General features: G+C 46.2%; 14 protein-coding genes and 1 long non-coding RNA gene across 20 annotated transcripts; 7 read left to right on the forward strand and 8 right to left on the reverse strand.

The window, feature by feature from the left end:
- Window positions 1-780: 780 nt before the first annotated feature.
- LOC124485121 (NLR family CARD domain-containing protein 3-like) lies at window positions 781-8074 on the reverse strand. Of its 4 annotated transcripts, XM_047046472.1 has the most exons (13): window positions 8025-8074; window positions 7883-7934; window positions 7371-7496; window positions 6765-6872; window positions 6429-6536; window positions 6132-6239; window positions 5682-5754; window positions 5325-5538; window positions 3378-5187; window positions 2998-3171; window positions 2721-2894; window positions 2423-2469; window positions 781-1889 (listed from the first exon to the last, which is right to left on the reverse strand). In XM_047046472.1, the coding sequence occupies exons 3-13, from the start codon at window positions 7448-7450 to the stop codon at window positions 1351-1353; spliced, it is 3435 nt and encodes a 1144-aa protein (XP_046902428.1). In that variant the 5' UTR covers window positions 7451-7496; window positions 7883-7934; window positions 8025-8074; the 3' UTR covers window positions 781-1350. The 4 variants fall into 4 exon arrangements, with proteins under 4 accessions (XP_046902428.1, XP_046902427.1, XP_046902429.1 ...); XM_047046471.1 differs by having other exon boundaries at window positions 7883-8055; XM_047046473.1 differs by lacking the exons at window positions 7883-7934; window positions 8025-8074 and adding an exon at window positions 7213-7267 and having other exon boundaries at window positions 7371-7450.
- Window positions 8075-19044: 10970 nt separating this feature from the next.
- LOC124485126 (myosin tail region-interacting protein MTI1-like) lies at window positions 19045-23218 on the forward strand. The gene is made up of 2 exons (XM_047046483.1): window positions 19045-19123; window positions 19713-23218. The coding sequence occupies exon 2, from the start codon at window positions 20341-20343 to the stop codon at window positions 22756-22758; it is 2418 nt and encodes an 805-aa protein (XP_046902439.1). The 5' UTR covers window positions 19045-19123; window positions 19713-20340; the 3' UTR covers window positions 22759-23218.
- Window positions 23219-33505: 10287 nt separating this feature from the next.
- Window positions 33506-45842, reverse strand: sucla2 (succinate-CoA ligase ADP-forming subunit beta). The gene is made up of 11 exons (XM_047046506.1): window positions 45727-45842; window positions 44742-44937; window positions 42791-42890; window positions 42216-42378; window positions 41824-41952; window positions 41170-41308; window positions 40111-40272; window positions 39575-39717; window positions 38302-38422; window positions 36971-37059; window positions 33506-35924 (listed from the first exon to the last, which is right to left on the reverse strand). The coding sequence occupies exons 1-11, from the start codon at window positions 45808-45810 to the stop codon at window positions 35850-35852; spliced, it is 1401 nt and encodes a 466-aa protein (XP_046902462.1). The 5' UTR covers window positions 45811-45842; the 3' UTR covers window positions 33506-35849.
- A 160-nt stretch (window positions 45843-46002) lies between these two features.
- Window positions 46003-49177, reverse strand: med4 (mediator complex subunit 4). The gene is made up of 7 exons (XM_047046532.1): window positions 49093-49177; window positions 48742-48808; window positions 48324-48494; window positions 47979-48036; window positions 47760-47846; window positions 47369-47500; window positions 46003-47064 (listed from the first exon to the last, which is right to left on the reverse strand). Exons 1-7 carry the CDS (start codon window positions 49161-49163, stop codon window positions 46892-46894), a joined length of 759 nt encoding a protein of 252 aa, XP_046902488.1. The 5' UTR covers window positions 49164-49177; the 3' UTR covers window positions 46003-46891.
- Window positions 49178-49555: 378 nt separating this feature from the next.
- itm2bb (integral membrane protein 2Bb) lies at window positions 49556-58424 on the forward strand. Its single transcript, XM_047046531.1, has 6 exons — window positions 49556-49793; window positions 55290-55421; window positions 55953-56153; window positions 56493-56603; window positions 56990-57140; window positions 57631-58424. Exons 1-6 carry the CDS (start codon window positions 49710-49712, stop codon window positions 57717-57719), a joined length of 768 nt encoding a protein of 255 aa, XP_046902487.1. The 5' UTR covers window positions 49556-49709; the 3' UTR covers window positions 57720-58424.
- A 2891-nt stretch (window positions 58425-61315) lies between these two features.
- On the forward strand, window positions 61316-71866 carry LOC124485662 (serine/threonine-protein kinase Nek5). Its single transcript, XM_047047392.1, has 21 exons — window positions 61316-61405; window positions 61775-61910; window positions 61985-62081; window positions 62173-62270; window positions 62602-62685; window positions 63240-63310; window positions 63852-63938; window positions 64678-64732; window positions 64869-65069; window positions 65405-65504; window positions 66044-66171; window positions 66394-66675; window positions 66788-66934; window positions 67448-67552; window positions 67737-67817; window positions 67995-68105; window positions 68624-68704; window positions 68977-69253; window positions 69483-69722; window positions 69826-69952; window positions 70270-71866. The coding sequence occupies exons 2-21, from the start codon at window positions 61788-61790 to the stop codon at window positions 70595-70597; spliced, it is 2823 nt and encodes a 940-aa protein (XP_046903348.1). The 5' UTR covers window positions 61316-61405; window positions 61775-61787; the 3' UTR covers window positions 70598-71866.
- A 121-nt stretch (window positions 71867-71987) lies between these two features.
- LOC124485138 (GDP-Man:Man(3)GlcNAc(2)-PP-Dol alpha-1,2-mannosyltransferase-like) lies at window positions 71988-74689 on the reverse strand. The gene is made up of 5 exons (XM_047046503.1): window positions 74619-74689; window positions 74038-74262; window positions 73585-73956; window positions 72661-73274; window positions 71988-72347 (listed from the first exon to the last, which is right to left on the reverse strand). The coding sequence occupies exons 1-5, from the start codon at window positions 74663-74665 to the stop codon at window positions 72064-72066; spliced, it is 1542 nt and encodes a 513-aa protein (XP_046902459.1). The 5' UTR covers window positions 74666-74689; the 3' UTR covers window positions 71988-72063.
- Window positions 74690-74899: 210 nt separating this feature from the next.
- On the reverse strand, window positions 74900-79016 carry LOC124485137. The gene is made up of 10 exons (XM_047046502.1): window positions 78932-79016; window positions 78241-78379; window positions 77605-78099; window positions 77329-77457; window positions 76996-77156; window positions 76691-76789; window positions 76328-76464; window positions 75999-76082; window positions 75405-75644; window positions 74900-75148 (listed from the first exon to the last, which is right to left on the reverse strand). Exons 2-10 carry the CDS (start codon window positions 78332-78334, stop codon window positions 74959-74961), a joined length of 1629 nt encoding a protein of 542 aa, XP_046902458.1. The 5' UTR covers window positions 78335-78379; window positions 78932-79016; the 3' UTR covers window positions 74900-74958.
- Window positions 79017-80042: 1026 nt separating this feature from the next.
- On the forward strand, window positions 80043-88465 carry lcp1 (lymphocyte cytosolic protein 1 (L-plastin)). Of its 2 annotated transcripts, XM_047046489.1 has the most exons (17): window positions 80049-80166; window positions 82038-82062; window positions 82166-82257; window positions 82534-82694; window positions 82813-82936; window positions 83308-83440; window positions 83635-83716; window positions 83900-84065; window positions 84169-84311; window positions 84476-84571; window positions 84842-85037; window positions 85696-85774; window positions 85901-86015; window positions 86966-87099; window positions 87368-87488; window positions 87656-87780; window positions 88119-88465. In XM_047046489.1, exons 2-17 carry the CDS (start codon window positions 82058-82060, stop codon window positions 88249-88251), a joined length of 1905 nt encoding a protein of 634 aa, XP_046902445.1. In that variant the 5' UTR covers window positions 80049-80166; window positions 82038-82057; the 3' UTR covers window positions 88252-88465. The 2 variants fall into 2 exon arrangements, with proteins under 2 accessions (XP_046902446.1, XP_046902445.1); XM_047046490.1 differs by lacking the exon at window positions 82038-82062 and having other exon boundaries at window positions 80043-80166.
- Window positions 88466-88686: 221 nt separating this feature from the next.
- On the reverse strand, window positions 88687-93106 carry cnot11 (CCR4-NOT transcription complex, subunit 11). Its single transcript, XM_047046507.1, has 7 exons — window positions 92486-93106; window positions 92147-92311; window positions 91896-92048; window positions 91452-91654; window positions 90612-90814; window positions 90208-90304; window positions 88687-89225 (listed from the first exon to the last, which is right to left on the reverse strand). The coding sequence occupies exons 1-7, from the start codon at window positions 92802-92804 to the stop codon at window positions 89028-89030; spliced, it is 1338 nt and encodes a 445-aa protein (XP_046902463.1). The 5' UTR covers window positions 92805-93106; the 3' UTR covers window positions 88687-89027.
- Window positions 93107-93338: 232 nt separating this feature from the next.
- rpl31 (ribosomal protein L31) lies at window positions 93339-96559 on the forward strand. The gene is made up of 5 exons (XM_047046539.1): window positions 93339-93394; window positions 94071-94177; window positions 95899-96024; window positions 96142-96254; window positions 96489-96559. The coding sequence occupies exons 2-5, from the start codon at window positions 94071-94073 to the stop codon at window positions 96518-96520; spliced, it is 378 nt and encodes a 125-aa protein (XP_046902495.1). The 5' UTR covers window positions 93339-93394; the 3' UTR covers window positions 96521-96559.
- Window positions 94187-95867, forward strand: LOC124485162. Its single transcript, XR_006958039.1, has 3 exons — window positions 94187-95150; window positions 95198-95374; window positions 95458-95867. It is a non-coding gene; the product is annotated as an uncharacterized LOC124485162 (long non-coding RNA).
- Window positions 96560-96648: 89 nt separating the features above from the next.
- LOC124485122 (TBC1 domain family member 8) lies at window positions 96649-113688 on the reverse strand. Its single transcript, XM_047046475.1, has 20 exons — window positions 113320-113688; window positions 110143-110253; window positions 109854-109972; window positions 109488-109716; window positions 109122-109362; window positions 108103-108310; window positions 106647-106844; window positions 106054-106209; window positions 104739-104889; window positions 103563-103777; window positions 103188-103305; window positions 101956-102241; window positions 101626-101755; window positions 101179-101277; window positions 100991-101059; window positions 100376-100622; window positions 99746-99811; window positions 99556-99642; window positions 98411-98511; window positions 96649-98246 (listed from the first exon to the last, which is right to left on the reverse strand). The coding sequence occupies exons 1-20, from the start codon at window positions 113444-113446 to the stop codon at window positions 97788-97790; spliced, it is 3417 nt and encodes a 1138-aa protein (XP_046902431.1). The 5' UTR covers window positions 113447-113688; the 3' UTR covers window positions 96649-97787.
- Window positions 113689-115003: 1315 nt separating this feature from the next.
- pdcl3 (phosducin-like 3) lies at window positions 115004-117572 on the forward strand. Its single transcript, XM_047046533.1, has 6 exons — window positions 115004-115089; window positions 115514-115631; window positions 115814-115904; window positions 116099-116242; window positions 116481-116689; window positions 117004-117572. The coding sequence occupies exons 1-6, from the start codon at window positions 115084-115086 to the stop codon at window positions 117144-117146; spliced, it is 711 nt and encodes a 236-aa protein (XP_046902489.1). The 5' UTR covers window positions 115004-115083; the 3' UTR covers window positions 117147-117572.
- Window positions 117508-119937, reverse strand: nms (neuromedin S). Of its 2 annotated transcripts, none has more exons than XM_047046536.1 (7): window positions 119748-119937; window positions 119552-119598; window positions 118555-118608; window positions 118445-118471; window positions 118306-118359; window positions 118105-118179; window positions 117508-117988 (listed from the first exon to the last, which is right to left on the reverse strand). In XM_047046536.1, exons 1-7 carry the CDS (start codon window positions 119815-119817, stop codon window positions 117905-117907), a joined length of 411 nt encoding a protein of 136 aa, XP_046902492.1. In that variant the 5' UTR covers window positions 119818-119937; the 3' UTR covers window positions 117508-117904. The 2 variants fall into 2 exon arrangements, with proteins under 2 accessions (XP_046902492.1, XP_046902494.1); XM_047046538.1 differs by having other exon boundaries at window positions 117508-117985; window positions 119748-119928.
- Window positions 119938-128331: the final 8394 nt, after the last annotated feature.

Below are 128331 nucleotides of genomic sequence, written 5' to 3' on the forward strand. Positions count from 1 at the left end.
ACAGTGTGGCACTGATGACAATGACTCTTTGGCCCACAGTATACCGTGTACACTCGACACGCTGTGACAAAGGGACTTGACGATTTCTTTGAAATAAAATGCTTCTCTCTGACGGATGTCCTTCTGTGTAGTCACAGAGAAAGGCTGTGCTTTCATGTATCACATCCAGACCTTTGCTAGGTGGAGATCTGCTGTGGCGTACTTATCAACAGGCCAGGTCATGGTGACTGTTTGATTGATGTGTTTACTGCCCCCTAATGGGCACAAGGAGCATGTCCCTGGGAACTGTCTGCTCGTTCACAAGGGTCAATCTCATTTGCTGAGATAGAAAATGAATATCCCTGCATGTTCAGGAAAGAACAACAGTAAAAAGATGGGCGGGGGTGAGAGTGGAACATTTCAATGACACAAATGTCAATTTTCGTACCGAAGCCGGTGAATGATTGATGGCATCAAGAGGTGTACAGTATAAAGCCATGACTGACGGTTGAATTTACATGTGAATGAACCCATGAAGATCTTGAGTTATGCAATAAAGTCATTTCATCCAGTGTTTTCATCAAGATGTACAGTTTCAGTGCAGCTCGACAGACAACATCAGCAGATCTGTATTTAACAGATAGGTCATGTAAATAAGAAGCAAAAGCAACTCACTGAGCTCTTGGTACATGGACTTAATGAGTAAGTCAGGGAAATGTGTTGAACTGTTCTCAGGGAAAACACATGGAACTCAAACCAAGTTCTGTCACAAAAAATGACTCTCCATTAATGTCAAAAGTGTCACAGCAGAATAATGGCAACAGAGCGACCACATTTTATTTCATTAATCACAATAACATAGCTTTGATACATACCGATAAAGATGCATAGTCTCTTAGATACACTGTATTAAACTTGTAAAAAATAACTGAAAACTTTAAATAATTAAGTAATGCTAAAGAGTATAATTTTTTATTACAGTTGAAATACACAAGGTCATTTGTTTTCCATGTCACTAATTTAATTTTAGAGCATTAGACTATCAACCAGAAGTAAAAAACGGACAGTAGTATAATAGTAATTATAAGAACGCATGACCCTGTTTACACCTATACATTGTTTACTGATACTGCTGTAGCGCCTTAGACGGAATATGCTCAGGTAATATTAGGAAGCCAAGGTACGCTTAAACTCAAAAACAACAATTTTAATGGAAAATAGTACACTTATATCATTATTGTTATTATACTATAAAATTCAAACGGATGTTACCACCTTGATATTCAACATACTGACATTTATCCCTCTCCTACAGAGCAACAGCTAGCTACTACGGGCTACACTGCTACTGACAGATTTAGACATGTTAGACTATTTTTCCACCTTACACAAAGACACCGAAGCATAATCATGCCAAACCCTAAAGCCTGGATAGAGAGGCTCAGTGAATGTGGTGTGGAATGTGTGCAGGTGGGTCAGTGTGTCAGAGACACTGTAGAAGGATAGTGTACCGGCTGGCCAGTCCAGATAGACTCCCACTCTTTGGGACGTTTTGGAGGGTGGAACTATGGGCTCCCCCTTCCTATTGTGCCAGGCATTGTAACTGTTGTCATAGACACGTAAACTCCATGATTGGTCGTTGTATCCAAGAGCACAGTCATTCCCCTCTCCTTTTCTCTGGGTTCCTTTGTAGGCCACTCCCAACCCAGCAGATGTCCCAGTCCACTCCACCTCCCAGTAGCACTGGCCAGTCAAACCCTCTTTACACAGGACCTGGCCCCAGTTCCTGAACCTCTCAGGGTGATCTGGATAAGGGTGGACTTCTTTTCCACGTGTCATTTTTGTGTTGTTCTCAGTTAAAGAGATGTGTCTGCATGTTGTGTTTGGATCCAATGTGAGCTCACAGGCATCTGTTGGGAGAGGAAAAAAAAGAAATACTACACAAATGGGCCACAGGCTGCAGTAGATGTATACAACATGTGTGTGGCGTTCTGCGGAAACCCGTCTTTTATAAGCCATAAAAGATCGAAAATCATTTTCTGTCAAAATTTAGATTTTAGATGTTCTGTATAGTTAACACCCTAAATGTCATTGTTATGTACAACAATTATATGATAACTTATGGAAAACCGTTAATTTAAACGGTGATTGGACATGTTAGCTAGCAAGATTTTTAAGCCATGTCAAATCGAATTATGAAATGTATTAGAATCTTTGAATGCAGATTTCTCCCTTATCACTTTTTGACTCAGGTCAACTTTAAAAGATGCAACTTCAGTTGTGATAAAGATATCTGAGTGATTTAAACAGATTTGTATTCAGGAGAGTTTGTAGTTCCAAATATGTATAATACCCAGAAACTCAAATTTTCACCATATTCCGCAGGCCACCATACATATGCTGTACATTGTTATCATTTGTATGTATGTTTCTTATGACTTACATTTCTTCAAGCCAGATTTTAACCAGCACTCCTCACCATTTTCCACACTGTAAGGAAATCACATTACCACAGTGAGTTTTGAATGAGGACTAATGACACATAATATATGGCTTGGCTAACTATGTTTAATCCACTCCTCTCTCGTTGTGTTCAGAACATTCTGTTTCCTGGTGTGATAAACAGATGGTGTGATGGTGGTTCCAGAGCTTGGGGCATTAAACTTGGCTTAATAGAAGAAACAACAGACAAAGGAATTGTGTCAAGCAGAATTATAGAGAGAAACGCTGTATGTTCCTACCTTAGCTTCCGCAGTTGAAAGAGTGGGTCCTCTAACCCAGCAGAGAGCAACCTTTCTCCAAATTCTCCCAGGTGGTTGTAAGACAGGTCCAGTTCACTGAGATGTGAGGGGTTTGACTTCAGAGCCAACGCCAGAGATGCACAGCCTTTCTGTGTCACTCCACAAAAGGACAACCTGAGTTAAAACAGTCAGTTTAATTCACAAATGTAACAGTTGTCTCATGGTAACACATTAGACTTACTGAATATCAAGGTCATCAAGTTCTGAAAGGACCTACTTGAGTGTCTCCAGTTTGCACTGTGGACTTCCAAGTCCAGTAGCGAGCAGATGCACCCCTTCGTCCTGTAGGTCATTGTCACTCAAGTCCAGCATTCTCAACAGTGAGGACTTTGAGCTAAGAACTGAGGCCAACACGTCACAGCATTTCATTGTGAGATTACATCCGTTAAGCCTAAATGGTAAACCAATAGAATACAAAGTATTACTCTGTAGGTTAAATACATACATACATACATACATACATACATACATACATACATACATACATACATACATACATACATACATACATACATACATACATACATGCATGCATGCATACATGCGGCTGTGATTTCTCAATTTTGACAAATTAATTTGAAATTACCAGGTACTTACAGAGCTGTTCTGGAAGATTTGACCACTGGCATAAGCCTTAGAAAACCTTCATCACATCTGGAGTACTTCTTCAGGTCGAACACATCTAGCTTCTCTTCTGATGTCAGCAACACAAAGACTAGAGCTGACCACTGCGCTGGAGACAGTTTAGCCTCCGAGAGACTCCCTGAACTCAGGTAGCTTTGGATCTCCTCCACTAGAGAATGGTCATTCAGCTCATTCAGGCAATGGAAAAGATTGATGCATCTTTCTGGTGAAGGAGTCTTCCGGATCTTCTCTTTAATGTAGTAGATTGTGTCTTCATTGGAATGAGGGCAACTTCCTGTCTGTGGTAGTAAATTGCTGATGAGAGTGTGATTGGACTGCATGGAGAGGCCAAGCAGGAAGCGGAGAACCAGATCCAGGTGCCCATTCTCACTATCTAATGCCTTGTCAATAGCACTACTGTGTAAGACAGTTATCGGGGCATCTTTAGGTTCTTCAAGTTGTCTGTGGTTGTCTTGTGCAGCCATCAGATTGATGTTCCTGTTGTTGAATGTGTAAAACACATAGAGGGCTGCCAGAAATTCCTGGATGGTCAGATGCACAAAGCAGAAGACCTTTTCCTGATACAGCCCGTATTCCTTCCGGAAGATCTCTGTGCACATACCTGAGAATACTGAAGCTTCTCTGACGTCAATTCCACACTCTCTCAGGTCCTCCTCATAAAATATCAAGTTGCCTTTCTGCAGCTGTTCGAAAGCCAGCTTCCCAAGTTTTATAATCATCTGTTCGTCCATTTTGTTCTGGGGATCTGCTGCAACTTTCTCTGTCAAACTGGAATACTTCCGTTGTTTGATCAGAATGTTAGAGATCAAGAAATGTGAGTACATCTGGGTCAGGGTCTTGGGCATTTCTTCACTTTTTGATTCACTCAACATTTTTTGGAGAACTTTGGCAGAAATCCAGGTGAAGATGGGGATGTGGCACATAATGTAGAGGCTCCGTGAGGACTTCACGTGTGTGATTATTCTACAAGCCAGAGACTGATCGCTAACCGTCTTCCTGATGTACTCTTCCTTCTGTGGGTCGTTAAACCCTTGTATCTCTGTCACTGGATCAACGCACTCAGGAGGGACGCGACATGTAGCAGCAGGGCGTGATGTTATCCAGATGTGAGCAGATGGAACAAGATTCCCCTTGATGAGGTTTGTCAGCAACATATCTACAGAGGCAGACTCTGTGATGTCACAACAGCTCGTGTTGTTCTGGAAGTCCAATGGGAGACGACACTCATCCAGACCATCAAAGACAAACAAAATGTTGTGCTTTCCAAAGTCTGAGATCCCACATTCTTTAGTCTCAATGAAAAAGTGATCAAGGAATTCCCTCAAACTTTGCTTTTTACTGCACATCATGTTCAAGTCCCGGAAAGGGAGCGCAAAGATCAGCTGGATGTCATGATTTGCCCTTCCTTCAGCCCAGTCCAGCATGAATTTCTGTGATGAGACAGTTTTGCCAATGCCAGCAACTCCCATTGTAAGGACAGTTCTGATACTGGTGTCTTGATCAAGTGAAGGTTGGAAGATGTCATTGCATTTGATGGCCCTTTCGTGTTTCCCTGGACTGCTAAATGCTGCCTCTATCTGTCTCACTTCATGCTCGTTATTGACCTCCCCACTTTTACCCTCTGTAATGTAGAGTTCAGTGTAGATCTTGTTGAGATAAGTTGGGTTTCCTTGGTTGGCAATGCCCTCAAACACATGCTCAAATCTCTTTTTCATATTCAATTTGAGCTTCTGTTGGCACACAGCAAGCTCACCCAAAATACCTTATAATGAAGCAAGCAGTCATCAGTGTGATTAGTTTCAAACCACTCGTAATTCTTAAGATCTACAGTGACAGTTTAACTACTGGGATTTAACACTAGAACTTTTCCACAGGAGGAGGCAACAAAAGAACACTTACTTTTTTCGAGCACGTCAGCGAGATGTTTCTGGTTCATGTTCTTCAAGAAGGTCAGTGTGATCTTCAAAGCCCCTTCTCGGGCACTGCTCTCCAGCTTTATGTCATCACTGTTCACTAATTCATCATCCTTCAGACTCTCAAAACCTGGACTGAGAATATTCTTAAAAGCCTTCAACTCGCTCCTCACAAAAGTGATGATATTATCTTCAAGTACCTGTGACAAAATAGAGACACAGTTGATTGACAAGGGGGCGATATACAATACAGATAACTTTTCCCTGTGCAAAGCTTTACCGGGCTTGGGTAATTTAATTATGCTAACTTACCCTTCCGACTATTATATTCAATGATTCTTACCCTAAATACTGAAGACAGGTCCATATTCTGACACTGGGCGTTCATCTCTAAGTCTAAACTCCCCTGCATGTCACTGGGGACAAAAAAAAGAAATTGCATAACAGTACTTAACCCTACAATTCATACTACCCATATTATTCACACAAGCTCACATTCACACTCACACGTTAGTTACAATTTTCATTTGATTAATTCAGCAGACATCCTAAATAGAACACAAATAGAGCGTACAGACAATCAGTTAAAAGAAATCCACTGCAGTCCAACTTATTTTACTTACAGATGTTCGATCAAAATTATAATTTGAGTGAGTGCATGGTGACGGTCTCCCTTTACGATACAGAAAAGTCTAAACAATAGTATTATAAATTGAGCCAAATTATTATTAGATAAGACATGAGAGTTCAAATAAATACATAAATAATTCAGAAGAGACTGCATTTGTCTTACTTGTCAGTGGAAACATCTTTATTGAAGTGGTAAGGCCGGTCCATTGACTTGTCACTCTTGATGGATACACAACTTGGTGCAGGGCTGCTGGGTGTTGCTGGCTGAATCCTGTCAGGAGAGAAAATAAGATGGGAGTATAGAACAAGCTCTCCAAATGAGGCAAGATCAATTGTAAACCACATTCAAGCTTTGTGTAAACAAGATACACAATAGTTATATGATGTGAGGCAAATTATTATCAGATGTGACATGACAGTCTAAATACATAAATAATTCAGGAGAGAGAATTTGTCTTACTTGTCAGTGGAAACATCTTTATTAAAGTGGTAAGGCCGGTCCATTGACTTGTCACTCTTGATGGATACACAACTTGGTGCAGGGGTGCTGGGTGTTGCTGGCTGAATCCTGTCAGGAGCATAGAGAAAATATGGTAGGCGTGTAGGACAATGAGAATAGCACTCTCCAAATGAGGCCAGACCAAACCTAGACCACATTTATTCTTGTGTAAAGAGGATATACAATAGTAGGCCTAATACGTGAGACAAATGATTATCAGATGTGACATGATGGTCTAAATAAGTAAAAATGAGTCTAAATGAATACATAATTCAGAAGAGACTAAATTTGTCTTACTTGTCAGTGGAAACATCTTTATTGAAGTGGTAAGGCCGGTCCATTGACTTGTCACTCTTGATGGATACACAACTTGGTGCAGGGCTGCTGGGTGTTGCTGGCTGAATCCTGTCAGGAGAGAAAATAAGATGGGAGTATAGAACAAGCTCTCCAAATGAGGCAAGACCAATTGTAAACTACATACAAACTTTGTGTAAACTTGGGTTGTGTATATTAAAGAAGTACTTTTAAGAATCCTCTAAACTCACTAATATAAAAGGGATTTTTACATCTATATCATAATAAAGTTATGGCATGATAACAATGTGTTCATTTATGATCAACAGTGTGTATAATAAACAGAAATGGTGCTAATGGTACGGTATTTGCTATTTTGAAAGCTGCATGCATGCCTGTCTTAGATGTAATATTGTGGTTTATATCACAGAGAGATAGCATATACACTTACATGTGATGTGAAATACTTTCCTCTTTGCAGAGCAGAAATCTGGGTGAAAGTGCACCTTCATGGATGATTATGTGGTGAGAGGACAACTAACATATTGCCTTATTGTTGCCTAAAAAGGTTTATTCAAAGTATACAAACCGTTTCTATTCTTTACTTACCCCTGTGCTGCATTGTCATGTTCAGGTCTCTCTGTTAGTTTAGATTTTCTCCCTTCATCTCCCTCCCCAGGGAAACTCATTGTGGAGTCAATCAACAATTTTTCTTTTTAGAGTTTATGCACAAATCTGCACAAAATATGTAAACATTAACAGAACAGATAAGTTGATAGTGAACCCAAACTTGTGTGTTCAATCAAAGTATAGGAAGGCCTATTGCTTTGTCATAACATTCATATTGTTAAAGCAGTTTCAATGGTGCAGGTCATGTGCCGTAGAAGGAAAGGCTCTCGCTCTGGTGCAGACGATTCTGCCTTGGCACGTCTGACGTAGACATGATGTGACATTGCTTGAAAGGGATCGTCCCCTTAGATATGATCATAGCTAGGAAACGTGACAAGACACACTGCACCACATTCATAACACAACAACAGTTAAATTGGACACTCAAAACAAATACCCAGTAAGTACCGTATAGGCTACCACTAAATAAAGGAAACATTTAATATATATACCTTTATACCAGTCCACGCTCCACCCATTCCACTTCTCCTTCCGTATTTTAGCCTTAAAACAAACGTTTATCTTAGAATTAGAGTAACATATCATATGTATTGTTTGGCAAACAGATTGTCAGTGTCTTCCTCAGTGGCGTACTTGTTAAACTGGCCTGTTTCCTCTCCAGTCTACACAGGAAATAGGAGCTTGATTTACTTTCCCTTTCGCTGTTCACAATCTGTCTTTAAAGTGACAGATCAAAAACAACAAAAAAGTTGTACAATTACAGTGTTGTTCAACACACTGACTTATACAGCTGTACATATCAGCATGCCAAGATCAAAAGTATTTTCCTTGTGTATTTGGTGGAGGCTGAGGACATTTCTTGCCAGCCTGTATTTTACCTCAATGATGCATCTAATGAATTCCTGGCTACATCAAAGCCCTCATTCGCCCTGCGCTGTGTGTTCTTTCTAAAACAAACTTCCTTATTCCTCATTTACATCCCCGTGCTCCTCATCCATTATTTACTCTGGGACTCCCAGATGAACCAGTCTTTCATATTCATAAACAAGTTTTTTCCTAACAGAGAAAGCTGATATGATGATGAACTGGCCAGTGTTTACATTCATATGAAATATGAACATGTTGGTATAAGCTGTTGGCAAAGTATGTTTATTATGTGAAAGTTTTTATTTTTGTTGCAAAGTGTCCTTTTTAATTCAGGCAAAGAGAAAATTGGACTATTAGTCTTGATTAGGTGTCTGAGTTTAGTTTCAGAACTGATAGTTCCTACCTCCCCTGGTCACAAAAAACACAGGAAACCTCCATCTAAAACCAACTGAAACAACAACTCAAGGCAAGATGGAATGCCACAGAAAATACATTCAGTCATTTAGCAGACGCTCTGGATAAGCGACTTACAGTAAGTACAGGAATGTTCCCCCCGAAGCAAGTAGGGTAAAGTGCCTTGCCCAGGGACACAACGTAATTTGGCGCGGGCGGGAATCATCCCTAACCGCTCAGCTATCTGACCCCCAGAAAATACATTCCATTGCCCTTTACTTAAAACCGTACAGTTGTCCCAAAAAATATTTTAGAGTTCATGAGAGTTCATCAACGTTGGAGTGTGAAAGGAGTTGGATAATATACATTTGCATGAAATAGCCCAAATGGCCCCTCTGTGTCTCTGATGTACGGCTCTGCAGAGCAGGGCGGCACTGTACAGAGGAGCAGCTGCTCTAGGGAGTCATGGAGAAAGGTCAGTGTAGAAGGGGTGATCTGAAAACTCATCTTAACATCATTTAACAAGAACTCTGGGGGTTTAGAATGTGGAAGAGCTTTGGTCTGAAGACTCTAATCCTGCTCTAGAGAGGAAGGAGCGCATTAGAGGTAATGTAGGAAATATGAGGTATTATGTTTCTTATTAATCCCTCTATAAAATCTGATGTGGAGAGAGAGAGGGACCTGAATTGGAATGACCAATTTTAGTGGATGAGGTGAATGTGTATTTTTCATTTGGTGCATATCAAGGTTGTAGCCATGGAGTCAACATTGGGGGGGACGAAATCTGCTGGGGAGTCTGAGGGTCTGAAAACTGTTTACATTTATTTATGAATATGATTGCATTTGTTTATGATAATTTTGGACAGTGTATGTGGTTGCCTGTCGTAGCGTAGCACATTTATATTTAATTTATATTATTTTTATATAAATATATTGGGGGGACATTTTAACGAGATTTGAATATTTGGGGGGGGGGCATATTTGGGGGGGGGGGTTGTGTCTTGTTTGGGCGTGGGGGGGGGGGGTCTTATTTGGGGGGGGGTGTAAATGTGTGTCCCCCTAATATATATATTGTGTTTACGGCCCTGGTGAAGATGAACCAAATGGTATTCATGAGATTATAAATGCCGGTGTTCAGAAAGTGATCTGGTAAACACGGAACATCCGTAGCCACATTAGTCAGTAAATAATATACTGTAACTTTGTACGCATATCTTTTTTGGGTGTGATGTTATTATCATAAATAATGTATCTGTGACATTGTGAATGTTGTAATTGGCATAATTTATCAAATTGCTATAATTGCATGGGTTATTTCATGGTTGCAGGACAGTCATGCACCTTAATGCCAGTTGCCCAGATCCATTAACAAAACTGTTGGTATATAATATTTAAAAAAAAAAAGAATCTGTCAAAACCAAATACAGACGCAGGGCATTGTTGTTATGAACATTTAAATAACACTGATCATAAATATAACACTTAAATAACACTGGTCATAAACATAACATTTAAATAACACTGTTCATAAATAAACCATGGTGCAAATCTGTCAGTGTGAGTATGGCAGGGTTTTTTCATTGTAAGGTATCTCTTAGGTTGAACTGAAAAGAACCTCAAAAATGATAATTGTCGTAGAATGACTCTAGATTTTTTTAACAAACTGCTGTTGATTAGATGGAACACACAAACGGGTGAACAATGACCCCAAGACCACACGGTCATCTAAACATCCATTGCCATTCTTGGCAATATGATTCTCTCTTCTTCCACCAAGAGCATGAATAACACAAATGCATAGACATGGACTAATGTTTGCTCTTTCTTTCATATCTCACGTCTAAGAGGCTGACACAGAGAGGAAGTACATCAGCATTATAGCGGTGATCTCACTCCCATTCAGTGTGCAGACAGCAGGAGAGGCTGCAGATAAGGGAGGAACACAGAGAAACATAAATAGCCAAGGGAATGGAGTGTCAAAATTAGGTTCTGCCTCGTTGTTATCGACTACACATTTTCATCTTTGGCTGAACAATGTTTCTGTTATAATGAAATTCTGTTCCAGAACATAAATAGACGAGGATGTACGGCGATAATGTTTGGTTTGCAGAGAGGCGGCAATGAGAGGAAATGACATAAAAAGGGAATATAATAGCATACGATAAGAGCGTTAAGGATGTTTTGAGCTATTCAGTAATCATGGAGTTTGATTAGAGGCCTTTTAGACAGACTGTACAGCCAAATCAGCCGTTGTCAGATTGGGTTCCCATGAGCCTGTGTCCTTCCCTGAAAGAGCAGCTCCGGTTTGTGTTGGTATCAGATAACGACCCACGGATCCCCCAGTCAGGAAAGACCCAGCAGCCTTCAAACGGTCCGTCACATCACAAATCATCCCAGCATGTATTATTCCTTCCCGCAGGGTAAATGTCAGTTAAATATCCCCGTGGTAACTGACAATGTTACAAAGACTTCACAGTGACTCGTGTGTGAATCGATGTGTATTTGATTAGCCTACGTGATTCATTGGCACATTTTGTTTACATGTAGGCGTAATCAAACAAGCCCTGAGCTCAGCACTGCGTCTTGTGTGTGTGTGTGTGTGTGTGAACATCCACGATGGGGTTTGTACATGCAAAGGTATTTAAATCTAAATGCTGAAGTGTGTAAGTGCAGGAGTGTTAGTAACAGTAAGTTCCGGGGTCTTTAGAGATAATGAGGTCAGACGCTTTTTTGTAGTAACCCCCAGGTCAGGTGTCTGTGCATCATAACAGCAGTCACACACATAACACACACCTTTAGCAGTCCTGTTTGATTCTGTTGACACAGGTAACACAGTAAAACACATCGCCAACACTAAAGATGCTGAGAGACAATACAACCCTAACATACAATGTTCCCCCCCAAAAAAATGTGACTAGAAAATGTCTTGAACATCAAGGCATCATGCTGCAGTGCATGTTCTTTGGGATTGTTCTATTTCACATCATATCTACAGGGACGTCTCACTCCCAGAACCCCACTGGCAGCCTCTGTGCTGCCCAGACCGTCTCCAGGCTACGATAGGTACTGAAGTCTGATGCGTGATATAATTGATGTCGACTGAAGAGCTGCAGGTCACTGCCTAAATTTAGAGTTCCTGAAATGGACAATTTTAAAGCCCAAAATCTATCTCGTTTACCTGCGGCATGGTTTGGTCTGATATATGAGTCCATCGAGAGTTGTGTTGGAGATATATGAGTAAAAGAAAGAAAGAAGTTGAATTTCGCAGGGGCAAGTCTTCTTCTGTATCAGATGAAACTGTGTTAATAGGATCTGTGCATGAGCTGTATAATAGAGATGAAGACCAACAACTTCGTTAAAACGTCTACTCAATAAAAACATGAAAGTACTGTCGCCCCTTGTTCTTTTCCAACATCCATAAATGACAAATCAAGTCTGAGGTGGGCTGCGATTCTTTTGTAAGCACATCATTCTACACCAAATTCCTGACCCAATTTCCTTCACTCAATCCTGTTTCTGCTGTCAAAGCTTCAGCAACCCCAAGAAATGATCAGTCAGCTCCGCCAACTTCCAGTCTCGAACCAGATGGCAGAGTAACTTTTCAAGAGCCACATTCTCACACATAACGACAGGCTTTTGACCTTTAATCAAGCGGTTGTCTGTGTGGATACTTGTGAATGTGAGTTTGTTTTTGTGTGGTTCTAGCTGTCATTTATATGAGATAATTACAGTGGCTCTGGTGCTGAAGCAGAAATGGTCAGGTCCACACATATCACCAGAGGTTATTTATGCATTTGTGTAGATTGGAACACTAATGCTGTAATGAAATTAAGTGGTGGTATTTCCAGTGTAGCAGTGCTTGATATGTGTGGAATGATCCAGACCCCTGGGGCAGGCTTAATGGAGACCACACTACGAGAAAAGCAACTGGCACACACGTAGCGTAGCGTACATAATGACGGATCGGTGATCAGTTCAGCTCAGTTGTTTTTATGTGTGAAATGTGAGGCCTTCGCAGTGCCTGTTTGCTCTCAGCGTGTTTCATGAGCACACCCACATCGGTGTGGGAGGGAGGGTAGTGTGTGTGGATGTGTGATGGTCCCAGGATCCCTGTGGAAGGGAGGGCGGTGTGTGTGGATGTGTGATGGTCCCAGGATCCCTGTGGGAGGGAGGGCGGTGTGTGTGGATGTGTGATGGTCCCAGGATCCCTGTGGAAGGGAGGGCGGTGTGTGTGGATGTGTGATGGTCCCAGGATCCCTGTGGGAGGGAGGGCGGTGTGTGTGGATGTGTGCAGGATCCCGCCCACCTGCCTGACGACTGTCTATCCATCTGTGTCCAGGTGAGCCCGGCTGCTGTTAGACTACAGCGTCCAGATACCTGTGGATGTTCCTCTGAACTCGTCAGGTCTGTGGATGTTCCTGTGAACTCGTCAGGTCTGTGGATGTTCCTGTGAACTCGTCAGGTCTGTGGATGTTCCAGTGAACTCGTCAGGTCTGTGGATGTTCCTGTGAACTCGTCAGGTCTGTGGATGTTCCTCTGAACTCGTCCGGTTTGTGGATGTTCCTCTGAACTCGTCAGGTCTGTGGATGGTCCTGTGAACTCGTCAGGTCTGTGAATGTTCCTGTGAACTCGTCAGGTCTGTGAATGTTCCTCTGAACTCATCAGGTCTGTGGATGTTCCTCTGAACTCGTCAGGTCTGTGGATGTTCCTCTGAACTCGTCAGGTCTGTGGATGTTCCTCTGAACTCGTCAGCTCTGTGGATGTTCCTCTGAACTCGTCAGGTCTGTGGATGTTCCTGTGAACTCGTCAGGTCTGTTGATGTTCCTCTGAACTCGTCAGGTCTGTGGATGTTCCTCTGAACTCGTCAGGTCTGTGGATGTTCCTGTGAACTCGTCAGGTCTGTGGATGTTCCTCTGAACTCGTCAGGTCTGTGGATGTTCCTCTGAACTCGTCAGGTCTGTGGATGTTCCTCTGAACTCGTCAGGTCTGTGGATGTTCCTCTGAACTCGTCAGGTCTGTGGATGTTCCTCTGAACTCGTCAGGTCTGTGGATGTTCCTCTGAACTCGTCAGGTCTGTGGATGTTCCTGTGAACTCGTCAGGTCTGTTGATGTTCCTCTGAACTCGTCAGGTCTGTGGATGTTCCTCTGAACTCGTCAGGTCTGTGGATGTTCCTGTGAACTCGTCAGGTCTGTGGATGTTCCTCTGAACTCGTCAGGTCTGTGGATGTTCCTCTGAACTCGTCAGGTCTGTGGATGTTCCTGTGAACTCGTCAGGTCTGTGGATGTTCCTCTGAACTCGTCAGGTCTGTGGATGTTCCTCTGAACTCGTCAGGTCTGTGGATGTTCCAGTGAACTCGTCAGGTCTGTGGATGTTCCTGTGAACTCGTCAGGTCCAGTTGGGATCACAGCTGTCGGAGTCCCAGCCCATGTTTCTTCTTGTGCAAGCCCGGCAAATGTGTTTAATGTGAGCATGCTAAAACTGATTTTAGCACTTCCTAATATTCTGCCCTGTGTGCTCATGCACAAGATTGATATTTAGCCCCACACAGAGACAATAACTGCCCAGCCCTCATCACAGTCAGGAGCTAAATAAGTGGGATGAATGTCTGTGACCCAAATCTCTTTGTGTGTGTGTGTGTTTGTGTTTGTGTGTGTGTGTGTGCAAGCACAAGGTAGAACAGGGGAGAGACAGCAACACACATGTCCCGCTGTGTACATATCAAGTCTATACTTGACACGTAAGTTCATGCAATACTGAGGAACAAAGGCCAATCTTCGATCTTGGTTTGGAATCACTGATGTCCTACATTTACGAGTGGGATGATGTCCTGAAGCTTGAAGAAGAAAAAACTTAATAACATGAATTACATCAGTGCCAACAATTGCATAATTGTGTGTGGGATCATCTTTAATCAAAGCAAAAGCTAAAACCACCTGTGGAGTACAATACTTATACAATACTTATTACAGACACAAATCAGCCCATGGTGACCCCTCTCCTCAGATGTTAAACTGGAACTGGCCTCGGGAGGCTAACAGAGACGGTAGATGTGTGTGTGTGTGTGTGTGTGTGTGTGTGTGTGTGTGTGTGTGTGTGTGTGTGTGTGGGAGCCATTCAGGTGGGTGACTACTTGTGTATTGTGTGTCTATACAACTGTGTATGAGAATATCTGTATGCAGGTGTATGAACGTCAGTTCAGGGGCGTGTGCGTGCGCGCGTGTTTGTGTGTGCATGTGAGCATTGGACCACTCAGCTAGCAATCTCATTTATCTCTATTAATAAACCCCATTCAGAGAGGTTCTAGTTTCTTGTTTCATTGTTGCCCTGAATGATCCTTCTGGAGAGGTGAGTCATCTCTCTCCACTCTCTCAGAGAGCTGCTCCCAGCCAAACACAAGGAGACAATCAAAACACAACAGATGGAGACACAGGAGACAGGTATTGTTTTAGCTCCAAAATACACTGAAGAGCAGAATCCCCCACTTGGTTTAATTACGTTAAGAGGCTTGTTTGGGAAGCGGTTTTGACACAGAGTTTTGATGCTCATTACAAGGAGAGAAAACATTTGTTTAAAGGCACCCAAAAGAAAACGCCTTGGTAGGGATTCCGCTCTGCAGGGACGAAGATTCCACTCTCCAGGGACGAAGATTCCGCTATCCAGAGACGAAGATTCCGCTATCCAGGGACGAAATCTTGTCGGCTGTCGTATTTGGCAGAAGAGGTGAATAGTACTAGGGGGTCAACAGATGACTAAGCTTGTTATTCTAACAGCCATAATTCACTTCAGTGGTCCTGAACCTGGTTGAGGCTCTTGTTCTTGTTGTGTCCTCCAGGACGGAACACTCCAGGACGGAACACTCCTCCAGGAAGCATTTTCCGGCACACAGAAATTCCAAGGGCTAATTAGCAACACTGATGTGACGTGTCATGCTAGCTAGCGCTAACACATTAGGCTAACGGGAATGCTCCAGCTAGGACAGTTGAGGTCAAGCGCTGCGGCTGATGTCTGTTTTTCCTCATAGGATACAGGTAGAGAAATACATCTAAACATTAAGTAGTGTGAGGAAATGATAGCATTATACTGCTGATCAATGCTGCTATACCAATCAATATCTAATATGAATATGTAAACACACATGTTTTGTAATGCTAATAACTAAGATACAAATATTGAATGTGATCAATTGATTTAATAAAGTAACAGATAAGAAACATTGAAATGTAACTTTGGTGTGTGGACAAGAATGCAGATGTCAGGCAAACTGACTTGGGAGGCGAGTTTGTGACGCTCAGGGACTGGTGTGAGCACAATGAGCTAGTCAGCTCATGGGAGTAAAAGTGTCAACTTGGGAGATAAGGTGATGCTGGGAACATAACTCTTCTCTGCTTCAGGACGAGTCAGACCGGACAGTTCTTACTATGGATAATATGCCCCCTTCCCCTGGAGACCCTGCCCCCCCCCCCCCCCTTCTCACTGGATGCCCCCTTCCCCTGGAGACTCTGCCCCCCCCCCCCCCCCTTCTCACTGGATGCCCCCTTCTCCTTGGAGCCCATCTGCCCCTTTACATCATCTGACCTAGGAGTGGTCTTACCCTCTCCCCTTCCCCTTGAAGACCCCACCCCGTATATCATCAGGACCTCGAGATGACCTGCTCTCAACTCTGGAGAACTCAAACCCCCCCCCCCCCCTTGGATTGCATCAGACCTGTGGGTCTCGTCCACCCCCCTCCCTGAACAACACCAGACCTGTGGGTCTTCTCTGCCCCCTCCCTCTCCTAACATCACCAGGTCCGTGGACTGCCCACCTTGCGCCAGCATGAACGCCCTGGACATTTAATTGGTTAACAATAGCCACCCCAAGGTCTCCTGACCAATGGCCACTCACCAGACCTCCCTCTCTGGGGAGTACAAGATCTGTCTCCCAAGGGCGGGGAGACAGAACTTGGGAGGGGCAGAACTTTCTCGGATATTCTGTCACGACCACTTTCTCAACGAAGGCCTTCGTTCGTTCTAATCTTATACTCTGTTTTGGTGGGATGACTGCTGTTGCATCATCGACTGATTCATTGTACTAGACTACGGACATCTTGGTGTATTGTTTTCATTGTGTATCTTGTGATTGCATCATTACTAATTAAACTACAAATAACTTGGTCCGATGCTTAACCGTGTATCATTCTTCCTCTCAACACCCAGTTTACACTATCCTTAACAATTGGTGACCTTCCGACGTGCCTGGGTGAGAGATCTGGACGAGAGGTCCCTGAGAAGGGGACCCCAGCCGGCAGGAGCGGGACAGCTGTGGTTCACTGACACTCACTTGGATATCCACAAAAATAGGGTAAGCAGAGCCTGTTTAAACGAAATCTGCATAGCTTAGGACTTTAGCTTTTAGGAGTGAGTGTCTTTAAACTGCACTGTACTGTGACTCTGGGCTGCACACTTTGAATCAAATTGTCCATAGAGAGATTAACGTTGATGCAAACTCAATGATACATTTGTAATTGTGAAACGAGGTGGGGTCTGGCAGATGTGGCACTGTGACAGGAGCGCTCGGCAGTTTCTACGTGGTACGGGGCGTTGCCTGGCAGTGGTCACACTGTGACGGGAGCACCTGGCTGTTTCTGATTGTGTCTATTGTGAAACGAGGTGGGGTCTGGCAGATGTGGCACTGTGACAGGAGCGCTCGGCAGTTTCTACGTGGTACGGGGCGTTGCCTGGCAGTGGTCACACTGTGACGGGAGCACCTGGCTGTTTCTGATTGTGTCTATTGTGAAACGAGGTGGGGTCTGGCAGATGTGGCACTGTGACAGGAGCGCTCGGCAGTTTCTACGTGGTACGGGGCGTTGCCTGGCAGTGGTCACACTGTGACGGGAGCACCTGGCTGTTTCTGATTGTGTCTATTGTGAAACGAGGTGGGGTCTGGCAGATGTGGCACTGTGACAGGAGCGCTCGGCAGTTTCTACGTGGTACGGGGCGTTGCCTGGCAGTGGTCACACTGTGACGGGAGCACCTGGCTGTTTCTGATTGTGTCTATTGTGAAACGAGGTGGGGTCTGGCAGAATGTGGCACTGTGACAGGAGCGCTCGGCAGTTTCTACGTGGTACGGGGCGTTGCCTGGCAGTGGTCACACTGTGACGGGAACACCTGGCTGTTTCTAAGTGTGTCTATTGGAAAACGAGGTGGGGTCCGGCAGAATGCGGCACTGTGACGGGAGCACCTGGCTGTTTGAGATAGACGTAAATAATATGTTTGTGGAGATTTAAGGAGTAGCAAACCTCTTTTTCTTGCTTTCTCTCTCTTTCTCCCTATCTACTGCATTGCTGGAATGGGCTATGCCGAGGTTCGAGCAGGGCACATTTCACAAGCAGACTCTCTCTCTTTCTTGCTCTCTCTCCCTTTCTCTATTGCATTGTCGGGATGGGGCCATGCCGAGGTTCGAGCATGGCGCATTTTAGACAAGCTCTCTCTCTCTCCCTTTCTCTCGCTCTCTCTCTCTCTCTCTCTCGCTATCTCTTAGCATTGTTGGGTTAATAATGTGTATCTCTCCCTTTCTTGCTCTCTCTCCCTTTCTCTCTATTGCATTGCCGGGATGGGGCCATGCCGAGGTTCGAGCATGGCGCATTTTAGACAAGCTCTCTCTCTCTCCCTTTCTCTCGCTCTCTCTCTCTCTCTCTCTCGCTATCTCTTAGCATTGTTGGGTTAATAATGTGTATCTCTCCCTTTCTTGCTCTCTCTCCCTTTCTCTCTATTGCATTGTCGGGATGGGGCCATGCCGAGGTTCGAGCATGGCGCATTTTAGACAAGCTCTCTCTCTCTCCCTTTCTCTCGCTCTCTCTCTCTCTCTCTCTCGCTATCTCTTAGCATTGTTGGGTTAATAATGTGTATCTCTCCCCTCGCACCTTTCCCCTCCCCTCTCCTCTCCTCTCACCCCTCCCCTCTCACACACTCTCCCTTCACACACCTCCCCTCCCTTCCCTTCCCCTCTCCTCTCCTCTCCTCCCCTCTCCTCTCCTCCCCTCTCCACTCCTCTCCTCTCCTTTCTCCTCTCCTCTCCCTTCACACATCTCCCCTCAACTCCCTACCCCTCCAACCCCTACCCTCTCACACACTCTCTCACTCTCGCCCTCTCTCTCTCGCTCTCCCCACCTCCCCTCTCCTCTCCTCCCCCCTCCTCTCCTCTCTCCCCTCCCCTCCCCCCCTCACACACTCTCTCCCTTCACACACCTCCCCTCAACTCCCAACCCCTCCCCTCCAACCCCTCCCCTCTCACACACCCTCTCGTCTCTCCCTTCACACACCTCACCTCCCCACCACTCCCCTCTCACACACTCTCTCCCTTCACACACCTCCCCACCCCTCTCCTCCCCTCCCCTCTCTTGCACTACACACACTCTCTCTCTCTCTCTCTCTAATACTGATGTGTATGTGTGGATCTTTGAGACTCTACCCACAGCTACGACCAGCAACAGGTAAGCGCTATTACAATTATTTTGGTGGTTGGCATTGACTGGTGACAGTGGGTTGCAGCTGTTACTAGCCTGGATCCGGCTGGTGGCAGTTGGGGGGTTGGTGAGCTCCGACTGGTGGTGGATTATATTATTGCAGTTGTGTTTTGTCTGTGGCTCCGACTGGTGGTGGATTATATTATTGCAGTTCTATTTTGTCTGGCTCCGACTAGTGGTACATGGCATTACTACAGCTGTTATTGTTTGATTCCAACCAGTGGTGGAACAACAAGTATTTATGGTCAGACGTGACCTTGCTATCTGTGTGTGTCTGTTATGTTTGCCTTATGTTGCCTATATGTATCTGTCATGTTTGTTTTATGTCTGTTTCAAACAAGAAAAAGTTATGTTTATGTGTCTTTAAGGAGAGGACAAATGAAGTGGCGTCCATCGCACGTTGAATTAAGGCCAGGTTATAAAATATTAGACTGGTGGCAGACCAAATACACGGTCAACCCAGATACTGGGTTTAAAGAAGGCAGCGGTAAAAAAGACCCCACAACCAACAGAAGAGTGGCATTAACTGAGGAAGAATACAAACTTGTGTTTGCAGGATCGCTGCAGTGCATAAACAAGGAGGAAATAAAAGAACAGTATCCAACACAAGCAGAATATTTCGAGAAGCTGGCATCACAAATTATAGTCAAACCTTCACACTTGCAGCCAATCGTGGAGAAGCTCCACAAGAGCGCACACTCGAAAACTTTTGACGCCTTCTTTGAACCACCAACGTTGGAAGAATATCTGCGAGGGACAACAACGAGTGAAGTCGAGGCTCGCCCGGATAAGTGGATAACCAGAATCTGTGTGACATACAAGGCCGTCTGGCATATGAAGCACTGGCCAGGCAGAAAAGAATCACCTGAAGACAAGTCACGTCCACGGAAACGTGCAAAGCACGAGGAGATAAAGGAAGCTTGGGAGGAACTACCAGGGAGGCGGACTGACGATCAGACAGCATTGCTGGAGAGGCTGAGGCCAATTGAAGGCAACAGGAAGACAATCAATTGGGTCAGAGCTGAGTTCATCATTGAACCAGAGGACATAATTGACTTGACTGTATCCAACTAGACCGACTCGACTATCCAGCAACATCACTGACTTGACTGTATCCAGAATTTACCCTGACACAAGCCTGATCTGACTGACACCAGACTTAGAAACACCAGGAGAAGAGAAGGATGGCGTCCAGACCAACCACCTTGAAGGCAGTAAAGGATGTGATGTGGAGAAGGCTGGAAGCCACCAATTCCAAGAAAGAGATAGAGGAGAAACGCAAGACATTTGAGCATCTATACCTGGATTGGGGAAGGAGGGGACTGATTCTGGGAAATGTAATGGAAGTAACATTGGATGACAGGAAGAAAATAACCGAATTTGAGAGACAAGAGATGATTTCCAAGAAAAATGAATGGGAAAAGGCAGGCAGCCACAAGATAGGAGGAAGCAAGCGAGCCTATGAACAAGCTAAGCTGAAACATGCAAGGGCAACAGAATTAATAATGATGTTGACCATCCCAGAAAATCAACCAATAACAACCCACCTGCCGCCAAAAATAAGTGAAAAAAGATTGTACCCAGACATCACAGAGGCAATAACTCCAACAGCTCCAGACGCCAAGGAGACCCCAAAAGCCCCTACAGCTCCCCCACCTTATTCATCCAACAATCCATTTACCCAAGCCCCAGTGTTCGAGGTCAAGTCGGGAAAACTTGAATTAGAAGTCAACGGGAGACGCACGGACATCCCAGATGATCTTACAGTGGAAGAACTGACAGAAATGGCATCAATACTGGGAGAAAGGATCATCAAAACACAGGCAACGATGATGGAGCAAGAAAGGAGGGAAGAAAACGAATCAAGAGAACGTCCAGCCCCAGCCTCTTTAAACAGCCAAACGAGACCTCGCAACTACAGCCAGCCCGACATTCCCCAAAGAACGGGGTATGAACCTGACCTAAACAGTAGCCTGTGCCAGTCCAGCATTCCCAGAAGAACTGGCTACGCAAGCCATGAACTTGACCAGGACAGCCTGATTGAAGGGGAGCGTGAAGAAATCCCAGACGAACAACGAAGGGTGCTGGAAGAAAAACTGGAAAGAATTGAAGAAGAGGAGAGATACAAGCGGAACCAGAGGAAAAGCCGCCACGAAAAGACAGATTCTGTAATAATAACAGGAAAAGAAATGGAAGTAGATCAAAGAGGAATGTCCGCCAGAACCAGGTCACACCAGGCCCACAAAGGAGGGTGGAGCGACAACAGCCAGTTCCAATGCCCACTGCTGTTGGATGCAGGCGGGGCAGCCCGGTACGAACCATGGAGCCATAGAGACATGAACGAGTTAGTCACTGTACTTCCTCCACTGTCGGCCGGAGGAGCCCAATGGATAAGGGCTTTCGAGAAGCTGACGGCACAAGACCGCCTGGCAATGGGAGACATCCGAGCCATCATCTTACGACTGGATGGGAAAGTGAAGGTTCGAACTATCGACCAGAAGGCTAAATGCGAGGGGGATGACGACAGAGAACCGTTCAACAATGCCAGAGGAAGATATTGGGATGCCATAAGAGACATCTACCCACAAGAGCAGAGCTTGGCAGCCCTGGAAAGCTTGGAAATGGAGCCTGGAGAGAAGATGCACGCATTTCTCAGAAGAGCTGAGGATGTGTGGTTGGAAGGAACTGGAGAACGCCACGATGTCACTAAAGGCCAATTATTGTTTTGGAAGTCTGCAGTAGTAAGAGCACTCCCGAAAGCCGTCCGAGACGAACTCGAGGACGTGGTGGGTCTGACCTACAAACCTGTGGCTGAATGGACAAACTACCTTATACATTACCAAAAGAAGCATGATAAAGCTGAAAAAGAACTATGTCTGAAAGACAGTGACATGAACAGACAGCTCCTGAGGGGTCGGGTCGCAGATAGACACGACATGGCCAATGAGAAGAAGAAAGCTACCAAGACACAAATGATAGTGGAAGAACCTCTGTTTGAGCAAATGGCAGTGGAAGTGCGACCAAAACCCCCACAACCTCAATACCCTCTTCCCCAACCACAACACCCTCCCCCACAACCTCAATACCCTCTTCCCCAACCACAACACCCTCTTCCACAACCTCAATACCCTCTTCCTCAACCACAATACCCCCTTCCCCAAATACCCCCACAACCTCAATACCCTCTTCCTCAACCACAATACCCCCTTCCCCAAATACCCCCTCAACCACAATACCCTCGTCCCCAACAACCCCAACCCCAATACCCCCAACCCCAATATCAGTATCCATCGGCGTTTCCACAAAATGCCCCTCAATATGCCTACCCTACAGGCGGCGGACGAGGAGGCCAGCGAGGAGCGTGCTACACATGTGGAGAGACGACACACTTCGCCAGGGAATGCCCTCAAGGCCAGAACAAACGAGGAAGAGGTGGCTACAACAAGAGAGGAGGAGGTAGAGGCCAAATAACTCTGAACCTACAGGTACCACAGCCGCAACAAACTCAGCAACCAGCGGGTCTGCCTCTGCTTCAGCCACCGAATGCGACACAGATGCCGGTCGCGACATGGACCCTGGACCAGTGGGATGGCGACCAATGAGGAGGCCCAGAGGATCCGACTGCAGGTGACATCCAAGCCAGTAAAGTACCAATGGTCACCTGCATGATTGATGGAGAAAAAGTGGAGTTGATGGTGGACACAGGTGCGGCAGTGTCATGCCTGAACAATCTAAAAGGGACAACCCCACTCTCTTCTAAAACCATCAGAACAGTTGGATACTCGGGACAAAGCGAAGAACAGCGGTACACCCAGCCACTAATCACCACAGTCGGCTCACAAACACTGACACATTCATTTCTGCATGCCCCCAAATGCCCCATGAACCTGATGGGGAGAGACCTGCTGCTGAAAATAGGAGTTACCATCACCTGCTCCACAAAAGGATTGGCGTTGTATATGCCAGGAGTAGAAACATCAAAAACAATCAGTGATGGCCAGAGGATACTGTTCATGGGCACTAACACAAAGACACCAGTAGGAATGACAGAAATGACGCAAATATACTGGACAAGACTGTCTCCGCCAGGAGAAACGAAAGGAGCGCTCAAAACCTATATGGACTGGAAGGCATGGATCAATGAACTACATCCATACGGACCGCCCCCGGACCCCCCACATTGCACATACAACTATCTACGGGCACCAGACGAAGTATATCAGGAGGCGTGGCAGACACACAAAGAGGGAAAAACAGAGACAATCAGATCAAGAGACATATATGTGGGAAAAGAAGGAGTCGCAGCATATTGTGAACTAACACCTGACCAGATGGCATGGTACACACTGACCACTGAATCTGTGCCCCACATCACCCTATCAGTTGCAGCAGGAGGAGAAGCAAGGTGTCTCGGTCCAATGGTGAAAAAAGCACTGACGATGACATGGCTGCCCACAACAGCACCAAAATTGCATGTGAACGCCGCAGGAGACATGTGGAGAATTTCTGACACACAAGACAACGAAGGAGATATGGAAGAAGTGGAGCTGGAAAGGGACCATGGACGGGAACACACAAATCACCCAAACACGGACCACTATCTAAAAGATGTCCCAGACAAGTTGTGGACAACAGGACCATATGATGTAGGGAGGGTGACCAGCGAGATTGGGATGACACTGAAGAATCCATCTGACACACCAATCTGGCGTCCCCAATATAAACTCAAAGAAGAACAGATAGAAGGGATTGGCGAGACCATTGCCGGGTTGCTAGCAGCTGGAGTGATACGGCCGTCAAACTCTCAATGGAACACACCAATACTGCCAGTACCAAAAGCAGGAGGAAAAGGATGGAGAATGGTGCATGATCTCCGCCCAATCAACGATGTAACAAACACGCGACTGTTGGTCGTACCAGATCCCTATGTCTCGCTCATGAATTTGTCGCCAGAACAAACCCACTTCTCAGTCATAGATCTGGCGAACGCTTTCTTCTGCATCCCGCTGCGTCAAGAAGTACAGGACTGGTTTGCATTCACATACAATGGACGGCGATACACCTACAACCGCATGCCACAAGGATACAAGGACTCCCCGGGAATCTTTAACTTAGTGCTGCGCGATGACCTGTCAGACATTACCCTGCCACAAGGGACAGTAATTATCCAATATGTGGATGATTTATTACTAGCAGCGACCTCGGCTGAGCAGTGCCTCGAAGCAACCCGAACATTGCTGACAGTGCTGGCGGAAAAAGGATATAAGGTGAAGAAAGAAAAAACTCAGATTGCCAGACGAACAGTCACGTATTTGGGCAGATTGATCTCAGCCAACAGCATGACACTAACAGGCTCACAAAAGGAGTCCATTTTGAACCATGGGAAACCAACAATTGTCAAACACATGCTGGCATTTCTGGGATTGACCGGATACAGCCGAAACCACATCCCTGACTACGTGTCGCTAACCCAACCACTAAGGGACATACTCAACACCGCCGGAATCAGGGAACACCAACAAGTACTCGTCTGGACACCAGAGGCCGAGCAAGCATTTATCCGCACCAAACAAGCACTGGGACAGGCCGAACACCTCTGTCCCCCGGACTACACAAAACCATTTCATCTGGATGTCTCTGAAACAGGTGGTACTGTTACGGCAGTTCTGTTTCAGAGAAAGGAGGGAGAAAGAAGAGTACTTATGTATCACAGTTCAAAACTTAGTAATGTAGAAATGGGACAAACAGGGTGCGGCAGACACCTGACGGCTTTAGCCAAGGCCATCGAAAAGACAGCACACATTGTCATGTGCCACCCGCTAAAAGTCAACACAACACATGGGGTGGTGTCATTTCTTACCTCAAGGGCTTTCACCATCTCTGCAGTACGAAAAGCAAAAATATGTGGGACATTGACAAAACCACACATTTTCTATGAGACTGGAAACATCAACATGGCCCCTGAGTTGGATCCTGCTGAACTCATACCACACAACTGTGAATATGTATCTCAGAAGGATCTGAAGATAAGACCCGATCTTACCACCACACCACTAAAAGACCCGGACAGCACACTGTTTAGCGACGGATGTTGCTACAAGGGAAACACTGGAAATGTGGCCTCCTATGCAGTTGTTCAGCAGGAAGGAACTGGCAAATGGAACAATCACACTACCTGGGAAGCAGAAATCATTCCACAACCAGCATCGGCACAGTTAGCAGAAATCCACGGGCTCACAAGGGCTTTGGAATTAAGCCAAGGGAAAGCCGTAAACATCTACACCGACTCAGCCTATGCACATGGAGCAGTGCATGTAGACGGGCCACAGTGGAAAAGGAGAGGATTTCTTACGACCAATGGAACCGCCGTCAGACACTCCACGACTCTTAAGAGACTGCTCGAGGCAGTACTGCTGCCCACTAGGGTAGCCATAATGAAATGTCCAGGACACCAAAAAAGCAATAATCATGTTGCCCAAGGAAATGATGCGGCCGACAGAGCAGCCAAAATGGCAGGAGGATACACCAAGCAATTGATGTGTCTGGCCGAGCCAATCAGACCAGCCCTGACCACACAAGACCTAGTGGAGATACAAAAGGAAGCAGGAGTGTACGAACAGAGCCAGTGGATACACAAAGGAGCTACAGAAAAAGATGGACTGTGGAGAGCACACGACGGACGATTAGTAGCACCGGCAAAATTAGTGACAATACTGACAGCGCAAGCGCATGGACCAGCCCATGAAAGCAGAAGACGAACCACAAAAACCATAGAGACAGACTGGTGGCATCCGTACATGAAGGAGTTGGTCGAGAACTATGTACGCGAATGCGACACATGCCTGGCATTTAATGACAAGAAAACCTTCACCTGCCCAATGGGGAGATTCCCGGTTCCGGAGGCCCCGTTTAAAGAAATATGCATAGACTACACGGACATGGGGGCAGAAAACATAGTACGAGGTTTCAGATACATGCTGGTGATGGTGGACAGATTCACAAAGTGGGTGGAGGCAATACCCACAAGACGAGAAGACGCGAATTCCGTGATCAAATGGTTAAAAAACGAACTCATACCCAGATATGGGGTCCCAGCAAGAATCCGATCAGACAACGGCAGCCATTTCACAAGCCAACACCTGGCAAAAGTGGAGCAACAGTTGGGAATAACACACAGCTTTGGGGCAGTATACCATCCGGCATCACAAGGAATAGTAGAAAGGGTGAACGGAACATTGAAACGGAAGACTGCTAAGATCTGCTATGGCACCAAGATGTCATGGGTGGATGCCCTACCACTAGCCCTAATGTCAATGAGAAGTTCCCAATCCGAAAAGACACACTTGTCCCCACATGAATTGCTGACTGGGAGACCCATGCCAGGACCGCCTAGGGATGGGGGCAGGGGCCCAATTCTAGACTTAGGAAGATAGAGGCTTCTGAGTATATGAAAGCACTGACGGACCTCACCAACGTTTTGTCCACACAGGTGCGGCAGGCCGAGCAGGAAGCAGACGAGCATCAGGACACAGCAGTAGGGCCTGGAGACTGGGTGAGAGTTAAAGTACACAAACGAAAGTGGACTGAACCTCGGTGGACAGGTCCGTGGCAGGTAACAGAACGTGCCTCCCACGCTTTGAAAGTCAGAGGAAAAAACGGAGATCATTGGCATCACCTCACACACTGTGCATCGGCGGAGGCCCCCTCCCGCACTCTGGGGGAAGTTAGAAAGGATCTGTGTTGCCTTGAAGACAAACCCACCGACAAACCTGAAGTTTAAGGAAGAGGACAGAACGAGACAGAGCTGCAGTCCAGATCGAAAAAGTGGACGTACTCATCATATGCTTAATAATCATACGACACTTCTTCTAGCCCAACCGGTTTCCTCACTTCACACATTCCGCGGCAACACATCAATATGTCTAGATTGTGCTTTTGGGGACTGCTCGTCTGCACCATGGGTTGTCTCAAAACAACCACTGAGTGCCTAAGCAGCCTGAAATACACCCTGGGCCAAACAGCGACACTGAAGGTAGACCTCTGCGAAATGTTACCATGCAATTGGGGCAGTCAAGAGTACTACAGTTCAGTAAACATCTACATGGGAATAACCACACACTGTAGCTCATGGGGAGATATCGGATGGAACACTGGACCACATGACTGGGGATACAAGCCTGCCACTGCGCTAAAAAGGGTCAGTAATGGAAACATAAACCAACTGGAGAGACTGTCTATAAGCAGAGGGAAGGCTCCCAAGGACTGCAAACCTAAATCATCATGCAACCCACTGCTTGTCACCCTAAAAGATCCCTACGAAGGAGATAGGGGAAGCTACTGTCTAGGAATGGAGGAAAAGGGAAAAGACACAATCAGAACTTTTGAGATCATAATATCAAAGAACACATTTCCAGACAGCACCAAAGCCCAGAACTCAGGACAGACCACACTCAAGGACACCATTGTAGCTGAAACAGGATACGCCGACAGAAATGAGTGGGTAGACTGGATGATGTACACTGCGGAACAGCATAGAGTTAAAAACTGTGTGGCTTGCGGGACCGCAAGGCCACTACTAGGAACGGTACCTTTTCCTATCACCCCGAGGGATGATGAAAAAACGTTCAAATGCCTGTTGAAACTTTTCAGCCAGCTACACCCAGAAGGTTGCACCACTATCAAACTGCTGTTTCCCTCAGTACCCATGGCAAGGCCGCCCCATTTCACCCCATATGATGGAAGATACACCTGCATTCGAAAATTGTCAGGGCACGTTGATGTCGGCCGCCTAACACAGTGCAACCAAACTTACGCACCAAGTGGACACACACTCGACGTTCTGAATGAAATGCATTATCCTAGAGCGGATGTGTGGTGGCTCTGTGGGACGACATTGTATCCAATATTGCCTCATGACTGGACAGGAGTGTGTGCGCCAATTCAGCTTGTAATGCCATTCTATGCCATTCCACGGACGGCCGATGAGATCGAGAGGCTGGCAGACAGAGGTATTGGCCACATCAAGAGACAGACAAGGGCAGTTAAAGGATCATTTGACTCTGGTATCTGGATGGATGCTATAGGCGTACCAAGAGGAGTTCCAGACGAATACAAGGCAAGAAATCCGATTCTGGCAGGTTTTGAGTCACTGTTCATCTTCCCATCGATAAACAAAAACATGGAGTGGATAAATTACATATACTACAATCAGCAACGATTTGTGAACTTTACTAGAGTCGCTATAGGGGGACTAGCCGAGCAGCTAGACCGAACCAGCACCATGACACTGCAGAATCGTATGGCATTGGATATGTTGTTGGCCGAGAAGGGCGGAGTGTGCAGGATTTTTGGAACCCTGTGCTGCACATTTGTCCCTAACAACACTGCACCAGATGGCTCCGTATCCAGGGCATTGAAGGGACTGACGTCTCTGAGTAAGGAACTGGCCGAGAACAGTGGAGTGGACAACTACTTCACATCAATGTTGCAGTCCTGGTTCGGTAAATGGACATCTACTATTGTCTCAGTGGTGGGGGCAGTGACAGCGACGGTAGTCATTCTGATCATGTGCAGCTGCTGTTTCATACCCTGCGCTAAGAACCTGATTGGAAGACTGACAAATACTTTAACAGGGCAGCAGGCACAGTGTTATCTGGAGGAAATGGTGGAATTTGAAGTTCACTCAGAGATCGAGCGTTTCTGTGAGGCTACAAGTGGACAGGACTGGAGCGACGGCTGTCGCTAGGGCCATGTTCTCTTTCCTCACGGCATTATCTTTTGAACCCCTTTACTTTCACTAATCACGTCCTTATTTACACTGGGACATATCTTAATCAGTAATGTCCAGTTTGATTGTTATTCAATGTTCTCAAATTTATTTTATTACAATTCTAAAAGCTTGGCTAAAGTTGTATGTATGTGGTGAAGGGGACCTGTGAGTATGTTCAGGTCTGCCGTGGGTACATGGATGTCGAATGTCCACTCTGCGGAGTGACGGTGGGTTTTCCCCTATAACATCATTAGGGTTTTCCCACTGTGTCCAGTGTGTCCACACCACTTGGCCATAACGCTGCATAGTCTCATTATTATCGTTCTAAGCATTGTGTTCCTTAACGGGATATTTTAAATTTTGTGTTAGTTGTCACACCCTTTAAAGGGTGTGAAAGGAGGGATTCCATGAAAACTTTAAAATATCCTGTCCGAATTAACAGTTTCTTTCTACATGTATTGACTCTTTTAATGTTCTGTTTAACAGATTGACTGATCGTAAGGCGTCACACCCTTTAGAGGGTGTGAAAGGAGGGTGAGTTCTAGAAAAAAAAAAAAAAAGTCATATATATCTTCCTGTAATCTGACTGACTGTTTCTTATTGCTCATCTGAACTAACCTCCATTGTTTGCTCACACAGGTTCATAATATTTTAAATTTGTGTAGTCACACCCTTTAAAGGGTGTGAAAGGAGGGATCCATGAAAACTTTAAAAATATTAAATTTTGACTGTTTTGATGACCATATGCGCATGTTTAACCTAGTTATCGACTGATTTTGCATTTTAACATCTAGTTTGACTGTATTTTGGTTCATTGCTTAAGTGTTTTACGCATGTTTAACCTAGTTAACAACTGATTTGCCTTTACTGCCAGACTGGTATATTTTGAATTTGTGTTGTCACACCCTTTAGAGGGTGTGAAAGGAGGGATCCATGAAACTTTAAAATATCCAGTTTTAATGTTGACACCACATAGTGGTGTCAAAGGAGGGATTGTGAGGAAATGATAGCATTATACTGCTGATCAATGCTGCTATACCAATCAATATCTAATATGAATATGTAAACACACATGTTTTGTAATGCTAATAACTAAGATACAAATATTGAATGTGATCAATTGATTTAATAAAGTAACAGATAAGAAACATTGAAATGTAACTTTGGTGTGTGGACAAGAATGCAGATGTCAGGCAAACTGACTTGGGAGGCGAGTTTGTGACGCTCAGGGACTGGTGTGAGCACAATGAGCTAGTCAGCTCATGGGAGTAAAAGTGTCAACTTGGGAGATAAGGTGATGCTGGGAACATAACTCTTCTCTGCTTCAGGACGAGTCAGACCGGACAGTTCTTACTATGGATAATATGCCCCCTTCCCCTGGAGACCCTGCCCCCCCCCCCCCCCCTTCTCACTGGATGCCCCCTTCCCCTGGAGACTCTGCCCCCCCCCCCCCCCCCTTCTCACTGGATGCCCCCTTCTCCTTGGAGCCCATCTGCCCCTTTACATCATCTGACCTAGGAGTGGTCTTACCCTCTCCCCTTCCCCTTGAAGACCCCACCCCGTATATCATCAGGACCTCGAGATGACCTGCTCTCAACTCTGGAGAACTCAAACCCCCCCCCCCCCCCTTGGATTGCATCAGACCTGTGGGTCTCGTCCACCCCCCTCCCTGAACAACACCAGACCTGTGGGTCTTCTCTGCCCCCTCCCTCTCCTAACATCACCAGGTCCGTGGACTGCCCACCTTGCGCCAGCATGAACGCCCTGGACATTTAATTGGTTAACAATAGCCACCCCAAGGTCTCCTGACCAATGGCCACTCACCAGACCTCCCTCTCTGGGGAGTACAAGATCTGTCTCCCAAGGGCGGGGAGACAGAACTTGGGAGGGGCAGAACTTTCTCGGATATTCTGTCACGACCACTTTCTCAACGAAGGCCTTCGTTCGTTCTAATCTTATACTCTGTTTTGGTGGGATGACTGCTGTTGCATCATCGACTGATTCATTGTACTAGACTACGGACATCTTGGTGTATTGTTTTCATTGTGTATCTTGTGATTGCATCATTACTAATTAAACTACAAATAACTTGGTCCGATGCTTAACCGTGTATCATTCTTCCTCTCAACACCCAGTTTACACTATCCTTAACAGTAGCGTCTCAAAATAAACGTGCGCCATTTTGACACTTTGCTGGGCCTGTTTTGGCCCCCCTCTACCCGGTGTCTGCAGGCTAACCCAGGGCTAGATTGATGCCTGTTCTCATCCATGAATAAATGAGCAGGTGGAGATAGCAAGAGAGAGATAGCGAGAGAGAGAGAGCGAGAGAGAGGGCGAGAGAGAGAGTGAAAGAGAGAGAAATGTAAAGAGAAAAAGGGGGAGATGTAGAGAGAAAGAGAGACAGGGATGGAGAAAACAACACAGAGAGAGAGAGTGGGGAAATAGAGCTAACGAGAAAGAGACTAAGAGAAAGAGTGAGACAGAGAGAGGAGAAAGGGAGAGGAGAAAGAGTCCAGTAGAGTGGAGGAAGGAGACAAAAAGAGAGATGAAAGCTAAAACAAAAGAGCTTCCCAGCCCTGCCCTGCACTGGCCTGTCTTCACAGAAGCAGCAGAACACACGTCAAATCGTCCGCTAACGTAGCCGACTCTGACCGACTGGTACGAGTCTCCCTCACGACACCCATCGCCAATGCCTTGAGGTGGCCTGGCACACAACCACTCCTTCTGAATGCTGCTCTAAATGCCATCTCTCAAAGGGTCTGATCCTCTCACACACACACACACACACACACACACACACACACACACACTCTCATAGCAGGGGAGTAGTCAAGGAAGCAGAGGAAGGATTAGCCTTTCATGCTGGCATGCCTTTCATGCTGGCAGCTGTCCTGTCTTGGCTCTGAAACCAGCAGGGGAGGGGACACGGGAGTTACCCTTAACAGGATGTGTCACTTCAAAAGACAGCGGTGACATCAGGTCATTCACGCCCACCAGAAACACAATTACAGTTTGGACCCAGTGTTCTGGCGTGTCTGGCTGTGTTTGATCAAAGTTCAGCGCACTTGTCAAAATGTAACCCCAAAAGACAGATTCTGTTACCTTTGATTCATTTAAAGTCGTAAAACCCTCAAGTCTCAAGAACTGGTTGAAACAACTGCCCTTAAGTTGGACACTTATTTGTAACAGGAGACTGGAATAGTTCAAGTATTTGTTTGTGGACATTTCAAATGGTGGCTTGTGGTTTGTGTAGGACAAGGTGTATCTAACTCAAAACCACAAAATATTTATGGACCAAACCTGTACGCCATAACATTTACTCAACGTCCAAACACGAATCTGCCAAGCCATAACTGCATGATCCATGTGCAGTTTCAGCACTTGAGAAAATACACTATTCCATTCAGGATACTGCTGGGAGTTTTCCTGCTAAGTTTAGTTTCCAGCTTTACCACAGCCTGTTCCATGTGTGGCTGCAACGACTGTACGTGTGCGAAGTCCCTCTTGTAAATTAATGATACTCTTAAGAGGATCAAAGACTAGTAGCATGGATGTGCCCAGCATGAAGTAGCATAAAACTCAAATTCTGTATATGAAGACTTCAAAGCCACCGTCAGATAACAAATGTGAGGCCTTTGAGTCAATGTGACGTTCTGTACAAGATTCCCACAGCAGGGGTCTGGATATGGCTTGAGTCAGGGTTTGATCTTTACAACACCAGCATGGTGAAACTACGATCAAGGCTTTTATAAAGATGTTGAGAGAAGAAAGGAAGATGACTTCTTCGCTTTTTTCTGTTCCGTTTCCTCTCCGGGCGGGAATCCGTCCACAGCAGGTAGGCTACGTATGGACACAGCAGGCTACCTGCAAGGTTCAAATTACGGGGGGCTTGGGGGGGTTTGACCCCCCCTAATAAAGACTTGGACCCCCCCAAAAGAGGTCAAAACAACATATATCGTTCTTACCTGTAATCATAAATATTACTTTATGCTCTGGAGAAGTTGACCCCCCCGAATCATTATAATTGTATAATTCACACTCGGGCTACCTAAGACAAAAACCTTCATCCATGACATGTCTGTGCCAAGGCAGGAACATGTATGATGGTTCATGCTGAAGCCGTCAGAAAATGACTTCATTGACGCATCACAAACCACACAGAGTATACCGTCTATTTCAAACTATTAAGTCAAATGATCTCTTTTCTTAAGGGATTAACACTCCATGTTTGACATCAGTTTGTTCTGAATCTTTCCCAGACGTGATGAGTTGAGTCTGACAGCGTGCTTCTTGCCCCAACGACCAATACACGGGTAAAAATAAGTTAAATAGTGTGTCGTTCCATGTGTTTATTAGCTTGAGTTGGTGTAAGGGTGAGAGATAAGGGTATGAAATAGTGTGTTAATGTTCATGTAAACACTCACTGAACCATCATAGACGGAGGCTTGAAGGACTATCCTCCTCCATCACTGAATCGAAGCCAATCGACCCTCCAACCAACAAGATCTTTAGATTAGATTAGATTCAACTTTATTGTCATTACACAAGTACAGGTACAAGGCAACGAAATGCAGTTTAGGTCTAACCAGAAGTGCAATAGCAGCAAGTGCAAGATTTACACTTCGCTCGAGTCAGCCTACACAGTAAATAACCCCCTTGGTGCACGAGCAAAGACACGAATCACGCGAAGCTTCCAGACTCAATACTGCTATAGACCAAGAGATGATTTAGGGATAATTGGAGTTTAAAGATACCAAAACGCCCAGAGCATGTTTAGTTTTAGGCAAAATGAAGATTAATTAGTAACAGTTGATAAACATTTTTTTTTTATGGATGGATTAACCGCTGCTGGTTATCAGGAGTTTACTTTCAATACATTTTATTTTTTTTAACTCGAGGTAATGCCGTCATAGTACCGTCATAAACATATCATGCCCTTTTCAGATGTGTTCAAGGCAAGCCTCTGTCAGACTTCGTATGACATTTGTTGACATAATCCTTTAATGTGAGTGTAGAAGACACGTCGCTTGTGATTTACGACACAAGCTTGACGCAAATCACGCATTCTTCTCATACTTAGGTGATGGATTTCTTTGAAAATATCTCTGGCCTTGGAATAAAATGACCGAGCAGAATTCTAAGTATATCAGACAAAACATTCATAACGTAAGAAGGACAAGCAGAGCAGAAATAAACACAAGCAAGACTTCTCTGTTCTCTGGATTTATTCTAAGTTTCGTGTCCCCCCCGAGAGGACCATAAATATTTTACAGAAAGAGAACAGCATTCTCGTTATTTACAAGATATTATAAATGTCTTACAACTCACATTAAGTGTATTTTTTTGGATTCTGAGTGCAGGGGGAGTAACAGGGAGAGAGAGAGATGTAGGAAGCGAGAACAGACATGACTACAATCGTTTACAGTAGAGGACAGTCCTCTCCCAGAGGAAGGAGAGTGGTTTGACTGACCAGGTGTGAAGTCCTGTTTTTGCTGTTGTGATCTGGTGGCAGACCACAGAATATCAGGTAGCTATGGAGGAGAGAGGGGCTAAGAGGAGGGCGTGCTGAAAGCTGGCAGCAGTGGGGAAAGTTGACATGATCTGAGATAGACAGCTCAGTGGGAACACACACACACAAAACCGTCAACATCAGGTCAGTGATGCAACAAAAGCTCTCAACACACGTTTAGACCAAGAGGCCTGCAGACGGCCCCTCTGACCCCGGCTAGGGGCTGGGGAGATGAAGACCCAGACGGAGGTGGAAGAGCCCTCCACAAAATCATCACACATTCAACCGGCTCTAAAAGCTCCAGCACTTGTCCCTTTCAGATCCCAGAAGAGATCAGAAACTCAAAACGCTGCCCGTATCCAAGCACTATAAACAACCAGCCAATGAATCACCAGCATCAGTCACTCATGGACAAGAGCTAGCTCGCTAGCGTTGATCTCCGCAGAGCCGAGCCGGCTCTTCTGAGCCCCTTCGGTCCCGGAGAAACAATTGGCGAGGGGATCAACACTACCGAGCCAGCGTGGCTTGTCGTTCTGCAGAAAGAACTCCTCCTCTGCATCCCCCTCTCTCATCCCTCATTCTCCCACCCCGCTCCTCAGCAGCCTGCAGGGGCGAGAGGAGGAGGAAGAGGAGAAGGGGGAGAAGAGGAGGATGGAGAAGGAGCTCTGTGACAGACCTAGCCTCGGCCTTCGGACCACCATCTTCCTACAGAGTCAGCAGAGGGCTCTGAGAGAGAGTTCTGGGGAAGACTGAGTCAGTCTAAAGCCAAGAAGACATTCCCAAAAATGTAACCAGGCAGAAAGAGCTTCTATCTCCCTCTTCCAGAGAAGAGCGTCTATCTCCCTCTTCCAGAGAAGAGCCAGGAGCTGGAGCTGGGGCTGGGGGGGGGGATTGTGCGTTTAGACATGGTGCTATGCAATGTGGGGGTGGGTGGAGAGACAGACGTGCCTGGGAGAAAGATAGGTAATTTAGTCTTCCAGCTGAGACCCAGAACCCATTTAGAGACTACGACTACTTAAGGTCTGAGTTCCTGCGCGCCTCTCATTTCCCTGGAAGCAACACGACAGGGTGAGTAATACTTCGAGGAGTAACGCAGTCACACAACCATGAGAACCCTCACACAAGGGTGTACCAGAGCAGGGGGAGAAGAAAAGGTAAGGATTAGGATAGGACAACTACATACACACACACTTACTGTGTGTGTGTGTGCGCATGTGTGTCATAACACACACAGGAGGAACACATGTAAATGAGCCTGAGACATGCCACCAGACCAGAGAGAGAGAGGGAGAGAGGGAGTGGAGTTTGGAGTGGCGTGGGAGGGTCCAGGGCGAGTGGCGCTCCTTGCCGATGAGGGGCGGGGCATGTCTGGGGTGGCGCTGGGGCCGTCAGGGGGCGGGGTCAGGGGGCGGGACTTAGATGGGCAGCTGGAAGGTGATGTCCACTTGAGCCTCCTTAGCCAGCGAGACGATTTCAGAAAGCTTCACAACCTGCAGGACACAAGAGAGCGCAAGAGAGATGACACACAGAGAGAGACACACAGAGAGAGACACAGAGAAGAGTGACAGGAAGAAAACCAGAAGAAAACATGTCAGAAAAACCTGACACGGTCCTGTCACGTCAGCGAGCAGACAAATCCAGTCAGTAGAGCTTGCATGGTGGGGTGCTGTAAACTGCAAACGGGCCTCTAATGGGGAACCTGATGTTTTTGAAGCATAGAGCAATAACAGCGGATGAGAGGGGAGATGAAGGGGGAAGACTAGACGCTTCTGTCCTGCTGGATGCTGGGAGATTGGACAGGCCTGCCAGATCATCAGAGCTAGTCAGCCAGTCACTGGTGGTGGGTGGGTGACTGCAGTCATTAAGCTGTCATAAGGCCCTGCTGTCACCAATTGCCTGACACTCAAACCAACCCTTTCACACTCACACACACACACACATTCCCACCAATGGCATAAAGAGTTTGACACACAAAGCTTTGCTGCTGGTGCCTGTTGTCTCAGATGTTGACACGCTGTTAACCCTGCGAGCCTGAGAGGCCGTACAGAGGGGTTTCTGAACGTTCCAACTGTTCTGTGCTCTAGTTGAAAAACGAGTTGAAAGAAAGGCGCTGGTGTTGTCATTCACTTCTTCTCAGCTAGACAGCCACTCAACAGTCAGAGAGCCATACACAAATATTGTTCAAGGTACTAGCTAGCCAGCTAGTCTAGCTAGGGGTCAAGACTTGATGATGAAAAGCTGGGATGAGGTGATCGTCAGCGCCCCACACGCACGTTTCTAACAGAAACAACACATGGACACATGCTCTGACCCCTACACAAACCTCGCCTGATATTCTCTCTCACCTTCAAACACATGCAGACAACATACCCTCTTGTACCACACACACACACACACTCATCATCCAACACAGACTAGACAGGCCTGGAGGGCCAGCTTGCATGTCTGAGTGTGTGCTTGTCTGTGTGTGTGTGCGTCTGTGTGTGTCTGTGTGCATGTGTGTGTGTGTGTGTGTGTTCTCTGCGAGGCCTCGTACCATCTTGGCAGCCTCGTCCAGATCATCGCAGGCGAGGATCTTGAGCGGGCTGGCAGCGATCAGGGCTTTGGCATCGTCCACTCTGGTCCCTGGAAACACACACACACAGCTGACGTCATTCACATGCATTTCAGTCAAGGTTGATTTTGCTATGATAGCATTACTATGTCAGGACATGGATGTCAACATGGTTGATTGTGCAAACTTAGAATGGGGCTGAATGGAGGGGAAATAGCTTAATACGGTCAGGTTTTGCCGTAGTTTGGGTCCAATGTTTGGGACTACTACCATGTCATTAGGCAGAGTCACCCGGCCGATCACACTGACAGTGTTTCCAGAAACACGGCGCTAGCAAGCCCACTACGACGCGCCTAACACGCGCTCCTATCTTGAGCCTCTCTTTTGTATTTTTTCTAAAGCTTTTTACACGCGCATTAAATGTTCAAATATTCTCCACTTTTCAGTGCAAGGCACGGAGTCTCACAGCTCGTCCATGACACAGGCTGCGCTGCCTGTGTCTGGGGACCACCGCAGGGAACTGGGAAACGGTAAGTGGGAAGGAAAGCTGGAACGTGATTCTGACGGACAGTGTGCTCTCTGGCCTTTAAACCCTCTGCCTTCTCTCTCTTCTCTCTCCCACCTCTCTACTCCTGACTCTTTTCCCTCCAAAAAAGGGCTTTGATGTTTTCATGGTGTATAATCTTGTCGTCTCCAGCTAGTGGCTGTCACACAGCGCTTCAATTAAACTCAGTTAAACTCAATCTGTGTTTGACGGTTGAAACCGCAGGCTCAGAATGACTGCTGGTCGGACAGTAGGACAAGAAGACAGGGGGACAGGAGGACAGGGGGACAGGGGGACAGGAGGACAGGGGGACAGGAGGACAGGAGGACAGGAGGACAGGGGGACAGGAGGACAGGAGGACAGGGGGACAGGAGGACAGGAGGACAGGGGGACAGGGGGACAGGAGGACAGGGGGACAGGAGGACAGGGGGACAGGGGGACAAGAGGACAGGAGGACAGGGGGACAGGAGGACAGGGGGACAGGAGGACAGGAGGACAGGGGGACAAGAGGACAGGGGGACAGGAGGACAGGAGGACAGGAGGACAGGGGGACAGGAGGACAGGGGGACAGGGGGACAGGAGGACAGGGGGACAGGAGGACAGGGGGACAGGGGGACAGGGGGACAAGAGGACAGGGGGACAAGAAGACAGGGGGACAGGAGGACAGGGGGACAGTGTTGGTTCATCTGCCTCCCCTGCCATTACTGCAAAAGTGTGTGTATTCATCGCCTGTGTGTGTGTGTATGTGCGTGCGTGTGTGTGTGCTCACCTTGTAACCGCACCACGATGGGGATCTTCAGTTCCAGGTCTGTGACAGCCATGATGATGCCCTGGGCTATGACATCACACCTCATGATGCCTCCAAAGATGTTTACCATGATGGCCATCACCTGTAACCACATCATGACCATGAACCATCACCTAAACAACTCAAAGACAGCAACTTTTGTCCGTTATCAAATCCCCAAATGGCCTCCAAAAACCCGGGCAGCCTACAGATGACAACAACCCCTCTAATACAGAGGACGTAACGTGTGAACTGGACCAGAGTCCCACTCCCTGTGGTGAACTGGACCAGAGTCCCACTCCCTGGGGTGAACCGGACCAGAGTCCCACTCCCTGGGGTGAACTGGACCAGAGTCCCACTCCCTGGGGTGAACTGGACCAGAGTTCCACTCCCTGGGGTGATGCCGGACAGCAGCCGTCTTCATTAGCACCGCCCTGCTCTCCTGCTGAGAGGCCATCCTGTCTGGCCAGGTCCCTCTACACTCCCTCTCTAGACCAGCTCACTGCCTGGACTGCCGTCACAGGGTCACATGTCATTAGGAGAGACCATCTGTGTCAGTCCCACTGTGGGACAGATGCCTTTGTTGAGCTCTCCCTTTGGGTGTTGTGTTGTCATTTGTTTCTCATTACTGATCGCTTCCGAAAATGTCATGGAGAACAAGTGTTTTTGACATCAGACTGTATTGTGCTGGATCAACACAATAGGACCTCACCACCCTGATCAACACAACAGATTCCTAAGTCCTACTGATCCAGGCAGTCACGTCATTTTACTGGCCGTATCACACAGAACAGAATAACAGCACTGTGGAGGGCGATGGCATCTGAACAAACTGAACATTCCCCTCTGCACGGCTCCAGTAGCCCCCTTAAGAATAGACATGTTATTTGACTGCATTGTGTCTAAAGTGTTTATCAGTGAATGTAGAAGTGGGAAGGCTCATTTAGTCTGAAGCAGGTATCCCACAAAGCCTGTGTATTCATGTAATGAGAAAAATACTGTGAGTTGTCGCTAGATTAGTTTGTTGGTCACTAGGGAAGGTGAAAGTTGCTAAGTCTAATCCCTAAATTGGCAACACTGGTTGTGTTGGTTTGGTGTGATATTGCTGTTGGCGTTTCCTGGAGCGGCGTGAAAACCGGCGTATGATTCCAAACATTCTAGCCCCAACTGCCAACAGCACAATGTTTGGTGTTTGCTGGTCGTTGTCAGGGTAGTTGTCAGGGTCGTTGTCAGGGTCGTTGTCGGGGGCACTCACCTTCCTGTCCGAGGTGATGAGCTTGAAGGCCTCGGTCACCTGGTGGGCCGTGGCTCCGCCCCCCACGTCCAGGAAGTTGGCGGGCGTGCCGCCATGTAGCTTGATGATGTCCATGGTGGCCATGGCCAGACCTGCCCCGTTCACTACACACACACAGGCACACACACACAGGGACAGGGACACACACACAGGGACACACACACAGGCACACACAGGGACACACAGGCACACACACACAGGGACAGGGACACACACACAGGGACACACACACAGGGACACACACACACAGGCACACACACACACAGGCACACACACACAGGGACAGGGACACACACACAGGGACACACACACAGGCACACACACACAGGGACAGGGACACACACAGGGACACACACAGGCCAAAACATTATTGTGAATAGGGCAAAACTTTCCAAATATATATGTAAAACAGTATGTACATACATAGATCTGTGTGTGTGTGCACACGTGTGTAAGATGGTCCGTACATGGCAGGTGTGTGTGTGTGTGCTCCTCACCCAGACAGCCGATGGTTCCGTCCAGACCAATGTAGTTGAGGTCAGCCTTGGCTGCCTGCTGGTCACGGGGGTCCTCCTGGGACCAGTCCCGCATGTCGAACACCTTCTTCTGCCGGTACGCTGCGTTCGAGTCAAAGTTGATCTTGGCATCCATGCACATCACTGTGGAAAAAAACAAGTTGCCATGGGGATGACGGAAACAACGAGCCACAGATCACAGCGATAGGTTGAATGAGGTGGTCATGTGATGAATGACTCAAGTTCTCTTCTGACGACACACAGCATGTCTGCCAGCGGTTTATGAAGCAGTGTTCTTCAACCCTGTGGTGTTCTGTTCTGTGGTGTTGTTCTGTGGTGTTCTGTGGTCCATACAGAAGGTTGACGTGGAGATCAAACAGACCACAGATACCTTCAGCTGTGTGTGATCAGCATTGGCCAGAAATACTCAACACTCCATTCAGTCACAGGATTGGACCGTTGTGCTAAAACAACAAAACATTTAATAGCCACTTACTGTACAAGCACGTCTATATCAGGGCCTCTTGTGACCCATTTGAACCACTTTAACCGGCCATATATAACAAAGAAGATGTATGCACAAGACCACTACGAGTGTCGCACTAATGATCAACTAGAACAATTCTGAGATTTGCTCTGTGGGGGAGTGGAGGGGGGGACTAGGTGTGTATTAGTAAGGGGGCGGGGGGGACGGCGAGGGTGAGTCATCGATGGCTAGGACCACAGGCTGGGACGCTGCACAGAAGCAGATAATGGACAGAAAGGATAATGACTGAGTCATGGCCTCCAACGTCACTCTGCACACTGGGCCAGAAGCTCTGGCAGAGGTTGACTACCTCCTAGGAGTGTGTGTGTGCGTGTGTGTGTGTGTGTGTGAGGGAGAGTGTGTGTGTGAGTGTATCCAGGTAACAGGGGGTGGAGGCAGGGGAGAAAGGAGAGACTGACAGCAGACTGACCTGGACATGGCCTATCCACATTACTTTATGTGAAAGTGACAACGGTCACCGTTCTAGATGTGTGTGTGTGTGACTGTGTGTGTACCAATGCCAGAGGAGTCCTCCACCATAGGGTTGATCTCCAGCATGGAAGCGTCGTACTTCATGAAGACGTTGTACAGCTTGATCATGTTTTCAGCAGCCTCGTTGATCAGGGCTGGGGGGAAACCCATCTTGGTCGCAACCTGGACACACACACACACACAAGTAATTTAAGAATTTGGTCATCAGACAAAACATTTATTGAAGTCTTAATTAAAAGGCTATTGAGTGCTTTTGTGCAGAGCTTTTCCAGACGCCTGCTGAGCAGGAACACACTGGTAGAGAGATGGAGACAGATGACTTTCATCCCTTCACTACGGTGCTTCTTTTATCTACAATCACTCAAACGTTTCTCCCAACACTGGCAACACTGTGTTTGAAAAGCAGTTTAAAGCGTATCCTTAGTTTGTGTTGCTGTTCATGTATTTACTGAAGGCAATAGAGAAGCTAAGGCAAGGAGACAGACAGGCTGACAGGGTGTCTTTGAGACCGAAGGACACTCCGTGCATGCCACCGCATGTCGAGTGAGAAGTACTGAAACACACATTGCAAAACAGGAGAGTGTGTGTGGTGTGTGTGTGTGTATATTTGGTGAGGGGGAGATATATAAAGAGCAGGATGTGATGTGATGGGAGGATGTGTATTTGGGTGTGGTTACCGTGACAGCCTGCTCCATCTTGATGCCCTCCACGATGTCGATGGGCTCCTTGACGATGGCATCAGGGTTCTCTGCTGCCACATCCTCAATGTTCACGCCCCCCTGAGAGCTGCCAATCAGCACTGGGCCCTGCGGGGGAGGGGAGGGGCTAAACATGAGCACACCTTAAAAAGATACGCACTTATACGCTTTGAGGGAGAACACTGATTCCAAGAGGAATCCCTTTGAACATAAGAAATCAATACTCTGTACCACTACGCCATCTAGTGGCCAAAGCCACCTTTGTCAAAATAGGTGCAAGACTGACCGATGTCATTGGTCAAGGACTTCCTGGTTATGACTGGAGGACAGTGACTGGTGGGCTGTGGTCACCTGACCAGTGAGAGGCTCACCTGGAAGGACCTCTCCATGGTGATGGCAAAGTAGTACTCCCTGCGTGGGTAGCGACGCTCGCAGATGAACACCTGGTTACAGATACGACCCTGCTCTCCCGTCTGCTTGGTGTACAGCTTACGACCAATCATCTGAGAGGAGATGTCCCTCGCCTCCTCTGGCCTGGAGGAGGAGGAGGGAGGAGGAATGGGGAGAAAGAGTGAGAGGGGGAGGGAGGAGGGAGGAGGAGGAATGGGGAGAAAGAGTGAGAGGGGGAGGGAGGAAGAGGAGGGAGGAGGAGGAATGGGGAGAAAGAGTGAGAGGGGGAGGGAGGAGGGAGGAGGAGGAATGGGGAGAAAGAGTGAGAGGGGGAGGGAGGAGAAATGGGGAGAAAGAGTGAGAGGGGGAGGGAGGAGGAGGAGGGATACAGGATGGGTAGAGTGAGAGGGAAGAGAGAAAAGAAGGGAGAGGGATAGTGAAATGAGCCCAAAAGAAATGAGCAGTGTTAAGAATTCATGTCTAAACTATTACGTATTTTTTATTATAATACTCCAAAAGTGGAGGAAGTTTAGAGAGAAGATGGTGGAACACGTACGAGTAGACAATCTTCACTCCTCCCTTGAGCCCGCCCTCGAACGTGCCTTTCCCTCGCCCGCCCGCCAGCACCTGAGCCTTCACCACCAGGTCCTTGGAGGCTACAGCACAAACACAGGGCATGTCATCACTCGCACAGCAGGGAGGAAGAACAGAACAAGGCTGGATCCTGGTGTACCGTACTGCCACATCCACACCCAGACACACAGGGCGTGTTACAGAGCACTGGAACCACTCCGTACCCCCTCTTAAATGAGTGACACATTGAACGTTATCAAGTTAATATGGATCCACGTTACTACCAAGAAAGGCTGAACACTCTGTAGACAGTGATGGCATGGAGAACTGAGAGCTTCTTCAACATCATGTCCAAGCATGTGTTTGGATAGAGAGGAACTTCCATGGGCTCACAGGAGGAGCGCCTGTTTCAATAAGCTCAGATGTGTTTGGATAGAGGAAAACCCCACAGACAGATTCAGGAAGTGGTCCAAACTGAACTTAATAATGGCAGAAAGAATAAGCAAAAGCATTTACATTGAGATACAATATGTGACAAATAATAGAGGAGTCAACATTTCAAATTAAGTAACAGTTCATATGAGGTAAGAATAATAAATGTTGTTTCTAAAGAGAGTTCTCTCCTTCAAAAAGCTGATTGTGCTTGCTAACTATCCCTCAGGCTGTCATCTCCACCATGACAGGTCTGTGTGACCTGATCTCACTGAAGCCCCGAGGCTATGTTTAGAATGCAGTGTGTGTGTCTGTGTGTGTGTCTGTGTGTGTGTCTGTGTGTCTGTGTCTGTGTCTGTGTGTGTGTGTGTGTGTGTGTGTCTGTGTGTGTGTGTGTGTCTGTGTGTGTGTGTCTGTGTGTGTGTGTGTCTGTGTGTGTGTGTGTCTGTGTGTGTGTGTGTCTGTGTGTGTGTGTGTGTGTGTGTTCAGCATCGGTGCCAGCAAGCTATTTAAAAACTCTAGACAAGGGTCATTCTAAATTAGAAGTTTTGCACTTCTCAGATTTCCCCAAAAAATGAGTCTTGCAAAGAGTGGAACAAAAGCTGTGATAATGGATGACAGAGGCCTTCAAAGAGGCCTTAAAGCTGAATAGACCGTTTCTCACTCCTAAAATCAACCTGGTCTTAGGAGCAAAGAAAGAATATTTGGCAGCTTTATCAAAAACAGAAGAAGCAGGTTACTTTCCCTGGGAGGGAATTGAGGAATTTTAAGAAAAGCATTAAGGAAGTTCATCTGTTACTCTAAATGTTAAACAGACCTGCCAGAGAGACTGAACAGCCCCTAAACCAACACTCATGTAGAGACCCGTTACAGACCCGTTAGAAACCTGTTTCCAACCATATTCAGTCCGAACGTGTGCTACAAGACTTGGAACTGAAGCAAGACTTGGAACTGCAGCAGGGCAGATTACATTTAGTCATTTAGCAGACACTCTTATCCAGAGCGACTTGCAGTAGGTATGGGGACAATCCCCCCCAAGGCAAGTAGGGTGAAGTGCCTTGCCCAAGGACACAACGTCACTTTGGCACAGCCGGGAATTGAACTGGCAACCTTCAGATTACTAGCCCGATTCCCTAACCACTCAGCCACCTGACCAGGACAAGCTGCTGCAGTGCTACCAGACTGCAGCAGGGCAGTTCTGAGCAGGAATCCTGAAACCCTCTTCAGACCAACCCCACTCCAGCACATCCACCTTCCGATCACAGGTCCTCTCAGACACATCCTCACAGCACCCCTGCACTACCGAATGTCCTGTGGCACTTGTCTAGTCACACCCATTTTTGTACAGTCATATGTTATTGTTTAGCTCCACGTAGTGGTCGTAGTTGTCTAGGTGATTTTCAGTAGCGTTGTGGTCCTGGGTGTAAGCTCTTTCGTGTCACTGCGTGCTGCTAGCATGTGATCGAAACCACAATAAACGCTCACTGGAACTTATTTCTTACCGATCTGCTTAGCCGCAGAGTAGGCTTCGTCAGACGAGCTGGCCACCAGGCCGGCTGGCACAGCGATGCCCGCCTCCTTCAGCAGGCCGATGCTCATGTACTCGTGCAGGGAGAGGTTCCTGTGCTGCTGCTGCAGGTAGGGGGGCTGGGCTTGGGCTCCATGGGACCCAAACACACCAGAGGACCCCCCCAGCACCTGGAGAGAAGGGGGAGAGGGGGGGAGGGGACACAATAGGAGTCGTTCAATGCAAAAAAACAAAGGCACATTAATGCAGCCTGGCTGTTAAAGAGAGCATGGACACATACGTGTGCGTACAAGTGAAGGCGCGAGGGCCTCCACGCTCGCACACAGACATGGGTTAGCGCCAAAATGAGAATGTCTAGCTAAAAACACTGAATATACTGAGAAATGTGACTGGGTGTTTGATGATACCTGACTGGTACAATTTTAAGTGGCATCCGCTCTGTTTTCAGCACGAGTCGTAAGGGGCACCTAAACCGATTTGGGAAGTTCTATTCGAGTGCAAGTGTGACAGATGCGATGGTGAATTTAGGCTGTTTCCTCCTATGCCCCTGGCCTGTGACGTTGCTAATGGCAGCTGTTGGAGGTCAATCTGTAGACGGCTGGCTATTTCACTAAGCACTCTTGATCTACCTTACAAACACGTAATACAAACAAACGGCACATCTGTATTTAATTTAGGTTTAGAGTGAATATATTCCCTTCATTTTTCAATAATCAAGCGAGTGAGGGGGATCATACACGCCAATGTTAGCGAGATAGCTTGTGTTAGCTTGCAAACTAATGCATTAGCCGCAGTCAGGCCATTTCAATACAAACACTGCGAGAGTGCGAGGATGGGCTAATGTCAAATATGACCCTGTCGCTGTCCGGGGATTTCTTGGTTACTGTGTTACTATACTGGCATAATAATTGCATACATCGGTAGCTGAAGTCTTTTTCTAGAGCTCGTCAAACACCTACCTTGGATGCGGAGTTTAGGGTTGTCCTGGTCCCACAATTTCTCAGTCTAGCCGACAATCGGCCGCAAATCAGGGACGTCGCCATGTTTCCCCTCACAAGCTTCAAGGTACTTTAACGCATGCGTAGTAACCTACAAAGCCTGGTGCCCCTTGCACAGCCATTCAGCGCATTCTCCGTTCCTTACAGTTTGAAAACAGGGGTAGCTAGCTATTAATACTTCCAACTTTACAAGCAAGACGTTGTCCTTCAATGTCACTGAACCAACACACACAAATATACTTTCAAAACTGATTTTTATTTACATCGAGGGTGGGAAACCTTCCTTATGTACATATCTATTTACATTCCAAAAAACCTGACAGGTACTCATGTAGTCTAAGTAACCTGATGAATCAAAGTACGGGAGTCATACATAATGAGAAAAATACAAAACATGGAAAATGAATCCTAAACAATGGAGATGCTTTAACAAATAACAAAAGATTTACAGCACAGGTTTAAATCTGCAATTAACCCTTGCTAAATCAAAACACTGTGTGAAATCTCTGTTAGGGAACAGTTCAATTGGAGGTTGAAAAGTGGTAATACTTGTGTGCTTGTATTACAAACATTCCCTTGACTGGTCCAGCCTTTACGATGGTTTGAGGTCAGCCCTGAACAATAAGAGTGAGATATTTGACGATTACAGACATTCCAAGAACTAGTCAAGTCTTAACCAAAGACCTAGACATGGATTAAACCTAGTCATTGACTAAACTTATCAATCAATAGTTTTTTTTTTTTTTTTCTTATAGTTTGGGACTGGGTCTTAATCCATGTCTAAGGAAAATGGCTGAATATGTCAAGTGAAGGACAGAAGCTGGGTAGGATTGAAACACAGGGAAGAGCAGTACCAACACACAGCAAGCCACCAGAGGATGCATGCTACTGAGGGCCAGCTCATCAGTGTGGCTTTTATAAAAGGTCTGTTGGATGAGAAGATCTCAGGACTCTCTGAGGTACTCGGGGTGTGCTGGTTAGTTCCCAACACACACATACATACACACACATACACACACACACATACACACACACACACAAAGATAAAAGCCTCCACACAAATCATACATATGCACATGAGCCCACACATACACACAATCACACATGTACACACACACACGCACACTCAGTCGGAGTCGCTGCTGCTGCTGGATGAGTCTGTAGACATGGCCTCCACATCATCCTCGTTCTCCTTGTTGTGCCCCGGAGGTTCCAACCCAAAGTCGTTGCCATGGTGAGGGGGGAGCAAGCCCACGGAGACTTCGCTTGACTGCCAGGGGTACTGGGGGGTCAACACGTCTGGAGAGAAGGAAGGAAACGAGGGCTGGAGCTTAGTGGTTAGAGCACGATAGCTCAAGATATCTCAGGTTTTAAATCACCCTGAACTGTTCAAATCCCCCTTACATTGCTCTAAATGAAAGCGTCGGCTAAATTAACGCATTGCATGTTATTACGTTATTAAATATATATCAGTGAAACTGTATTCTGTTGAATGAACAGTTCTGACTTGAGGATACCCACACCTGTCTAGACGTGTGCAGTATGGTATGTTCTAAAATATATCTTGAGTGGGCCGGAGAAAAGAATAAGTTAACTGTCGTACCAGGTAATCTCCCAGCAGCCAGTGCATCCCCTGGGAGGTGGCCGTTCACGCCATTGGTCGGCAGGTTGCTCATGTGACCCAGCATGCCGCTGCGCATCTCCAGGTCAGTGGGGTAGGGTCTCCGTGGGTCGCCTGGGAAACAAACACACAACACCTCGTGGTGTTACAGATCACAACAGAACCAGCATAGAACACTACACTGGTCAACGATTCTACATTCTCATTACAATTTGAGGAATGAGGAACAACTGCAATACTGGGACGAGAAATATGCTTGAAAAATGATCTAAGCTACTTGAACGGTAATCTAAAATTCCTGTTATAGTAGTATCGGGTCATACTACTGCAAAGGGGGTACACAGACTTGGCTGGCAGAAAGCAAAGCGGATACCTGGTACCCAGTTGAGGGGGGCACACACTGCATTGCTGGCACTGATCCTGTGGGCATACTTGATGATCTCCTCTGATGAAATACTCCCTGAAAAAACAGCATCCGTTTAAAATGAATATCAACAAGTTAGCTACAGATACATCAGCCTGTTAATACCTGTTAGCTGTGAATTTTTTGGGCTTCATTGCTGTAGACTAATGCAGTGTCCATCATGCTCACCTTTTCTGGCTCTGTCGATGGATTTGAGCTTCTCCTTTGCCTGGTACACAGCCGTAGCCTGAAGGGACAAAGAAAGGATGATCAGTTCCTGACTGGCATCGTCCCACCACACAAGTCTGTTTATCTCCAGTAACTTTCAATTCACCATATCAAGGTCTGGAATGCACTTATTATGTATATTTTGCATCAACAAACTGCTTAACTCTATTGTATAACTGGCTGTTATGGGACATACTTCTGGTAACTACAAACATACTCAGGTGTGATTTCCTACATCTTCCATCTTTTACCTTAGAATCCTTCCAGCTAAGAGTTTACACTCATTACTCTCTCATTTACACCCACCAGTATGTGTTCGGCCTCTTTCAGCTGTTTTTGAAGCTGCTGAATGTCACTGTCTCTTTTCTCCACCTCCTTCTCCAGGATCTGCATCTCCTGGTGCACCTTCCCCTGATCCTGTGCTACCAGCATCAGCTCCTGGAACTCCTTATCTCTCTGGACAAGCAACTCCAGAATCTGGGGTCAAAAACAAGCATGGATTGTTACAAACATAGACTTGGGAGTGTGGTATAGACAGTGTGTTAACTTCTCCCTTACATTTGCGTTCGTTTACACCAGAATGACATTCAAGCATTCAAAAACGTGCATATGAAAAGGAGGGGAGAATAGAAAACCTCTCCTAGAAAAAAAGGGTATATTTTCACAAATGTTGAGAATGTATGGTGGGATGGTGCAAGGAAGTAACAGCCCATGGCTGTCTTACCTGTGTGTCATCGCTTGACTGAGGGAGTTTTTGGCTCCTTGACAATGCCAGCATTTCTATCAATTCCCTGAAATGGGTGAAGATAGTTTAGTGTACATAAAGATTATCGCACACTCGCAAAAAAGCATTTAAATTACTTTTGGGTTCGTTTCATGTAACTTTATTGTAAGTGTGTTAAATAATTTGTACAATCATTTTGACCAGTTAATTTAGATGACAGCTTGACTGACTTGTACGGTATGTAGGCTGTTACTATAGCGGGAGTGACTTGTGTGAACACATTTTTAAACAAATGAACGGAATTGCTGCCTTAAATAAACAAACGACACGAGTAAAATAGTAGACCATTACCTGGATAACACTTCTAGATCATCCAAAACAGATAAGAGCCGTTCTTTAGTTGATTTGTCGGCCACCGCCATGGCTGTTTCTTCCCTACTGCGCAGAACAGGAAATTAAGGAGCTTAAAAGAACCGATGACAAATAATTGCAGTAGCGACGCCTGCTGGATAGGAATAGTAGCCTACTCGCAAGACCAATTAATTGTGAAAGTAAAAGGATCATGAACTACTTTCAAAACGTTATAGCCTTAAATGTAAGATTTTCTAGAACTGTATAAGTAAAAATGTAGGCCTGCTGTGTAAAAAGTAAATCATGGCTCAGTTTCTGTAAATGGGCAGTCACTTGTGTTTCAGTTTTGAATGACTCATATCTGATCGGATTGGACTGAACCAAAGGCGAATGAATTTTATCTTTAACAACAAAGTGAAGTTGTATTGAGGAGTGCGCCCTCTGCCAATCAACCGCGTAGTTGCGTTTCTGTGTCAAGTGACGGCTGAACTGCTGATCTGCGACAGACGAATCTACAACACGGACTGCAAGGAACCGACTTTTTCTTCGACGTTTGTGTCTTCTACAGTAAAGTTATCAAACCTCCCGGGTAGTTGTTCTTAAGTGCTCTTTTAGCAATGGTGAAGGTATCTTTTAATTCTGCCCTTGGGCAGAAAGAAGTGAAAAAGGACGCTGAAACACTTATTGCCGAAGAAGACAAGGTGAGTAAAATGGAACTTAATTACAGAAAGTTTCTAGTCTCTAGTCCTTAGCTCTAGCTAGATTGCTAGTGCTAAATAACTTATCAAGGACGTCTACTAAACTAGTCAAACTAATTTTCTTACAATGCATTGTTCAGTTTCTTTTCCTACACCTTACCAACAAAATTAAGACGAACCCTGTTACTACAAACTGCCGTTTTTGTGTTGTTGTCTACTGTTATTGACCGTTGATCTAAAGGCTACTTTGTTTAAACTCGTTTAAAAATTTTTTTTTACTGTTTTAACGCATTCATTAATGCAGGTTAACTAAATTAGGGAAGTATCAGCAAATATGTTTATTGGTATTTGCGTTCAGTTCACATCTAGCTTTCGACTGGCTGTTGTCCCAGGTATTGTAGCTGTTTGGTTACCCGTCCCCCTCCCCCACATTAATAATATTCTCAGAAAGACCTGCTTCTCTAAAGAGAAACTTTGTCCCTCGCAACCACAATACAATTGCACAAGTGGAATGAAACAAAACCTTTCCCCATATCGGTCCGATATGCATCACGAGGTTAGAATGTAAAAACGGAGGTATCTAAACTTCTAAAACCATGTAATCTGAAGCGCCTGAGAGAAGACTTTGAAGATGAGACTGGGAGGCAGACAAGCTAGCACTCAATGGCGTTGCATTTTCTAGTCAATGCCGGTATGGGCACATTGCCCCCTGGGACAATCTGGAGTGATAGACAAGTCTCCACTGTGTTGCAAATGTCTCTGCCTGTTTAATTGTTGACTCTTATCATCCAAGATGTCATAAAAAAATAATAAAAAAATGCCTGTCTTAAATGGTTTAAAGGTTTTAATTTGACATGGGCCTGAGTCATGTTTTTGACTAAACAAAAACTTGTGACATTGTCCCTAAGTCATTCTTGGATCATTATTTAAATCTCCTTTTTGAAAAGGCCAAAATTATCTGCCATCAGTATCCTATTTGTTTAGTATCGTCATCCAATTTTTATCTTGATTAAATTTCACTGAAGTTTAAGCTTTTCGTCAGGAGTCATTTGATCACTGTCAGTAATCGGAGACCGTTCTTGGGAAGTTGTCTTGGGTCTTAGGGCAAACCTCAGGTCTTTTTAATTTCCTAGCGGGGGAATTTCCTCCTCTGTGTTGTGGTTTCTTCTACCACAATAAGAATCAGCTGTCTTTGATATGGGGGGTTTCATATCAGCAGGCTTACGTTTCCGTTTTCACTCCTAAAGCATCATAGTTTTCAGGAAACAGTGAGCAAGGATGCCTCTCCAAAGTTACTTTAAAAAAAGTATTATTATTATTTACTGACCACTTCCCCAGGCAGGAGGCTGCTTGCTGGGATGGGAAGCCCAGTCTGGGAAGGTCAAACCAGGGTGTGCTGAGGTGTCTCAGAGAGGGAGACAGGCTTCTCTAGTGGTCTGTTCATACTTAGCCTGATTAACCATGGATAGTTATTGACAGTGGGCAGAAGCTTGTGTGTGTGTGGGTAGGAGGAAACTAAACCATCAGATGTGTTCGTGACACATGTCATGTAAAGCCTAGTGGTTTTATATTTTTTGGGGGGGCTAATGGGTTTTCCCTACCATAGTTGCTCCTGTGTTGTGCTTATTAATGCTGGCAACCTAACTAACATAGGCTTTGAGAATATTGTGTGACTAAGTGACTACACACAGTCATAACCGTTGGATAACCGTAGTCAAGTCAAACACATCCAGAAGAGGCTGGCCCTTTTTAGAAACACACGGCAAAGCAAAATACATCAGGGATGCCGAATTGCTCAGTCACCTTGTAAGCACGCTTGTCTCTCTCACAAGCAGGTCTGAGCAGCAAGGCTCCATCCTCTGGAGTGTGCATTACCTATACCAGGCTGCTCTGAAGGGCAAGGCTGCAGGGCGGCGTGTTTGAACAGGGAGGGATCTGGAGGCGACTTAGCGCCCCAGTCTTACCCGGCGGCTGCTGCCTGGGCTCCTGGGCTGTACTCCCTCTGGATGAGGCAGTTGACGGCTTTGGCTGTGCTTTGGGACATAGAGGAACTTCACACTGTAATGACATGCAAATCAAGTTAGAGCCCAATGCAAATAAACTCTGTCAACAGCGTGCCAGAGTCCCAGAGTAGAAGTTTTGTATCTGTTTTTGTGGTTGAGTGGGGAAAGCAGTAGTGTGATCTAATAGATTAGTAGCTATTCACTGGGTTAGTGTTGTCTGGAGGTCTGTGATGGGTCCTGTCAGTTGAAAGGGAGTGAATGTGAAGATGTGGATCTCATATATTTAAAAGGTGGAGACTTATAAACATGATCTGGATAAAGACCCTCTGGTCATAGTTCACAGATAATTAGAGGAGATATTCTGGTTGTGGAGGGGTGGAGATAAGGAGTCAGAAGTGTGTGTGTGTGCGTGCCAGTCTGTATCTTTTATTTTGGTTCTGTGGTGTGAATGTTTGCAATGGCTTTGCCATGTGCCAGGTTTATCAGAGGCATCACATTCTTCTTGCTTCCTGTAGAGCCTGTTTGTGGTGCAGACATGGAGAGGTGCAGTAGGCTGAGGCCAGCGCTGGGTGCTGCCTTACTCCCCCAGGTTCCCATCCGCCTGCCCCTGTGTGTGGGGGGGATGCAGTCTGGGGGGGGGGGGGGATTACGGTAATCACCCAGAGACCGCCTGCAGAGATTTAGCAGCCCTCCCACAGCGCGTCTACCACCAACACAGGGAGAGGGGAAGATTAAACCAGCCACAGATGAGACCCTCCATCCCTCCTCCTCAGTCCTCTAACTCACCTCTCACCCAGAACCATGACCAGCCCCACAGGCAGGGTCCTGGACCTCAGACCTCCAGATGTACCCCAGCCCCATGTCTGTCCAGCAGGGAGACCAGAAGGGCTGTCCTCATGTTGCTTGTCTCTCTCCAGAGGGTGAGATGACACAGTGGAAGCTAGGCTGTCTGAAACCGTAGCTCTGTCTCAGGTACCGACACCCTACCTGGGTCTGGGCTGAGGACACTAGCCTGCTTCTAGGGGGTATCATAGCCGTCTGCACATTCAAACAGTGAGTCACACAGTCCTCAACTGTGCCACGTTTTTTCTTAGGGTTAGGGTTAGGAGGAGGCTGAAATAACATGTTACATGTTGTGTTGAGACGGTGGGCGGTGAGGTTGCGTCTTATGGTAATGTGATACGGCACGGTGTTGTCGACTGTGCGTCACTGGAGGATTCAGCTTGGAGGATTCAGCCTGGAGGATTCAGTCTGGAGGATTCAGTCTGGAGGATTCAGTCTGGAGGATTCAGTCTGGAGGATTCAGTCTGGAGGATTCAGTCTGGAGGATTCAGTCTGGAGGATTGCATGTGAAGCGGTGGCCTCGGCTGGGTGGGTCCCGGCCTGCTGAAAACGCTGCTTTGTTCTCCTAAGGCGGCAGCTGTCGGAGCAGGTAGAGACCTGTGCAGCACACCTGAGGCCCCGGGCGGGGCGGAGGAACCAGGAAGAACACAGTCTGATGTAACCTGTTCCTGAGTCTCATGGCCAAGTATGGTTCACTCAGTTCACCTGGGAGAGTCTGCCACAACACCCAAACAGTATATATGAGGATGTGTTTGGGGGATTTATGCTTTATTGTGACAGTGTGGAGGAACAGAGGGGGAGAGAGAGACAGAAAGGGGAAGATATGCAGGAAAGGCCCCCGGGTTGGAATCGAACCCGGGTTCCTGCGGTAAGGCCTCAGCCTATGAGGTACGGCTGCCCCACATACAGGCCTCTAACGTGACATCACACCTCATACCATGAGAGGAACAGTCCAACAAGGGCTGAAGATCACCGCCCTGCTGACGGCCCATGCTGGAAGGCTGGGTGATATTGGGCTGTCCGCTCAGACAGGCATTGATCCCCAGCCTGGCGTGACTGTAACTGGAGCCCAGATGAGCCAAGAGGCCCGGGGCTACCAGAGGATCAGCCCAGCAGAAAGCGATCGCTGTCTGAGGACAAGCAAACACCAAGCCCTGGAGATTCCCAGCACGGTCTCAGAAATGCCGCGGAGGAGAGATACCACGGTGGTCCTGAGGTTTAATGTTGACTGGAGAAGAGAGGAGGGGGGGCGGGGGGTAGTGGATGACATGGTTGTTGGTTAGAGGGGTGAAAAAGGAAGTTAATGTTCTTCTGTAGCCAAACCATAGCAGAGGAAGTGCTGACAAGCAGAAAACCCCAAACCACCACGTTAGTTCCCTTGTGACTACTCAGGGAGGTGAAACACTGGGGGTGGAGAGGGTGAGCGCTTTGACTTGAGCTGGTAAAAACCTCTTGGAGGAGAACTGTTTGATGGCATGTTGAGTCACGTTAAGGAACTGTACTTTGTGCTGTTGCAAAACTGTTTTTCAGAAGGAGGAAGTGTGTGATTTATAGCAGCCATAGGGAGTTGGATTGCTGAGCGGTGAGGGAGTCGGGCTAGTAATCAGAAGGTTGCCGGATCGATTTCCCGCCGTGCCACATGATGTTGTGTCCTTCGGCAAGGCGCTTCACCCTACTTGCCTCGGGGGGAATGTCCCTGTACTTACTGTAAGTCGCTCTGGATAAGAGCGTCTGCTAAATGACTAAATGTAAATCTACAATGAGGATGTTAAGATCTGATCTTTTACTAAATGAGGATGTCGAGATGGGGACATCGTTATTATCCTACGGTCTTAAGTCAATTGAATCAGAGGTAGTCAAGCCTACATATCATGTTCCCTGATGTCTACAGCAGCAGGGGTTCCTGTGTCAGGGTCAGTGAAGGTGAAGGGGCCCCTCTGAGGGACAGAGATGGCTCTACCTGGAGATGAGATGTGGAGAGAAAGGAGAAACGCCCCAGGAAATATGCCCTTTTTACTCTGGCCCAGCGCTTCCAATCAGAGTGGATCTAATGGGGTGGATGTTGGCTCTGTCCCACACCACAGTACCACCATCACCCTCCCCTTGCTTCTACACCCCTCTCTCTCTCTCTCTACTTGAAATGTTGTCGACCGTCCGACAGAAAGGGTGCTTCCCGGGTCTGAAACCCCCTGCTGCGTGAAGAGACTCGTGGATGGAGAAGTGAAGAATGTTTGAAAGAGGCCTTATCACTTGGACAGAGTCCATTGAGGGCTTGCATGTTTGCGTGCTGATAAGCTGGCTGCGCTGTTGACTGTGTCAGAGTATGTGAAACCAGAGTCTGGAGTCCGCCATCACAGTCCCTCCCCTCCTCCTGGCCTTTATATATCTTGTCCTCTGGGTGAATTTGGATTCATTTCCGTCTCGGTCTCACGAGTGACTCCCGTCTAATAATCAAAGTCTGACATGCCCCTTGAGTTTACTCATTCCATAGGAGCTCTTTCACAATACAGATGTTAATATAGGCTACATGTTAGACGTTGTCAGACTCTTGTTCAGCACATGCCCTGTCCGCTGGCTGCTGTGACCTCTGACCTCTTTTCAAACCCCCCTAACCTGTGTGTGTGTGTGTGTGTGTGTGTGTGTGTGTGTGTAGGACCCAGAGGTAGGCCTGCCTGTGCAGCAGCAGTCTCGGGCCTGGTGCTGGTGCATGTGCCTGGGCCTTGCCCTCATGCTGTCTGTCGTAGTGGTGGGCGGGGCCTGCATCTACAGATATTACATCATGGAGGTAAGCGCATTCACAACACAGCAACTAGGACTACAATTACCACTAACCTTCACCACAGAGCCTTGTACGCCAGTCACTGAATATCACTCGCGCAACAAAGTCACAGCCTACCTAGCCGACACAGGTAATTTACATTTACATTTAGTCATTTAGCAGACGCTCTTATCCAGAGCGACTTACATTAAGTACAGGGACATTCCCCCCGAGGCAAGTAGGGTGAAGTGCCTTGCCCAAGGACACAGCGTCATTAGGCACGGCGGGGAATCGATCCGGCAACCTTCTGATTACTAGCCCGATTCCCTCACCCCTCAGCCATCTGACTCCCTAACGCTTATTGTGGCCTAAAATGACCCACAATAACAACAAGGTCATTTAGTCACACAGCTGCATGCCACCAGATATAGTCCACAAAGATGGATCAGATAGATGATTAGAATAGCCATGAGCACATGACTCAGCCAGTATGGTAGAGACCCATGGAGGAAGGCCCGCTGTAAGCAGGATACCCCCGGGGGGGTGTGACCCTGGCAGGACCAGGTGTACGTGTGCGGGGTGAAGTACCGTGAAGAGGACTTCATGCTGGAGGAGGAGGATCTGGATCTGCCGTCCCAGTTCCGCCAGCTGCAGGAGAGCATCCGCTTCGTGGAGGACGACCAGGTGGAGCTCATCAACGTGCCCGTGCCCGAGTTCGACGACAGCGACCCCGCCGACATCGTCCACGACTTCAACAGGGTGAGGAGGAAACTCACATCCTGGAGGGGTTAGATTGGGTTAGGGGCAGTTCTATGAGGGGTTAGAATGGGTTAGGGGCAGTTCTATGAGGGGTTAGATTGGGTTAGGGGCAGTTCTATGAGGGGTTAGATTGGGTTAGCGGCAGTTCTATGAGGGTTTAGGTTGGTTTAGGTGTAGTTCTATGGGTGTATGTGAAGCCCCTTGTGACATTGCCTGTAAAAAGGGCTGTGCAGATACAATTTTACGTGATTTGGTGAAGTTAGTAGAGTAGAAGGTAGTGTTGCTACCAGACTGGATGAGTTGTGAAGTCATCTTGTGATTGTGGTGTTGCATGTCTAGAGGCTGACAGCCTACCTGGACCTGAGCCTGAACAAGTGCTACGTCATCTCCCTCAACACCTCCATCGTCATGCCTCCCAAGGACTTCCTGGAGCTGCTGGTCAACATCAAGGTAGGCTTGCCGCCATCACGGCTGCCCCCGGGGACGGAATGTCGGGAACGGACTGTTCTAGAACCAGAACAGTCAAGGATGCCTGTGATCACGTATTTTGTTGTTTATTAATATTGCAGCATTATGCCTGGTAGCTGAGACGTGGTTACTTTGCACTGTGCCTGGTAAATACAGACAGTTCCTTGTTTGGAAACACAGCTGGACTTTCTACTGTAGATGCTCTGTCCTCTCTCTGCCTCTCTCCCTCTCTGTCTCCCTCTGTCTGTCTCACCTTCTGTCTCTCTCTCTGTCTCTCTCTGTTGACTTGACTTTGGACGTTCCTTCGTCCGTACTCTGTTGACGGTGTAGTGTCAGGTGAGTCACGTGTGGTGCCTCTCTGTCCCCAGGCGGGGACCTACCTGCCCCAGTCCTACCTGATCCACGAGGAGATGATGGTGACAGAGCGTCTGGAGCATGTGGACCAGCTCGGGTTCTTCATCTACAACCTCTGCAGAGGCAAAGAGACCTACAGGCTTCAGCGCAGAGACACCATCCTGGGTGAGAACACGCTCACTAACACACACACACACACACACACACACACACACTCTCACACTCAAATCCAAACAACACATCTCTTAGTTTAAAGTCCTTGAACACTGACACATTGTTTGCTGTTTTGCTTCTGGTTATTGCTTTTTATAAACGTGCATTTTTTTATGGAGTCCAATTGATGCTGTCAGTCTCAAGTGATGGCATACCGAACCAAAATAGTATCAAATGTGTCACAAGGAGCTTTTGTGTTAACAATATGTTGTTATCATGTTGACTGACTGGTTGTCAAGCAGGCATGCCTATTTTACAAACATGACCTTTTAAGAGGCATTCACTCTCATAGCATTGTGATTGCGACATATCTGATGACTCATGCCTTCTCTAATAATTGGTGTTTGTTTAGACAAGGTAGCACAAGATGGCGGATCCAGAGGCCATTTCTAAATCCAGACTTTTTTGTTGACCCACTTTATGTTCCCCGTGTCTTTTCCAGGCATGCAGAAGCGCGAAGCCCTCAACTGCCACAAGATCCGTCACTTTGAGAGCAAGTTTGTGGTGGAGACCCTTATTTGCGAGCCTTAATCCACCGCCCAGTCCTGTCACAGTGCAGGCTATTCACCACCACTCTTAATGTCACCAGAGTGAAGATTGATTTTTAAATTCAGTTTTTGTGTATTATTTCTTTGGGGATGTGTGGACGTACAGGTTTTAATGTGAAGCTGTCTTGGCAACGTCACCATATGTAAAAAGGTTTTCAACTCTATTTTATAGTTAGATTAAGTCAGTGAGGAATTCAATTTTGGTGGCAAAATATACTCTTTTCCAAATTGTTGATCTCACTGGTGACTTGATGTCTGAAATGACCAGGAATTATGACAGAACAATTGCTAATTTGCACCATTGAATATGGTGGTAGAATGGAGATATTAGGTTTTTATATTTTAATTGTCTGCTGTAACTTGTTCCACTGCACCTATGACTTCTTAACTGGATTTCCTTAATTTAAGAGTGTGGATGTTTTATTTTCTCTTGGTCAAGCTTTAAGAATAACAAATTGTAACAGGGTGTTACAGAGTAGACTTTAAAAGAATACTAATGGATGTTTCTTAAGAACAAAGAAAAACATGCACACTCTTATGTTAAAGTTCAAGATAATTTTCTCAACCTGTCTGTGAATGTTTTCTTTTTTGAATGTATCAATTGTTTTTCAATCACTCAGTTTGTTATACTAATTTGTATATAACCTCAAAAGATATGACCAACACTACAATAAATCTTAAACCAGGATCTCTTTATTCAGCCCGGTTTCTTGGTAAATACAAACAATCTGCAATGTGGACAGTTCAAAGTGTGTCTTTACGTGACCTTGTCCTCACTAGCCTGCATGCTTGTGAACTGCCAGCTCATCCTTTCCCTCCCTCTGCATCAGCCTTTATATGTGAGCATATTTGCCATGTCTGAGGGTGGTCATGTTGGCATTGCCTGTTGTCACCTGATCGTGTAGCCTACACACACTATGTGGTGTGATCACATTTACTTACACTTGCTCCCGTGGCGATCTCTATTGGCTTAAATGCGATGGTGTATCAGTTCACATACAGTGAGGCCATGTTACCTGATCACGATGGAAATGTTCATGATTAGGAGTCTAATGAGTTGGACTTTGCTCAGGGGCTTGCTGGGAAGCAAGCCAGCTGAGACACCATGGTTGATCTTGGGGCACGTATTGAAGGAGACTGGATTTGCAGATAATGAAGGAAGCCCTCTGTGTCGCTAATCAAATCAAATTGTGTTTGTATAACCCGTTTAACAACCAGTGTCACAGAGGTCTTCATATACGCCCATAGAACTGCACGTAAACCAACCTAAACCCTTATATGATAGAAGTATGACTCTTAGATTAATTTAGCTTCATAGCTGAATACTTGGTTATCCCCAACCACTTTGTTTTGGCTTAACTGGTGAATGTTGAACAGAAATCTTGCATTGAATTGGCTACCCAATAGCACATTCCAAATGTTCTTCATAAACCATCTTAGTTTGTCCATGTTTGGTGAAACAAGTCATTGGTTTCCTGACATGTCTCCCATTCTAATTCTATGAGACTACATCTCTTTCTTCAAACAGCAGCCAGATGGCGTGGAGGGGGAGGAGGTGTGTGGGGGGGGGAGGCATGGAGGCGGGCGACAAGGAACGACAGAAATAGCCGAGAGTCATCAGACATCTTGTCGTCGCTGGCTTCTATCTGCCTCTGAAGTGGGAGACGCCACTCATCAATAATCCTGGCAGGAAGTGCCAGGCTGGAGTAGGTGTACTTCCTGTTACAGATACAGACACTCTTCTCCCATCTGATTCACAGAAGGTGCTATTTGAATGTCTAATTGCTTGATGTCACCGTTTGCACCAGAGGTGATCTATGATCTCTTCATGAGTATCTAAGATGGGAATGTTTGATTTATGTCATATCTAAAGTGAGAACACACAGCTTCCTCAGCCAATCAGACCTGACATGCTATTTTGTATAGTTTGAAAAGATAAGCACAATTTCAGGTGCATGTTTCATTTCACTTACCCCTTAATGTTGATCCTCATGGGTTAGGGTTAGTCCTATCACATCCATGGGTTAGGGTTAGTCCAATCACATCCATGGGTTAGGGTTAGTCCTATCACATCAATGGGTTAGGGTTAGTCCAATCACATCCATGGGTTAGGGTTAGTCCTTTCACATCCATGGGTTGGGGTTAGTCCTATCACATCCATGGGTTGGGGTTAGTCCAATCACATCCATGTGTGACTGTCTTTTATCCATGTCCTCCATGTCAAACTAGGAATCTGTAAGCACATACGACCAGGCCAGGTCGACCTCTGACCCTGTGGGACGGGCCTGCTGACAGCCCCAATGCTAGGACTGCTAATGCAGGGGCTTAAGGGAGTTAAATACAGTGTTATGAGTCCAGATATAAAGAAACAGACAACCACTGATCCCACATGGAGTCCTACCGGCTGGCTTGTAGAAAGTCCAGATCTATTTAATATGTTGTGTTCCACTTTAATTATTCCATGCGTCCATATAATGCAGATAGGGGTAGTATTAAATGTTGAAGTCATGTTTAACTCCTACTAGCTAGATACATAGCTACCAAGTAAACACGTGAATTCAATGCACACATACGCACACATTAGCTGCCTTGCATTTCAACAGTGGGTGTGATATCTGCCAACGGCAACATGATCTAGGTCCGTGAATAAACACCCACATTTTGCCCGCCATACCAAGTTTTTTAAAGTATCTGGTCTTAACAGTTAGCAGCCCTCATATCTGATTACATTGGACACCGAAAGATAGATTTGAAGTCCAATTTGGCAACTTTATTTATATCTGTAAATGTTAATAACATAATATATTGTGGAGGAATTAAATCTATGATGCTAATTCAATGCTGCTATTTCATATGTTCAATGTCTCTGTTGAATAAAAGACAATCACTACTTCAGATATACAAAATGTGTAATGACAATGCTGAACATATATTCAATAAATATGATAATATATTCAAATATAATTAATACTTCAGATAGAATAAGAAATGATAGTGATGAACTTATATTCCAAATGTATGTGTATGCACCAAGATGTGACCAAGTGAGAAGAGGTTCATGCTCAGGAGAATGTATCCTTTGGTGAGGAAAGAGGAATGCAATAAGTCAGCCTACTGACAGGGGGGGGGTGTACGGGGTGATTTGATTTGCAGCAGAGAATGTGGAGTCAAGGTCGGTGAGGGGTACCGGATGGGCCTCACAAGTCTTCACAGTTAAGAGTCAGCACCAGGAGATAAGAAGAAGATGCATTAGACCGTGGAGAAGGTATCCTTTTGCATCTGGACATAATCGAACCTTTGGTCTGCTCACACCCCCCCTCCCCTTTAAATGGCCTGGTCTGTTGCCCCCCTGGTCTGCCCCCCTACTCTGCCTTCCCCTTTAACCTTGTATTCTTCTCCACCCAAATTAGAACATACGCGACAATACATCAATGGCTTCAGGCATTTTGGCAAGTCGTTAGAGGCAGATTCATTAATTCTGTGCCAGTAGGCCTTTTTTTTTTATTGATTCCAAAAAATACAACTCCCAGAGTACATTGCATTTGGGTGTTCCTCCTGTTTAGCGTACCTAGCTTGCGAGGCATGTGTTACATTGGCCTCGTTTGCTAAATATATCAATAACCACTTAGTATTTCCAAACATGTGTTTGTGAGAGGGAATATTATTCGGGTGAGTATCATATTATTTTAGTTTTTTTCACGCTAAAACTAATGTGGGAAGCTAGTTGGTTTACTTTAACACACTAGTGCGGCTAACTAACTTGGGCACTGTGTATCTGTTACCATGGTAACAGGCTCGAGCTGCCTGTTTTGATGGGTGTTATAGTTTTTCCAAATGAATGAACGGTCTCAAGAACCTGAAATTAATACATTGTGTAAACTAAGCTACGAATAAAATCACAAATTAACTTTGCAAGTGTCATGATATGTTACTGAAGGACGTTGTGACAGCAACCTCCCAAAAATAAGCGAAAAACGCAACTTGCCAAACCTGTCGAATTTTAATGGTTCAAAACCACATTTTTCTACTGCCTTCCAGGTATACAGGTGTTATGAACAACTATGAAATTGTCCGTCAGATTGGAGAGGGTGCGTTCGGGAAAGCCTTCTTGGCCAGGGACAGAGATGGAGGATGTGAAACAGAGTGTGTGGTCAAAGAAGTCAACCTCAGAAAGGTAGACAGTCAAGATGCTCTGAATCTGATCTCCACAACACTTCAGACTAACTCTGCTTTTCACTGTCTCAATAGATGTCTCCTAGAGAGAAGGAAGCGTCCAAGAAAGAGGTGACACTGCTCTCCAAGATGAAGCATCCCAATATTGTCACTTTCTTCAAATCATTCAACGGTTTGTTTAAAGTCACATACTTACTGACTTGATGTGTCCAAATTGTGTATGCAGTGTTTGTGGAGCTTGTTTGTGTTCTGTGTGGTTGCAGAGAGTGCTAGTCTGTTTATTGTGATGGAGTATTGTGATGGAGGGGATCTAATGAAGAAGATCGGCATGCAGAGAGGGATTCTGTTCTCTGAGGAGCAGGTACGCATACGCACACACACACACACACACACACACACACACACACACACTCTCACACACACACACACACACACACACACACACACACACACACACACACACACACACACACTCTCACACACACATACATATACACACACAGCACTAAAAGCTTCTCTAGTTTATGCAGACCTAATTAGAGGTTGTCATTAGCAAGGTTGATATTTTGGAAAATCGTATTTTTTGCCCCCAAAAATAGAATTCCCCACTGACTCAGTCTCCCCTATAAAATAAGAGTTGAAAAACACCTAATTGACACTCTAACCTTTTTGATATTGTTATTTCTGTTCAGATCCTGGACTGGTTTGTACAGATCTGCCTTGGACTGAAGCACATTCACGACAGAAAGGTCCTGCACAGAGATATCAAGGCACAGGTAAAGCAGATACAACTAGCACCCAAACACAACTCACACATCAGAAAGATCCAGGCCATGCCATGAACACAGCCTTCAGGCTTTCAATGTCTGGTGTGTGTGTGTGTGTGTGGGGGTGTGTGTGTGTGTGTGTGTGTGTGTGTGTGTGTGTGTGTGTGTGTATAGGCATAACTCTGTGGGAAACACATAAATCAATGGTCATTGAAGTAAACAAAGATCTCATATTAGGATTCCACCCATAAAAAACAGCATTACAAATTGGAGACTTCAGCGAAATGTTATAGCGTTGATATTTTTGGAACCGCACAGTGCCCAACTGTACCTCAAACAAGGGTTTCACTGTGCTACGACTGCACTTATAGTATCTGCATGTTCAGTCGGCTTATGAGCTATGGGCTCCTGTTTGTCTCTGACCATTTCTATTCATAGCAATCAATGTGATATTTTACATCATGTGGGACCACATAACCACGTCAAAATTGATCTACTCTTTATCTACTGTTTATTTCATAGTCTCTTTTATTTTTATGTTTTATATTCTTTTGCCTACATAGAATATCTTCCTCACCAACAGTGGTATGACTGCCAAGTTGGGGGACTTTGGAATAGCAAGAATGTTAAACAAGTAAGTTAAAGTCCTTATACCGTCTCCCGCCTGAGATTTACGACTGGACGGGGCTCTGACTGAATGCACTGGAACTGATGAACCTCCAAAACATGCCATTAACATTCCAGAAGCTGCAGAGCTGTATGGGACATTGTTGTATGGTTTGAAACGTCCATGGTTTGAAACGTCCACGGTTTAAAACGTCCATGGTTTGAAATGTCCATGGTTTGAAACGTCCATGGTTTGAAATGTCCACGGTTTGAAACGTCCACGGTTTGAAATGTCCATGGTTTCAAATGTCCACGGTTTGAAACGTCCATGGTTTTGCCTGACTACACTTCTTTCTCTTATAGCTTCCTTAATGTAAAGGCGACATTGCTTATTTAAAAAGATGAGGTGTAAGATAAAAGGAAAACGATCATCTTGGAAATGCTAGGGAATGTTTGTGCCTAGTGCCTGACTTCCTTGCATTCTACATGCAGTACAGCATGGGGTTTCTCTATTGAAAGGTGTTGACGTTTCTGATGAAATGTAATGTGTTCACCCCTGTGTGGTACAGCACCATGGAACTTGCCAGGACTTGTGTGGGGACACCCTACTACCTGTCTCCAGAAATCTGTGAGAACAGACCATACAATAACAAGACGTATGTACCCTCGTAAATCCTATCTTACACTCTCTCTCTCTCTCTCTCTCTCTCTCTCTCTCTCTCTCTCTCTCTCTCTCTCTCTCTCTCTCTCTCTCTCTCTCTCTCACACACACACTCTCATTCTCTTCTTTCTCACTCTCTCTCTCCCATCTCTATTGATAGTACAGTTTTTGGCAATGTGAGCCAGTTCTACAGTACATGTGTGTTGAAACACCCACAGAAAATACCGTTAGGTGCTGAGACAACTGTGCCAAGGCCTAAAATACAGCTCTTATATGAAGCTGTGATGTCATGAACCTGTGTGGAAATAGAAACGGACAACTTAAAAGTAATTCTCCCAGAACTGCATGTGGCTGCAAATATGCACAAGAAATTGCATCATGCTGAAATGTGGAATGTACATTCTGAAATGTAACCACAAACACACACATCCCAGAAATGCTCTTCACTCGTCTCTCTCTCTCTCTCTCTCTCACACACACACACACACACACACACACACACACACACACACATGGGATTCTACAGCATGTGTGTACCTACTGTAAAACCACTTCTCATGGAAGGTTTAACAAACTTTAATAACAAACTGCCATATTCCTTTCAAACGCAGGAATACATCTGAATCTGTAGTCCTATGTCACACTGTTCTCTCTAGAAGAGTACATGAGTGTAGACTGCGTAATGCAAGGTTGGTTCAGTAAGGACTGTGTGCGTGCGTCTCTCTCCTCCACAGGGATGTCTGGTCCCTGGGCTGTGTCCTCTATGAACTCTGCACTCTGAGACATCCAGTAAGCACCACAACAGCCCCCCTCGCTGGGATCACGCCCAGCTGCAGCCGTCCCTCCCTCAGCACAGGGCCTGTTTCTGTGCGTGTGTGACAGCTCACCTGTGTCGTAGCTGAGCCCTCCTGTCCTGCGCCCGCAGTTTGAGGGGAGCAGTCTGAGACAGCTGGTGGGGAAGATCTGTAAGGGGCGCTGTAACCCTGTGTCGGCACGCTACTCCTACGACCTCCGCTTGCTGGTCGCTCAGCTCTTCAAGGTCAGCCCTCGAGACCGGCCCTCCGTCACCTCGGTCCTGAGGCGCCCGCTCCTGGAGAAGCGCATTAGCAAGCTGCTAGACCCCCAGGTGAGGGGGAGGGGTGGGCTGGGGGGGGGGGAGGGGAGGGGAGGGGAGGGGAGGGGAGGGGAGGGGAGGGGAGGGGAGGGGAGGGGAGGGGAGGGGAGGAGGGTTTAGTGGTCGCATTCAGCATTCAGCAGCATTCAGCTGTGCAGTCAACTACATTTTGCATGTCTTCTTTATCTTGGGTAATCATTCCGATAAACCAGACCACAGCTTTGAACAGGAAGTCAAAAGTTGATACGAAACCCACACAACTTCACAAGTGTTCAACCAAAGATACGTGTTTGTATTTCTGTTTTTGTGTGTGTGTGTTTGTATTTGTGTGTCTGTGTGTGGGTCAGGTGATTGAGGAGGAGTTCAGCCACACAGTGCTGCACAGAAGGTCACCTTTAGACCCTCGTCATGCTGCTAAGGTGCAATCAGGGCCAGCACAGACACCAGGTACTCTCACACACACACACACACACACACACACACACACACACACACACACACACTCCTGGTACTCACACACACTCTCCTACAATCTCCACTCATACTGATCATGCACGTAGATATACTCCCACAAACACACAAACACACACACCAAGACAGGAGTCAACTATTTCTATTTATGACTCAAATGACTTCTCCCTGTCTCGCTTTGTGCCATGTGCTCCACCTATTGGTCATTTAGTATTATATGTTCACGCTTCATATGTTCTTTGGCACCAAATCTGGGTCTACTTCCTTATAGTTAAGTACTTGGTAGATAACATAAACTTTAGCCTTTTCTGTTATTCCCAACCTGGAGCCATGACAGGATAGCATCTTGTTCCTATCCAAGTGCTGACATCATTCGTTGGCACCTGTCATGTAATAGCTACAGTAACCTTAGTAACAATTCATGACTGGACTGCTTTTCAGATAAATTGCTTTTCATCGGAATTATCACCTTTGTCGGTTACCTAGTCAACTGTCTTAAATGGTTTCCCCTACAGTGAAGGTCCCCAAGCCCAGAGCCCCAGAGAGGCCTGTTCCTCAGCCAAAGCCTGGGCCCCCGGTGAAGAAAGCTCCCCCCAAACCAGAGTGGAAAGCCCCAGTCAGCGTCTACACCCCCCAGCATAAAGTAACTATCCCCAGCAGCATAGTGGATAGACCCACCGTACTGCTCAGAAGAGAGCAGGTCTCTTCAAGGAGCTTTCCATGACAAAGGAGAACCAACCAACCACTGTTGCTATGTCAGCTGACTGGCTGAATTGTGCCATTTTTGTTGACTGATGTGTTTACACAGTGTTGCGTAAGACCTCTTAGGGCTTCTTCTCCAAGTCGTCTGTATTTCCTGTTTCAGCCGTTTGCCCCCAGAGGGGCGTCAGGGGGCAAACCGCCGGCCAGACAACATGCTCAACAACACCCCAGGTGGCCCAGCAGTCGGCCAGTCAACTTCTACAACCACTACCACGCTCAGCTGGACGCCATCCAGAGACACAAGGACAAGACCCCTGTCCCTCCCCCTCCCCACCATCCTCCCCCTCCTCCTCTCCACCACCCTCCTCCCCCCCCCTCTCCCTCCCCAGGCTCAGCCCCAGGAGGAGTGCGAGGCCTGGGTCGTCCCAGTAGAACCCTACCAGCTGTGAGTGTTGGAGTGTGTTCTGTCCATAGTGGCAGAGCTCTCTATTTACACATCTATAGATAGTCTGTCAGTGCTCATAGTGAGAGTCATCTGGCTCAAAGGCTTTCGTAAGAGTGTGTATCTCTGTGTGTGTGTGTGTGTGTCTGTGTGTGTCTATGTGTGTGTGTGTGTGTCTGTCAGTGTGGCTGCGGCTCGTGATGAATACCTCCAGAGGAGACGAGAGGCTGACCAGTACAAGCAGCGGGCAGAGAAACAGCTGGTGGGTTAGGGTCATTCCTGCTGGTCTCTGTTCTCTTACCTTGACACCTTTCAAACACAGATCTATAAAAACCACCCTTGATCAGATGGCTACTCCTTCAGACCATATGAATGTTGTGTGTTTCCCCCACCATGCGTCCCTCTGGACCCTCCTCTGGGGCTCTCCTCTGGGGCTCTCCTCTGGGCTCTCCTCTGGGCTCTCCTCTGGGCTCTCCTCTGGGCTCTCCTCTGGGGCTCTCCTCTGGGCTCTCCTCTGGGCTCTCCTCTGGGGCTCTCCTCTCCTCTGGGGCCCTCCTCTGGGGCCCTCCTCTGGGGCTCTCCTCTCCTCTGGGGCTCTCCTCTGGGCTCTCCTCTGGGGCTCTCCTCTGGACCCTCCTCTGGGGCTCTCCTCTGGGGCTCTCCTCTGGGCTCTCCTCTGGGGCTCTCCTCTGGGCTCTCCTCTGGGCTCTCCTCTGGGGCTCTCCTCTCCTCTGGGGCTCTCCTCTGGGGCTCTCCTCTCCTCTGGGGCTCTCAGGGACTGCGTCCCTCCACGGCAGACGCAGAGAGGTACAGACAGCCAGGGCCCGGCCAGGGGCCCCCGCGGGCCCCACACAAGGACAGGAGACAGGGGGAGCAGCAGGTGACACAGACAGGGAACAGGTGTGGGTGTGTGTGTGAGTGTGTGTGTGTGAGTGTGTGCGTGTGTGTGTGTGTGTGTGTGTGTGTGTGTGGGTTTGTTACTAAGAGGAAATGCCCAACTTGACCTTGATCCTGAGGTTAGCTTGAGTTTCTGTCTGTGTTAACGTGTGTGTGTTTGTCATGAGGAGTATTTAAGGCAACTGCAGCACATCAGACAACAGTATTACAACGATATGAAGGAGATCCGAATGAGAGCTGGAGCTGAGGTAATGAAAACAACAGACACGTTTCTTTCCTCAATTATTGTTCTCATATTAATTTAACTTATTAAAATGTTTAAAAGATTCAGCTTCCAATACAACCACTGCAAATAGAACCCAGTACTTTCTCACCTGGGAGGTGTGCCAGTGTAGTATTGGTGAGACTACCTGTATGTCTGTCAGGCCCAGCCAGTGGTGAAGCCAGGTACCTACCTAGTGGAGCAGGCCAGACCCTCAGAGACACCAGCGCCCAGAGAGAGACCAGCGCCCAGAGAGAGACCACACCCTGCCCAAGTGAGACCAGCTCTCACATGACCGTTCACATTCATCCTCTCAACACTCCAGAAGTGGGATCCTGCCAGATTCTCGATTGCTTGATACCGCTGATTTAGGAGGATATCTGTATCCCAGTGTGCTGATATAGGAGGATATCTGTATCCCAGTGTGCTGATATAGGAGGATATCTGTATCCCAGTGTGCTGATATAGGAGGATATCTGTATCCCAGTGTGCTGATATAGGAGGATATCTGTATCCCAGTGTGCTGATATAGGAGGATATCTGTATCCCAGTGTGCTGATATAGGAGGATATCTGTATCCCAGTGTGCTGATATAGGAGGATATCTGTATCCCAGTGTGCTGATATAGGAGGATATCTGTATCCCAGTGTGCTGATATAGGAGGATATCTGTATCACAGTGTGCTGATATAGGAGGATATCTGTATCCCAGTGTGCTGATATAGGAGGATATCTGTATCCCAGTGTGCTGATATAGGAGGATATCTGTGACGTCCTGTGTTTGTGTGGGCAGGACGTGGAGGGGGCGCTCAGACAGATTGGTGAGGAGAACAGGAGGGAGAGGAGAGCCCTGCAGAGACAACACCAAGACAAGGTGAGAGACGGAACAGCTGAGACTACTACACTCCCAGCTCTGGATGGCAATAAAGAGGTTAGATCCTGTATCAACAGAAGGCTGTTATGTTTGAGATCCGACTGGACGATGAAGGCGTGCCAGATAAGGAGGAGAGGAGGGAGAAGAAGAAAAAGGAAGTGGAAAAGACTTATGAAATCATACAGGTGAAAGAAAAGGCATAGGTTCTTTGGATAAGATATGAAGGCACTCTGGTATCACAGCCACAACACTGTGTGTGTGTGTGTGTCTAGGAGGTGGACATACTGAACCAGACCCTGAGCTTCCAGGCAGGGGAGGAGCTGAGACACAGGGATTGGTCGGTTCCAGGAGAGAAGGCAGAGGAGAGACTCAGGGATTGGTCAGTTCCCGGAGAGAAGGCAGAGGAGAGACACAGGGATTGGTCAGTTCCCGGAGAGAAGGCAGAGGAGAGGAAGGCCTGGGGTGCCGGAGCTCCCCAGACTCTCCTGAAGGCCTTGGCAGAGATGGACCTATCATCTGTCTACACCACCATGGCTGCATCTGAACAGGGTGAGACTCAAACACACCTACACACACCCTGACCCTAACCAAGACACAACCCCCCCACACACACACACATACACGCACACAGTACTGCAGCTGTTCTGTTTTCTCTCAGGTGAGGCGATAGAGGAGTCTCCATGGGAGAGGAGGAGGTGGGGGGAGGGACCACCTAGAACCCTGCTCAACGTCCTGGCCCAGGCCGAGCTCTCCTCCACCCTGGACCCTCCCACACCAGGGGAGACACCAGGGGAGACACCAGGGGAGACACCAGGGGAGACACCAGGGGAGACACAAGGGGACAGACCAGGGGAGGGACCAGGGGAGACACCAGGAGAGACACTAGGGGACAGACCAGGGGAGGGACCAGAAGAGACACCAGGGGAGACACCTGAAGAAACAACAGGTGAGACACCTGAAGAAACAACAGGTGAGACACCTGGAGAGACCACAGGAGAAACACCAGGGAAGACAGCAGGTGAGACAGCAGGAGAGACAGCCACACCTTGCGGAACGCAGATGACATCAGTGAAGGGGCCACAACCTAAGTGGGAAGAAATGTGTCTCTCGTCTCTCTGTAGAGCCCCTGACAGAGAAGGACACAGCAGAGGACAAGAGAGAGGGGGAGGAGGAAGAGGAAGAGGAGGAAGATTCTGACGTGGAAGTGGACGAGGAGCGTCTGGAACCCAGGTCGGATGATGATGACACGTGAGTGTGTCAGCCTGTTGGTTGGTCTTGCGGTTTCTACAAGCAGTACTGTTAATCAGAGTCAGATGGCTGAGCGGTGAGGGAGTCGGGCTAGTAATCAGAAGGTTGCCGGATCGATTCCCCGCCGTGCCAAATGAAGTTGTGTCCTTGGGCAAGGCACTTCACCCTACTTGCCTTGGGGGGAATGTCCCTGTACTTAATGTAAGTCGCTCTGGATAAGAGCGTCTGCTAAATGTACTTTAGCACCCTGCTGTTTGGAAAAACACCCCAAAAATGTTGAAATGATTGTTTGAATGTCTCCTTTAACTCGTCTTCAGGAACTTTGAAGAGTCTGAGGACGAGCTGCACAAAGAGGTAGCAGAGTCCATGAAGAACCTGTTCATCATGGAGGATGGACAGAGCGAGGAGGAGGCAGACAGGGCAGGGACAGATGGAGAGGAGGAGGAGGGCTGTGGAGAACCGGAGGCACTGGACCCCCGGCAGATCAAACCGTTGTGGGAGGCTTCATCAGACACCTCCATGCAGGGGAGCCCCCTGGCAGCGGGCCCCCAGGGAGAGGGCTGCGAGGCTGGGCTTGTTCTGCCAGCCCAGACCCAGGCATCAGCTGGCCGCCAGGCCCAGACCAGCAGCACTGAGGACACCTAGTCAGAGACGGCAAAAGTACTCACATGCTTCACTCATGTTTAAAAAGACTCTGGTAACAGTTGAAGTGCTGACTACACTTTTTTACTCAAGTTAAAGTAAAGAACTATGGGCTCTGACATATACTGAAGTAAAGAGCAGCCATTACTACTACCTGTTGGACCGCACATCTTATTAATACAAAAAGACACCAAAGACTAAACTTTTTTCCACACACAGTGTAAGGAAAAGTGAGGGGAGAGAACAGAGAAGTCTAAAACGGAGTAGATTACCATAAAGCACAATGAGTACAGTAAAGTACAGTGGTCATCAAGTACTCATCAATGATGCAAACCTTGTAGGAGAAACTGCAAAATATTTTTTCAACCTTTTGAAACCTTTGAAAGGTTAAAAGAAAATGCTTTTTATTTGGTTTTATATTGGGTTAAGTTGTTGCAGCACAACGATGGGTCGTTGTAAAACCTTCAGGTCATTGTGACCCTAAGGCAGTTTGTTGTTAAGTTTGTTAAGTTTGTTGTGCGGGATAGCCAGGAAATGAAAAAAATGTAGTAATGTCAGTAAAAAGTTTCCAGAAAAGGAATGAAATCTACTGATACCAGAAGAATCTACAAAAACTAAGTACATAGTGCACATAGCAGCAGACACATTAGTATTCATATCCATGTCATTCTTTATTGTGAGATGTGAGAAATGTCCACTGCAAAAACACAAGATGTGAATTCCTGGATTTACATGAAATAAGACTGAATTTGATCATTCTATAACTCCTAAAGTGCTTAAAAATTGTTTAGTTTTGTTGTTAATTCTGCTAGATGAAGCGAACTGAGACAGGATAACCCTTCTCTCCAACGCCCAGCGCTGTAGTAGCCTGTGGTAAAAGCATGAAATGTGGAAGATTGTCCACCCTCAGGTATGCAGTGGAAGCAAGCATTTACCAGATGTCAACTGTGTTAATATAAAGTATTGTTGAAACTAAAGTGAATATAATAATTTTTTCAAGTCCATATACCACATTTACAACAATATACTATTTATAATATAACTATTTTACTTTATATACATTTCCTTTTTAATAACATTTGACAATGCTTTTTGACACTTCTGTATTTTTTCATCTCTGCAGGGATAGAAAATTTGGTCAGATTTCTTTAAAAATGTTGGTCTAAAAAATACTATTTCAAGTACTCCTTTAATGTAAACATAAACAAGAATGTCTAAACCAGAATACCACCCCCAGCTAAGACTCCTTCACATCAGTGAAACATAGTTAAAGCACAGATAAGACCACTGCCAAGCAAGCCTGCTAGCTGTTCTTTAACAATAATGATATAGGACCCTCTAGCCAAGCAGAGCTGGGATAGGACAGCAGATGGCAGCAGTGCTGTTCCACACCCAGGCCAGAGAGGGAGAGAGAGAGAGGCTGAGGGGGTCACAGTCTGTGGAGAGGGGAGATGTCAGATCGACCATCCTCATCGCAACGCCACTCCCACGAGAGGTTCCATTGCAGACAGGAAGCAAGCCTCAAACTCCTGGTCTGAGAAGCGCTCGACCGACCGCCTGGCGTTCTGACGGATCTCCAGTCTGGCCGCGGGCGACAGGGCCAGGATGGTTTCCATGGCGGCGGCGTAGCTGTCCTCGCTGTCAGCTAGAAAACCAGTCTGGCCGTCCTCGAAGGGCACCACAATGTCCAGCTTGGGCCCCCCAGACTTGTGAGCCAGGATCACAGTGCCTGCAGCCATGCACTCCACCACACCTAGGAGTCACAGCAGACAGGTGACTGACTACAACACGTCAATTTGCAATTAATAGTCAAAATTGTGTCAAAAGGGCCTGTGTCCACATAGAGCTTTATGTTTAATTTTTTTTATCTATGAAGAGAGCGTATGTGTTCGCCTAGAAAAAAATATATACAGTTTTGTTCAGTTGCTGCTCAGCGATTTCCTGACAGGAAAAAAAGCTTTAGGTGAACACACGCCTTCAGACAACCGACAAAAACACGTAGGAATCCGACTGAAACCACACAAGGCACCCAAACAAGGGATACAACTTCAGTTTCCCCCCCTTACCTATTCCGAAATGCTCATTCCACATGGTGTGCAGGCCGATGGTCGCCTCCGCCAGCTCCCTCTTCAGCTCCTCAAACGACACGTTCAGTTTAAACTCCACCCTGTCTGCCACGCCCAGCTCCAGGCAGAGCCCCTTCAGCACCAGCACCCTCTCCTCATCCTCCTGGTTCCGACACCCTCCGACCAGCACCAGCCTCACCGACTCCCGCCCCCCCTCCCCCGGCCCCTTCCCTTCCAGAAGCTTCTGGAACGCCCTGATCTGCAGGCGATGGTCCTTCTCCGGCCGGAACTGCCCGACCGACACGATGGAATGGCACTTCCTGTCTCCGGCCCCGACTTCCTGTCCCAGGTTCTCCCAGCCGTCCTCCGTGTCGTCCTCCGTCTCCAGAGGAAGGTCCAGGAAGGTGCGGACGTCGCAGGGAGGGTAGACCACGGAGGTGCGGCCGGGCGCACGCCACAGGGCCAGGATGTGTCCCAGTGTCCAGGTGGAGTTCACCATGATGACGTCGCTGCAGGAGCCGGCCAGGCCGTACAGCAGGGAGAAGGCACAGTAGTACAGCACCTTGGCTGCGCTCAGCAGAGGGTTGGCGGAGATGTAGTCTGCGTTGTTGAACCTGAAGAACAGAACATGGAGCTTGTCACGCGTTGGATGTCTAGAATTGGATGTCTGAGGCCTCTTATCGAGTCCACTAATGAACTCATGAAAACAGAATGTAATCTACTTAACAAGTAATGAACTTAATGTGTAACTTATGTAATGTACATGCACTTTATTGAGCAGAAGCTTTGATCCAAAGCAACGGGGCGGAGAGTTGAACCTGCGATCTTATGATCCACAGTCACATGCTCTACACCACTGAGCTACAACTATCCCCCAGTACACGTCCCTACGACTGGAGGAAGCAGGACAGGCGTTGTACCAACCTGGGGTTCCTGTCCCGCACCACAGACAGCATGTCGGTGCTGACGGTGGGGTAGTGAACATAGCTGCCCACCCTGCATCCTCCCAGGTAGCGGAACACAGGCAGGGTGAACGCGTAGCCCATGGAGTCCACGTAAACATCCGGGACGTGGGACGTGAGGGCCTCCCAGCCCAGGAACAGGGAGCCCAGGCTCTGGCCCAGCAGGGTGAAGTGCGGGTAGGAGCTAGCCTCCACCAGGGTGCGGTTTTTCAAGAAGACGAAGTTCACCGGGCGAGGGAGACGGATGTTGAACCGCTGCCGGGCACCTTCGGTGATCTGCTCCCCTGTTACTCCTTGATCGCCGGTGTACACCACGAAAGACACGTTAGGGTACCTGCGCAAGGAATCAAAAGTTCGTGTAAAAAAATAAAATAAGACTTGGGCGCTCTAATAGTATTCAACTTAGGTAGCCTACCTGTTCTGGAGGGCTCGGATGGCGCACCAGAGCACCCGCTCCCCGCCTCCCCCGGCGTTGCAATAGGGATGGAAGAAGGCCACTGTCGGAGCGCCGTTCTGTGAGATTGCTTGGGCTTTGCGACAATTTTGCAGCCACATCCGGACGCCCATGATGAGTACGGCCAGTAGCAACGTCAGCACCACGCTCAGGTAGATGCATGGCAAAATCAACGACCACAATAATCTGTTTGAGATGGGCATAATATTACATTTCACTTGCACAAATTAAGCGAAGCTGAAAACAAGTGAGCACTGATGTTATCACATACAAATCTATTCTTGAAAACCGGACAATTGCTTGCAAACTCTGCATCATAGTGCATAATTAAGTATTTTCTTCAGCTAATGCGATGGTAGTTATACTGTGTTGTGTTAGCTAACTTCGCTAGTCTAGCAAACAGACTACGTACGTTACGCTGTTACGTTAACTATTAGGCTATAAGTCAACTTAAATACAAAATCGAAACTAGTCGTCTGTGTCTTCTGCACAATTGCCAACTATTAGAAATGACAGTAGATCTTCAAGTATATGATTATTACCTGATTAAGTCGCATAAACACAAAGACAGATGATCATGCCCAGCCATCTTGACAACGCAACAACAGTCCTTTGACTCAGGAAGTGTTTGTAAACGCAGTCTAAGAGCGCTTCTGTGATTGGTTAAAAAAAGTACATTAACAGCAACCCAGTTGGCGATATTTTAGATGGCGTTTCTTTATTTTAATTTTATTCACAACAGAAAAAGAAAAATTGTTAAGTGCCATAATTATAGCTCCTAAAAGCAGCTTCAAGCAGAAGGTCAGATATTTTAGAAAGTTAGTGTCAGTTAAAGTTAGTTAACATCAAAATGTTAAATTCTAACACAGTCTCAGTTAAGATTTATGCTTCTTCTCCATACAGTAGGCTTGACAGATTATCCGTCTGGTTCCTGAAGTTTGAGTAGCAAGTTGGAGTGCAGGCGTAAAAGATGAAAGGAACTCTGCGCAGACCAAACATGTTTTGACAGGGTCGTATGATCCTCAGTCCTGGGCCGAACAGACGGCCATGACAGCAATCACACACCCCCGCCCTGTGGAGAGACACCTGCAGTTCATAAAGGTCTGCCATCAAATCAAACACCACGCACAATATTTACATTGTATCAAAAATACTAGATAAGTAGTGTAATAATAATAATGTATTCATTTAGCAGACGCTTTTATCCAAGGTGAATAACTGAGGGGGATTTGAAAATGCAATCCTCAAGATGGCTGAGGATTCTCTCACGACTGCAGCTTCAACTTGGACGACCCCCGTCCCCTTAAAGCGCTGGCTCTCGTTAATACCTGCTGAGAGCCAGCTGTGCTTCTGTCGGCAGGCTGGCGTGGTGCAGGCCGGCCAGGGCCAGCGAGAGGGCGTGGGTGGATAAGTGGCCCAGCGTCTGTGGGGAGGTCCTGCTGTAGCTCCTGGTGAAGACGCGGTGCATGTAGTTGTTGGTGATGTTGAGCTGGCTGATGGGTAGGCTCAGGGCCCCACAGGGGAGACCAGGCAGCTGGTTACCCTCCACGTTCAGATGCTCAAGGGCTCTTGGGAGACAAGAAGCTGTGTTACTTAGGGTCTGTTTCAGTCTTCAAAGCCTTGTACTTGATTAAGGAAGGGTGCTGTTAAGGCCAATTCACACTGCCCCAACAACGTCCAACAAACACCAAACATTTTACTTTTGGATTTTGTTTTTAGAGTGTTTGGAGAAATAACTGTTGTTTTCACACCAACCCAACAACCACCAACAGGCCCATCACAACAAACCAACACAACCTAATAACTGTTGGCTGCTTGTGTTTGTTGATGTTTGTTTGGGAAGAGTGAACTTGCCTTTACTGTGTGGGAAGTGATGGATGGGTTATATAATATCATGTAACACAAGCTGCTGGGCATGCTACCTGAGATTGTGGATGTCACTGGACAGTGAGGAGAGGAAGTTGTACGACACGTCCAGACACTGCAGGCAGGGCAGCTGGTACAGTCTGCACAGTGAGAGATGAACCATGCATACACATCCTTTACACAACGAACCACTTCTGCAATCATTGCTGATGTCTTTTCCACCAGCCACCCCCAGCGGTCAGAGACACAGTGGGGTTGTGAAAGCAGATGATTGGTGACATCAAGCCACACTACGTGACTCAGGACTGGGGACAGTTGACCTAAACCCTCATCACTCTTTCATAAGGACTATTGGCTCCACAGTGCACACACACGCCAGTCTTACTCAGCAGGCAGAGAGGAGATCTTGCAGAAGGAGATGATGAAGATCTTGAGCCTGAAGAGTCTGTGGAGGCCAGAGGGGATGTCCTCGATGGGGTTGTCTCTCATCTTCAGGGTCTCCAGTCGTGTGAGCTCATAGACCTTGCATGTTCAGAGGAGGACATAAGGAAGAAGGTCTCTGAGGAACCGACTGAACTTAGAGTAGGTCAGGTCCACAGACTTGCTTTCAGATCCACCTCACCTCTAATTTGACAGGCGGCCTAATTTAGGAAAATTTGAGACTTACACAGACACCGTGGGGGGTATTTAAGGTGGACTGGAGGTATGTATATAAATATATGTATTGCTGTATTGTAAACCGTCTCACCTCAACAGGAAAGACCCTGAAGTCGTTGAAAGACAGGTTGAGGTAGACCAGACAGTGTGCCAGCTGAGACACATCAGGGAGGACAGCCATGAAGTGGGCCTGAAAAACACAGAGTCATCCCTTAGATGTGGACAGTTGGAAAAACAGAACAACAACAAAAGTCTATATTCCTCTTCCACTTCCTGTTAGCTTTGAGATACAGCCGTTTCATTTCCTTTTACTACAATGCATGTGCGAAACAAACAAGGGTTTTGTTTCGGACCAAAAAGGCCTGCGAATCTTAAGGGAAGTGACACTGAGCAGACCTTCAAGCTGAGGGCCTTGCCCCCCTCTGACAGGCAGTCCAGGATGGCTAGCTCCGAGGGGCTCATCGCTCCCCCCGCTCCACCCTGGCTGAACGGGGAGGTGGTGCGCCGTGAACCCTGGAAGTGTTTGGTCGTCACAGAGTTCAAGATCACCTCAGTTGCTGCTCAGCAGAAAGGGAAGGGAATTTGCAAAAGTGAAGGAAACATGTTTTTACATTAAGACTGTTGATTAAAATACCGTCCAGCATCACTGTCTATATACTCTTGCATCTTTTTAAATTATTTATTGAAACACGATGTATATGCACATCGATATGTAATTAGATGTTCTACCTTGGATAGCCTGTCTTTCTTCCGGAGACCAGACTTCAACTTGCTTCTGTTCACACCTGGAAGCCATGCTTACCAAACCGGTTTGTCCACTAGTAATCTGGACCTCCATGTGGATCAATGCTGTCAGCTCTGATTCGAATCACATACACAAGCATGGACACACACACACAAAAGATTCCCACGCACACATCATCAAAGATCGATCCATCACAGGAAGAGCACTACACACACAATAGTTTGCCCCCTAATCCCCTCTGTTTCAGATGGGTCACGCACCACACATCACCTGCCTCCAGGGAGCCCTTCTCTTCGGCTCCTGTGCTGCGTCACAGGACATGAGCTGCTTCCACACCTCTGTCTGCCGGCTCCTGTGCAGCTCCGCCAGGAACAGGTCCACCAGTTTTCGGTAGTTGCAGCGAGACAGGACAGCTTCCTCCAGGCCCTCCGGCGACTGGGCTGCACCGCCGCCATTTTGGATCCGCAGAAAGTCGTTGAAGCAGAAGCTGGGGGGAGAGGGTTTGTACCGGCGGTCTGTCTGAAGGAGGTCAAGGAGGGGGATTTTGGGGAGGGTGCGAGGGGGCCTGCAGGGAAAGCCTTCACTCATCTTAGACAGCAGCATGGAGGGAGCGGTGGTCTGAGCGGAGGCAGGAGGAACCCTGAAAGTGAGGTCATCGTCCCCTGACAGGGACATCTGGTAGCTGTTCTCACTCCACTTTGTAGCGCTGCTTTTACCAGTCCTTCTCACTGAGGGCATCGACTCTACAACCGTGCCTGGTGGACGTAAATGAAAACATACCCTCACAATTACATTGTATTCATTTAGCATATGCTTTCAACCATATTGGATAAACTAAACAAGACAAGACTTAGTAGTGAGTTTGTTGTGACACACAGCAGTAATATATATTCTACCTGAAAGTGTACAGGGGGGCAGAGGTCCAATAATGGGGGGAACCTTTTTGGGGGGCAAAGGCCTCCGAAGAAGTTTTGCTTTATCTGTAGACATGGTGTTTCCACTGTAAAACTATTATTTCCTGTTAGTTTTTGTCATCTAGGAGGAAAACAAGAACAGATCATGGTCAAACCACAGTTAGTATTAGATAGTATCTCTGACCATCAAGTCATGTATAATTGATGTGCTAACTCAGAATATCTAGTTTGACTGCAAGGAACAGGACGTGCAGGGTAGGCCATTGCTGTTGAAGGTCTTTACGGATAATAATGAAGAGCCTGCATTTTAAACGCATTTTGTGTTAATAGAAAGCATTAACATTTTGAAATCAGTAGTGATGTTGATATGGTAGATTAGTTTACACATAACGTACATGCACCATATGTGTTTTGTGATTTTGTATCTAGGAAGTCTATGCTGTGATGATATTTTAATTTACTTAGCTAACTTTCGTTTTTTGGCTCCAGAAATTGGAATACTGTACAGTAGCAAAACCATTGACAGGTGACCTCCAGACTGTCTGTTTATGTTAGCTGGGCTAGCAGCACTAAATTGCTACATTTGCTTAACCCCATTATCCGTAATAACACGCAATGCCTTTTATATGTGAATAAATTGAAGACTGTTTGGGTTAGTGAGGAGAGGACTCACCGCTGTGATTTCCTTGTCCACTTTCACATTGAGTTTGTGATTTTCCCGGTTTAGTAGAGTCCTTAGCAACATCCATAGCAACCGTCATTGATGAAAATCTGTCTTAAAGCAAAAGACGCTCAGTCAATTTAAAATCATGGATAACATTCAATCCAGGATGCAGTTGTTCTCTAGATATAAAGATATTCTGTAAAGAATGTTGACATCGCTTTTTAAAGGGCTCTCAAGTTTGATCAAAAGTTGTGCTGGTGATGTTTCTAATTGGCAGTTGTTTATAAACTATAGCTCTACAGTAGAGACTAACTCGAATGTGAATAGCCTGACTTTTTTGTGAGGTAAAAGTAGCCAGGACTGCAAATAAAGAGGTTTAGGCCTATTCATAGCCTATCTGTGTCACATTACATTGTCACAATATCTTATTTTAACAATGTTAGTTAGCTATGTAGATGGACAAATGCAGTTTTTGCCGTTTTCGTAACATTCTTAGTATGCTCCTTTTTACACTGCCCCAAACAATCCGCAACAGACCTAGTCTCGGATTAGGTTAGTTTGTGTGGCCTTGTTTGTTCTAGTGAATATCAGGCCCGTTCTAAACTGTTTCTTGACAAAACAAAAGCACCCCTCTCTAGCTCGAGTGTTGAAAAGCCACATATCCTTATCCTATGAAGAGATTAAGATGAAACAAGGTTGCACCAATAGGATAAACTGGGCAGGGGCGCCCTATAGGGGGGAAAAGTTATGACGATTCTAAGGCACCCTGACTGACAGGGGTCCCCCAAAATTGAAAAACTAATAGAAATGATACTTTTTTTCCTTTTTCTTATTTTCTTCTTCATAGGGCCCAAAATTCCTGGCGGCGCCCCTGAAACTGGGTGGCCTTTAGGCCTGGTTTGATGGGAACCCCGTTTCATCCCGATTACAATGTAAACTGGTTTCGTGGTCCTCCCAGGTGATTTGCAGTCCTTTTAAAACAGTTTCACCTTGACAGCTCTCACCAGCATTTTACCATATAAAGACAAAACCTCTTTTATTCCTGTTTCAGAAGTGCTGCATTTCACTTCCTTCCTGTTGCCTACGTTTGAATAGATGTCATCCCACTTATAAGACGAGAGCAGTGCATTGTCAGTCAGTCAGTCAGTCAGTCAGAGCACCACCAGATACGCTGTGGAAGAGTGTTGAACCCAGACACAGACCACAAACAGACGGGCCAGATAGTCCGCTCTCACCTCCCTCAGGTAACCGTATTTATTTGAATTTATGTATTTATTTGTGCTTGTGTGTGTGTGTGTTTGTGTGTGTCTGCTACATTATAATGAGGATGGTAGAACTAACGCCTACTATGGTACTAGAGCCATAGTATCACACAATGTTCTAAACACTTTACTCGACAAGGTCTGTCTGATGCTGTGGGCAACTGAAGGAGACATCATAATAGTCCACTGTTAATATGATAAAACATCTACATTAACCGCTTGGATCAAATCTATAAAACAGTGAATTCATTGGCTTCATTATTCAGATCAGTAAGATGTAATAGTAACAGTATTCTTGAGCATAAGCAGAGAATACAGAGAGCAGAAGCAGATCGTGTTTGCATTGCAGTACGGCACAACAGGAAGTTTGTGGTTTGTGGCAGCAACTGTTCAGTCTCTAAACATGAGCCAACGGTAACCCTGGAGATGAAGACACATTTGAATTTATATAAAAGAAAATAATGTGCCCATTTGTTCAAAATACATCCAACAAATCTAATCCATGCAAGGTCTTCTATTAGATTTATGTTGTAACTCTTAATGCTGTCTAAAAGGGAACCATATTGCGTAAGGAATTATTTTGCCATCTTGAGTGATGTGTCTTCGAATAAAATGCCTTGATGATAGTGGTCAGACCCATCAATGGTTTTTGAACATGGCTTTTGAAGGAATTCCTCCATTCCAGTTTAATATGAAGAAAATGGCAAAACGCTCTGCTCCGTATCACAAGATCCTATAGCAGCTTACATCACTTCCTGTTTGGTCTGTTTTAGTCGTTTTGAAATCATCATAAATCTGCAGCCAATGAAATAGTAAAGATGTGTTCAGGATCAGTGGAAACACATCATGCAGAGTTAATCATTCAGCAAGTGGAAATGAATCATTAAAATGACCTCACGTTTGCCATGATTAACTCCTGTGGGGCAGGTGAGAAGCACAACGCCTCTTATTATACTTCTATTTTCTTTTAAGATTACGTTCTTCACTTCTGCTTCTGACCCCTGTACAGGAACAACCAAACATACACACATAAACCATAGGGTTGTGTGTCCTATGAATTCAGTAAATGAACTTGAAGGACAGTTGTATGGCTCTGGGTTTTGGGAATCTATTGATACCCAAATGTTAAACATTTTAAATATATATATTTTATTGTGCTCTATAAAAGGTTTCTCGGGCAGATTTTCTCTATTCTGTGTGGAAAGAAGAGCACTTAATACTCATCTCCAAACTTAACACCTTCAGATGCGTTCAGCTAGAAGCAGCGTTACAGGGCTGTGGTTTAAAGGCCTTAATGGAAACCACAATGACATAGCATCCGTTCCTCCTGTTTGTTAGCCTCGCAACCTTTTCTGCTACAGGGCCCATTCTCAGAGCAGTACAGAAGGGTATAATGCAGAGACGTGCACACACACACAGTCACAACACAGTTTGACACGGGCTCTGTCCATCATGTGGCCGGACTATCTGCATTCCCTTCTCTGGTATATCACATGGGACCTGAGTATTATCCCCATGGTTATATCTATGAGCAAGTGGCACTCACAACAAAGTGCCACAATCTATGAACGTCTTCAGAGATTGTTAGAGCTTTATTGCGAAAATGCAACAAATCAAGAACTGAAGTTGAAGGGTGATGAAACGAGGGGAAAAACGTGACAGGAAGTTTCTCACTCCAGTACCAGAAGTACCTCCGAGGTTTCACCATGACTCAGAAGAGACAGGAAGCCACGTCATAACAGTCCAGTACAACATTCAGGTCATATGAAACAAGTCAGCCTTTACCTTATAGCTTTTCTTCCTGTTTCCACTGTTGAGCCTACTCTGGGAACATCTCAATGTCTGCGTATTAGGAAGCACATCTCAACCGTTTATGAGGTAATCCTCATAAGGGTAAGCCTTGTTAAAAAAGAGGAAAAATAATCTGTTTGCCCTTTACTGAGGATGTTCTTCTTCTCCAAATGTCTGTTGTTGGTTTCAGGTCCCACTGCTGTTTGTGTCGCAAGATGGCCGCCCCCGCTCCGATTGCCCAGGAGGAGTTAGAGGAACTGAGAGAGGCGTTCTCTAAGATTGGTGAGGCTGACAAAAAGTTCCCTGAGTTGTTCATCTTATTTCCTTCCTAAAGATGAATATTCAATCATTCATTTAAAACATCCATTGGTAGTGAAACAGTGATGTAATGTAATGTTTATCTATCTAGATTTGAGAGACGGGATATTACCCAATACCCATACCCATCTTCCTCGCCCCCACCCCCGTCCTCCACCCCCCTCCTCCAACCACCTCCTCCACCCACACATACTATCTGGACAGTTGTAAATTACCTTTAACCTTCCTCTTCTGTTCCAGATGTGGACAGCCAAGGCCACATCAGGACAGGTGACTTAAACGACCTCTTCAAAGCCGCCAACCTGCCTCTGCCGGGGTACCGCGTGCGAGAGGTCATCCAGGATCTCACCAGCACGGGAGAACAGCACGATGGCAAGGTCACCTTCGACGAGTTTGTTGACGTAAGTTTAAAGGTCAAGTATTTACAATCAATGTCAAATGGCAGACCAATAACGATCTAGTGATGACACCCACACAGGAGGAGACAGAGTAGGTCTCACCATGGTCTTCCTAACACAGGTGGTCCACGGGCTGAAGAGCACAGAGGTGGCCAAGACCTTCAGGAAAGCCATCAACAAGAAGGAGGGACTGAGGGCCGTGGCCGGCACCTCCGAACAGTCCGGGACTCAGCACTCCTACTCCGGTTAGAGGCATCCGTTAACAAGCTTTTTAGAGGGAATTGCCTTTAACAGAAATTCTGTAAGGATCATTACATGACCTGTTTTATTGCTTATGTCATTGAGAAACTGCTACACTTGCTAGTACACAATAGTAGAACCTGTTGAAGTTGTATAACGTTCAATCAAGTTGTTTCACTGCAAAGTTATCTATTTTCTGTCAACCTGAGTAGACAGTTTAATTGAGGAACCACCATTTCACAGAATAGGAAACATGCATCAACCCAGACTTCCTTGTTTGTATTCTCTCATTTGCCAATCAATTAACCAATAGGACTGTATTACATTATGTAACTGCACATGCACAAATGACTAACAAGTTTGTTTGTGTTGACAGAGGAAGAAAAGGTGGCGTTTGTGAACTGGGTAAACAAAGCTTTGGAAAAGGACCCAGATTGCAAGCATGTTCTGCCCATGGACCCCAACACTGACGACCTCTTCACAGCCATGGGGGATGGGATCGTTCTATGGTAGATACTGAATCTATCATCTCACTGCTGTTTTATGTACTTCAATTGCGTGAAAACTGTCTGAGAAGGAAAATCCCTATAGTTTACCTCTGCCCTGGTTCTGGTCCATTTACATAGATCAAATTACAAGAGGACATGTCAGATGTTATAAATGTATTGTTTTAGTCCTGATATGTTTTCCTGTGACCTTGTAGTAAGATGATCAACCTGTCTGTTCCTGACACCATTGATGAGAGGACAATCAACAAGAAGAAACTCACACCTTTCACCATCCAGGTAACTTTTCCTTCTTCTCTTGCACGACATCTAAAACGTAGAATTCAATGCCCTCATTGGACAAGTAGCTCTGGCTAAGCGTTATGATTGGTCTGGAGGGCGTTGGCCTGGGTGAGGAGCCTAAGAGCACCATGTCAGGCCTGCTAGCTGCTCCGTCCTTCATGCTGTGGTGTCGGCCTGCAGGAGAACCTGAACCTGGCGCTGAACTCAGCCTCGGCCATCGGCTGCCACGTGGTGAACATCGGAGCGGAGGACCTGAAGGAGGGCAGGCAGCACCTGGTGCTGGGCCTGCTGTGGCAGGTCATCAAGATCGGCCTGTTCGCCGACATCGAGATCAGCAGAAACGAAGGTGTGTGTGTGTGTGCTATGACTCTCCCATGACCTTAATGTACGTATTATACTTGTATATTGGAAGTCATGGGTGTTTAATTTGCATATGTGTGTGTGTGTAGCCCTGATGGCCCTTCTGAGGGACGGGGAGAGTCTGGAGGACCTGATGAAGTTGTCCCCAGAGGAGCTGCTGCTGCGATGGGCTAACTACCACCTGGAGGAGGCCGGCTGCCCCAAGATCAACAACTTCAGCTCAGACATCAAGGTGGGTCTAACACACACCCCCTACATGCTCACTCAAAGATACACACACACCCTACATGCACACACACACATTCACTAATGCCATGTCCTTGCACACACACACACACACACACACACACACACAGACATCCAAGCGATCTGATGTCATCTGTTGTCATGTTCCAGGATTCTAAGGCGTACTACAATCTCCTCAACCAAGTTGCCCCTAAAGGCGATGAGGATGGAATCCCTCCTATTGCCATCGATATGTCAGGAGTGAGAGTAAGTTTTCATGTTGGATTATCGATACCCACTAACCACTGCAAACACTGCCATGCAGTGGTCTTACTGCAACTAGGAATTATAGTCATGTAAGTTAACATATTAAACATGGTGGATCTTGTGGATCACACTACCCATGCAAACGAAGCTTTCAAATGTAGTGGTCATACTGCAACCAGTATGACGTTTAAAATGGAATGTTTTAGTCCTGAATCATATGAATCTTATGAATGTGAGCTAACATATCACCCTTCACCTGACCCTCTGCAGGAGAAGGAGGACCTGAAGAGAGCAGAGTGCATGCTGGAACAGGCAGACCGACTCAACTGCAGGCAGTTCGTCACGGCAACCGATGTTGTTCGGGGTAACCCCAAACTGAACTTGGCCTACATAGCCAACCTGTTCAACAAATACCCTGCTCTGAAGAAGCCAGAGAACCAGGACTTCGATTGGAGCTCTATTGAGGGTACGTGTCTAAGATGCCGGGCTTGGGAAGCATCAGGGGCTTGGGGCGTGGGTGGGGCAGAATCTTATTTGTTTTTACATTTACATTTAGTCATTTAGCAGACGCTCTTATCCAGAGCGACTTACAGTAAGTACAGGGACATTCCCCCCGAGGCAAGTAGGGTGAAGTGCCTTGCCCAAGGACACAACGTCATATTGGCGGGGCGGGGAATCGATCCGGCAACCTTCTGATTACTAGCCCGACTCCCTCACCACTCAGCCATCTGACTCCCGTCCAGTCCCTCACTCCCGTTTTTCTTTTCTTTTTTTTATAACTGATAATGTGGTCGTTAAATATAATTTTCTTAGTAAGAAGTTGTGGGAGGGGGGCCAGGTCTGCCTTTTCCAAAGAGGACGGGACAGAGGATGGGACAGGTCCCATCCAGTATTATGTAACTTACGGGACAGGTCCCATCCAGTATTATGTAACTTACGGGACAGGTCCCATCCAGTATTATGTAACTTACGGGACAGGTCCCATCCAGTATTATGTAACTTACTTCACCGGTAACATCTACTGAGTACTCCAGGAAGACATAAAACAACACTTAGCTGAAATCTTTCTTTCTGAAGCCACCTTGTCACTTCTGACCTTAACCAGTCGTGTTTGTCTGATGAAGGTGAGACCAGAGAGGAGAGAACCTTCAGGAACTGGATGAACTCTCTGGGTGTCAATCCTCGTGTCAACCATCTCTACGTGTAAGTATTGACACGCCATGACGTGGCGAATGTTCATTCGTGTTTTCACCCTTGTGTGTAAGAGAGAGTTCATGCAAGTGTCTGGAATTCATTTGTGCGTGTATGTGTGTGTGTGTGTGTTCACAGGGACCTGTCTGATGCCCTCGTCATCTTCCAGCTGTATGAGAAGATCAACGTGCCGGTGGACTGGGACAGAGTTAACAAACCTCCCTACACCAAACTGGGCAGCAACATGAAGAAGGTAACACAACAGTGGATGTCTCTGTCACAACACTAACGCCAGTGGGACCTGAAACCCAGCATGACACATTTAGACCAGCACAGTAGAACACCCTGCCTCCAGTATTACACCCTGCCTCCATTAGTACACCCTGCCTCCAGTATTACACCCTGCCTCCAGTAGTACACCCTGCCTCCAGTATTACACCCTGCCTCCAGTAGTACACCCTGCCTCCAGTATTACACCCTGCCTCCATTAGTACACCTTGCCTCCAGTAGTACACCCTGCCTCCAGTATTACACCCTGCCTCCATTAGTACACCCTGCCTCCAGTAGTACACCCTGCCTCCAGTATTACACCCTGCCTCCATTAGTACACCCTGCCTACAGCAGTACACCCTGCCTCCATTATTACACCCTGCCTCCATTAGTACACCCTGCCTCCAGTAGTACACCCTGCCTCCAGTATTACACCCTACCTCCATTAGTACACCCTGCCTCCAGTATTACACCCTGCCTCCATTAGTACACCCTGCCTCCAGTAGTACACCCTGCCTCCAGTATTACACCCTGCCTCCATTAGTACACCCTGCCTCCAGCAGTACACCCTGCCTCCAGTAGTACACCCTGCCTTCAGTATTACACCCTGCCTCCATTAGTACACCCTGCCTCCAGCAGTACACCCTGCCTCCAGTAGTACACCCTGCCTCCATTAGTACACCCTGCCTCCAGTAGTACACCCTGCCTCCAGTAGTACACCCTGCCTCCAGTAGTACACCCTGCCTCCAGTAATACACCCTGCCTCCAGTAGTACACCCTGCCTCCAGTAGTACACCCTGCCTCCAGCAGTACACCCTGCCTCCAGTAGTACACCCTGCCTCCAGTAGTACACGCTGACTAGGACTTGGCTCCATCACAAGGTTCTTGCACTACAGCAGGATGCCCTAACGAGGATCATTCTGTCCATCCTAGCTGGAGAACTGCAACTACGCCGTAGAGCTGGGCAAGAAAGAGGCCAAATTCTCTCTGGTGGGCATCGCCGGACAAGACCTCAACGAAGGGAACCACAAACTGACCCTTGCCCTGCTGTGGCAGCTGATGAGGAGGTAAGAGGACAAAGAAACTACAACCATGATCTTGTATCCTGGAGATCACTTAAATTTACATTTAGTCATTTAGCAGACGCTCTTATCCAGAGCGACTTACATTAAGTACAGGGACATTCCCCCCGAGGCAAGTAGGGTGAAGTGCCTTGCCCAAGGACACGTCATTTTTTGGCCACTTTTGATTACTAGCCCAATTCCCTCACCGTTTAGCCATCTGACTCCCTGAGATACTAATTTTTAACATTGTGGACCTTCCATCGTACGTCAGGTACACTCTGAACATCCTGGAGGAGCTGGGTGACGGTCAGAAGGTCATCGATGACACCATCGTCACCTGGGTCAATGAGACTCTCTCCCAGGCCGGGAAGAGCACCATCTCTGGGTTCAAGGTAGGCTGCATTCACACTGCTGTGCAACCTAACTATGACCACAGTGCCTAGCTTATGTGCTAGTTGGCTAATTCTTTCCAATAGAGCCTTTTGTGTCATACCTGTCACTGTAAGTGTAATTCAAGTGATGTACTAGATCTACAGACTCTGTCGTTCTGTCTCTCCAGGATGGGTCCATCGGCAGCAGTCTTCCCGTCCTGGATGTGATCGATGCCATCCAGCCCGGCTCCATCCGTTACGACCTGCTCAAGATGGACGACATGACAGAGGAAGAGAAACTCAACAATGCCAAGTACGTCACGACACCTTTAAGGGAACGCACCTTGTTAGGATGTTGTTATAGTTCAGGGGAAGGCAGATCCAATGCCTGCATGTTCCTTAAGACTGCTTCTGGTTCCAACTGTGGCATTGGGGACCGGCCCATACAAACTCACAAATTAGATTCAACTTCATTGTGCAGGGTACAGGTACGAAGCCAATGAAATGCAGTTAGCATCTAACCAGATGGGCAAAATAATGACATTTATGTGCATATGTATGTCCAGACGGTTGTTGCCAACCCTGAATGAAAATGTTCACGTTGTTCATCTCAGCTCTCTAACCCCGTCATGTTGCTATGTGGGTTGCCAGGTATGCCATCTCCATGGCGAGGAAGATTGGAGCGCGGGTGTACGCCCTCCCAGAGGACCTGGTGGAGGTGAAGCCCAAGATGGTGATGACCGTGTTCGCTTGTCTCATGGCCAGGGGGATGAAGAGAGCTTAGGGGGCCGCAGTCTCACCTCCTGCAGGATTTACTGCATCACTCAGATGATGGTCGCCAAAACCCATTTCAAAACAATGTGCTATTCCTCAAAACTGCCACTTGAGAACTGTCACATTTTCCTCACACAAATGGAGGATGATAAGCAATTATTTTGTCTTTGATTGAAAATATGAAATAAACACATCAGGGTAATAACTGATTTTTTGTATTAAAACTTTGTTGGTTTTTGTTGAATATCACTTAGCCTACCCAATACTAGAAATGTACACTCCACTAGCACCAAACTGTCTGTGTTGCTAAACAACTCTGAGTTTCACTAGCTGTCTGTAACATGTCTATATCGGACAAATCTTAGTTTTTCATCTCATCTATTTTAAAAACACAGATCCCTTGTGTCCAACAGCTAACACGGGAATCAAACCGCAAACCAAAGACAAATTTTAACATGTTTTAATGAAACAAAACGGACAAGCATCCATCTGCAAAAGGAGGAAAAAAACACTTGTTCAAAATTCCATTTCAAAATATGTCCATCCTTTTTTCTCCCAGAAAAGAGAAAAAAAACTTCAGAGTTCAGAACAAGACTTCAGACAGGGTCTAGAGAGAGTGAATACTGTCTGGGTATATATTCAGCCTTGGAACAGCTTCTGTGTGAGTAGAGATAGAGAGAGAGGAGGGGGCGCTATTTCCTCTTGTTAGCTTTCTCTCTATGGGAGCAGGCTTTATTTGGCAGGTTGAGCCACTGCCACATATCTATGAAACCCTGCAGTAGACCATTATTTGGCAGGCTTGGCCTCTGGGGGGTTTTCCCCCGTGTCCAGGGTCTTGAGGAGCCGGAAGAGGCCAGCGGCCTCTCGTATGCGGCTGAACTCGATGCAGAAGGCCTGGACCTCGATGAACAGGTCCTGGACGTTGATGATCTTGTTCCGGATCAGAGACTGAAGGAACACACAGACCAGACGAACCAGACGGTTCTACAGAAGGAAATAAGAAGAGGGGTGATGAATGACTTCAGAGAGCTGTGGTCTGGGAGCTGAAGCCAGCAGCTACTAAGCTGTTTCCTTTCTGAGAAAAAAAGATTTGTGTTGGCTGATGTCACAGACCAAGATACTGCTGCTTCAGCTACTGTGTGAAGTATAGAGCAAACAGAGTCTATTGGCCGTGGCTTAGGCTGTAGTCACATCCTGCACATTCTCTGAACAAAGGGTGGAGGAGGTGGGCATGTTGGGTTTCTTACATGTGCAGGGCAAAAGTTGACCAATGTTCTACAGTGAATTTTAGAAATACCATTGATAATGCCAGGGAGTCAGATGGCTGAGCGGTGAGGGAGTCAGGCTAGTAATCGAAAGGTTGCTGGATCGATTCCCCGCCCTGCCAAATGACGTTGTGTCCTTGGGCAGTCCTTGGGCACTTCACCCTACTTGCCTCGGGGGGAATGTCCCTGTACTTACTGTAAATCGCTCTGGATAAGAGCGTCTGCTAAATGACTAAATGTAAATGTAAATGTAAGAACATTGTGTACAGTTGACAAACAGTAAATATAATTTGACAATATGTTTAAGTGGGGAGTCAGGTGGCTGAGCGGTTAGGGAATTGGGCTAGTAATCCAAAGGTTGCTGGTTCGATTCCCTGGCCTTGCCAATGACGTTGTGTCCTTGGGAAAGGCACTTCACCCTACTTGCCTCGGGGGGACTGTCCCTGTACTTACTGTAAGTCGCTCTGGATAAGAGCGTCTGCTAAATGACTAAATGTTTTTTTTAAATGTTTTAATGGTAAAAAGGCAGTTGGTGTTAAATGAAAGCACTTAGACCTCTGATCCATAAGTAGCTTGGTGTGGGGACTGTGGGTTAGACTCGATCTGAACGAAAGCATTTAACTCTGGCAGCCTTAAGCCTGGCGCCTTTAATCAGATTACACCCTGAGCTCCAGAGCCATTGTCTGTCCACTCTCCCGTACCTGCATGTACTTGTCCTTTATCTGTTCACAGGTGGAGATGCAGTTGGAGATGTACAGGTGGATGAACTCAGGCGGGAGGTCAACTGCAGTAGTCAGCCTTTAGAAACAGAGATCCTCGTTACATTAAAAACATCCCCCCCCCCTCAAAATATGTTATCAAGTCAATCATGAAAACCAGACGCCTGTTCCATAAAGCGAGTTAACTGAATTAAACAGGCATATGTCAGGGAAAGTAACTGCCCGAAGCCTGGTTTGTCCGGTACACTCCCTTTATGGAACAGGCCCCTGGTCAAGCCACATCTATTTCCTTCTCATTGTTTGTCTGATGTTTTCAGACTTCAATTCCCCCCCCTCCCCCCAAATCCTGGAAGGTAGCCATCTGTCTCCCCAGCCCTGCTGCCTACCTGTTGACCACTTCCATGGAGTGCAGGGACATGTCCATGTTGACCAGCACAGAGAAGTACTCTGTGATCTGGCTGGACTGCATCAGCTTCAGCAGCATCTCGATGGCCACCAGGGGGTTGTTCTCCACCAGGTCTGGCAGCTTGGCGGGGGTCAGGCCGATGTGGTACACTAGCTTCAGGTCCTTCTCCAGCTCCCCCAGAAGCTGTAGGGGTGTGGGGAGGGGGGGTGTGGGGAGGGAGGGTGTGGGGAGGGAGGGTTGTGGGGAGGGAGGGTGTGGGGAGGGAGGGTGTGGGGAGGGAGGGTTGTGGGGAGGGAGGGTGTGGGGAGGGAGGGTGTGGGGAGGGAGGGTTGTGGGGAGGGAGGGTGTGGGGAGGGAGGGTGTGGGGAGGGAGGGTTGTGGGGAGGGAGGGTGTGGGGAGGGAGGGGTGTGGGGAGGGAGGGGTGTGGGGAGGGAGGGTGTGGGGAAGGAGGGGTGTGGGGAGGGAGGGTGTGGGGAAGGAGGGGTGTGGGGAGGGAGGGTGTGGGGAAGGAGGGGTGTGGGGAGGGAGGGTGTGGGGAGGGAGGTAGGGGTGTGGGGAGGGAGGTAGGGGTGTGGGGAGGGAGTGTGTGGGGAGGGAGGGATATGGAGTATGGTATGTCACGATTTTGAAGATGAGAAAAGTTCTCTTCAGAGCCTCCAACGACCCTTTTTCACTTACAACATTTCCTCCTGAACCACAGTGCTACAGCTTCAATATCGCCTCTTTTTTGAGATACCATTTCAGCATTCAAACTGCCTTCTAAAACTCAATTTCCCATGGTGCCCTGCGTGGGAGTGTGAGGGACAGGGGTGGGCTCACCTGGGACTGCTGCTGGGCTGACAGCGGGCTCTTGAAGGCCTTGGACATGATGCGTTTGATCTCCACACCCGTGCTGTTCTTCACACACATGGAGCGGTCCCACTGGATGCTGTGGTCGGGCTCCGTGGGGTTCAGCCACGCCAGCTCGTCCTCGCACACGTGCAGTGGAGGGGGCGGCCGGATGAACTCTGGGCGGAAGTGACCTGACGAGCAGAAGATGGTCAATCTTTTTGTGGTGGTAAAAAATAAAATGGTTCTTTTCTTTTTTTTACTCTAGTTTCAGAACTGAAAGACTTGCCTTAATCTGCATGTTGTTTGTGATGTTTATGTATGCTTTTACTGTGGTACTACTGTCATTATACAGGACTGACAAACCCATATTGAATTGTCCCTTGTTTTAAATATCTATCATCTGGCATCTTGCTCGACAAGTCGTCAACTTACTCTCCAGGGGAGGGCGGGGCCCTGTCACCAGAGACTCTGTGATCTGATTGGCCACTGAACTGTCAAATCCAGAGTTGGATGAATCAGGGTCGGGGTCGTTGAGAATGCTGGGAAAGCTGGCCTTGCTCTGAGTGGGCAGTTCTGACTGGCGCTCTGGCAAACAAGCAGGAAGTGAGGCTGGTTATTTTCACTTGGAAGAAGCCAACTTAGTTCCTTATTTCGTTTACATTTCATAGGAATGTGTCCGTTACCTGCCAAAGCCAGCTGAAGTCCGCTGATGTCTATGGACTGAGGCATGTTCCCTACGTCCATGCAGGATACCTGTCTAGGCGTCTTCTTGAACAGCTCTCTGGGAGGAGCCAACATTAGCTGGGACAGGAAAAACTTCTCTGGTTGAGTGATGGGCGGCAGAAATCCTGTAAACATTGAAACGAAAAGTGACAAATTCGAATTAGCTGTTAAGAATAAGAGTGTACACTTTTATTCCCCCCCCCCCCCCCCCCACACACACTTTCTCAGTCTTAGTGAGTCTTTCCGTCTCCATCACTTAGCCTACTCATAATGATACACGTTCAGACTCAGAAACATACCGGACAGAGGTTCCTCTTGCTCCTCTCCAGCAGATGTAGGGTTCAGCAAGTGAGCAAAGACAGCAGCGAATGGGTTGGCTGCAAGAGGCTCGGTGCGGTACATCTCCCATAGCAGGTAGAGAGCAGTCAGGCGCTGAGGAGAGCTGGGCAGAAGGTCAGGCTGTTGAAGTAGCATCACCAAAACCGAGCCGACTCGGAAATGTTCGGTCTTTCCGAAATAATGATGGAAGGCAGTTGAGAGACTTTCAAAAGTGTTGGTGCATGCCTCTTCGGATATGATGCCCAACAGATTGGAGAGCTCTTTCGGGGCGAGCGTCATATTTGTTGAAATTTTTGACAAGCTAGCTAGAAAATGCTCTTTGCTCGCGCTAGTTAGCTAGCTAACGATAGCTAGCTAGCTAGCTAGCTAGCATGTGAAGTCATGATTAAATCAAATTATATAGCCTATCAAAAAATACATCAACCTAATAAAGGCTTACATAACAACCTTACTGAACTATTAGGCCTTCATTTAGAATAAAGGTATTCGTGCAAAATGAAGAAAGTTGTCTTTCACCGCTGTCATGTCCATCAGTTTCTACTTCATTCACAACATTGGCTCGTCGTTGTTTGAACTCGCCGATGACCCGACAGCGATCGAATTGCATGATGGGAGCTGATGTTCATGAGGGTCCATTGGCTGTATTTAACAGACTTTACGATTCATTCTATTGGTTTGTTATTGATGCTGAACGTATGTCCTATTTTCTTTTGAATATTTACATGGTTAACATCACACATAAGACTTTGTAAGATATTAAGACATAATACTAAGGCAATATTTTGCCAACCCGGACATAAACGAAATCTCCCAGGTGTTCACTACCCACAATCCTTTGCGACTTCCTTTCCGACTTTACTCGGGCAGAAGTGAGTACTGTTTTTCAAAATCACCTTATTTATCTGATGTCATCCAGGCTATGTATCCATGTATTAAACAATTATCGTACCAGGAGTACAAGATAAGTTGTCAAGGTCCCTTAAAAGTATATTATTATTCATCCGAGCGTAGCAATTCATGTACATTTGCAATAACATAAATGGCTATTTTGCCTTTGGCCAAACAGCTGTATCTTTACCCTGTGTAGTGTCAAACTAAGCTGGCTACCTTTAGGTAACACTCCTGGAAATTCAGTTTGTAGAGTCGGTGGATATGATGGGAGCTCTCCGGTAGTATATGCATGCATATGTCTAGTCAATATGATGATTATCAAAGCCAGTGAGGCACCGGTACCACTAAGTTGGTAGCCGGTTACCAAGCCGCAGCCAGAAAGGTCTGTCAATCAGCACTCTGGCGTCAAAGCAAACTTTGTCATTTGGCCAGATAAGCAGCTGTAGAGTTAAATGCAGTAGTTAAGGATATTTAAGAAATTAAGTGGCCAGTAACGCAACTTTGCTTGCATGACATGTCATGCCTGTTGACACTTGTCAAGCGCTCAATGACTTGATTGTAACCGTTTGTGCTACCTAGTTTGTGTACCTACCAAGTCTATGACTAGTTATCGATAGTCTACTAAACAGTAAGTAACTACCAACTCTATCGTAGATGGCGCCTACCAAGAAGGGAGGTGAAAAAAAGAAGGGTCGTTCTGCCATCAACGAGGTGGTGACCAGGGAGTACACCATCAACATCCACAAGCGCATCCATGGAGTGTGAGTACACAAGGGTCATTGCTTCTTATGCATGTGCGGTTTTCCAGCTATGCGGTAAAGGATGCTGTGTTGTCCAAGTGTGTGTCATGTCGTTTCCACGGTCTTTAAACATGCTGGAAAGTTTGATGACCTGCCAGGGAATTAGCTCTTCCTAGATTTGGAAAATGCTTAATTCCATAATTGATGTCTGAGGTAGTAACTTGGCTGTTATTTGACCTGCACTTCTGAAAGGTGTGCAGGTACTAACATTACTTTCATAAGAGATTAACAGTACTTGTTGTGCAAATCCTTTGAACAGAGTCTAATGAGGCTGTCTAAGTCATGGGTGTATGTTTCGGGGCTGGGAACCCTGTTTGTCTGCTTCCATGGTGATTTGATTGGCATGTGATGGAAAGACAGTACTTGGTTGATGGGCTGGTGGTGGTGGTGAACACTGGCACCAAGTCAGACTTGAAGCATTATTTAATAACGTGCGTGTGGATTTGTATACATTTACTTGCGGTTGTGGTTTGAGTAGTCTTTTTTAGAATTGTTTATCATTTTTATGATGGACCAAAGCAGGGTGTAGCAGTGTACTCTCTTGTTGGATCACAGCAGGTAGTCTAGGCCTGCAGATTACTCAGTCTCTTGTTAGATCACAGCAGGTAGTCTGGGCCTGCAGACTAGTCAGTCTCTTGTTAGATCACAGCAGGTAGTCTAGGGCTGCAGACTAGTCAGTCTCTTGTTAGATCACAGCAGGTAGTCTGGGCCTGCAGACTAGTCAGTCTCTTGTTAGATCACAGCAGGTAGTCTAGGCCTGCAGACTAGTCAGTCTCTTGTTAGATCACAGCAGGTAGTCTGGGCCTGCAGACTACTCAGTCTCTTGTTAGATCACAGCAGGTAGTCTAGGCCTGCAGACTACTCAGTCTCTTGTTAGATCACAGCAGGTAGTCTGGGCCTGCAGACTAGTCAGTCTCTTGTTAGATCACAGCAGGTAGTCTGGGCCTGCAGACTAGTCAGTCTCTTGTTAGATCACAGCAGGTAGTCTAGGCCTGCAGACTAGTCAGGTCACAGCAGGTAGTCCGGGCCTGCAGACTAGTCAGTCTGTTGTTAGATCACAGCAGGTAGTCTGGGCCTGCAGACTACTCAGTCTCTTGTTGGATCACAGCAGGTAGTCTGGGCCTGCAGACTAGTCAGTCTCTTGTTAGATCACAGCAGGTAGTCTGGGCCTGCAGACTAGTCAGGTCACAGCAGGTAGTCCGGGCCTGCAGACTAGTCAGTCTCTTGTTGGATCACAGCAGGTAGTCTAGGCCTGCAGACTAGTCAGTCTCTTGTTAGATCACAGCAGGTAGTCTAGGCCTGCAGACTAGTCAGTCTCTTGTTAGATCACAGCAGGTAGTCTGGGCCTGCAGACTAGTCAGTCTCTTGTTGGATCACAGCAGGTAGTCTGCGCCTGCAGACTAGCAGACTAGTCAGTTTCTTGTTGGATCACAGCAGGTAGTCTAGGCCTGCAGACTAGTAAGTCTCTTGTTAGATCACAGCAGGTAGTCTGGGCCTGCAGACTAGTCAGTCTCTTGTTGGATCACAGCAGGTAGTCTGCGCCTGCAGACTAGTCAGTCTCTTGTTGGATCACAGCAGGTAGTCTGGGCCTGCAGACTAGTCAGTCTCTTGTTGGATCACAGCAGGTAGTCTGGGCCTGCAGACTAGTCAGTCTCATGTGCTTCCTGTTGCCCCGTGTGCAGGTCCTTCAAGAGGAGGGCTCCCCGCGCTCTGAAGGAGATCCGTAAGTTCGCCATGAAGGAGATGGGGACCCCTGACGTACGCATCGACACCCGTCTGAACAAGGCTGTGTGGACAAAGGGAGTCAGGTGAGCCGCTTCGCCAGGCCCTCTGTTACCCTAGTTTTCCGGGGTGACTGTTGTCGTGGTGAACAGGGGTGACTGTGTTGTCGTTGATGGTGACCAGGGGTGACTGTGTCGTTGCAGGAACGTACCCTACCGCATGCGCGTGCGTCTGTCGAGGAAGCGTAACGAGGACGAGGATTCTCCCAACAAACTGTACACCCTGGTCACCTATGTCCCCGTCACCACATACAAAGGTGAGGCTGGCTGGCCAGGGTCATGGACAGGCACGCTGAAAAGGATTAGGGTTATTCAGAAGTGGACATGACCTGCACCTGTTTACTTATAGTTGCATGTCATCGGATCTTTCACACGGAATGTTTCCCCCCAGACCAGTTCCATTGGAACTAAGTATTCTATAATGTTTTTAATCTTTGCAGTTTGCAGGATGTGTGTGTGGTTGTTGACTGTGCATTCTCTTTTCTCCACAGGTCTGCAGACAGTCAATGTGGACGAGAACTAGTTTGTTCACCATTGTGGAAATAAAAATCGTAAAAGGAAACTACTGTGTTTGGCATGCTTACTAGGACTCACGGACGTTCCCATGGCAACACAACAGGCCTCCATGTGTTTGATGCCATGCAGCTGTTAGGATGAGGTAGGGTACTATTTACAGCCTGAATTGTTTAGAACCCACTGCCCAGCAGGTGGCAGTGAGGCTGGCTTGAGGGTTGCCTGGTCCCAGTTCCCCTCCCAACACAAACAGGAACATTTGGGGGCTTAAATATTTAATGATAAAACATGTAAACCATAAAATGAAATGTATAGATTGTGTTTTTAAAAGATCATAACAAAGGTAAACACTCTTAACGTGTATTTGGTCAATCGCAGTGTACTTTGTCACATGGTGAAGTCCTAACTGGACGACTGCACTTGTTCATGAGTCAACATCATTCCTCACAGCAGATCTGATTGGCTCATGACAGAGCAGGCACAGGTGATTGTCCAATGACAGGAAGTTCATTCTCGCTCTTCATAGTACTGGTCACATTTAAGGCTTCAATGGTTTGAGATAGAGGTATGTTTGAAAATGACCATACTTTTTGAAATTATAAAATACAGTTAGGACAAAACATTATATACAGTATCATTGGCTGATACCTTACTTATGGATAATCATTATAAGCCTATTGTGTTGAGGCACTAACTAGATGATTCCTTTGTAAATTTCAACTCAGTTAAAGACTAGCCAACTGGATCCTTTGGTCAGAAGACCGCAGGCTAACGTAAGACACTTGGGAGGTTATGCCTTTGAAAACATGCTACAACTAAGTTATTGCAGTGTAAAGAAAATAAATAGATGATTGGTTTGTTCCCATTCAACAAGGCAAGGATATGACAAAAATAATACTTGCTCATGAACCCTAAACTGAAGATAAAATAAAATCCCTTCTTTAATGTAGGATTCCATGTAGTGCATCACGAAACGTAAAACTCACAGTAAATATGATTTGATAAATACTCCACTTACTCTTGCACTGATTATTGCTTGTGTTTCTAAATGAGAAATCCCAGGTTTTTACAGAGTTAGGAAAAGAAGAAGAAGAAGTAGGCCCTGTTTTTCATCTGCTACATTCGGGTCTTGTGCTCGAAATCTCCCCTCGGCACCCTCCCCTCGGCCCCCCCCCCCCCCCCTCCCCTCGGCCCCCCCCTCCACAGCACAGCAGGGCCTGAGCTACAGCTCTCCTGACTGGCTGCTTGAGCAGATTCTGTGTCCGCTCCCGTCCACATTAGCTAAGCCTGTGCTCGAGCATGAGCAGACCGGCACGTTGGTGGTACTGCTTCACCTTGGCCGCCGCCACCTTGGCCGGGAGATCCACCGGCGCCTCGAAGAAGTTCACCAGCATCTGCTCCGTCAGCATGGAGGCCAGGATCTGAGCGAAGCTGACCGTCCACTCGCTGCCTGGCTCCGTCAGGCTCCCCTCCTCCTCCTCCCCTCTGGAGCCGAAGACAGGAGTGTCTTCAGAGCAGTCACCACTGTCCTCCAGCCCCTCTCTGGCCCCGCCCCCACTTTCTCTGGTCCCGCCCTCGTTGCTCCTGTCTGACCCGGAGCAGCGGCCTCGATGACCAGCTTCGCCGATCTGCAGCACCAGGCTGGTCACCGTGGCGATTCCCTGGAACAGCTCGTTCTCGTCGGGGTGGCCGTGGAACATGCTGGAGACGGTCTTACAGAACTGGATGAACTCTCTCTGAGGAGCAGAGGAGGAAGGGTTGAGTCATGATTATCACACTACTCTGGAATAGAAAAAGTCTGTGGATTAAATCCACTGGCGTACTGTATAAAATATGGAGAAAGCAGAGAAAGAGGGTTTTCTGTGAGTGTGTCTCCAGAAGCTGGTGGTGAAGGTGCTACCTGGTTCATCAGGGGGAGGGGTTTCTCCAGGGTCTTCTCCTTCTCCTTGGCTAGGTCCCTCAACATCTGCTTCAACTGCTCCTGGTAGCCTTTCATCTCCTCTGCACCCCACACACACACACACCGGGTTAACAAACTGATTGACACCATCTATGTTTCACAGCGCAGGGGGAACTAGGTTACTAACACTGTAAAATCGTAAGTTTGCGTAGAAGCAGTGGGTTTTGCAATTGTGTCGATTGGTTCACACATGAAAGCTTTTGACACAAGCGATTTGCAACACCCTCAACTTGAGATACGGTTACAAACCTCCGACTTATTCTGCTACTTTCAGAGCCAAGATACATGTTGTATTGCATTGGAGCAGCACAGCCAATACTAAGGGGTTTTTCAAGGTGTTGAATAAAAACGCATTTTACACCTCTCGTAGAACAGATTAGTTTTAACAGATTTATACAAATAAAAAAAGGCTTGTCAACCAGCTGAAGGCATCAACTTCATGATCGACATGTTGAAGCGAAACACTGAAGTATCCTCTACAGACAGTGACAGCTGGATGGCATGGCGTCTGCCAGGGCAGTGATGGTCACCAGTGTTGGGAAAGTTTGATTTCTACGTGAACTAGTTCAGTTCATAATTTACACATTTTAAAATGAAATAGTTTAGTTCATAATAAAAAATGTTGAACTATGTTCACAGGTCCAAAAAATGACACCAGACTGAACGCGTTCACAGTATCGTTCATCAGGCAGTAGCTAATACAGTACGTTCAGTTCACGTTCACAGTATCGTTCATCAGGCAGTAATACAGTACGTTCAGTTCACGTTCACAGTATCGTTCATCAGGCAGTAATACAGTACGTTCAGTTCACGTTCACAGTATCGTTCATCAGGCAGTAATACAGTACGTTCAGTTCACGTTCACAGTATCGTTCATCAGGCAGTAATACAGTACGTTCAGTTCACGTTCACAGTATCGTTCATCAGGCAGTGATACAGTACGTTCAGTTCACGTTCACCAAAATTATGAACCCGTCCATGAACTTTCGTTCAATGAATGCATTCAGGCACAACACTGATGGTCACCAAAACATGTTCATGTTTTAAGGTGCCAGACTAACAGACGGAACAGTGAGGATTCGTACCTTCGGGCAGGTCCACATACAGAGGCCTGGTGGTGGACAGTATGGGGCTCTTCATCAGAGACGGCTCATCTTCATTCTCTGTCAGAGCTGCAAGCCAGACAGGCACCAAATCAACTTCCCCTCACCTTTACACACTTCATTAACACATAACCCACCTCAGAGGCTAAAGATAGTTCCTCTTCCCCCTCACCTGGGGGTATGTGCAAACGATACAGCAGCCTCATCTTCTCACTCAGCTCCTCGCAGTATAAAATATCTAAAACAAGATGAAAAATACATTTTTTTAAAGAATGTGGAGAAACTCAGTGAGAGACGCTGGACTTTGCTACGTCAAATTTTGTCTAGAAGTTTATTGTTTATCTAGAAGACAGAGCTCTTAATGTCTGAGTAGGAGGTTAAGAGGTGTGTTTACACCATCATACTTCATCTCAATATAACACACTCATTGACTGTACTCATGCCTTACAGCAGAAACAACCTCTCCTAAAAGCCTGGGCTATCGAGACCAGTAAAAGCTTAGTGGGCCAAACTCCAGATCAGATTGCCTGTGACAACACTAGGAAGGCTTCAGTTTCCGTCAATGACTCGCATTATAAGGGGAACTCGGCTTTAAATCATTTTAATATGTTATTTTAGGTTAGTGTACGCTGTGCCAAGCACGCTTACTCTGTTGTTCACTAAACACACAAACAGGTACAGTACTTCCCTTTCCACTTTCCCCCCCACACACTCACTGACTCCATCTCACACAAACAAACTGTCTTTCACTCGCTCACACTAATCCCGTCTCAGTCACACCCAGACACCCCCCGCTACGTACTGAGCCAGCCGGAGAACTCGCGGAAGGTGAGGAGGGCGTCTCTATCCTGGTCCAGCAGGGTGAAGGTGCGGTTGGCCACTGTGTCGGTGTGGACCCCACACAACCAGGGCACTAAGAGCCCATACAGGCTCTTGAACTGGGCCCGGTCCAGCCGGTACTGGTCCAGGTAGGGCCGGGCCGGGTCGTGGTGCTGCAGGGCCACCTCGGTGCTGCCGTCCCCCCAGTACAGGCTGATGAAGTGCTCCGTCTGGCAGGATGGATAGGGGCTCGACTGAGACTTATGAGACTATCATGTGACTTACGAGAATATCATGTGACTTACGAGAATATCGTGTGACTTATCAGAATATCATGCAGTTTTATTGAGCATCATGTGTTGGTATATGTTGTCAGGCATACGCTGATTTGAAAATGATCTCTTTTGTACTTTTCATTCGATTTTTTGGGACGCATTTATTTTCTTTCTTTAAAGAGAGCTCGGTCTGTTTTCTGAAGATGTCCTTGTAAGCTTTTATCAGTTATCAGCATGTCGTTATTTGGAGTTTGAGTTTTCTAGGTACAATTCATTGCTGTTCCTCTATGAGATCCAGTTCCTCACTACCACGGGAGGCGTACCTTAAAGAGGTCGTAGACGTCAGAGAGATCCACTGGGGAGAGAGACACTTCCGGAACCACCAGTCTCAGCTGCAGAGGAGACATACAGAGAGTTGTGTTTTTGTAGAAACATTGTATGATTTTTTCAAATCCGTTTGTTTAGTTTATCATCAGAGGGAAGAGAGAAGGGGAGGGAGAGAGGAACTCACAGCGTTCTCCTTGGTGGTATCTTCGTGTGCTTGCAGCACCTGGATCCGGTGTCTGCAGCGAAGCCTCTCTATCTGTCTCACTGTCAGGTCACCAAACTTCTGCAACACCCAGAACACTCATGTTAAACTTCAATATCTATCCAAAATGTATACAAAACAGCTCTGGCTAAAATAATGGAGATTATTTCACTTAGTGTTTCACCTACTGTTAACAAACATGTCTTCCTCCAACACTTTTGAAATATTGAATTCTACATAGAAATATGTAGACATGCATGGGTCTTATTTAGTTCTGTGTAGTTTTATGGAAGGACCCTGTTCCTGGAGGAATGTTGTTTTGTCGTCACCTGTACTAGCTGTATGTGATTGACATGATAATAAAAGCCACAAGACACTGGGTGAAGTGTCGTGTTTTGATTTGACAGCAGCACGGCAGCGTACACTCACCTCGTAGGAGTCTGTGATGAGGTCGGTGATCTGAGGGTGGACGGCCGGGGGGGCGCTGCCTTCCTCCCCAGACTGGGAGGGAGGAGGAGGGGGGGAGCGTTCCTCATCATGCCTCACCTGCTCCAGGAAGCTACGGGGAAAACCAGCAAACACACACCGTCTGTAAAAACACTACACACTCACGTGGATTACGTGTGTGTGAAAGACCCGATGAGTAATTATTTGTGCCATGTCCACGCCTTTGCATCTCTCCTTCTCCCTCTCTTTTCCCTTCTCCCCCCCTCTTTCTCTTTCTCCCTCTCCCCCTCTCTCTCCCTCTCTCTCGTTTACCCGGTAAGAATCATGAGCGCCTGTCCGTCGTCCAGGCTGGCGCAGAGGGCGGTGGCGTTGGCGTCGAGCACGGCCAGCCCCAGCTGGAAGATGGCTTTGATCCCGTGGAAGAAGAAGCAGTCGACCACGCAGACGGCACTGCGGAAGGGCAGCACGCTGAGGAACAGCGTGAGGAACCAGGAGAGCGACACGGACGACAGGGGGGACAGGTCCGGGATGTGCTCCGCCAGCTCTGACAGACGAGCCCTGATCAGCTCCTCAAACACTGACTGGTCGATCTGGGCGCCTGGAGACCACCAGGTAAACACACACACACACTGTCTTAATGTGGAACATATTTAAGTAGTTATAAAAATGTATGGGCAAATATAATTGAACATACTTAGATTTTAATGTACTTGCTAGATTTATATAATGATGTCCTGAAGTAAACCTTTCACACATGTCAGATTAAATGTGTCCTTGACAAAAGTAACAATAACCGCTGTTTAACGTCAAAACTGTATTAGTTTAGACACAACAGGTGAAGGAAGGGGAAATGACTTCAAATGCACCACAAATAAATAGCTACACAAAGCACAGAAAATGAGACTGTGTTGCTCGACCAGCCGTGGCTAAAGAAAGCCTTCAGTGGTTTTGAAACTTGCGCTGTCGGAGCAAAAAAAACGACTTCCCTTTAAAAGAGTCACGGCCATACAGCTTGATCGCAAACACACGTAGGCCTAAAATGCCTAAAAAAGTATTTCTATATATCAACATTTTCCAGGATTTTAAAACCCTGTTCAAAATTTTTTTTATTCAATAACTACATAAACACTGCAAGGTAATGTACTATGTTGGAAAAACCACTACAATCAGTAAAAGGTAAAGGATGCTAAAATCCTGACTTTCCACCTCACCTTAATGTGACCGCCTTCTCACCTATGACCCTGTTTCACCTATGGCCCCTGTCTCACCTATGACCCTGTTTCACCTATGACCCTGTCTCACCTATGGCCCCTGTCTCACCTATGACCCTGTTTCACCTATGACCCTGTCTCACCTATGACCCTGTCTCACCTATGACCCCCGTCCCACTTATGACCCTGTCTCACCTATGACCCTGTCTCACCTATGACCCCTGTCTCACCTATGACCCTGTTTCACCTATGACCCTGTCTCACCTATGACCCCCGTCTCACCTATGACCCTGTCTCACCTATGACCCTGTCTCACCTATGACCCTGTCTCACCTATGACCCTGCGAGTGAAGTAGTCCGGCAGCATCCTCTCGCACACGGCCACCAGCAGCCAGAAGGCCTCCTCCTCTTTAGTGTACAGCAGCAGCACTGATGCCAGGATGTTCATGGACTGCAGACAGATCACAGACACACGGCCAACATCAGCCACAGGAACTGGACTGAACACTACAACTAAGCCTATCCTCGCATGAATGCTGAATGGAAGGCTAACTTACAGAGCTTGAGCATAGAAACACTGAACACAGCAGGTCTTAGTTAGGGCCTGGGTCAAACCCCACACACTGAGCAGACTGAAACACGGCACTGCCTTCTATATCTACGTCCTGAAGTCTCATCAGGACCCCCTTCCCCCGCCAGCAGTCTGACCTGGCAGTAGCCGATCTTGGGGTTGCGGTGGGCGTAGGCGGTGAGGACTCTGCGCAGGGCAGAGATGCCCGTGTCCTTCTGGAAGGCCGGGTGGTCGGGGAGCGAGCGGTGCAGGTCTCTCTCGATCTCCTCCGTGGCCAGGCTGCTGCGGCCCGTGCTCTCCTGCACCAGCCGGGAGTAGTAGTCAGGGTGGGAGGCCAGCTCCGAGGACGCATCTGGAGACCAGGGGGGGAAGAGAATCAGCGTCACGCACCAGAGCCGTGGATGATGAAACAAGAGTTTACATACTTTGGAGTACTTGCTTATCTTGCACCAGTCACAATCCTCTTCATTAATACGCGTAAATGTCATTTGGACTGTCGAATATTTGTTCACGCGCGCACAGTCACATGCACTGTGTTTAATGGTCTAATCTAACAACGTAAACATGTACTTAACATGCACATACGTTGTGGAACTGTCTGTAACACACTTCTGTGCGTCGCCAAGCGCAGGCTGCCCACCTACAGGAGTACTAGCATTATGTATTGGAGGATGAGGTCATGAGCCATTTCCTTCTCTAAATAAATCAGTTTTCTTCCTGGACTTCATATTAAAACAAGACGGACGATCAGCTGTAACAGTCACGCTAAAACAACAGTCTCCCATAGCTGAGACTGAAATGAAAGCCCGGACAGAAATCGAATCTCTTCATGACGCACAACATTTATAACTTTCTGTTAAGCACTGATTTGTGTCTTTACGGGAATGAACATGTGTTTGACTTCAATGGGAGTAATGAATATGATATTTCATGTAATTTCTATTATTGATTGTCAATAGGATCTAGTTATATCTGGTTTTACTGCCACATTCATAGAAACGGCACACTTTGCTACAACATTATAGAGCTTCTGGCCAGTACTGCAGAGTGCATAAAAAGGAACTAAGAACTGGGAGAAACACAGAAGACCTGAAAAACTAACAATATATGTGAGGGTGATGTAATATCAGAAAACTTTTTTTTATTTCATTGCTGAACTCAGTAGTCTACGAGGTTATTGTGTTTACACTGTCGAATCTCTTTCTCCCTCGAGCGCGACGGGCTATGACTAACTAAGTGTTGACAAGATTTTTGTAGGTTTCCAACGGTAACCAACCACCTATTGCAGCTCTTGAATCCTGTCCGCCCCTCACCAGAAAAGGTCATCCACAGCTCCCCCCGTATCGACTCAGGGATCCCCATGGCAACCAGTTTCTGGATTTTCTCTGTGCGGAACATGTGGACCCCTCGTCCGTACTCAGAGAAGTGGTCTTCCCACAAACGCTCCTTCATCTGCTCCACCGTCTGCAGGGGGGAAGGAGAGGGATATGACTGAACACTGAGAGCTAGCATTGGGCAAGGAACACCTTGGGGAACACGGATCAATGGAAGTTTAAATAATGAAGGAACCTAATACCAAACCCCAACTGCATCGATCGTCTCATTTTACGTTTACTAGCGTAAAGCCGCCTGGATGGTTCGCAAAACTCAAAAGTTCAGTCATTACGGTCAGTAGTACAGTTCAGTCATTACAGTCAGTAGTACAGTTCGGTCATTACGGTCAGTAGTACAGTTCAGTCATTACGGTCAGTAGTACAGTTCAGTCATTATGGTCAGTAGTACAGTTCAGTCATTACAGTCAGTAGTACAGTTCGGTCATTACGGTCAGTAGTACAGTTCAGTCATTACAGTCAGTAGTACAGTTCGGTCATTACGGTCAGTAGTACAGTTCGGTCATTACGGTCAGTAGTACAGTTCAGTCATTACGGTCAGTAGTACAGTTCAGTCATTACAGTCAGTAGTACAGTTCGGTCATTACGGTCAGTAGTACAGTTCGGTCATTACGGTCAGTAGTACAGTTCAGTCATTACAGTCAGTAGTACAGTTCAGTCATTACGGTCAGTAGTACAGTTCGGTCATTACGGTCAGTAGTACAGTTCGGTCATTACGGTCAGTAGTACAGTTCGGTCATTACGGTCAGTAGTACAGTTCGGTCATTATGGTCAGTAGTACAGTTCAGTCATTACAGTCAGTAGTACAGTTCGGTCATTACGGTCAGTAGTACAGTTCGGTCATTATGGTCAGTAGTACAGTTCAGTCATTACAGTCAGTAGTACAGTTCAGTCATTACGGTCAGTAGTACAGTTCGGTCATTACGGTCAGTAGTACAGTTCGGTCATTATGGTCAGTAGTACAGTTCAGTCATTACAGTCAGTAGTACAGTTCAGTCATTACGGTCAGTAGTACAGTTCAGTCATTACAGTCAGTAGTACAGTTCGGTCATTACGGTCAGTAGTACAGTTCAGTCATTACGGTCAGTAGTACAGTTCAGTCATTACAGTCAGTAGTACAGTTCAGTCATTACAGTCAGTAGTACAGTTCAGTCATTACGGTCAGTAGTACAGTTCAGTCATTACGGTCAGTAGTACAGTTTGGTCAGCAGTACAGTTCAGTAGCTGCCATGCTTACGGCCTTGTTGTTAGAGGACTCTGAGTCGGGCTGAGCGTTGTGGAAGGCAATGAGAGCCTCCTGGTTGAGGGAGTGTCGCAAGGCCTTGTCCTCGATCTCCTCTCCGTCGGAATACATCGTGTCGTAGTAGAAGGTGTAGTAGGGGGCCGGAGAGCTCTGTGGGAGACAGACATGGAGAGAGACTTGTGTTTACATCCGTCAAGCTGTCTTCTACCATTAGTCTGTTTGTCAAGCCAGAAACAAAGGCCTTATCAGTTGTCACACAGTCTCGGGCTAACCTAACAATACGATACACAGGAACCCAGATATTTGCGTACCCGTGGGTTGACCTCGCTAAGTTACCTTAGCATTTATGAAGTTACCATAGCGTTTATGAAGTTAACTAAGCAGGGGCGCCGTATGGGGGGGGGGGGGAGGGGAGTTATGACAATTCCGAGGGCCCCTGACTGACAGGGCCCCCCCAAATTGAAAAACTAATGTTAAAAAGAAACTTAAAAAAAAATTTTTTATAGGGCCCAAAATTCCTGCCGGTGCCCCTGTAACTAAGCATTAACAAGATGGCTGCTGCTGGGCTGTTTACGCTAGCTCAGTACCAGAGCTCTCTTGCTGTTGCCCTTGCTCCGGAACATGGCGTGTTTCCACTGCAGGGCCCGGTGCCGCGCAGTGAGGCTGTCCACCAGCACGGCCCTCCTCTGGAGGTCGATCAGCTGGAAGGCCTTCTTGCTCCGCACGCTCACGATCACCGGGTCTGGCAGCAAGGCGGTGCTCTCCGCCTTCTCTATGGAGATCACCTGGAGGGGCAGGGAGGGAGGGAGGGAGGGAGGGAGGGAGGGAGGGAGGGAGGGAGGGAGGGAGGGAGGGAGGGAGGGAGGGAGGGGGGGGAGGGAGGGAGGGAGGGGGGGGGAGGGAGGGGGGGGGAGGGAGGGAGGGAGGGGGGGGGAGGGAGGGGGGGGGGGGGGGGGAGGGGGGGGGGGGAGGGAGGGAGGGAGGGGGGGAGGGAGGGGAGGGTTCATTAGGTGGGTGGGATATTTCCTCACTCACACAGTTTTAGAAATTGACAAATCTGCCCAAATTTGACTTTGCTAATAGAAAAATATTTCACCTGGAGGGGCAGGGAGGGAGGGAGGGAGGGAGGGAGGGAGGGAGGGAGGGAGGGAGGGAGGGAGGGAGGGAGGGAGGGAGGGAGGGAGGGAGGGAGGGAGGGAGGGGGGGGGGGGGAGGGGGGGGGGGGGAGGGGGGGGAGGGAGGGAGGGAGGGAGGGAGGGAGGGAGGGAGGGAGGGAGGGAGGGAGGGAGGGAGGGAGGGAGGGAGGGAGGGAGGGAGGGAGAGGGCCGTTAGCCAGCCCTGAGGGAGTATCTGGAGTTAAGGGATTCCGGCAGGAGGGTAGGGTTCATTAGGTGGGTGGGATATTTCCTCACTCACACAGTTTTAGAAATTGACAAATCTGCCCAAATTTGACTTTGCTAATAGAAAAATATTTGACTGAAGGGGTATTCCCCTGTCCCTTTATCATTGGACATTTCTGTTGGTTTGACTCACCACTGACCATACATGTAAACTACCGTATCAATCTCAACTCAGCCTAGTCAGTGGTTTAAACAGTACGCACCGACCAACACAACACTTTTCCTGAGTCAACACAGGCAGCCACATGACACTGTGTGTTAGTTTAACACGATCTGCAGAGTCAACAAGGTTTGTTTGAGTGTGTAAAAATACATTCCCGCCATGATACATTCCCCACCACACAAAACATGTAATTGAACAGGCAGAAGCCTTACTGGTGTCTGTCTAAAAAGGCACTAAAACCTGTCATGGTTTTAATTGAAAATGTCAGTGAAAAATTCATTAAAAAACACAGTTTTTATAGGTTCAAGCAGCTAACCTCTTTGAGCAGTACATTCTACCACGACTGCTTTCAAATAAAAAATAAAAGCTCATTTATCTCAGTAAATTTCACAAATATGACAACCGAACAACATAAAGATGAGGTAAACTCTGGACCCCGGTGTGCCCCTTTCCCCTCCGGCACCCTGGAAGTTTTGATACCTCTGAGAGGGGGATGAGGAGTGAACAGAGCCCTTCCTCCCGGCTGGCGAAGGCCAGGTAGCTGTCGGTGCAGTAGAGGGTCCCCGCCGTGTGGCAGCGTGCGTGGGGCGTCCACACGGAGCAGGAAGCCACCTCCTGGAGGTGTTCTCCCCGGGGCAGTCTGAACAGAGCCAGCACATACTGCCTCAGTGCCTGCTCCTCCAGGACCCTGCGGAGCAGTCAGACCAGCAGGGGAAGAGTTAGAGCGTGACACTCGTAGGATGAGTCAACACAATCAGTCATCCAGATGACACGTGGTGAGGAGGAGAGAGAGACAGAGAGGAGAGAAAGTGAAGTAGAAAGGGGGGGGGGGGAGGGGTTGATGCAATAAAAAATGCATTTGTGAGTCAAAGAAAACACAAGAAAACATTTTCAACTCTTCTGGTCCCAGTGGTTAGTTCTCTCTTCCTGTTATAGCGAGGAGGTGCTTGTTTTGTCACTACTCGGTCAGAAAGAGGGGAGAGACTGATCACAAGTTAACTAAAAGAACAAAAACCTCTGAACTGTGAGGTATGCATCTAAAAAGGTGAGCTAGATTAACTTTCATAGACAGTTTTCATTCATAACATGATGCTAATTGCGAGGTTAATATACGAGAAAAAAAAAGTTGACAGACAAGACAAAACCACTGGTCAATTGAAACCAGTGGATTTATGATCAGTCTGTGTAAGCATTTTGTCGTTTCCCCCTGAATGAATCTGAAAGGACTGGAACTGGAGGGCAAAGTCTAACAACGTGTTTTATGAGCTCATCACAGGTCACATGATCAGTCATGTCTGAACACGACCGACCAAGCAGGTGGTTTCCGGTTGACGCTGGGACCGATCAGTTAGCCTGCGAGGCCGGGAGGGGGAAGGGGGGGTTAAACACAGCCTAGTGAGTATGAGCAACGGACAGATTAAACATGAAATCTTCCTTAGCGTTTTAACCCTCCTCCACGTTTAACCCTCGACCCTCCCATCCTTCCGTTGACCTCTGACCTCTTAGTGATGCGTGCGGGCTGCAGCAGGACGCGGTCCAGCTCCAGGCCTCCGCTGTCCAGCAGGCGGCGCAGAGCGATGTCGGCCAGTTGGGTGATGATGTGGAAGGCCTCGTCCAGACTCAGGAACATGGAGAAGTCTCGCTGGCGCTGCCGTGTGCTCACCCTCAGCACGTCTGTCATCAGGCCCGTGGAGACACGCTCCAGCTTCGTCACCTCCGCCCACGGGATCACAAACTTCACTGCAGGAAGGGAGGGAGACGAGGGGTCATAGGGTCAGATCCAGTTTAGAGACGAGAGGATTGAAACTCGAGAATAATTGTCACAGTGTTCCATGTTGCACAGGGGACAGTTTTCTCGGACGGACCTTCCTTGCCCAGCAGGAAAGAGTAGAATGCCATGTGGTTGATGCTGAGGTAGAGCCAGCCCTGCCTGGGGACGTGCCCCTTCCAACAGCAGCAGGAGTAGTGGATCACCAGCTTCTCAGACGACGGCAGGCCGAAGTGCAGCTTGAACTTCTGCAGAGCCTCCCTGAACTTCTCTGGGTCGTCCTCCTGGGCTGCCTGCTTGCCCCTCACCTCCTCAGCTATTAGACCCTGGAGAAGAGAGGGGGAGGAGGAAAGGATTTAAAGGAGCATTAAAACAGGAACCAACATCTATATACAGTGCACGAGAGAGCGTGACCCTTGAACAGACAAACCATATAAACCATTCCTATGGACGGTGGCGTTACCTTGACCTTCCCTTTGACAAAGTTGGTGAGGTCCTCCTTGTTCTCAAACACAGAGAGGGAGCGAAGAAGGTTGTAGACCAGCCAGTCCCAGTGTCTGTTCACCTCCTCCAGAGCAGCTCCTGGTCAAACACACACACACTCAGTCCCCCAGAGTGACACCTCCCTGACATAACTCAAATCCCCACACATATTCTCAAGCAGTCCTCTGTTGTTGATTTGAGCCAGCTGTGGAGGAGTGAGGGAGGGGACCAGATGGACAGAACCAGGCGAGGTCAGTGAGGGGTCTTACCGCTGGCGATAACCCAGCTGACCTGCGAGCCAGGGACCTGCAGGAGGATACGGAAGGGGGTGACTCGGGCGTTGGAGTCCAACACTGTGTCCAGAGCCCCAACCAGCAGACCTGCAGACGACACAAGCAGGCTGATGAGACATGGCTATGGGACGACACACACTAACACAACGTTTAAGCCAAAACAGTAACTCCCCAATACTCATATACTTGATAATGGAACCTCAACAAGGAGGGTTTTCATGAGACTATTAGGTACCTGAGACACAAAGACACATGACAAGAGCACATACTGCATGTGTCTAACACTAACCGGATGAAGTCATTACCATCTCCATAGCACACTGGCATTCCACAGTACAGTGCCAACAGCTTAACACCGGGCACTCGACACGAGTTATGAGGCTTTACCAGGCAAGATTTCCTTCTACAATCGTTTATGAATCTAACTAAATTACCAGACTCTACGATGTACAAGAAGTACTGTATCTAATGACGTTGTATGTTGGGATAAACATCCATTGAATCTACATTTCGAGGATAAAAAACATTTAAGCAGACGAGACCCTCACCGCTATCTGCCTCATGAACATTACACTTTAGAAATGAAAAAAAACTAAACATTCAGCCTGAAATGGCTGTTATCTTCCATTCTCTGACACTCCCAGTCCATGCCAACCCAGATGTTGAAAGGCAAAAGTCACCCCAGATACTAACCCTAACCGAGCAGTTACCTGACTAATAAAACTAAGTGATTTGATGTGGAAATGGACCAGACAGATACTTCCTAAATACCCAGTAAAACCCAAACTGTCCTGAGTCTGTCCTCATTATCTATATCTTGTTTAGTAGATAGCTAATGAGTGTCAGGCTTTACCTTGTAAGGTCTTAACCACCAAACACTGGTCCCTTTTGTTGGCTTTAAATTCCATGCTTCCTTCTCTACGGAGGATTGCTATTCCATTTTGAACAGAATGAAGCATTAAGGGAAGCCAGTCAAAGTGGTCCCACTTAGTCCATTAAAAAGCTGTTCAATATTCCTTCCCTTAACAGCCTTACGAGACACTGCACAACCGTCATAATACAAACAAATCCAATGGCAGTCCGATGATACGGCCAATCAAATGTGTAATAAGAATACCGCAGGGGCGAAAGGAGGCTTTGTAGCTGAGGTAATGAGCCTTTTAGTTTCAATCTAAAGTTTTGGTTTAGTATTTGTTGTGTCTTGTAGTCCTACCATGTTTATTGTGTTGAGCTGTGTGTGTACCCCTGGAAGAGTAGCTTGTGTTAAGGCTTCGACTAATGGGGATCTGGATCAACAATAGTTAAGAAAGACAGTTGTACGTGAAGGCTTGTGACCTGCCGGTGAAACTTGAAAGTTCCACATGAAACTACCAAGAAACTGTCTTGTGGCATTTTTGGCTTCCATACCCAGGTGAAACTATCTGAACTTCCATACCCAGGGGAAACTATCTGAACTTCCATACCTAGGGGAAACTATCTGAACTTCCATACCCAGGTGAAACTATCTGAACGGCTTGTGATAGTCCAGGTTAGGGTTAACATCAATTTACATGAAATATAAATGTGTCTATGTACAGCATGTCCAACCAGGACTGACCGAGAAGTTCAGAGATTTTGTATCCTTTCTTAAACAAGTAGGAGGAATACCATAGTGACGAGAGACTGACCAAATACTGATGAGAAACTGACCAGTAACTGACCAGTAACTGATGAGAAACTGACCAGTTACTGATGACAAACTGACCAGTAACTGATGAGAAACTGACCAGTAACTGACCAGTAACTGACCAGTAACTGACCAGTAACTGATGAGAAACTGACCAGTTACTGATGACAAACTGACCAGTAACTGACCAGATACTGATGACAAACTGACCAGATACTGATGACAAACTGACCAGAAACTGATGACAAACTGACCAGTAACTGATGAGAAACTGACCAGTAACTGATGAGAAACTGACCAGTAACTGATGTGAGAGTGCTCCCAGTCAGGAACAAAGCATAGCCTACAAAAATGCTGCCACCAGGCAACAACCTTACACTGCCAGGAACAAGGAATGTCTGCAATGGTGCAGTGACAGATCGCCATCTTTGTTTAGACTTCCCATCCCTACCCTTCCACACACGCGCACACACACCCACGCGCCTTTTCCAAACCACATCTAAAGCCTGCCAGCTTACCAGTCTAAAAACCTTAGCACCATGACAACAGACGGCAATTTGTCACAGAAAGCCCTAAGGGATTTGTATTGTACAGTGGAACCCAATGTAAACTGTATACAAAGAGAGTAAATCTACTCTTCCTCCCATGGCCCATTGTTGGTTACTGTTGTGCAGACGTGCTAAAAAGTGCTTGGAGACTCTGGCTTAACTGTCTCTAGGGAAAGTATTGTATGTAAATTGGAAGTTCTGCAAGCACTGAGGTGAAAGGATGATTTTGTCATGACAGTCATTTGCCATTATTTGTTTACTGCAATGTAACATCTATTTGGATAGTAATGACTGAAATGTATTTCCTTGTTGTTGTGAAACTTTGTAAATGAGAAAGACAAGTTACTGTTTTTGTTCCTCTATTCTTTAAATATTGCTCTGTGTTGTACTTTGTCACTTCACTTACTGACATATAAGTAAACTTACAAGAAACACAGATATATCCTGTATGGCGAGTTGAGAATGGAGAGTTGCAAGTGACTTTAGAATGAACTAAAATCCCAGAATATAAACCAACTCTGAGAACTTGACACTGTACTGTGTAATAACCAGCAATAACCAGGGAGTTCCACTCATTTATGTGTGGTGTCTGCCTGGGTTTGTACAGCAGGAAAGTCAAATGGAAACTTCGACAAATGTGTATGGAAAGTCAGAGAAGACCTGAAACAAAGTGTTTTTGTAACTTACAAGTGTAGCAATCTTTGAGGGGGGGGGATGTGAATACCCGCTAAATGAAAATAAAGACAACTTTTTTACTGAGGAATTGGGAGTATTTTTTCAATAATTGATAGTAAAAATATTTTATTTCCCAAGTACCTTAGTTAAGCAAACCCTATGCATGACCATTTTCCTCAAATGAACCATTTCACGGCCATTGTTTGAGCTACTGTTTCGAAGCTGCAGGACAGTGTGGTAGAAGTTAGGGAGGGGGCGGCTCACCTGTGATTTTCCCCGCGGAATCCCCATGCCCCCGTCTGCGCTGTAGAAGGAAGAAATTGTTGGATTTCTCGGTAACCCATAGCTTCAGTGCGTTTTTCAGTAAAACTTCTTCTGGGTTTAACCACATTATTTCCAAACGGTAGATGGAAATAATGTGCAAAGACGGAAAGGAGAAAATAAATCAACTGCCAATTGTAAAATTATTACAAGGCTTGGCGTGTCCTTTTATCAGTTCCAAAAAAGCACTGAATAAAACACGCGATTTTTTATATCATCCATGATATTAGGGGATCCCCGAGGCAGCAGTCTTCTGTTCATATTTCACTAGTCCGACTCGCAACTGTACACAACGCTGGCGTCTTATTTCCGCATTTTGCCTAAGCTTTCCTTCCCACAGTTCCGGCGAAAGCCACTGGCTCTTTGTGATTGGTGATTCCTGATCTAACACGGGCCTACTGTATTCACTTAGTATTAGTTCATAATTTAAATACAAATTCAGGAGATATGACATGCATATAGTTATACATCAAGTATTTGTAATGTAATGTCATGTAAATGAAAGTATTTAATTAGTTAATGGAAGCCACCAGCAATAATTGTGTAATTGAGTGTAGAGTTGGCCAACAGCAGCACAATCCACCTGGATCGTCCATGTAAATCAGTTACAAACTTAGGTTTTAACAATGGCCTATTGCAGCACACGACTTTAATTCAGATGGCATCATGTTGTGTTTAGACTTGTAGGCTACATATCTAATAATGTAATATATTCTCATGCTTTTCTAAATGTCTCCACAATGATCAAAAACATTGGAACACTGGAAAAAATGCTGGAAAGCAATGTGATCGACCAATGTGTAGACTAGTGTAATGTGGTGAAATGAACAAATGTGATTAATTTGATTTGTAGGGCTATAGATAAGACACATGCCGTGAATTAAAATAGTCAACATATAAATCTGAGCCTACCACTCGCAATGTGCCATACAAGTATTACAAGACACTAATATCGGCTATCAGTTAGAATTAGGCTATTATTGTTGTCGTGTTGTCTTTAGATTCTAACATTCACGGAAGGTTGTTTATTTATCTTAACTTCAAAACCGTGTTCCTTTTTAATCTTCTGTTCTCCTTTTTGGTTTACAGTTTAAGAAACTTCTTCGAATAAGATACTACTTTAAGAGATACATTTGTGAATAATATTTTATCTCTGTAAAATCAAGGTTGATGTGGGCTTAGCGCTATTCTAAAAGTCAATGTGCACTCGTGAAACAATATGAATGTTCTGCAGTTTGTGAACACTGTACCAATGTTGACTTCAGGTAAATGTGAAAAGTGTTAGTGAAGACATGTCTGTTTGGATCTACCATGCCCAGACAGACAGCTGATGTTCAGGTACAGCTGTTGTCTCGCTCTCAGCTGCCACAAATGGAATGCAGCGTTCCCACTCCTTTTATGGACACATTGGGACTCTAACCGGATATTGATGCAACCAATATTATTGTCCCCAACACATGGCTCCCAAGTTGATTTCGTAAGTATTAATCAATTGAATGCATTTAAGAAAAGTCATATTCTTCGCACAAATTTATTTCCTAATTATACAATCCCAAATATAAAAATTGGCCAAACTGGCTATTTTATAGCCATTTGTTACATTTCATGGAGTTGTGTTCCACCGGAACAAATTAAGGTGCGGTCCTTCCATTTCCTTTCCTTCAAGAACATAAGTGTGATTTTATTCTCTCTTGAAGAGTGAGAAAAATGCAGGTTTGGAACATTTTCAATTATTTTGTTTATATAAATGTGAAAGCTAATAACATATACATACGTGTAGTGAGATTTGTATTTTATACAGACATCGAACCGCAATTAAGATAGCGTAGTAGCTAGTTCGCTAACCTAGCCCACTTGACTAGTTACTACTAACACAGTTCTGCATGTAACCTAAATATCTAGTTAGCTAAGTAGCTAGTCGTATCTGAACTGAAAGCCAGGAGTTATAGGGCTAAAAGAAAGTTTTCACCGCTAACCGTGTTTAAAAAAAAGCTAGAAACAACAGTTGTTAGAGGGTTGAAGCCGCAGCGGTATGTATGACCCTCGAGACCTAAGAACTTAACCTCCGATTTAAATATTTTGATTGTGAAAAAAAACACATTATTGTTCGATAATTATTAAATTCTGTTTGTCCCAGGATCCTAACGCCGACACTGAATGGAATGACATCCTCAGAAAGAAGGGGATTCTTCCTCCTAAAGAGAAGCCCGAAGATGAGGAAGAGGAGGATCTTAGTTTACAGCAGCAGTCTGTTGGTTAGTCCAGGCTATAATAATATCTCTATGACATTGACTGTATTTGAGTTGAACGTGCCTGGAGAGAGGTTGTCATATTTTTTGCAGTTGGGCAAGTGCCATCTTAATCCTCATCCTGACTCAAGCCCTAAACTCGCCCTTTCTTAAAATACACTTCTGTCATTTTTTTTATAATCAATCAGTGAAAACGTATGAGAGCATGACACTGGATGAGCTGGACGAGAACGAGGATGAGTTCAGTGAAGAAGATGAGGCTGCAATCGAAATGTACAGGTAAGTGCTTCCTCTAAACCAGTGTGAATATCGTGTATTCTGTTTAAATGTCAGTGGGATATTTGTAAAAGATTCAACTGAGTGGTAGAAGCTGCTCTGAAAATGTACTGTCAGTGCTGATAAGGCGACTGACCTACAGAACGGCACAGCTGCTTCCTTTGTGCTGGACTCAGTGGCATTCCCTGTGTCCGCAGACAAAAGCGACTAGCAGAGTGGAAAGCCACCCAGATCAAGAATGTGTTTGGGGAGCTGGGAGAGATCTCTGGTCAGGATTACGTCAAGGAGGTCAACAAAGCTGGAGAGGGTATCTGGGTCGTGCTGCATCTTTACAAACAGGGGTGAGTTCTGTCAGGCTGGTGACATCCGTGTCATGCTTATCATTACTTTGTATATTAATTCAATTAAACCCAGTGCAAAATGTCGGTGTTGTTTTTTTGTGAATATTTTGATAATATAGATTAGACATGAAGGGATTTTGTATGTATTATTATTACCTATAGCAAGGTGATCAGCCTATCAACCTGGTACCACATCTAGTCTCATTTGTAACTGTTCATTAAACATCCTCTCTCCCAGCATCCCTCTGTGCACCTTGATAAACCAGCACCTATTTGAGCTGGCCAGGAAGTTCCCTCAAACCAAGTTCCTCAAGTCTATCTCCACCACCTGCATCCCCAACTACCCGGACCGTAACCTGCCCACCATCTTTGTCTACAACGAGGGGGAGATGAAGGCCCAGTTCATCGGCCCTCTCGTCTTCGGTGGCATGAACCTCAAAGTAGAAGGTAAAGGTTTCTCACTTCTGCTGGTCTCTAGGTGGCAGCTTTGATGTCAGCACTGCACCAAATGGCCACCGCAACTTACTGGAAATGTATCAGTCAAAAGGAAGCACATGAAACTGCAAGTTAGAGTTGATAGATTTGCAGATTGTTCTGACATGGTGCACGGAAGCATTTAGCTGGATATTTCTCCCCTACTTATCACCAAGCATTGTTTTGAAATTATTTATTTTCATTCATGCATGCAAAAACCTTTCTGGTTAAAATCACATCATCAGTTTGTTCTTATGTGATGAGGATTTGTTTTCTGTCTGCCTCAGAGCTGGAGTGGCGGTTATCAGAGTCTGGTGCCATTAAGACTGATCTGGAGGAGAACCCAAAGAAGCAGATTGAAGATAAACTCATGACGTCCATCCGATGCTCTCTCCCCACCAAGAAAGACAGTGACTCAGACGATGATTAACCACCAACGACCGTTCAACCCCCCTGAATGAAATGAATCTACGGCTTCTTCATCCCTGTTATGGCAGGGCAGGCTCCTGTGTTGACCATGTAAACTTTACACCTCCACGAATGCATCTACACTGGCAGAGAGGTTAACGTCAGGTACAAGCACATGTTTGTCGAGGGAGCATTCCTCTTGAATACTATCTGAACAGTCACTCACTGCATTTCCTACAAAGCCTTTCAAGAGAAGATTATAGGTCCTTTTTTTTATTTTGGATATGTTTCATAATATATGACATACTGTAAATGTATACATTTCTTCTAAGTTATGTTAAATGTACGTAGCATTCAGTATCCTGTGCCATCATCATTGACAGTTTTATATAAAGAGCCCATCAATGAGAATCTGTTATCATTATCACATAAAGGACTTTTAAAATAGTATTTGACTAACTTGTGTTTGTTGGGATGTATATAAATACAGTCTATGGTTGGGATGCAGACTGCATCATGCAGTTCACCTGGTTTGCAAGTACAGCCAGTCCAACTGTACTACGTCATACAAAATGGTAGATACCTCATTGATAAAATTGAACATAAGTCAATCTTTTTTTGAATGGTGTACATAACTTCAGGAAATCAATAAGAGACTAAACATCTTGGCAATGCAGTTGTCTTTATCAATAAGACTGATAGTTCTTAAAAATAAGTTATTTTTGGAGTGAGAGCTTGGTTTGCCTTTCTCTGTCTGGACACCATGTTGGCTCTGCGCGGTCAGGCTCGGAGATGCAGCTGGCTTCTGGATGATCTCCATGCCTCCCTGTTCCTCAGCACACCCTCTGGGAGAGTCCTGATCTTCTGTAACAAACACAAGCATTTTCAAAATCATGAGGGAAATCCGCGCTGAACATGTTGTATGGCTTTCCATTTGAGGTAATTAGCCATGTGTTTGAGGTATGTACTCGTGTTCTTACCAAGAGCAGCAGCTGTTTCTTGTTCCTCTGAGAGAGCTTGGGAGACAGTCGCAACAGAGGGTGGACTGAGTGAGACTAGACAGGAAGGAAGATGTTTAACTTCTCATTTCACAAACATTTTACTGTTCACAATTGAAACATTTTTTTTCTATAGGAACCCAGTTCAAGTACATATAGTTCTAGATAGTATAGTTTGCATACCTCATGCTGTACAGTTCCCTCTGACTTGTGTGCTTTAGCGTAGTGAAACAGGAACTGAGGAAAAAAGTTACAAAAATTAATAATTTATTGTAAAAAAGATTAAGGGGAATCATTTGATACAAACTTAAAAAACGCTCACCCTTTTAAATACATTCTGAACTTGCTCCTGTGAAACAATGAATTGGATGTTAGAGCTGAGTATTAATGATTCATTGAGCAAAATGAATTCTGTGGTTCATTGTGACGTACCTCGTTCTGATCATTCCACTCGATGTCCCCCACATCTTTCTGATAATCTGGAACCTGCAGCACACCAGACACACTCACAGTCAGCATCCATTTCAAAGCATTCCTGAGGTACCTGTTTCACATGTTCTCATGTTACATACATGGTCATCTGTCTGTTTCTGACATTTCCTCTGATGAGCCATCACGTCACATGAGTTTCACACATAGGTACATGTTACAGTCATGTCAAGCTGATATTTTGCAATCAATAAAAATATAATGGTAACTGTAGCTACAGTATTTTATACTTCCATTATTAATAATTGGGCACACTGGCACCCAGCCACAGGTCATCCCCCCAAAACAACTCTATATCAGCTTCCTGCAAGGGTAAATAAAAGAGCACCGATAACCGATCATCACCATGGTGTTTCATGCGGCTGAGAGTATGTGTTTAATTTTCAGTGTTGCTCACAGATCACTTCCCAGTAGCGTGACTCAGTGTCTCAGACGGACCTCTGGACCAGACCTCAGATCCCAGAAGTCATAAGGACCTCTGTTTTCATTAAACAGGTGCACGCCAACCTGGCACACATGCATCGTCTACGCCTGCACAGATACAACACATGGCGTGTATGTTCTTTTCTTTGTACCCTGGTGTCTCTGATAGTCTCTGAGTAATATTTACACTCAGACCAGTCCTTCATGAAAGAAGATGAACGAATTTTCATCGAGGTTCTCAACATCAATCACTTAATATATAATACTCACTTTAGACTTCAAGTCCACTTTAGAATGATAATTAATTGTGTCTAACTACAATTACATTACATTTACATTTTTATTACATTTGGGTTTTTAGAAAAATTCACGGTGCATAACATAATACATGTGGTTACAAATAAAATAACGATACCTTTGAGTTTCACTGCCTGAGAATATGTTGAAAGAATTATCCGGTAAATTGATCCAAAGTTTTGCTCTAAAGTTGAAAGATAACAAATTTGCATAGGCCTACCTTTGTCAATGCAATTCCATTTTCACACTCCCGGCTGGGATATGACTCTAAAATAGATGATAAAAGATGCGATACAGTCTGTTTTAGTTTACTTTATTCCTTAGTTTACTGTCAATGCACTCTTCAGCGTGGTATCATACTCAACACAAAAAAAATATATATATATATCTAATCACACCATGAAAAGACATCTCACCTGCCTCCTTCCAACATCCCAGATACCAGATCAACAGTGTCAGGCCAAGTTGTAGCGTCATGGAGCTCATCCTGTGTCACCAGATTCCCGCGCTTTGCGCAAAGCTGCGTTGTAAGACTGAACACCGATGATCAGAGTCTATGTCCTGTTGTCGGCCACACCGTGGCTCCGTGTGAACTCTCCCGGCATTGACCACTGGAAGAGTTATGAAGGCTTTAAGGGGATACCGCATCATCGCCCACGCAGATGTGACCAATCAAAGTCTGACCGGTGTCCTTGGTGGCATGTTTGGTCATCCCCTGGTTATTGCGCAAATTACCTTTTTTGGATGCAAGAACGACTTTAGGTTAAATCGTCTCTGATAGTCTATGGGTAATGTAGACATTAGCTTAATGGATCAAAATAAGATCAATTTTACACTGACACACACAGTCATACAACTGAGTAAAACATTTAATATCTTGTTTCACGAGGGACAGAAATACATCCATTCATCCATTCGTTCTATGCTAAGCATACATTATCATGATTGTCTTTTAGAACACTATTTTGTGTGAACTATATATTCTACAGTGTGTGTGATATTCCTGAAAAACAATGAAAACTTTATATTGTATGAATCACACAAGGTGACCCACGTCTGACTCCTGTGGGGCTGGTTCACATATTGTAGCGTGAAAAGCTGAATGGAGAATTGGCCTGGATCGAGTTTCATTATTCAGACACTATTGCATGGCTGCTGTGGATTAACTGTACCGTTCAAGGGGAATCTATGGAAAATAGGGATGGTTCACTGCAGGGGCATCGCTAGACCCTTTATACTGGGGCACGTGCCCCAGTATAAATGTTGTGGTATGGCTGTTATGGTTCCTCCCTTTGGCACTTATTTGGTTTTTCACAATGTATGCTTCATGTTTTGGCTGCTTGCAATGTTTGGGGCTACCTCGTTGTTATGATCAGTGACCTATGCTCTTCTGTAATGCTCTCTCTTGGAAGTCACTTTGGATTAAAGCGTCTGCTAAATGCATACATGTAAATCTGCTGTGCCCCAGTAAAATGTTAAGTTTGACTTTTAAGTTTAGATTTTTTGGGGGGAAAGGTTAAAAAATAAAATAAATGCCAATAAATGCACCATCTGCTAACTCTGACTAGGAAAGTGCCACATGCATGAAACTTACTCTGGTTACTCATACTAGTCCACTCAATGTACAGTGACAATAGTTTGATATTGGAATATACAGAACAGAAAGTACATGGGGGTGCAGTTCAGGACAGAGCGGTAGAAATGAAGCGACTCTGTCCTGTCCACTTCATCATTGCTACGTAAAATACTAATAAAAACAACAAACAAAAAAGAAATTTAATTTTTCTGAGAGTTTAGAAGGTAACAGAAAATAAATCCCTTTCATTGAAAGGAATGACATGTGACTCATTCCAGAAGCTGCTGTGTTTGTGGAAACCGCAGTTACAGTGGCGGGAAACAAGATTGAATCCAAAACAGATCAGGCCCACACTGATCAGTACAGCAACAGGACCTTTTTGTGCCATGTTTGCCCTTCCTTATGGTCCCTAAGCAGTCATTCTGGTCCCCAATGAAATAGCCACAACATTTCAGTTTATTAAGAAATAGACAGATTGAGCAAATTTATGAGGTCAATAAGCCAAACGGTATCGACGAGCAAACACTCATCATAACATAAACTTTATGTTATGAACTGATGTCAACTCAAGAGAGTTGAGCTTTTATTGACCCGATCCTGTGGAGATCTTTTGACACACATTTTTCTCATCTCTAATTCTCGCAATGAAGTACAGCCGTTCCAGGAGACGTGAAAAAAATCGGAAGCTTCCGGAATCAGCATTACACCAGTACTCACTCTCTTGCACGCATTCACACACATACACACACACACATAATCAGAATAATCTTACCAACTATGCTCTGATTATACTCTTACCCATCCAGCATGGGAACTCATACACAATCTCTTAAGCAAATGTTCAATGAATGTTACCAACACAGGTGCCTCCTGCTGACAGAAGGACTGACAGACAAGAAACAGCTCTGATCTGGAGTGGAGGTTCCACAGAAGAACTTTAGTCAAATCAATTACACAGAAGAACTTCCCGCACTCAGTACAGAACCTGCGGTCGACTCGAATCAATGACTCTCTCCATCTGTTGGTTTCTGAAAGACAGATAGACATTGAGAGAGCAGACGTACCAAGAAAAAAAGGGAATGAAGGGAACTGTTAAAGTGAAGAGGTGGAGAAAGAAGGTGAAGGGAGAAGGAGGGGAAAGAGACTGATGAGAACGGGAATAAAGGAAAACAGAGAGCAGAGCCGTGATCCTGATAGCTCGTGCTTCAGCTTCAAGTGAGAGCTCAGAGACTTTGGACCAGCCCTAACTGGTGTGCGAAGAGTGGCGTTTAAGACCCTGAGTGTCATTCAATATGACACTGTGTGAAGATCCTGGAGCATGGTTCTCTCAGCCCTCCTCGACCCTTGTCGGGGGGGTTACCAGAGGCCGGACACTCCAGATGGAACATGATTGCTCGGGTGTCTCTGCAAAAGCCTGGTAGCGCCTGCATGTCTTAAGCTAAGTGGAGAGGAGATGAGAGTAAGCGACATCGCTCATCTGACACATGTTCTTCCGCCACATATTAACAATCAATCTCGGAAGGCAGTCGTTTTGGGGTCGAAATCTGTTTTTGATGTAAATAGAGTGAAAACGACTGCAAAGTGTGGCTGCGGCATTCAGAAGTCTAAGTGCATTATGGTGGACAGGAATAAGTCTCCTGTAGCCCTGATTCCTAAAGGAAAAGATTAGACATTAAAGCATGTATTCAGGTTCTAATCAACCTGGGTGATTTCATCATACATTATTGATCAGTGATAACCCAGTGAGGTCTGACTGGGCACTGTTACCAAAACTGGTAGGCATGTGCTTGCGTGTGAATGTGCGTGTGTGTGTGTGTATGTATGTATGTTGGTGTGTGTGTATGTATATGTTTGTGTATGTATTGTGTGTGTTTGTGCGTGTGTGCCAACCTAGAACATAGCGTCTGGGGCTGTGGGCTCTGTCATGTTATCCAGGAACAGTTTGACACACGTCCCACTGAGAAGACTGAACATCTGGCCAGATGAGTGTACAACAAGAACATAGAACAACAATAAACAGCCTCAAAACCTGTTAAACCAAATGACTGTAACTGCTGTGACTCAACCAAACCTGCTGATGTGATTGGCTGTGTCAGGTGCTCCTGTGTGTGGTCGTTTTGCTCAGTGGACCCAAGGGAGGATCTGCTGACGATCATCTATGTGGAAGAGAGTCTCTGTGAGGTGCCTCCCTTGTGAAGGGAATTGTGTTTAGAATCATTGTTTTCACAATAAAAAAAAACGAGAAGAGAACTTTGGCCATTTCACAACACACACACACACACGAGAGTTCCAATAATAGATTCCCTAGATACTTGAATGCCTTGACTTGATACCTGAATGTGCGGAAGAACAACAATCCTAAAAGTATAGATGGTTGAAGGCTCCACTTCAAATGCTTACATGAATATGTTTCAAGGACAGTTTGACCAGTTCCTCATGTCCAGGCAGCACAATACAAGTTACTTTGGATGATTTTTCTCGGTTAATCTAAAAGACTGACCAATCAGTCGACAATATCACAAACCTCAGTTTAGTCAATGAAGCAACAACATTTTACTTTGTCAAAATGTAAAAACGTTTGTTTTGTGATCCATTTTGGGTATAGAATATAGAGTACAGGAAGATATTCTGGTCCACCACACTACGTTCAATTTGTAGTTTGGGGTTGATTTCAAATTCACCCAGCATCCTGGCTGCTTCTCATGTATCCTGGTGATAAAACAAGTAAAACAGGCAGTAGGGCAGTAGGTAGTAGGTTCCTCGGTGAAACTTTAAATATATAGTTTAATCATGAACCAATCATTTTATCTCAATTATGTTAAAACTTCTTAAAAACTCCTACTTCAAGCCAGCCACTGAAATACTTTTCTAGGTGTCAAATTAATCCTCTCCAGTCTTCCTGTCATACCTGCTGTCAGCATCCGAGGGTGCAGAGAGTGTTAACATCTACAGAACCTGGGAGTCGCCACATCTTGAGCCGCAGTGTTGATTGGAAACTGAGCGACATGGCTATAAGGGTGCTCGTAGGAAATGGAAGCACTGAGACACACTTCAAATCAGCCACCCAATCAAATGTCACAGGACACACTAGAAGGCGTGAAGTCGCTTGTCCCTAAATGAAGCTGTCGTGGTAATTGGCATGACGAGGACGTCATTAGTCTGTACGGGTAGAGACGCAAAAAGGTGTGTCACGTATGGAAAGCTACGATACCCGTCTGTCAGATGTCCACAGTCCTCTTCCCCTGTGACTCACATGTCACATGCTCACACCTTTAGGGAGGAAGAAAGACATGAGACTCTTTCTTTTTTCAACCTCTTCTTACCTCAATCTCAAAAACTATTTTGTACTTGTGTCCTGATTTAAATTAAATTCTAATCTATATTTTCCCTTCCCTCTAACGCTCACGCCCGCAAAACAGACATGGGCCCATATCGATACTCAAAAATAACATTTACAAAGGTTTGCAAGGATAGTCACTGCCTCAAACACTAGGAGGCGACAATGTGCTTAAATGAAACATGTAGGAAGCATTTTCTCATCAAGAAACCAAAAGAATTGTGTGGTTAGAAATTGATTGCTTGTAGAATTTTACCAAGGTAAATCCCTTTAAAATGACTGCCATTGTCAAAAGATCACTTCGTCATGAGGATAATTTAGATCAGTTCGCATAACACATCTTAGACACTCATCATGTACTAAAATAATAAGAATGTTGTTTATGATTACATTATGTGACATGAGGCTGTTTTATGTAAGGTGTGGGTTGCATCCAGGTCAAAATGTCTCATCCATTGTTTACAGTTTGAGTTGTATAAGTCACATGATTCAATATGACAACATATTTTATGTGTTTCTTATGCAAATAAATTACAGAGTCAAACAGCACACACTCAACATGAGTCACAAATGATAAGAACGAGGTCAGGTCTGGATTTTTACGGTCATATTTTCTGATGATTTTCCTTCCAGGAACCGAGTCTGTTAATGAACACCCTTCAGTCTTGAGTCCCTTAATAAACACTGACTTGGTTGTTTTCCCTGCTTATCACTCTCAACTCTCCCCATAAACTAACTTTCAGCAAGCAACAGGAACTGATTATAATTGTAGCTCACAGACTAGAGGTGAATGCAGATGGCTCAGTGTTTTTGGAAACTGAAAAGGAATACTTGAATACTATTTTATAAACTATTTCATAGTCTTTTCACAAGTTATTCAACAAAAGGCCAGAGTGCCATCTTGTGGTTTGTATTGGTGGCAAAGTGCTGTACTTTTCAGATACTGACAGTACAAATTACACTCCATCAAGCTCTCTTTGCTTGTAATTAGCTGACAGCCGATAAAACTAGTGGATTGATGAACAACTTCATATTTTAATAATTAACATAAACTAACAGTTTAGTCACAAAAATTATTAATGGCAAACAATTTGAACACAGTGACAAGTGGGTTAATGAGTGCAGTGGCTTGATTGCCCAGCATGACAGTACTTTGAACAAAAAGCCTACTAGCAACTTATTCTGTTTAGTTGGTGTGACAGCACAATTTCCTCTAAACCCACACGGTCAAGAAAATGTAACTACTAACCTTTGATTGTATCTCATCAAAGCTACCAAAACAACAAGAAACTTTGATACTTTGATAATGAACATTTTATTTTTATCGCCTGAGTCTCTCTCGGGATAGACACAAGGTCCCCGGTCACCACGGCAACAACAGCACCCCCCCCCCCTGAATACTTCTGTGTAAGCAGCCGTGTCGGAGAGAGAGAAAGATTCAGACTGAAACACGTGAACCTCTGTTCTTTCTTTCTCGTCTGGCTTTCGTCAGGTGGCCCAGACACAGCTTAACAGCAAAGCTACATGGCTTCTCTGGAGGATGTTTTACATCTCGTTGCGGTTTTGTGGCACAAGCCCGGGTGAGACCAGTGGGGCGGGGGGGGGGGGGGGGGGGGGGGGGGGGTTGGGCAAGGCACTGGGCCATGTGGTGTGAGCAATAAGGAGGCCAGGTGAGAGAATCAGGCAGGGGATCTTCTAAAAACAGGATATCAACGGCACATCAGGGGTTAGTTACCTCTGCACAGCTGGAGATGCATGTGCACAAGCAGGGCATCAACAGACCACAGCAGCATGCAACACTCACACACCACACCTCCACCACATGTTGACCTGACAAAAAGCAACAACAAACTCAGGACTGATTGCAAACAGGGAAGGACATCCCATGAATGAAGATGTTTAGTGTGTCACTGACATCACGTTACAGAAATGAAGAAAAAAAAACAGGAAACTGGAGTGAAAACTTTAAATAATAACACGACAATGTTTGAAATGGTTCCGAAAGATTTTCTTGAGGGAGACAGAAAATAACATTCAACGTCACATTAATTGGTTTGTTTTATTTTGTAGCACTTTAATTGTTATGAATTCAACTTTACATTTAGTCATTTAGTAGACGCTCTTATCCAGAGCGACTTACAGTAAGTACAGGGACATCAACTTTAGGGCATCTGTCAAATAAAACAATACCCATGGCATTTAGCGAAGGTTTTGGTGTTCTGACAAAGCAAATATTGCAACAAAACTAGTTGTCTTGATTAGAGTGGATTACTAGTAGAAAGACTACTGGGGCAACAGTTTCTAAGTATTTACTTCCTCTATACTTCCTTAGAGAGAGGGAGAAAGAGAGATAGATAGAAAGATAGAGGCAGAGAGTGAGAGAGAGTGGTAGAGAGGAGGAAGAGAGAGAGGTGGTAATGATCCCGCTGTATCTCACAAGTCTTTAAGCTAATTCCTCTCCCTCCCTGCCTCTTCCAGCATGACACTTAACATGGACAGATGGCACCTGATCCCTGATTGCCTCCATCCATGTGGTTCCACCTGTCGTGTAGGAGAAGGAGAGGAGATCATGAAAGGAAACCACTTCAGAGTATTAAGGCACACTCCAGCCTTAGCAGAGGTTTGGCTGATCGCTTTGGGCTTCAGACCATCTGTCAGGGCAGCCACTGGTCATCAGCCTCACGTGTCCTTCAGCCAACCACCAGGTCAAGAGGTCATGGTCGTAAATTTGTGGCCGAAACACAGTGGTGATTTTAATTTAGGGGGTGCTCAAGCGATTCCATCTCAGCACCCCTAAAATTAATAATTAAAAAAAAATAAGTAGTGGCCGTGGCCAACAGAGCATTTTACCCGTGCCTTCCGACTTTACAACTGCCTCTGGAACCAATCGTCACTCCTAATGCCTAAACATCACAGCCAATCAGAGGCAGAGTGGGGAGAGGTTTACAGACCCATCTCACATCCAGTAGAAACAATTTTAATACAAAATTAAATATGTGGTCTATTGGATGTGTGTAAGCTTTACAGTAAGTGATGCTTTTGACTTTTTACAGTTGTTCTACGCAGGTAATCCCTTTGTTTAACTGTTTTTTTTATGATGTATGCTATACAAAAAATGTCTTTATGGTTGAAAGAACATGACATTGTTTACAAGAGCACAGATTCTACATAGATCTAGCCTCTTAATTCTGCTATCAAACTGCACCAGATTCATGCATTTAACTTTAGAATGTAATAAATGTTCTTCTGGAGGAGCATGTTTGCCGTATCCTTCTCACCTTTTTCCACCCCTGACCTGTTTGCATGACTGTTGTTAGCAAGGGGGTTTAGCACTTTTGCAAGGCACTGTATTCATGTCTCATTCTTATTGGGGGCTGGGCACCCCTAAAGGTCTGATCCTAGAATCGCCCCTGCCGAAACAGCATCAGCCAGAGAACATCCACCGATCATACCGTTGTTTGGAAGTTGTTGATGCTCAACAAGCAACAAGCGTTCCCCGTCAAACTCAACCGATGGGCACTTGTCTAAGAACAGCTTCCACTTATTTAGATGAGACATCCTAATTTTATATGCCGTTTTGTTGTAAAGTGATTTCTAGATAACACATGAAGGTTTAATGGCACATTCAGAATGGTAGGGAGAAACCGCGTTCAGGATGCTTCTTACGTGATAAGCGACAAGTCATTTTTTATCAAATAATTATCCTGGCATCCTAGGGTGGTCTTCGGTGTCAGGTACTATATTGCAATTGACACTGTTAGGTACTCAGAGCTAAATCATCCATCAACAAAACATGACACTAGCAGAGTATTTTACAACCTGAAGACAACACTATGATCCGCAAAATGTTTTAAACCAATACATAGGCCTATACAACCCTATGAGAATTAGGTCATGTTCACCACTAATCCCAACATATTCAAACGTGTTACTAAAGTTGGGCCCATGTAGCCTATAGAATGTACTTATACAAGTGTCCCCGCTTTTGAAACTATTGTTGTATAACAATGGAAAATCCTTGAGTTATTCTGAGCAGTCAAATATCTGCGCCATGGCACTTTAAATGATCTGGATAGGTTCAGTTAGT

Source organism: Hypomesus transpacificus, chromosome 23 (genome assembly GCF_021917145.1).
Source record: "Hypomesus transpacificus isolate Combined female chromosome 23, fHypTra1, whole genome shotgun sequence".
Taxonomy (NCBI): Eukaryota; Metazoa; Chordata; class Actinopteri; order Osmeriformes; family Osmeridae; genus Hypomesus; species Hypomesus transpacificus.

Excerpts from the sequence above, each read along its gene's own strand:
- LOC124485121 (XM_047046472.1), bottom strand. The coding sequence starts at position 7,450 with ATGAGTTTCCCTGGGGAGGGAGATGAAGGGAGAAAATCTAAACTAACA. Across the intron at positions 3,172-3,377 it reads AAATCTTCCAGAACAGCTCT|GCTTAACGGATGTAATCTCA; the intron begins GTAAGTACCTGG and ends TTTACCATTTAG. Across the intron at positions 2,470-2,720 it reads TTTCAACTGCGGAAGCTAAG|TGTGGAAAATGGTGAGGAGT; the intron begins GTAGGAACATAC and ends ATTTCCTTACAG.
- LOC124485126 (XM_047046483.1), top strand. The coding sequence starts at position 20,341 with ATGGCGTCCAGACCAACCACCTTGAAGGCAGTAAAGGATGTGATGTGG.
- sucla2 (XM_047046506.1), bottom strand. The coding sequence starts at position 45,810 with ATGGCGACGTCCCTGATTTGCGGCCGATTGTCGGCTAGACTGAGAAAT. Across the intron at positions 41,953-42,215 it reads CCATGGAGAGGTCCTTCCAG|GGCCCAGTGCTGATTGGCAG; the intron begins GTGAGCCTCTCA and ends CCTCCCCCGCAG. Across the intron at positions 39,718-40,110 it reads CGGAACCATCGGCTGTCTGG|TGAACGGGGCAGGTCTGGCC; the intron begins GTGAGGAGCACA and ends GTGTGTGTGTAG.
- med4 (XM_047046532.1), bottom strand. The coding sequence starts at position 49,163 with ATGGCGGTGGCCGACAAATCAACTAAAGAACGGCTCTTATCTGTTTTG. Across the intron at positions 48,037-48,323 it reads AAGAGGCCGAACACATACTG|GCTACGGCTGTGTACCAGGC; the intron begins GTGGGTGTAAAT and ends TTGTCCCTTCAG. Across the intron at positions 47,847-47,978 it reads CATCGACAGAGCCAGAAAAG|GGAGTATTTCATCAGAGGAG; the intron begins GTGAGCATGATG and ends CTGTTTTTTCAG.
- itm2bb (XM_047046531.1), top strand. The coding sequence starts at position 49,710 with ATGGTGAAGGTATCTTTTAATTCTGCCCTTGGGCAGAAAGAAGTGAAA. Across the intron at positions 49,794-55,289 it reads TTATTGCCGAAGAAGACAAG|GACCCAGAGGTAGGCCTGCC; the intron begins GTGAGTAAAATG and ends GTGTGTGTGTAG. Across the intron at positions 56,154-56,492 it reads TCGTCCACGACTTCAACAGG|AGGCTGACAGCCTACCTGGA; the intron begins GTGAGGAGGAAA and ends TTGCATGTCTAG.
- LOC124485662 (XM_047047392.1), top strand. The coding sequence starts at position 61,788 with ATGAACAACTATGAAATTGTCCGTCAGATTGGAGAGGGTGCGTTCGGG. Across the intron at positions 62,686-63,239 it reads ACAGAGATATCAAGGCACAG|AATATCTTCCTCACCAACAG; the intron begins GTAAAGCAGATA and ends TTGCCTACATAG. Across the intron at positions 65,505-66,043 it reads AGGGCCAGCACAGACACCAG|TGAAGGTCCCCAAGCCCAGA; the intron begins GTACTCTCACAC and ends TTTCCCCTACAG.
- LOC124485138 (XM_047046503.1), bottom strand. The coding sequence starts at position 74,665 with ATGGCTGGGCATGATCATCTGTCTTTGTGTTTATGCGACTTAATCAG. Across the intron at positions 73,957-74,037 it reads ATCCGAGCCCTCCAGAACAG|GTACCCTAACGTGTCTTTCG; the intron begins GTAGGCTACCTA and ends TTCCTTGCGCAG. Across the intron at positions 72,348-72,660 it reads GAATGAGCATTTCGGAATAG|GTGTGGTGGAGTGCATGGCT; the intron begins GTAAGGGGGGGA and ends TGTGACTCCTAG.
- LOC124485137 (XM_047046502.1), bottom strand. The coding sequence starts at position 78,334 with ATGTCTACAGATAAAGCAAAACTTCTTCGGAGGCCTTTGCCCCCCAAA. Across the intron at positions 77,157-77,328 it reads AGAAAGACAGGCTATCCAAG|CAACTGAGGTGATCTTGAAC; the intron begins GTAGAACATCTA and ends TCTGCTGAGCAG. Across the intron at positions 75,149-75,404 it reads GCACAGCTGGCTCTCAGCAG|GGCGGGGGTGTGTGATTGCT; the intron begins GTATTAACGAGA and ends GTCTCTCCACAG.
- lcp1 (XM_047046489.1), top strand. Across the intron at positions 82,258-82,533 it reads AGAGGCGTTCTCTAAGATTG|ATGTGGACAGCCAAGGCCAC; the intron begins GTGAGGCTGACA and ends CTTCTGTTCCAG. Across the intron at positions 82,695-82,812 it reads CCTTCGACGAGTTTGTTGAC|GTGGTCCACGGGCTGAAGAG; the intron begins GTAAGTTTAAAG and ends TTCCTAACACAG.
- cnot11 (XM_047046507.1), bottom strand. The coding sequence starts at position 92,804 with ATGACGCTCGCCCCGAAAGAGCTCTCCAATCTGTTGGGCATCATATCC. Across the intron at positions 91,655-91,895 it reads GCCCCGCCCTCCCCTGGAGA|GTCACTTCCGCCCAGAGTTC; the intron begins GTAAGTTGACGA and ends TCTGCTCGTCAG. Across the intron at positions 89,226-90,207 it reads TAAAGGACAAGTACATGCAG|AACCGTCTGGTTCGTCTGGT; the intron begins GTACGGGAGAGT and ends TTCCTTCTGTAG.
- rpl31 (XM_047046539.1), top strand. The coding sequence starts at position 94,071 with ATGGCGCCTACCAAGAAGGGAGGTGAAAAAAAGAAGGGTCGTTCTGCC. Across the intron at positions 94,178-95,898 it reads CACAAGCGCATCCATGGAGT|GTCCTTCAAGAGGAGGGCTC; the intron begins GTGAGTACACAA and ends CCCCGTGTGCAG. Across the intron at positions 96,255-96,488 it reads CCCCGTCACCACATACAAAG|GTCTGCAGACAGTCAATGTG; the intron begins GTGAGGCTGGCT and ends TTTTCTCCACAG.
- LOC124485122 (XM_047046475.1), bottom strand. The coding sequence starts at position 113,446 with ATGTGGTTAAACCCAGAAGAAGTTTTACTGAAAAACGCACTGAAGCTA. Across the intron at positions 109,973-110,142 it reads CAGCTGGGTTATCGCCAGCG|GAGCTGCTCTGGAGGAGGTG; the intron begins GTAAGACCCCTC and ends GTGTTTGACCAG. Across the intron at positions 103,306-103,562 it reads CCAAGATCGGCTACTGCCAG|TCCATGAACATCCTGGCATC; the intron begins GTCAGACTGCTG and ends ATCTGTCTGCAG.
- pdcl3 (XM_047046533.1), top strand. Across the intron at positions 115,632-115,813 it reads TTTACAGCAGCAGTCTGTTG|TGAAAACGTATGAGAGCATG; the intron begins GTTAGTCCAGGC and ends ATAATCAATCAG. Across the intron at positions 116,690-117,003 it reads CATGAACCTCAAAGTAGAAG|AGCTGGAGTGGCGGTTATCA; the intron begins GTAAAGGTTTCT and ends TGTCTGCCTCAG.
- nms (XM_047046536.1), bottom strand. The coding sequence starts at position 119,817 with ATGAGCTCCATGACGCTACAACTTGGCCTGACACTGTTGATCTGGTAT. Across the intron at positions 119,599-119,747 it reads GGGATGTTGGAAGGAGGCAG|AGTCATATCCCAGCCGGGAG; the intron begins GTGAGATGTCTT and ends CATCTATTTTAG. Across the intron at positions 118,360-118,444 it reads TTCAGAATGTATTTAAAAGG|TTCCTGTTTCACTACGCTAA; the intron begins GTGAGCGTTTTT and ends TTTTTTCCTCAG.